This window comes from Chlorocebus sabaeus, chromosome 13, assembly GCF_047675955.1.
Source record: "Chlorocebus sabaeus isolate Y175 chromosome 13, mChlSab1.0.hap1, whole genome shotgun sequence".
In the NCBI taxonomy this organism is placed as follows: domain Eukaryota; kingdom Metazoa; phylum Chordata; class Mammalia; order Primates; family Cercopithecidae; genus Chlorocebus; species Chlorocebus sabaeus.
In genome coordinates, this window is record NC_132916.1 from 729140 (window position 1) to 851850 (window position 122711).

The 122711-nt window shown below is 41.8% G+C and overlaps 3 protein-coding genes and 1 long non-coding RNA gene across 15 annotated transcripts; 2 read left to right on the forward strand and 2 right to left on the reverse strand.

Annotated features, from left to right (window-relative positions):
- Positions 1-28023: 28023 nt before the first annotated feature.
- PSMB1 (proteasome 20S subunit beta 1) lies at positions 28024-46872 on the reverse strand. Its single transcript, XM_008007892.3, has 6 exons — positions 46676-46872; positions 42280-42387; positions 39081-39162; positions 36576-36705; positions 30114-30220; positions 28024-28309 (listed from the first exon to the last, which is right to left on the reverse strand). The coding sequence occupies exons 1-6, from the start codon at positions 46786-46788 to the stop codon at positions 28124-28126; spliced, it is 726 nt and encodes a 241-aa protein (XP_008006083.1). The 5' UTR covers positions 46789-46872; the 3' UTR covers positions 28024-28123.
- Positions 46873-47841: 969 nt separating this feature from the next.
- Positions 47842-67320, forward strand: TBP (TATA-box binding protein). 2 transcript variants are annotated; one of them, XM_038001240.2, is made up of 8 exons: positions 47842-47968; positions 50653-50852; positions 55538-55938; positions 58917-59004; positions 61301-61392; positions 63987-64154; positions 65783-65877; positions 66565-67320. In XM_038001240.2, exons 2-8 carry the CDS (start codon positions 50799-50801, stop codon positions 66642-66644), a joined length of 978 nt encoding a protein of 325 aa, XP_037857168.2. In that variant the 5' UTR covers positions 47842-47968; positions 50653-50798; the 3' UTR covers positions 66645-67320. The 2 variants fall into 2 exon arrangements, with proteins under 2 accessions (XP_037857168.2, XP_037857167.2); XM_038001239.2 differs by having other exon boundaries at positions 47845-47968; positions 50650-50852.
- A 4467-nt stretch (positions 67321-71787) lies between these two features.
- On the reverse strand, positions 71788-79056 carry PDCD2 (programmed cell death 2). 5 transcript variants are annotated; one of them, XM_008007887.3, is made up of 6 exons: positions 78729-79051; positions 77946-78188; positions 77503-77634; positions 74413-74516; positions 73261-73374; positions 71788-72142 (listed from the first exon to the last, which is right to left on the reverse strand). In XM_008007887.3, exons 1-6 carry the CDS (start codon positions 79009-79011, stop codon positions 71984-71986), a joined length of 1035 nt encoding a protein of 344 aa, XP_008006078.1. In that variant the 5' UTR covers positions 79012-79051; the 3' UTR covers positions 71788-71983. The 5 variants fall into 5 exon arrangements, 4 of the variants coding, with proteins under 4 accessions (XP_008006078.1, XP_072878343.1, XP_008006080.1 ...); XM_073022242.1 differs by lacking the exon at positions 73261-73374 and having other exon boundaries at positions 78729-79053; XM_008007889.3 differs by lacking the exons at positions 73261-73374; positions 74413-74516 and having other exon boundaries at positions 71972-72142; positions 78729-79055.
- Positions 79057-79116: 60 nt separating this feature from the next.
- On the forward strand, positions 79117-120253 carry LOC103240977 (uncharacterized). Of its 7 annotated transcripts, none has more exons than XR_012094971.1 (10): positions 79117-79534; positions 80192-81837; positions 89728-89793; positions 93830-94013; positions 100437-100602; positions 109180-109306; positions 111340-111459; positions 111987-113031; positions 115987-116112; positions 117985-120253. It is a non-coding gene; the product is annotated as an uncharacterized lncRNA (long non-coding RNA). The 7 variants fall into 7 exon arrangements; XR_012094972.1 differs by having other exon boundaries at positions 111987-112241; XR_012094974.1 differs by having other exon boundaries at positions 112137-113031.
- The last annotated feature ends 2458 nt before the right edge of the window (positions 120254-122711 follow it).

Genomic DNA, 122711 nt, shown 5'->3' on the forward strand with positions numbered 1-122711 from the left:
TAACATTTATGTTATTGGAGTCCCAGAGAGAGGAGAAAGAGGGCATGACTTAAAAAGTAGTCAGATAAATAGTGGATGAATATTTTCTAAATCTGGCAAAAGACATAAATCTACAGATTCAAAATGTTGAGTTAACTCCAAATAGAATAAACCTAAAGAAATCCTTGCCAAAGCATGATATGACTAAACTTTTGAAAACTAAAGACAAAGAAAAAATATTGAAAGCAATGAGAGAAATAACATCTACCTATAAGGGAAAATAATTTGAATGATATGGAATTTCTCATCAGAAACCAGGGAGCCAGAAGGAAGTAACAATATTTTTCATGTGTTCAAAGAAAAGAATTGTCAACCCAGGATTATTTATCCAGAGAAAATATAAAGGTGAATGAAGGGGACTTGAAGACATTTTCACATGAAAGAACAGTAAGAGGATTTGTTGCCAGCGGACCTCCTCTAAAATAATGGCTGAGGGAAGTTTTCTAAACCGATAAGAAGTAATAAAAGAAAGAATCTTGGATCATGTCAACCTAAAGGAAAAAACTGAGGCAAAATTAATATAAGTAGGGAGTTTATCTGGGCTGAAGCTGAGGACTGAAGCCCGGGAGACACACGCAATGTGCCCTGACACATGGTCCAGTTAACAGCAGCTACAAGTGGTTTGTAAAAGGGAAAAAGAAGTGCTGTCCTTAAGTTGTTCACCAAGAATTTACTTTGCTTTATTAAAATAACAAAAGTGATCGGTTGGCTATACATTTTTCTTTGTATCACAAATTCCAGGAACATGAAGATTATGGATGAGAGTTACATTGTGCAACTTGTGGTAACATTTCAGGTAATTTATCAGTTAGCCTGGAAACTAGAAGAAAGGAAAAAGAATCCAAACGCCTTTTAAAAATTGCACCCAGGTATGGCTGCAGGGGACATGACTGGAGTCTCATGCTCATGTCCCTCTGGGTCTGACACATTTCCCGTGTCAGGCCAGGCATGGTGTCTCATGCCTATAATTCTAGCACTTTCAGAGGCTGAGGTGGGAGGGTCACTTGAGAGTGGGAGTTCAAGACCACCCTGGGCAACACAGTAAGATCAAGATCCTGTCTCCACGAAAGAAAGAAGAGAAAAGAAAAGAAAAGGAGGAAAGATTGATTTAAAAATTAGTTGACGTGACGGTACATGCCTGTAGTCCTGGTTACTCCGGAGGCTGGGGCAGGAGGACCACTTGGGCCCACGAGTTTAAGGCTGTATAAGTTATGATCATGCCACTGTACTCCACTACAGTGTGGGTGACAGAGTAAGGCCCTGTCTCTCTCAAAAAAAAAAAAAAAAAAAAAAAAAAAAAAAAAATTCGTATCTCACATTGCTCAGACTGCTCTGAGACATGTTCTCAATCAGTAGGAAGAAAAAAAGAACAAGGAAAATAGTAAAAATATAGATAAATATGATACATTTTCCTTCTCCTCTTGAATATTCTAAGTTATGTTTGTTGTTGAAGCAAAAATTATAACCTTAACTGATGTGGTTGTAAATACACACAGAGGAAATATTTAAGACAATTACACTAAACATATTATTATTATTTATGATTACTAAATTATAAATGAGGAGGGTGAGGTGACATAAAGGAGGTCACCTTTTTTCCTACTTTTCATGGAAGCTGGTAAAATGCTGACACAGATACACTGTGTTATGTGTAATAGGCAGAAAAGCTACACCAAGAGATAAACAGTGCAATACATAAATCAAAATGGAACTGTAAAACAAAAATATTCAAGAAATGTATAGGAAGGTAGGGATAACAGAAAAATAAAACACAGAGAGAAACAGCAGAAAATTTTTAAAAAGATGGCAACTTCACACCTAATGTATCAACAATTTCATTAAATGTAAATGCTCTAAATAAACCAGTTAAAAGGAAGAGATTGGCAGAGTGAATTAAAGCATGACCCGAATATATACTTTTTATAAGAAACTCACTTCAAATACAATGATATAGGCAGATTGAAAGTAAAAGGATGTTTGTGTTTGCCATTGGTGGACCTGTAGGCAGACCTGCCCAGTCCAGCCCTGCCCATTGTGGCCCCCATTCACTCCCTAGGGCTGAGCAGGGACTCAGACCACTGTGTAATCCAGAATCACCCCATTGCCTGAGGCAATGGTGAGCTTTGGCCAGTAAAGAAGGATCAAGTATAGACCCAGTGAGGTTGGCTGCTGCTGGTTCTTACCTATAAGTGCCATCTACTGGATTGTAGGTTGAACTGCACAGCCCAATATAAAACCTGAAAGAAGTGCACAGGGCTATAGAAATAAAGCCAAAAGACCCCACCCAGCATTCTCTACAGTTGCACCCCTAGGGAGAGGGGTAAAGGGAAAAGGAAAGAAAAATACTACTACTACTATAAGAAAAGGAAGAAAAAGAAAAGAATCCTGGATGAAAATAATTACAAAAATTAGAAGTACCAACATCTCCAGATGAGAAGGAACCAGCACAAGAATTATGGCACCATGAAAAATTTGAATATAGTGATTCCACCAAATAATTGCACTAGCTCTCCAGCAATGGTCTATAACCAACATGGAAACTCAAAAATGACAAAGAATTCAAAGCATGGATTTCAAGGAAGCTGAATGAAATCTAACACAAGGTTGAAAATCAACACAAAGAAACTTTCAAAGCAATCCACGAAATGAAGGAAGAGACAAACATCTTCCAAAGGGGGAAATCAATCAGACCTTCTGGAATTGAAAACCCACTTAAGAAATTTTAAAATACAATTGAAAGTTTTATCAATAGACTGGACCAGGCAGAAGAAAGAATTTCAGAGCTTGAAGACCAGTCTTTTGAACTAACCCAGTTACATAAAATAAAGAGAACTTTTAAAGATGAACAACATCTTCAAGAACTATGAGATTATGCAAATAGACCAAACCTATAAATTATTGGCATTCCTGAGAGAGGATACAAAGTAAATAATCTGGAAAACATATTTGAGTGAATCATTCAAGAAAATTTCCCTAGGCCGAGGCGGGTGGATCACAAGGTCAGGAGATCGAGACCATCCTGGTTAACACGGTGAAACCCCGGCTCTACTAAAAATGCAAAAAATTAGCTGGGTGTGGTGGCAGGCACCTGTAGTCCCAGCTACTGGGAAGGCTGAGGCAGGAGAATGGTGTGAACCCAGGAGGTGGAGCTTGCAGAGAGCCGAGATCACACCACTGTACTCCAGCCTGGGCGACAGAGTGAGACTCTGTCTCAAAAAATAAATAAATAAATAAAAAATAAAAAAATTTCCCTATTCTTGCTGGAGAAGTAGACATGCAAATACAAGAAATCCAGAGAACACCTGTGAGAGACTATACAAAACAAATATCACCAAGGCAGAGTCATGAGACTGTCCAAGGTCAACCCTAAAGAAAAAATCTTGAAGATAGCTATAGAAAAAAGTCAAATCACATACAATGGGAACACTATCAAGCTAACAGTGGACTTTTCAGCAGAAATCTCACAAGCCAGGAGAGACTGGGGGCCTATTTTCAGGATTCTTAAAGAAAAGGAAGTCCAACCAAGAATTTCATATCCCACCAAACTAAGCTAAAAGAAATAAAATATTTTCCCAACAAGCAAGCAAGTGCTAAGATAATTCATTACCACTAAACCAGACTTACAAGAGATCCTTAAAGGAGGTCTAAACGTGAAAGCAATAGAGTGATACTGGCTACCACAATAGCACGCTGAAGTACATAGCCTACGGACCCTACAAAGCAACCACACAATCGAAACTACAAAGCAAGCAGCTAAGAACTTCACAACATGATCAAAACCTCACATATTAATATTCGTGTTCAATGTAAATGGTCTAAACATCCCACTTAAAAGGCATAGAGTGGAAAGTTGGATTAAAAAACAAGATCCATCTATCTGCTATCTTCATGAAACCCATCTCACATGTAACAACACCCATAGGATCAAAGCACAGCGTTACAGAAAAATCTACCATGCAAATGGAAAACAAAAAAGATCAGGGATCACTATTCTTATATCAGATAAAGCAGACCTTAAGCCAACAACAGTTAAAAAGAACAAAGAAGGGCCATTACATAATGATAAAGAGTTCAATTCAACAGGATTCATAAAAGAAGTACTTCTAGACAGCCACACAATAATAGTGGGGGACTTCAACCCCCCACTATCAGCATTAGACAGATCATAGATGCAGAGAACTAACTAGGAAATTCTGGACTTAATCACAACACCTGGCCAATTGGGCCTAATAGACATTCACAGAATACACCTATCAACCCACAATATATATTCTTTTCATCTTGCAAACCAAACATTCTGCAAGATAAACTATATTCTTGGCCAGAAAGCAAGTCTCAATAAATTCAAAAAAATCAAAATTATACCAATCATACACTCAGACCACAGTAGAATAAACCTAGAAGTCAATACTGAGAAGACCTCTCGAAGTCACAAAATTGCATGGAAATTAAACAACTTTATCCTGAATGACTCTTGGGTAAACAGTGAAATTAAGGCAAACACCAAAAAAGTCTTTGAAATCAATAAAAGCAGAGACACAAAATACTAAAATCTCTGGGATGTAGCAAAAGCAGTGTTGAGAGGAACATTTGCAGTGCTAAATGTCTACCTCAAAAAGTTAGAAAGATCTCAAATTAACAATTTAACATGACACCTAGAAGAACTACAAAAACAAGAACAAACTAAACCCAACGCTAGCAGAAGAAAAGAAATAATTAGAATCAGAGAATAAGAGAATGAAATTGAGACTGCAATATTCATACAAAGACTCAGCTAAACCAAAAGTTGATTCTTTGAAAGGATAAACAAGATTATAGAGCACTAGCTAGGTTAACAAAGAAAAAAAGAGAGAAGATCCAAATAGACACAAATCAGAAATGACAAAGATGATGTCATACAACCAACCCCACAGAAATACAAAAGATCCTCTGAGACTATTATGAATACCTCTATGCAGACAATCTAGAAAATCTAGAAAAAAAAAATAGATAAATTCCTAGAAACACAAAATCTCTTAAGATTGAATCAGTGAGAAACTGAAACCCTGAACAGACCAATATTAAGTTACAAAATTGAATCCATAATTTAAAAATCTATCAAACAAAAAAGCCCCAGACCAGATGGATTCATAGCTGAATTCTACCAGATGTACAAAGGAGAGCTAGTACCAACTCTACTGAAAGCATTCCCAAAAATCGAGGAGGAGGGAATTCTCCCTAACTCATTCTACAAAGTTAGCATCGCTCTGATACCAAAACCTGATAAAGACACAACAACAACAACAAAAGAAAACTGCAGGCCAATATCCCTGATGAGCATATGTGCAAAACTTCTCAACAAAATACTAGCAAACGGAATCCAACAGCACATCAAAAAGTTAATTCATCATGATTAATTCGGCTTTATTCCTGGGAGGCAAGGTTGGTTCAACACACACAAATCAATAAATCTGATTCACCACATAAACAGAACTAGAAACAAAAACCATGTGATCATCTCAATAGACACAGAAAAAGCTTTCAATAAAATCCACTATCCCTTCATGATAAAAACCCACAAGAAACTAAGTATCAAAGGAACAGCCCTCAAAATAACAAGAGCTGTCTATGACAAATCCACAGCTAACAACACAGTGAATAGCCAAAAAACTAGAACCATTCCTCTTGAGAACTGGAACAAGATAAGGATGCTCACTCTCACCACTCCTATTCAACGTACTACTGGAAATGCTAGTAAGGCAAGAGAAAAAAATAAAAGGCATACAAATAGGAAAAAAAGAAGTTAAATTATCTCTCTTTGCAGATGATATGTTTCTATACCTAGAAAATCCCAAATACTCCACCAAAAGGCTCCTAGAATTTATAAACAATTTCAGTAAGGTTTTGGAATACAAAGTCAATGTATAAAAATCAGTAGCATTGCCGGGCGCGGTGGCTCAAGCCTGTAATCCCAGCACTTTGGGAGGCTGAGACGGGCGGATCACGAGGTCAGGAGATCGAGTTCATCCTGGCTAACACGGTGAAACCCCGTCTCTACTACAAAATACAAAAAAATAGCCGGGCGAGGAGGTGGACGCCTGTAGTCCCAGCTGCTCGGGAGGCTGAGGCAGGAGAATGGCGTGAACCTGGGAGGCGGAGCTTGCAGTGAGCTGAGATCCGGCCACTGCACTCCAGCCCCGGCGACAGAGCGAGACTCCGTCTCAAAAAAAAAAAAAAAAAAAAAAAAAATCAGTAGCATTTTTATACACCAATAACATTCAAGCTGAGAACCAAATCGAGAACATAATCTCATTTACAATAGCCACAAAGAAAATAAAATACCTAGGAATACATCTAACCAGGAGGTGAAAGATCTCTACAAGAAGAACTACAAAACACTGCTGAAAGGAGTCATAGGTGACACAAAGGGAAAAACATTCCATACCCATTGACTGGAAGAATCAATATCATTAATATGGCCATACTGCCCAAAGTAATCTACAGATTCAATGCTATTCCTATCAAATTACCAATGTCATTTTTCAAATAACTAGAAAAAACTACTGTGAGATTCATGTGGAACAATAAAAGCCCAAATAGCCAAAGCAATATTAAGCAAGAAGAACAAAGCCAGAGGCATCACATTATCCAACTTCAAACTATACTATAATACTACAGTAGCCAAAATAACTTGGCACTGGCACAAAAACAGACACATAGACTAATGGAACAGAATAGAGAACCCAGAAATAAAGCGACACACCTACAGCCATCTGATCTTCAACAAAGTCAACACAAATAAGCAATGGGGAAAAGCTCCCTAATCAATAAATGGTGCTGGGTTCACTGTCTAGTCATACACAGAAGAATGAAACTGGACTCCTACCTTTCACCATATACAAAAATTAGTTCATGGTGGATTAAAGATTTAAATGTAAGACCTCAAACTGTTAAGAATCCTAGAAGAAAACCTAGGAAACACCATTCTGGACATTAGCCTTAGGAAAGAACTTGTAATTCTGTCCTCAAAAGCAATTTCAACAAAAACAAAAATTGACAAGTGGGACATAATTAAAGAGCTTCTGCACAACAAAAGAAACTATCAACAGAGTAAACAGACAACCTACAGAATGGGAGAAAATATAAACCACACATCTGACAAAGGTCTAATATCCAGAATCTATAAGGAACTTAAACAAATGAACAAGCAAAAAACAACCCCATTAAAAAATGGGCAAAAGACATGAAAAGACACTTCTCAAAAGATGACAGACATGCAGCCAACAAATGTGAAAAAATGCTCCATATCACTAATCATCAGAGAAAGGCAAATCAAAACCACAATGAGATACCATCTCACACCAATCAAAATGGCTATTATTAAAAAGTCAAAAAAACAACAGATGCTGGTGATGTTGTGGAGAAAAAGGAATGATTATACACTGTTGGTGGAATGTTAATTAGTTCAGCCACTATGGAAAGCATTTTGGAGATTTCTTGAAAAACTTAAAACAGAACTACAATTTGGCCCAGCAATCCCACTACTGGGTATGTATCCAAATGACAACAATTCATTCTACCAAAAAGACACATGCACTGGGTGCAGTGGCTCATGCCTATAATCCCAGCACTTTGGGAGGCCGAGGTTGGCCAATGACCTGAGGTTGGGAGTTCGAGACCAACCTGACCCACATGGAGAAACCTGGTCTCTACTAAAAATAAAAAATTAGCCAGGCGTGGTGGCGCTTGCTTGTAATCCCAGCTACTGTGGTCAGAAACATATTCTATTTGTTTCAAATCAATAATCAAAGTTCCCACCCCAAGAACCTAAAAAAGAGCAAAATAAACACAAAGCAAACAGAAAGGAGAAAATAATGAACAAACAATCAGGAATCAATAAAATTGAAAACAGAAAAATAATAGGAAAAAATCAATGAAACAAAAAGGTTATTCTTAGAAAAGATCAATAAGATTGTTAAACCTCTAGTAAGACTGACAAAGAAAAAAAAGAGAGAAGCTACAAATAACCACTATCAGAAATGAAACAAGGAATATCACTAGAAGCCCTGTCGACATCAAATGCACAGTAAGGGGATACTATGAACACCTCTACACACATAAATATAATTTAGAAGAAATGGACAAATTATTGAAAAATACAGTCTACCACAACTTACCCAATATGAAATAGATCATTTCATTGCCCCATAATTCTTAATATTGAATTCGCAATTTTAAAACTCCCTAAAAAGATGTCTTTAGGCCCAGATGGTTTCACTGGAGAAGTCTACCAAATATTTAAAGTAGAATTAACACCAGTTTTACATAATCTCTTCCAGGACATGGAAGAGGAGGAAACACTTCTCTATTTCATGAAGCCAGTATCTCCCTCATACCAAAGGCAGACAAAGATATTACAAAAAAAAAACAACCTGTAGACAAATAACCCTGATTAATATACACAGAAATTTCCTTAACAAAATATTAGCAAACATAAATCAACAATGTATTGAAAGAATTATACCCTATGATAAAGTGGGGTTTACTCTAGAAATACAAGGCTGGTTCAATGTTCAAAAGTTAGTGGATATATTCCACCGTATTAGTGGACTTAAGAAGAAAAGCCACATGATCATACGAATTGATGCATAAAAAACATTTGACTGAATCAAACACTCATTTATGATAAAATTCTCAGAAAAAAATAGAAATAGAGGGGGACATTCTTCAACTTCATAAGATGCATCTACACAAAGCCTAGAGGTAACATACTTAATGGTGAAAGACTAAATTCTGGCCCCCTAAGATTGTAGAAAAAGGCAAGGGTGTCTGCCGTCACCCTTCTTATTCAACACAGTGAAGATTGTATAACAAGGCAAGGGTGTCTGCTGTCACCCCTCTTATTCAACATAGCGCTGGAAGGTCTTGCCAATGCAGTCCAGACAGAAAAGGGAATGAAAGAAATACAGATTGCAAAGGAAGAAGTAAAACTGTTCTCTTTAGCAGATAACAGGGTTGTCTACACAGAAAATCCCAAGGAACCTATAAAAACAAAATCCTAAAACTAATAAGTGAGTTCAGCAAGGTCACAGATACAAAACAAACATAAAAAAATCAGTTATATTTCTATATGCTAGCCATAAACACATCGACCAAAAATTGAAATACAATACCATTTACAATCACTCAAAAAATGGAAATACTGACCAAGCGTGGTGGTTCACGCTTGTAATCCCAGCACTTTGGGAGGCGAGGCGGGTGGATCACGAGGTCAGGAGAGCAAGACCATCCTGGCCAACATCATGAAACCGTGTCTCTACTAAAAATACAAAAATTAACTGGGTGTGGTGGTGCATGCCTGTAATCCCAGCTACTCAGAAGGCTGAGGCACAAGAATCGCTTGAACCCAGGAGGCAGAAGTTGCAGTGAGCTGAGATCGCACCACTGCACTCCAGCCTGCGACAGAGCGAGACTGTCTGAAAAAGGGAAAAAAAAACGGAATACTTAGGTGTAAATCTATCAAGACATGTACCGGATTTGTGTGCTATAACTACACAATACTGATGAAAGAAACCAAAGAAGACCTAAATAAATGGATAGAGATCCATGTTCAAGGACTGGAAGACTGAACATAGTAAAAATGTGAAGTCTCCCCAAGTTGTTGTACAGCGTTCACATGGTTGCTAAGAAATCCCAGGGATATTTTTACAGAGATAGACAAGATCATTCAAAAATTTATATGGAAAGACAAGGGAACTAAAATAGTTAAAACAATTTTGAAAAAGAATAAAGTGAGAGCAATCAGCCTATCCAATTTCAAGGCATCTTCTACACTACAGCAATTGAAACAGTGTATATTGGCAGAGGAGAGCTAATAAACTGCAGTGCTTCCATATTGTGGAATCCTACTTAGCATAAAAAGAAATTAACTATAGATACTTGCAACAACTTGGGTGGACCTCCAGGGAATTATGCTGAGTGAAAAATCCAATCCTAAAAGGTTACATACTGTATTATTCCATTTATATAACAATCTAGAAATGACAAAATTATAGAAATAGAGAACAGATTAGTGGTTTCCAAGGTTTAAGGAAGGATGAAGGAGGGAACCGGGTATGGTTATAAAAGGGATACACAGGGAATCCTTGTATTGATGGAAATTTTCTGTGTCTTGACTGTACTAATGTCAGAATCTGATTGCCAGATGTCACCACTAGGAGAGGAAGCGTAAAGGATATATGGAGTCTCTCTGTATTCAATTACATGTGAATCCACAATGACCTCAAAATTAAAAAGTTTAATTTTTTAAAAAATGATATGCTGTATGATTTAATTCATGATATTCTGGAAACGGCAAAATTAGAGGAACAGAAAACAGATCAGTGTGCCAAGAGCTGCGCGTTAGGAGAGGAGGTGACTACAAAAGTGCAGAGGAAAATTTTGTGGGGTGAAACAACTATTACATATCTTGATTGAGATGGTAGTTACCAACTGTATGCATCTGTCAAAACACACAGAACTGTACCTAAAAGAGTTTATTTCATTGTCTGTAATATTCTTAAGTGAATTAAAAAGCAATTAATAATGTTAAAGAGGGAACTGGGAGGGTCAGAGTCATACTTGCATGTAAGGCAGATCACTCCCCTTACTTTGTGGAGCGTGGGCAAGGGTAAGACCAGGAGACTTGGATGTTACTGGAGTCTCCAGGCTTGATACTAGGATCTGAACTAGGAATTAAGAAGCAATGGATATAGGAAAGAGGCAATGATTTCAATACTTCCTAGGGCTGTTCTAGGACAGGAATAAAAAGATAGATGTGGTTCCTCCCAAGAAAGTGGAGCCTTTTGACCAGGTGTGGTGGCTCACACCTGTAATCCCAGCACTTTGGGAGGCCAAGGTGGGCAGATCACAATGTCAGAAGATAAGAGACCATCCTGGCTAAGACAACAAAACCCCATCTCTACTAAAAATACAAAAAATTAGCTGGGTGTGGTGGTGGGCATCTGTAGTCCCAGATACTTGGGAGGCTGAGGCAGGAGAATGGTGTGAACCTGGCAGGTAGAGCTGGCAGTGAGCAGAAATCGCACCACTGCACTCTAGCCTGGGTGATAGAGCGAGACTCCATTTCAAAAAAAAAAAGGGGAGCCTTTTTCATTTGTCTGGAGGATGGTGGCCCTCTTCTCACAGCTCCAGTAGGCAGTGCCCCAGTGGGGGCTCTGTGTGGAGACTCCAACCCCACATTTCCCTTCTGTACTGCCCTAGCAGAGGTTCTCTATGACGGCTCCACAGCTGCTGTAGACTTCTGCTTGGACATCCAGGCCTTTCTGTACATCCTCTGAAATTTAGGCAGAGGTTCCCAAACCTCAGCTCTTGCCTCTGTGCACCAGCAGGACCAACACTACATGGAAGCTATCAAAGCTTAGGGCTTGCACCCTCTGGAGCAATGACCACAGCTATATCTTGGCCCCTTTTAAAACATGGCTGGTGGGGCTGGGACACAGGGCACCAAGGGCCCCTGGGCCTAGCCAATGAAACCATGCCTTGGAGACATTTCCCCTGCATTGTCTTAGTGATTAACATTCAGTTCTTCATTACTTATGCAAATTTCTGCCAAGGGCTTGACTTTCTCCCCAGAAAGTAGGTTTTTCATTTCTACTGCATCATAAGGCTGCAAATTTTCCATTTTTTTTTTTTTTTTTAAAACAGATTCTCGCCTGTCACGCAGGCTGGAGTGTGATGGCACAATCTTGGCTCACTGCAACCTCCACTTCCCAGGTTCAAGCAATTCACCTGCCTCAGCCTCCCGAGCAGCTGGGATTACAGGTGTGTGCCACCACTCCCAGCTAATTTTTGTATTCTTAGTAGAGATGGGATTTTGCCATGTTGGCCAGGCTGGTCTTGAACTCCTGACCTCAGGTGATCCCACCTCAGCCTCCCAAAGTGCTGGGATTACAGCCATGAGCCATCACAACCAGCCAAATTTTCCAAACTTGTATGCTCTGCTTCCTCTTGAATGCTTTTCTGCTTACAAATTTCTTCCATCAGATACCCCAAATCATCTCTCTCAAGTTCAAAGTTTCACAGATATCTATAGCAGGGGCAAAATGCTGCCAGCCTCTTTGCATAGCAAGATCTTTACTCCAGTTCCCAACAAGTTCCTCATCTCCATCTGAGAGCACCTCAGCCTGGATTTCACTGTTCATATCACTATCAGCATTTTGGTCAGAGTCAATCAACAAGACTCTAGGAAGTTCCAGACTTTCCCACATCTTCCTGTCTTCTAAGCCCTCCAAGTCTCTAGGAAGTTTAAAACTTTTCCACATTTTCCTGTCTTCTTCTGAGCCCTCCAAATGGTTCCAACCTCTGCCTGTTACACATTTGTGAAAGCCACTTTCACATGTTTTAGGATCTTACAGCGGCGCCCCAGGTACTACCTGGCACCGTTTACTATAGTAGTTCATTCTCGTGCTGCTCACAAAGACATGCCTGAGACTGGGTAATTAGTAAAGGAAAGAGGTTTAATTGACTCACAGTTCTGCAGGGCTGGGAAGGCCTCAGGAAACTTACAATCATGGCAGAAGGGGAAGCAAACCCACACTTCTTCATGCGGTGGCAGCAAAGAGAAGCGCAGAGCAGAGGGGTTGGGGGAAGCCCCTCATAAAAGCATCAGGTCTCATGAGAACTCACTCACTATCACCAGAACAGCATGATGGTATCCACCCCCATGATTCAACTACCTCCTGCCGGGTCCCTCCCATGACATGTGGGGATTAAGGGAACTGCAATTCAAGATGAGATTTGGGTGGGGACACAGCCAAACCATATCAATCTGTAAACCTGAATTACTGAAGCTTGAATAACCGCAAGACCTGTGTGGTTACCATGTTGTAGATATTCTGAAATGGTTCTAAATTTAAATCATATTCTACATACACATTTTTTAAAGTACATTACTAAATGTGATTTAGTATTTGTAACTTTATAAGTGTTGTCATTTAATCAGTTCATAGATCGGAAATCAATCCTTCATTGGTGAGCTCAGTTTGGGGACCTGAAAATATAGTCATCATGTTATGTGGGGTCATTTATAAAATTTTGCACACTTAGAATTTTAACTGCAAAACAGAGGCAGAGGATGAGAAGAGTAGGGTCTGAATCTCAGGGCTATTTGCAGCAAAATGACTGCAAGGGACCTTGGAGAGTGGCCAGGGGTGGGACGCTCCAGGAAGGCCAACAGGGTGTCTAGTCAGACAAAGGGAAGAAGCCACATCAGGTTCCAGGAGGACACTGGTCAGCTGCAAAGCACGGCACCAAAGCTCAGAAAACAAATACTTAATATGGAGATCAAGTTCCTGCTGGGTGGGGAGGAGATGGTAGCCCCGTGGTTCCTCACTTTTTAACAAAAATCCCTTTCATCTCCTCCCATTGCCCACCGTGTATTTGGAAGGTTCTTCCTCCAAAACTGCATTTAGTGACAATGGATTCTTCAAGAATCAGACATTTATCGCTGCCAGCCAAAGTTTTATTCACAAGACACCACTGAATTGATTGAATTCATTATTTTAACAAATAATTAGTATGCAATAATGGTAGCCATAGAGCTAGAGCCAATGGGAGAAAGATAGGGAGGTCCTTACCTTCTAGCGAATAATAGACTCGAATGGACATTTGGGTCAGAAGTTACTCTCTGGCTTGCAAAGTGAGAGTTAGGTTTAGGAAACGGACGGAGAAAAAGAAGGTGGGGGACGGGATCAGAGGCAGCTTCACAGAGAGGCACACTTGAGTCAAAACCTGACTCACGTTTGAAAGATGAATATGAGTTTCCAGGCACATGGGAGCTGGGGGTGGGTGTAGTGGTTGTGGGTCCCCGCAGAGAGAATAGCATGTAAGGCGTAACAGGAGTAACTGTGATTCACTGAGGACATACTGTATTAGGCACTGGAACAAGAGCTTTACAAACATGATCACACGTATTCTTCACTGGGTGCCTATGAGGAAGGTACTATCATCCACATTTTGTAAGTGAGGAAGCAAGGCCTAGGGACTTCCAATAATTGCCCGAGGCCACAGACAGGAAGAGATGGCGTAGGCCTGATTCTCTGTCTTTCGGACTCCAGAGCCTACAACCACTTCAGTATCTTTGGGCAACGGTAACAACTCGCTGTTGCCAGAAAAGTGACGGTCAGAAACCCTTAAAAGTGAGGGGAGGTGACCAGCCCCTGACAGTACATGTAGCAGAGGAGCTGGGCTGCCTCCTGTAGGCTGCATGGAGCACAGCGGCCTGAGCAGCAAGGGGAGAAGCCTAACCTGCATTTCCACTGCTCACTCTGGCAGCCTGTGAGCGCACACCCCCAGACAGGAGCCCATCCCAGGGACTGGCTGCACAGCTGTTCTGCAAAAGTAAAGAAACAGCATGTCTCCTCAGCCTTTGCACCTCACTTCTTGTAAATTTCCAGTTCTTGTTAGGTTTTCCAACATATCGCCCCTGGACTCCCATTCTAACCTGATGTCTTATAAACATTCAGGGCCCCTTGGAAAACCCAGGATTTCTCTGAGGACCCAAGACCGTGTACCTGCTGAGTGGGCCCCCCTCAGATGCATTCTGGAGGGAAAAATCACATAAATCCCCTTCCAATCTGTAACTCTTCTTAAAGTCTTCCTTAATGCAATCCTCGGGGACACACACTTGACACGGCTGTACTTCTCTAAAGGAAAGGAGAATAGCAGTGGCCTAGCCCAGGCCATTTGCCATACTTGCATGGAATGTTTTTCCTATGGAAGCTTATTTTGGAATACAGTCACAGAGGAAGTTAAGATAAACAGGCTTTTCCTTTTCTGGACAATTCTTTGAGATAAAATCTACTGCAGAAGGCAAGACACTTAGCTTCTGCCCAGAAACTGATGTCACATGGTTAACGTGTGGTGGCCACATCAACTGAAGCCGACAGTGACCCCGAGTCAGCATCCTGGGTGCAGCTGCCACCCCGTCACTCTCATCACATTCCACCATTCCCAGGCCACAGAGGCAAGAGGATACCCTCAAAACTTAAAGATACTTTAGTTTTAGGAAAATAGGACAGAAAAATATCTTACGCCTCAGAATAATAGGTGGAATTCAATTGCTCTTCAAGGTGGCACAAGCATAATGTCTAAATAGGCTTACAAAGGCTTTCCCTAGATTGTGGGTGATTGATTTGTGGCAGGCTATTAAGGGAAGTTCAGGATGGCCAGGCTATTTTGAGGCTGATGTCTTGGAGAACCCTCTCTCTTTCATGCGAACCACTCCCTTGGCATCACTCTCAGAGACAAGCTGCTGGCCTGTGCAGCCCACACCCTGACTCAGGGTGGCATTTTTCTCAAGCCCTCTCCTTTTAAGGCCATCAGGGATCTGAGCCCCCATGGGTAGGGAACAGGCCAGGCAGCTGGAGCGTGCAAGAGTCATCACTACGAATAGCTTGACTCTGAAGTTTCTAAAAGGGAACCTGGACCACCTGAGCCTCCCCAGAAGACGCCCCAGTCACATTTACCCTGCTGCTGCCATGGGTCTCAGGCAGAGCCATCTGCACACGCGGGAACATGAAGGGCACTTGGCAAGACTTCAGCTGGTGGGTTAAATGTGGCTCACAGCTGTCGCTGAGGCATACTCCCCAAAATAGTCTCAACACAGCAGCAGGAAAGATGACACAGAGGTGACTGAGACTACTCGCAATACAGTATTACTATTATCCCTCGAATAAAGTATGTAAATCAAGGTGTTAACCATCAGTAGCATAGAAAAGAGAGTGTTAAGTATAAGGGCTTAGCTGTAAAAAAAATTACAAGAACAAGAAAAAAAAAAAAACCTCGGTTAAAGGGCTAGATAGTCTAGAAAATGTGTTAGGTATTTATATTATTAACACAGAGGAGGGTAACACGATAGAATAGAAACCTGTTACAAACAGGCAACAACAACAACAAAATAGACAACAACCCTAGAAGAAAAAAGCCATGAAGGGAAAGCTGGAAAATTGGGAGAGGTTTTACCAGGGGCCTGTCTGCCTGTAACTAGGTCCTCATCCTGGACTTGGTCATGCAAAGCACAGGTGACTGTATCTCCAGGAAGGCAGAAAGGGATCCTACAAGAGTGAGATGCTCAAGTCCTGCCCAAGTTGAAATCTGTGATTCTGTGATCTGAAGAAAGTTTGTGGCCATTTTTAGAAACTAAAGTTTATCTCATATTGACACAAACTCAAAAATCAATGATACTTCAAGATACGTCATATCACAAAAACATTTCTCTTCTAGTACGTTATCATTTAACCAATACAAACAGGTCTAGGCCAGCTGCTGTGGTTCACGCCTATAAACCCAGCACTTTGGGAGGCTGAGGGGGGTGGATCCCTAGAGCCCAGGAGTTTGAGGTCAGCCTCGGCAACATGGTGAAACTCTGTCTCTACAAAAAGTACAAAAATTAGCCAGGTATAGTGGCACACACCTGTAGTTCCAGCTACTAAGGAGGCTAAGGTGAGAGGACCACTGAGCCCAGGGATGCAGAGACTACAGTGAGCCATGATTACACCACCGCACTCCAGCCTGGGCAACAGAGGGAGACCTTCTCTCAAAAAGAAAAGAAAAGAAAAGAGAAAAGGAAACAGATCTAATCTGTTCATCTAAGCAATGATAAGATTTATATGAACAGAATTTGCTTTATTGATGAAAAAGTGAACATAATCTAATCAAGCCTCTACATTTAATTAACAATTTATAGGAAAAGACAGGATGGAAACTACAGGAATGCAATCAGTTATATCTAGAATGTGGAGGATTCTTCATGACAAACGACTGGGATTCTTTGACATGTAAATTTCAAGGAAACAGAGAAAGAGAGAAAGAGGCTTGTTTCCAGATGTGAATGACATGTTAATACACCATGAGACAATCAAGGAAATCTGAACATGGACTGGGTATTGAATGTTGAGGGATTACAGTTAATTTTTAAAGGTACAATTGTGATACTGTGATTATATTTTTAAATGCAATCATTATCTTTTAGGAGCACTAAAATATTTACTAATGAAATTATAGGATTTCTAGGATTTACTTCAAAATAAACAAGGATAATAAAATAAGATTACCATAAATAGTTACTGAAGTGGGTGAAATATACAAGGGGCTTATTTGACATTTCCGTAATAAAAAACATGAATGAATGAACAAAGCATTATAGAAATTCAAGTAAAAAATAGCTCGTGCTTAGTAATAAATCAAAGCATGCTGGACACTTTAAATGATAAACAAAGATAAGATTGTGCCCTCTAGAAAACAACTCTAATTCAGGACAGACGCACTTATACCCTTACCCACATCAGATGGAAGAGTCAGAAAGAGATGTGCCGAGTAGAAGGTAGAATGGTCGCTAGCAGAGGGTGGGAAGGTGGTATGTGTGGGGGAGAGAAAGAGAGGTTGATTAATGGGTACAAACAGACAGACAGATGGAAGGAGTGTGAGGTCTGATGTTCGACAGTAGAGTGACCATAGTTAAGAACAATGTATTGCATATTTCAAAATAGCTAGAAGACAGGACTTGGAATGTTCCCAACACATAGAAAGGTGATGAACTCAAGGTGCTGCTGAACATCCCAGATACCCTGACTTGATCATTATGCAATAACGAAATATCACACGTACCCCATAAATATGTACAAATATTACATATCAATTTTTAAAATTTCACCCAAGAATGAGATGTGCTGATGCATGTGGAGGGCCTAGCTCCAGGCTGGGTGTAAACTTCAAGCCACGGAAGATCTCATTTCCAAGGTTTTTCTACTTTGAAATTCCAAACTTATTTTTCTAGCAGATTTATAAGGGACATGGGAACAACATAGACTTGTTAAAGTGATAAGGGAAAGTAAACATGCCCTCAAACTTATACCAAATCTTCTGACAAGTCTTGACTGACAATCGTCTCTTCACGTTTGTGAAAACATGAGAGAAAACGTGTTTGTGTCTCACTTTAAACGTGTTTGTGTCTCATTTTAAACGTGTTTGTGTCTCATTTTAAACGTGTTTGTGTCTCATTTTAAACGTGTTTGTGTCTCACTTTAAACGTGTTTGTGTCTCACTTTAAACGTGTTTGTGTCTCATTTTAAACGTGAACACTTGGTATTACTCACAGCTTCCAATGGAATAAAAGGGGCTTGGTTGTTTCCCATCAGCTTTTTTCCTGCGTGAGTGTGTGTGAGTGTGTGTTTACATACTGGCTCTAAGCATTTATTAGCCCGGTATTTTTTAGTGAAACGCTCCACTTCTCAGTATCATTTGCCGTATTAGATTTTTGTAATGTGTGCTACAGGTTAAAACTCCTTTTCCCCTTCATGAAGCCTGAGACAAGTGTTTTCTGGGTTTTCTCGAGACAACCCAGAGGTTTTGTCTATGTCTGTCTAAAAAGTCTCAGATTTTTCTTGCCAATTATGCACTTTCATAATCAAGCAGACAAATCAGAATATTATTTTGGTGAGGCCATCATCTAAAATAACAGTGTTTACGTACAGAAGCAGCACTGACAGGGCTCATACTCCTCAGTCAGCAAGTCAGCATCTTCTTCCTGCCAGCAACCCACCGCAGAATATCTGTGGCCTATTAATACTTGTGAAAACAATAGTTTTCATTATTTACTAATTAGGAGATGATCAGATGTATCTATTGATAGCAACAGGCTGCTTAAAAGTGAAATAATCTATCAAACAGATTTTTTACCAACTCAAAGTTTCCAGTTAGATATTTTTCATTAAATTGATCGCTAGATTGCTGCCACAATCAAACTTAAACATTATAAGAAGTTTGGTTGGTCTTTTAAAATCATGCAAAAATTCAAGGGGAGCTATTAAATATAGAATTCCAAATGTACAAAATCTTTTTTTTTTTTTTTTTTTTTTTTTTTTTTTTTTTGAGACGGAGTCTTGCTCTGTCGCCCAGGCTGGAGTGCAGTAGCTGGATCTCAGCTCACTGCAAGCTCCGCCTCCCGGGTTTTCGCCATTCTCCTGCCTCAGCCTCCCGAGTAGCTGGGACTACAGGCGCCCGCCACCTCGCCCGGCTATTTTTTTTTTGTATTTTTTAGTAGAGACGGGGTTTCACTGTGTTAGCCAGGATGGTCTCGATCTCCTGATCTCGTGATCCGCCCGTCTCGGCCTCCCAAAGTGCTGGGATTACAGGCTTGAGCCACCGCGCCCGGCCCAAATGTACAAAATCTTGTCCTAAAATGGTCAATAAAGTGAAACAGTCCACTAGTTAATTTATAGGGGGCCAGTCCACTACATTAGTTTGGATGTTCTTCTGCATTTTTATGTTTTCACACACCTGCAGTCAGTGTGTACAATGTTGTATCCTTTTGATTTTCATTTAACGTTCTGCTTTAATATTCTGACATGTTGCTGCAAGGTCTTCATGGCCACCACGTTTAATGGCCAGAAAATAGTTAATGTAGTGAACATTTCATAAATTACTTAACCATGTCCCAATTGTTGGTTATTTAAGGAATTTAAAACTAAAACCCACTCTTGTGACAAAGTTCTGATGTATCCAGACGTGCTCATGCCAAGTCGTCCAGCAATAGCTCTGCTAAACCCCCGTCAGAGCCCTTTTCTGAAGGGAACCAGGAAACATCTCACAAGAAGCTTGAGGCCTCTACAAAATGACTTCAGGGTTAGGATTTCAATTGCACTCTGAGTCACACAGAAGAACCACTAGGTTATTTGGCTTAGAATGGAGGGAAGTGTCGTTTTGTTTCTGTTCTACCTGCAAGAAGTTCCTTCCCAGGCCCTGCATTGCCAATCTTTTTTTTTTTTATATAGGTATATTTTAAGTTTTAGGGTACATGTGCACAACGTGCAGGTTTGTTACATATGTATACATGTGCCATGTTGGTGTGCTGCACCCATTAACTCGCCATTTACATTAGGTATATCTCCTAATGCTCTCCCTCCCCCTCCCCTGACCCCACGACAGACCCTGGTGTGTGATGTTCCCCTTCCTGTGTCCAAGTGTTCTCATTGTTCAGTTCCCACCTATGAGTGTGAACATGCAGTGTTTGGTTTTCTGTTTGCTCAGAATGATGGTTTCCAGTTTCATCCATGTCCCTACAAAGGACATGAACTCATCCTTCTTTATGGCTGCATAGCATTCTATGGTGTATATGTGCCGCATTTTCTTAATCCAGTCTATCATTGATGGGCATTTGGGTTGGTTCCAAGTCTTTGCTATTGTGAATAGTGCCACAATAAACATACGTGTGTCTGTGTCTTTATAGTAGCATGATTTATAATCCTTTGGGTATATACCCAGTAATGGGATCACTGGTCAAATGGTATTTCTAGTTCTAGGTCCTTGAGGAATCACCACACTGTCTTCCACAATGGTTGAACTAATTTACAGCCCCACCAGCAGTGTAAAAGTCTTCCTATTTCTCCACATCCTCTCCAGCACCTGTTGTCTCCTGACTTTTTAATGATTGTCATTCTAACTGGTGTGAGATGGTATCTCATTGTGGTTTTGATTTGCATTTCTCTGATGGCCAGTGATGATGAGCAGGTTTTCATGTGTCTATTGGCTGCATAAATGTCTTCTTTTGAGACGTGTCTGTTCATATGTTTTGCCCACTTTTTGATGGTGTTGTTTGATTTTTTCTTGCACATTTGTTTAAGTTCTTTGTAGATTCTGGATATTAGCCCTTTGTCAGATGGGTAGATTGCAAAAATTTTCTCCCATTCTGTAAGTTGCCTGATAGCAGTTTCTTTTTCTGTGCAGAAACTCTTTCGTTTAACTAGATCCCATTTGTCTATTTTGGCTTTTGTCTGCATTGTCAATCTTCCCTCATCCCTCCAAGCTCATCGCCTTCCAGTGGTCCCTGTTCAAAGTTTAGCCCCTGCTTCCCACCCTGCCTGCTTCGATTCCCCCAGCACCCTGAGTTTGTCAGAGTCTCAAATGCGTGATTACACACAGTTTCACTTTGACTGATTGTATTTCTTCCCCCCTTAGAATATAATATGAGCACCTTGAGAGGAGGGCTTATTCTCTGTTTTGTTTGCTGCTGCATCCCCAGTGCCTGGCACAGAGATGATGCCAAGACCCTTGCTCTCATCACTGTCTTTTCTTGCTATTCAAGTCTCAGTGCAGTTCTTCCATGGTCTAGAGTTGAAGCCCGCCCACTCCCTGCACCTCACACTCAGAATTCTCCTCATAGCCCTCTGAGGTTTTCTGGTGTATTTGTCTGCTATGCATCCCAAGAGAGCAGGGATTTCATTTCTCTATTAACTGTTATATCGCCAGGACTCAGAAAGTGCCTAGAACATAATATGAGCTCCAGAAATACTGCTGAAAAAATGAAAAAAATTGAGCACACTGAGTGTCTGAATAAAATATCCTAACCGAACCCCTAAATAAACAACATAAATAAGCAAATGTCAACTTCTCGGAAAAGTTATATTTTAGGGTCCAATGCTCTCATTATGCAGATGGCATCTTCGATTATTCATATTCGTTAGAGCCTCCAGAAAGGAGTATTGCAGACCATATGGGCCTCTGACTGTCATGACCAAATCTCCCTATCCCTGTCCTTGTTCTCTGATCCTTCCTCTGGGCCCTCGGAAATGCTGGTCTCCATCAAGTTGCTGTAAGCAGTTTTCAGAAAAAGTTATCCTTGAGAAGTTTCAGGAGGAAACCACAAATTTCCTGGAAATGCTTCATGCTTCATGACATTTAAGGCTTTCAGAGCATTGAACTTCAGGAGCAAGATGGCTGGCAGGTCTTCTGGAGGTCTTGCCTAACCTGAGAAGGTCCCAGAGAATTTGTGCACAGAACTTCCCAGGAAGCAGTAAGACAGACTGGTGCAGTCCCATGGGATGAGAGAGGTCAGAGCTTACCAATGTCTCCAGTTTTTGTCAACGAATGTTCTTAGCATTTCAGTGAGGAGAAAAAAATATCAAACAGATCAGACAGATTAGCAGTCTCTTGACCTTCTAGGTCACTCAAGGGGTTCTCAACAATCAATTCTAAAATGCAAGTGAAAAATGTCAATATAAGGCTAGACGCAGGGGCTCATTCCTGTAATTTCAATACTTTGGAAGGTCGAGGCGGACTTAGAACTTTGTATATCTGAGATCTCGCTCCGTGACTTTGTGGATACTTTCTACTAATATCACCTACACAAAATCTTCAACCAAGAATCTCAATTGCATTTATCAACTTGTGTCCTCAGATCATCATAACATCTAGATTCATTTGAAATAAAATTTATTGAAGTGAAAGAAATAAGAACTTGATAGCACAAAACAAAGAAAACCCAGAAAGAGAGAGAGAGAAAAACAGAAAAACCAAACACTGAGTCTTAATCTGTTCTGCCACTAGTCAGCAACCTGGACAGAGCACTTTAATGTATTCTCTGCCCATTATTTTCCTTGTTTATAAAAGTTTACAGCTCCAAAAAAATTCTGTGTTCTGATTTTTGTCTCTCCAAACCACAACCAGGCCCCTGCTCCCTTCTCTACTCCTCTTTCTTCTTCTTCTTCTTTCTCCTTCTTCTTCTTCTTCCTCTTCCTACTCCTCCTCCTCTTCCTCCTTCTTCTTCCTCTCTCCTCTCTCTCTCTCTCCCCCACTTCCCCAGCTCCCTTTCCCTCTCCCCCACTCACCCACCTCCCAACCCCTACACACACCTAGGACACCTCCAGCATAGGTTACTACCAATTTTGCTTGGTTTATCTCCTGTCCTTTCCACTTTGATCTGAGGAATAGCTGAGATTTAGGACAGCAACAAGGTGTACCTCCTTCGAGGTTATGAAACAGGATTTATGATTAGACTCAAGGCCCCTTCCTAGTCACTCAGTAAAGTCTGTGCACTAGAAAACTGTGGTAGCAGTTTTCTAAGCATTAGAAAACTATGGTTCTTAGAGGCAGGATGAGTCAACACTGCCACCTGGCGGCCTCTTGGAGGGTGATGTGGAGCCTGGTTTCCGTTGAAGAATGAAGGTCCCTTGATTTCCTGAATCTCAGCCAACTCTCCAGCAGGTTCTCACTGCAGAAGAGGTCAGGCCATTGGTCGGCTTGAGGACTAAGTGGGAGGATCACACTTTCGATCACCTCTACCTTCTAACAATCAGCTCTGTGGACATCAGCTCATGCCCCATGCTGTTTTAAAAATATTTTTCCATTATAGAAATATTTTTCAAAGATGATCCACAAGTTCCAGGAGCCTTTCAGACAAGGGAGAGCAACTTGGCAGCTAAACTCATTCAAGAGTAGAGCCTGGCTGGGAGGGTGCTCATGGCAAGAGTGGGGCCACGGGCCTCTCCCTTCATTGGACATAGTGGCCATACAAAGTGGCTGTTTTGAAATGCATCCACATACACTATGGACCCTCCCTGTCTAGGGAGAAAACAGGCACAGTATTCAACAGATAAATCAGCAGCGATGCTATGGGTGACGTAATGCACCCATATTCTTCGTCCTGCTGAGAGGAACTCGATGGTGAGACACTTGTATTCCTAACTCCACTTGCCTTCAGGCTCCTCCAACATTCCACATTGCCCATGGACAGAGCTACTACCCCTCCAAAGAAGTGACAACTTGAAATAAAGGATTTGAAGCTCCTTCCCAAGTTGAGACCCAGGCCTGCTGCTAGGAACTCCAGAGGAGGGAGGGAAAGAAGTTTGTCCTGCTCACAGATTTCATGTTTCTCTCACAACCAGAAGTAGGTAGCAAGATGGATTTTCAATCAACACCAACAAGCGGATCACTCCTGGATCCTTTAGCAAGTTCCATGTCTCTTTATAGGTTTAGGCGCCTCCTACGTGTCCAAACTTTGTGTAATGTGTATATAAGAAAAGTAAATGGGAGGGACAGTATTTAAGAAATAACAGCAAACAATTGCATTCATATTTAACATAAACTATAAGTGTCAAGTTAATAGAAGCTCAGAAGAAATTCATGAAATCTAGAAAAGTTGGGAAAATCTCAATAGAGAAAATAAAACTTGATCTGGACTTTAAGAGTATGATTTATAAAGCTCAAGGGGACAGTACACGAAGTCAGACAATGTTAGTTGTATCACTGAAGAATGAGAATATCACACCCACTTAATAAAGCAGCCCAGCTAGTTGAAGAAGTATGTCGAAGAGGTAGGGAGTTGGGTGGGGAGGCGAGGATGGCATGGAGGGATCTGAAAACCGTCAACCTTAAATAATAAGATTTAGAAAATATGATTAAGTAGAGAGTTAATTTGAGCACAAAGCTTGAGAATGGCCCCCTGGAAACACTGACTCTGAACCAGTAAGGTTAATGTTTCAAAGTGGAGAAGGTTTCACTTAGAAATTTTAGCAGGATCACATTTTCCATACAAGACCAGTGCATTCGCCACAGCTGGGTTACAGATTGCCGCTCATTTCAAGATTGCTTTACTACTCTGTGAGGAGGAGGAGTGATTCGAGGGGTCTTATATCTGGTGTCCTTTTGTTTTAATTATTTACAAGGGGGAAAAAAGGCAGAAGTTGCACCTGCATGCCCCACATGACTCAGGCTGCATAGCCACATTTCTTTCAAGGCTCAGAATAATTTAACGTTCCAACAGCTTTAAGTTTGAATTAATTTCACAAAGCAAAGAAGAAAGACTTGGACTTCATGCAGTAATGAAGACCACTGATGGGTACTGAACAACTCTGGTGGGTTCGCACTCAAACAAGGGAGCCTAAGATGCAGAAGGTGCAGTGAGGCAGCAGCCATCTGTTCTTGTGCTGCTGAGCAGAGCATGATGGGCTGTCACCGCTCATGCGTGTTCTTTACCTGCTGACTCAGCTGGTGGCATGGGCTGCACATGGGCTCCCAGCTCCTGAAGCTCCTGCCAGGCCCTTCTGCAACTTCTCCCAAGCTCTTGGGCCAGGTGCATGTCTAGCCATGACAAAGGAGGCCAGGACCTGATCACTGACGTGAAAGGTCTAAGGCAGTGGGACTGCCACAGGTGTCCCCCACAGTCCCAGGTCCCAATCCAGCCTGTTGACCCTCCTCCATTCACACCATTGCCCCTTCGATAGCCTGTGCTATGGGGCTCTTAGACCAAATAGAAACAGGCTCATAAAGATCATCTAATCAGCTCCTCTTATGTGAGGCCAAACTCTGAAATAAATCTCTTTTTATGTCTCCTAGGGCTTGTTTCTCTGATTGAACCTGACTGATGAGGAGTTAAAGAAGTTCTCAAATTGTGTATGCATAAGAATCACCTGGGATTTCTAGCCCAGAGGCTGAGACAATAGGTCTGTTGGACCTAGGAGTTCATTTTGAACAAGGGCTCTATGTAATTCTGATACAGGGAATCTCCCATTTACAGTCTGAAATTCACAAATACAAGGAATGAGAGACCTAGAATCAGAAAGCATGTTAATACACTTTGGGGCCATGAAGCGCTCACCCAGGTAACAGGTACAGAAAGGCAGAAAAAGGAACACTATCAAGGTAGTATTTGAGCCTTCTTTTTTCTTTTTTTGAGACAGGGTCTTGCTCTGTCACCCAGGCTGGAGTGCAGAGGCGCAATCACAGCTCACTGCAGCCTCGACCTCCTGGGCTCAAGTGATACTTCCAGCTCAGCCTCCTGAGTAGCTGGGACTACAGGCGTGTGCCACCACCCGTCTAATTTTTTAATTTTTTGTAGGGAGGGGGTTTTGCCATGTTGTACAGGCTGGTCTCAAATTCCTGGGCTCATGTGATCTCCCCACCTCAGCCTCTCAAAGCATTAGGATTACAGGCGTAAGCCACTGTGCTTGGCCGAGACATTTTGGTAAGAAATACTATTTTCCTACTAAGTTGTCCACATTCTTCTTGGCTAGGCTTGCAAAGTCACTGTGACTAGAGCAGGAGCTATGGTTGCATGGGAAATACGGAGGCATGAGTGGTACCCGGCAGCCACAGGCTGAGTTTGATTCTAACCTCCCCAGTCAGCACAGCCCCCCTAAGCAGACTGCCAGAAAGTATTTATGCCATCTGTCTGATAATTAAGACAAATCCAAACATCTACACACATTCAGTGTGTATAAATGGAGTCATGGCCAACCTCTCAAGCAGTTTTCCTTCAATCATTTATAATATCATCAGATACTTCCAATCCCCTTGCAGGCAGTAGTGAAGAGGAAGTTTCTACATAAGAGCAGCTTCTCACTGGAACCTTCAAGGCTAACTCTTAAGAATGAATCATACTTCTAATCTTTATCAAAGGTTTTCTTTTCACACAAGGAATGTGCCTGCATGATCTATAAAAGCTACCCACATAATCAGTAGCCAGGTCAGCTCTAGGAGATATGTGCCAAGCACATTCTGGACTAAGTCATGTTGACTCCAAAACTGAGACCATGTTCAAAGTCTACAGCAACACTGGATTAAAACAATGTTAGCTGAAGGTGGTAAAAAACTATCATGAAATACTAATTATGTGCCATCAATCACTCCTCAATTTGTAGAACTTCCCTATAAACTTTGGGAAGTGAGAACCTTATAGAAAATCCTAGATACACAACTTTATATAAACAGAAAATTCCAAAATGGGAAATCCTTCAGAAAAAGAATACACCTAGTATATATAAAGATGAAAAAATGTAGTTCCGAAATGGGATAGTCTACAGTTTTTAGTTGAGACATTGGGATAATTTTAGGTGTCAACTTGACTGGATTAAGAGATATCAAGACAGCAGGTAAAATATTACTTCTGGGTTTGTCTGTGAGGATGTTTCCGGAGGAGACTGGCCTAGGAGTTTGTGGACTAAGTGCAGATCAGCCTCAGTGTGAGCAGGCACCATCCAACTGAATGGAACCCAGATAGAACCAAAAGGCAAAGGCAAAGAAATCACTGTCTTTCTCCTCGAGCCAGGGACTTGATTTGCAACCCCTCACACCCAACTCCTTATTTTCAGGACTTCAAGGGTTATACCATCAGCTTACCTGGTTGTGAGGCCTTCAGACTTGGACTGAGCCATGCTGTCAGTTTCTCTGGTTCGCCAGCTTGCAGATAGCCAGGCGTGGGATCTCTCAGTCTCGATAATTGAGCCAATTTCTTTAATAAACCCTTTCTCATCTCTCTATATACAAATACATCCTATTGGTTCTGAGTCTTTGGAGAATCCTCATACAGACACTGTAAGAGAAATATGAACCAGGTCTTACCACTGTGTCCCCAATGCCTCTGATAGTGAGTGACAGCATTGATGTTTGTGCAATAAATGTTTACAATGTGCATCTACTAGAAGCTTTTGATAATTTGAATTAAATTATTTATAAAAGGCAAAATAAACGAAAGTGGTATCTTAAGATTAACCACCAACTTAGTAAAATTCCACTTATACCACAGGTTGCTCTGGTACAAGGCAAACAATAACTCCCATGTTATGTATAATTTGACTTGTTCAATAACAAAAAAATTATCCAAATATTATAATGGAGTTAAAATGTATTTAATAGATCTAAAACAAAAATTTTGGCTCTATCAAAACTCAGGTCTCAATTATAACATTACTAAAGTGCTTGTAAAAATTATCCCAGATTTCTGGCTAAAGCTTGTATAAAGGCCTATTTTTTTTTTTTTACAATTTTATTTTGGTTGAAGATTTTTCTCCAAAACAGCTATTCCAGACTGCTCAACAATCCCAGAAGTGAAAAATCTTAAGATATTTCATTTATAACCATTAGAGTCTTAATAAAACCCTGGAAAATACTCTCCCTTAGGGATGGTTGAAAGGGCCCTTCAGGCAAGCTGGTTGAATAAATATCAGAGCCCTCTTCATAAGGTAAGTTTGCCCAGAAGGTTAACTTTTACAGATAAATTCCTAGCTCATTAGTGTAAGGGAAAACTAACATGACCTGTTTTCACTACTTAAAACGAAAAAAAAAAAAAATCCTCGGAAAAATAGAAAAGGGTGGGAAAAATGAAGAAAATTAAAAGAAATTCTACTTCCTATATCTGTCTTGCTCAGAGAAGACAAGTTACAGCACAATGAGTACTTCAGGTTTCTCTTTTAATAAACAAAACCATCCAAGGTACAGTTTCAAAGTACAAAATCAACCAGTTCTGAACTGATCGGTGATAACAGCACACAGATCAGTCCTTCCTTAAGGGAACAGTCTCCTCCCTGATGCCCTCTTTGGTCACTATGCAGATCCGGAGCGCGTCCCCAGTGTACACGTCTCTCTCAGCCGCAGAAATAAAGACATCTTTCACCAGCCGCATGGCTCTGTCCAAGGACAGCGGGACATGCTCCACGTTCTGCATGTTCTTAAAACCAACCTGGTGGGACAGGAAACGCGGGTGAGATGTCACGTGGCAGTAAGCACAGAGGAAAGGTTCACGTTTCTTCCAACACCCTCATGCATACGAGGATTTGTGATGAAAATGCTACACAAAATTAAAATGTCCCTCAGACTGAAGACCCTTCCAGACCTGGATGAATCACACGCAGCAGAAATCTGACAAGGAGTCACTGGCAAAGCTCTCACTCTCGAGGAGCACACGGCCTAGAGAGGGGACATATGCAAGCAAAGTGATGAGAGAACTGTTATAACTAAGAAGAAATTACGAGCCAGGAGAGCCCCAACAGTTGTCCACTAAGTCTCCTAGAAGAAGAAAGGCTTCAGCAGAAAGGACTTTTAAGTAAGTGAGTGCTGAAGGCTACACTGAAGAGCACAGAACATTCCAGACTGGAGATGTGGGACGGAGTCAGGAAAAGCACATCTTTTCTGAGAAAAGCAGAGTTAGGGTCTGGGTGTAGTGGGTGACAGGAGATGAGGTCAATAAGCAATAAGCAGAGGAGTAGCTATATGTAACACACTTCAGAAAACCGAGCAGGACGAATTAGGGAAGTAAGCTTGTAGGCAGAAACGACGTTAGAAAATAAATCCAATAATCTAACAATGTAGGTCTGAATTTAGCCAGCAGTAATCAAAAAGAGGGACAAATTAGAAATACAGGTGACCTTTAAATAACACAGTTTTCAACTGCTCAGGTCCACTTACACATAAAACTTTTTCAATAAACATACTGAAACATTTTTGGAGATCTGCAACAGTTTGAAAAATCTCAGATGAGCTGAGTAGCCTAAAAATAATTTAAAAATTAACAGAAAGGTATGTCACAAATGTATAAACTATATGTAGATACTAATTATTTTATCATTTACTACCATAAAATACACATAAATTGATTATAAAAAGTTAAAGTGATCTCTCAAGGTTCTCTTTTGTTTTTCAGTGTGTTTAGTGCAATATTATAAGCCTTAAATAACAAGTGACCCAAACAAAGTGCTACTAGTGGTGCTGGAAGTGCTCCCCAAAAAGCAGGGAAAGTTATGACATTACAAGAAAAGGCTGACTTGCTTGATATGTACTGTAGATTGAGGTCTGCAGCTGTGGTTGTCCACCACTCCAGACAGATGATTCTCCTTGTAAACAGATGATGTAAACTTACAGTATTAACAAATACAGTATCGTAAAGGTATTTTCTCTTCCTATGATTGTCTCAATAACATTCTCTTTCCTGTAGTTTACTTTATCATAAGAATACAGCACATAATACATATATAAAACACGTGATAATCCACAGTTTACATTATTGGCAAGGCTTCCAGTCAACAGTAGGCTTATTAGTAATGTTTTCTGGGAGTCGAAAGTTATATGTGGATTTTCCAGTGCTTGGGGAATTGGCACCCCAACCCTTGTGTTGTTCAAGGGTCAACTGTAGGCTTGGGAGTTCAAGTACAATACTGGGTAACACAGAAACGGTGGGTAAGACGGAGAAAGGTATTTTTATCATCTTCAGGTAAAGATGGTAAGAGAATTAACCACTACAGACATAAAAGAGTTGGAAGCCATGAGAATACAGGAAAACAGTCAAAACCATGGGAGTAGGTAAGGACCCACCAGACAGTAGGGAGAACACAGAGAGAGATGGTAAGGTTTCTGTAGGGCACATCTGCCAAACTCAAACAGTAATTTATAAGAAAGTCTTTATATCTTGGATCTCCTAAGCTAATGAAGAGAACTTGGAGAAAAGTACTTCAAATGAATACTATGACAAGTTAGACACATATCGTTACCTGGTTGTCAAGCAGGGGCTGTAGCATGGCACTTGCTGAGCCTCCAGCCTTGAAGGAGTCTCTCTGGTAAGACCCTACTGGGTCAAAGCTGTATACAGCCCCCTTTCCTTAAAGAAGAAAACAGTATCCGTAAGGATGGCATCCAATCACAATCCCAAATTATCACAAAAATAAATCAAGTCAAAATGTGACACAAAATGGACTATCACCATGGCTAAAACGTCAGGGAACAGTTGGAACACAGTCACTGTTGCACTGGTGACAGCTGCAGCACACACACTGTTGCACATGTGAAAGCCAGAACAGTCACCATCGCACAGGTGACAACCAGCAGAGTCACCATCGCACAGATGCCACCCAGAACACAATCACCATCGCACAGGTGACAACCAGCACACAGTCACCATCACATAAGTGACAACCAGAACAGTCACCATCGGACAGGTGCCACCCAGAACACAGTCACCATCGCACAGGTGACAACTAGCACAGTCACCATCACACAGGTGCCACCCAGCAGACAGCCCCAACCCCTGTGTTGGTGTGTTGTTCAAGGGTAAACTATGATTGGGAGTTAAAATACAATATTAACAAAGAAAGGGTGAGTAAGAGGGAGAAAGGCATTTTTAGGATCTTCAAGTAAAGATGGCAAGAGAATTAACCACTGCAGATGTAAAAACAGTTGGAAGCCATGAGAATTCACAAAAATAATCCAAGCCATGGGAGTAGGTAAGGACCCACAAGAGAGTAGGGAGAACACAGAGAGAGACAGTAAGGTTTCTGTAGGGCACATCAACCAAACTCAAACAGTAATTTATAAGAAAGGCTTTATATTTTGGCTCTCCTAAGCTAATGAAGAAGAGAACTTGAAGGAAAGCACAACCTATGTATATAGACAGGTCCAAGGGACACATCCGCAAGACAAAGTAAAATGAAGAGAATTCTGTAACATGTATAATACAATACTATTTTTGTTTAAAAGAATAAGAAAACTCTTTGTACAAGCACAAAAAAGTCTGGAAAGATAAATAACAAACTGTGGTTGGTTATCTTTCAGCCCTGAATTAGAGGCAAGAAAAGAAAGGAATTACTTCTTATGTTTCTATATTATTCGAGTTTATTAAAAAGAACACAGGTAATTCTACAATTTTTAAAAAGGCCTGTTAAAAACAACTGTGTTCTGGGTATGAGAAATCACGAATCATTTACAACGTATGATTTTTTAAAAACGTAACTGATTTGGAAAACACATTATATACCAGAACTCAGTACCCTGGGAGATGTGATATAGGGACAATCTTCTTACTAACCATGTACAACTGCCACTGTTAGCTTTGTATGTTTTCTACTATAGAACTGTGTAAACTTGGCCACACGCGGTGGCTCATGCCTGTAATCCTAGCACTCTGGGAGGCCGAGGTGGGCAGATCACGAGGTCGGGAGTTCGAGACCAGCCTGGCCAACATAGTGAAACCCTGTCTCTACTAAAAATACAAAAATTAGCCGGGTATGGTGGCATGCACCTGTAGTCCCAACTACTTGGGAGGCTGAGGCAGAAGAATCGCTTGAACCCGGGAGGCGGAGGTTGTGGTGAGCCGAGATCACGCCACTGCACTCCAGCTGGGGCAACAGAGCGAGACTTGGTGTCAAAAAAAAAAAAAAAAAAAAGAATTGTGTAAACTGAATTCTCTGGTGGAGAAGGCACCATCTGAGGTCACCTAAGAAACTGTGGGAAGTATTTTTGCTGAAAGCAAGCTTGGGACAAGACATGAGATCACAGCAGGCAATCCACTAACCTTAATATACAAAAAAAGAAAGAGATGCAAAGTGTAAAGGCAAAAACTTGATTATATCTCTCATGAGGACGACGGGCCACATAAAAACTGAGGTCCAAAAGCTTTACCCAAGGTTGGGACCTATCTCAGAAAACCACACACAACGAATTTAAAAAAACAAACCGAAGAAAGGGTGGGCTACGTCCAAGAACATAGCTTTAAAGATCCCCTAGAAGAAGGAAGAGAGACACTACTAAAATCAGTATAAAACAGCAAAAATAAATAAATAAAAATAAAAATAAATGTAGAATGGCATGAATCTTGACTACAAAGTGCTTTTCCTCATCAAAGTAAAATCCAAGAAGCACAATAATTTCAATGTAAAAAAATCAGACAAGTCTTAAAAGAAACACAGGTAAGCTTTGGATGGGAGAGGTTTTTCTAACAAGGCAAGAAACTGCATGTCATAAAGAAATGATTGACAAATTAGACTGTATGAAACACAGAAATTTCTGTGTAGCAAAAGGCACTGCCCAAAAGAGACAAATAACACTCTTGGGGGCATCTATATTACAGACATTTGACACAGTTGAACGCAGTCCTTGAAAATCAATAAGAAAAAAACCTGCAAATAACAAAATGGGCAACAGTTAATATATTAATCAGTCTCCAAAGAGGAAATTTATAAAGTCAATAAACATATGAAAACATGCCCAAAAATATATATAAATGAAAATAATAGACTGTTCAATGGGGAAAAAATGTTTCAAAATGTGTTAATTCTAATACTGGGAAGGTTACATAAAATCAGATACTCGGGGTACTGGCGTGTCCTTCAGAAAGGGTACAGTCAACAAAATACAAAAAAAAAAAATTATCTGACCCAATACGTCAACTACTAGAAGTCTATTTTAGCAAGACAAGCATAATTGGAGAAGTTCACAAAAATGTATGTACAACGATGTTCATCATATTGTTTATATCAAGAAAACAGGAAGCAAAAATGTCCTTTAGAGGAGTGGTTAGGTAAATGATGGAATAGCCATACTGTGTAAGTCAGCTATTAAAAACTATGTGTTACAGCAGTAAAAACAGAAGAAAAAAAAATTTAACACAAAAATCACTATGCATACAGCTTAGATCTCCTTAATAATAGACAATGTATAGTTACAGAAAAACAGATACCAAAGTCCTACTTATATAAAACTGCACGAGTGTATGTATAAACATGTACTGATTGTTTGATTATTTTCACTACAGAAAAACTAAAGCCACTTTTAATTTGGGAGAAAAATTTTTCAAAGGCATGACAGCAGCTAAGAGAGTAAAGACAGAGAGGTTAGTGACCACAGCGGTTGACACCAAGGGAAAGAGCTGTGGACCTTGCTGTCCTCAAGGTTTCAATATGGAGCACTGCTCTCCAGGTCCCTGCATCCACCAACACAGCAGACAGTAAATGAAGTCTCCTGAGACATTAGCAGAGGCTCTGGACTTAGGGGACCAGCTTCTAGAGTGGCAAAGGGTAGGAGCGAAACACATGAAATGGAAAGTTGATGTAAACAAAACACAGACCATCAGGCCCCTTCCTCCTCCGAGGCCTAAAAAGCTGCCAACCAGGCTTCTCCTGTAGTCCCACCTCACCCCAGGAAAAAGGATTAAAGAAATTCTTCATCTGAAGAAAATGCTGCTTATTGAAGCACCCAGTTAATGGCTGTCAGTTGACAAGCTATGTAAACAAGGACTTTTATAATCAAATTTTCATACAACGCTTCAATGTGAATGGACAGCCAAAAAAAAAAAAAAAATCAGAAAGTTGAAGGAAGCCTCTAACACAGAAGACAAAGGCCAAAAATGAACATACAACATGAAAAAAAAAAAAAAAAGCACTCTGATGAAATATACAAAGAAAGTACAAAACATCTAACAAAAACAGGATTTTTTAAAAAAAAGCTAAAAAATAAGAAACAGCTCTTGGAAATTAATGACACCAGAAATAAAAGCAATCAGTAAAGGATGAAAAGCTAAAAGTAAGGACATCTTCATAAAGTAGAAGAAAAAAGAGAGAGATGGGTAACATGTGGAGTCAAAAATAAAGTACCGGGTCATAATCCAGGTGGTTGTGGAGAAGGTGGGGAGGGGTAGGGGAGGAGGAGAGGAAAGAAGGTGGATAAAGAGGACAAAATAAATAAGAAACTCTAGGCAAGGAACATCACTATACAATTTCAGAACACCAGGGTAAAGAAAAGATCCTAAAAGCAAAGTCTCAAAAAGGTCCGGTTTTGTTTTGTTCAGAAATCTCTTAGGAGGTAAGCCTCTAAAATAAGGAAATAAATCAAAAAAGAGGAGAGCACAGGATGTGGGGGAATCTCAGGATGGCAGTGGTCCATCCTGGAGCAAGGGGAAAAGAGATCCACCTAGTATGTGAGGTCTGACAACCAGAAGAATTGTATTCAGAGAATGTACAAGGAACTGACAAAAAGTTTAAAGAAATCTGAGCCAATTAGAGATAGTTAACTTGAGAGAAAAATAAAAACGAGTTACACAAGAAAGAAAATATGAATGCATGCTACTTGGCGCAACAAAGATCAATATCTATCTGGTCATGTAAAAACATTAAAGGTCTATGTTATCAAAAGTGTAATGTGTTACAGGAGGATGCTAATGAGGAAGAGGACACAAAAGAACTAAGAACCATCATCCACCAGAAGAAAACACCAAAAGATATCTCAAAAGAGTGCAGTATAAATACAGAGTTCTGGAAAATGGAGGTAAGTACCAGGAAATACAGGTAAAAGAGTTGAAAAATGTCCTAGGGCAATGGAAAAAGAAGATAGAGGACTGCTTTATTATTCACACAAATTCCCCTATAAAATAATAATTAGTTTAAAGAACACTTAAAGTCAACCAGACAACCTTAGAAAGACAGTTCTAGAGACACTTGAGCACTTGAGGTTGTCACCAAAACTAGCAACACTGTTACATGGAAATCGAAGACCAGGGCTGTGACGTGAAACAAAGCCAAACCTGAATCTTAGGTCTGCTGCTTAGTAGGTATCAGCTTTCCCAGATTAGACTCTCTAACTCTGGGAAAAACTCAAAGGATGTTGTCTGGCCTGCTGAAATTCAATGGCACCTATTTTTAATGTTGCTAAAATCTGAATCTATTAATCTGACATTAAAGCCAGGCATAATGTGAGTCAAAAAAGACACCAGAAGCATCCAGCATGCAAAGTTAGGCATATCAATTTGTAGCTAGAATCTAATTACCCAGGTTAAGGGTAATTCATTTCTATTTTTACTATTTCTACACTTTACTTTTTCTCTTAGTTTTCAAGTAAGGTTAAAGCCTTAAAAAGAAATTATGTCAACCTAATTTGTCTACACCTAAACCTTGGTAGGTAAAATGATCAAAATGCTCCCCAAGGCTGTGTATGGGGGTGGACATTGAGTCAGAGATAGAGCACGCAAAGAAAATGCTCATGGAACAGAAAGGGATAGGAGTCAACACCTGAGAGGCAGGGCGCTGAAATGAAGCCTGGCTCTTTCCTCTTAGAATCCCTCATAGGATTTAGGGTCCCCAGTCCCCTTGCTTTCTTTCTGTGTCCAACTGAGATGCTCTGTGATGTGGCCAGCTGCATGTATTCCCCTGGAGGCTCTGACCCAAGCCAAGGCCTGCTTTGAACATTCCCAGGCACTGATAATGTTGTTTAGGCTATTGCTTGAAACACTGAGAAATTACCCGTTGCTAAACACAGAGAAATTATCCCTGGCCCTGAACCAAATTCCTTAAACACTCAAATCAACTCCCTTTCCTTGGACACATCTTTTCCTGCTGTCTGCTGAGAGGACTGCTGCAGCACTAAATGCTTTTGACTGATTACCCTGAGATTTAGTGTTCTGGAACCCCAACTAGGTTCAGGACAGTCCCTTACAGGAGTTCCTCTGCCCCCACTTTTAGGGCTACTTCAGCCACAAGTTCAGCCAGAAGGAACACAGAACGTGGGCTTACACCAACGATGTCCTCGTCTAGACACTTCTGTAACTTCTTATCTCAACGGACTACTATAAATGGTGACACAGATCTGTCCTGGGAGATTGTATTTGGTTTTTTAGATGCAACCAGAAGCCAATCCAAACAAGAACTGGTGGAAAACATTGGTGCCCATGTGGGGCAATGTAGCTCTGGATCAAAAACGGGATGGAATATGAAGTAACAAGACTAACATTCTCAGGGACTCCTGGTCTCACTCTGACAGAAAATCAGAGGTGTTTCAAAAAGTTCTGAAAACACTGGAATAGATGCTTATTATTAATCACCCCAAAGGACTTCTAAAACCTTTAAAGAACTTTTCTGAAGTATGTTTGTTAATAAAAAAATTTTCAATACTCAGAATCGTATTTAGGTCATTTCTTTCTGTAAGATAAAAATGCCTAATTATTTACTATTAACTCATGCAAGATCCTGAGAAAATAGCAAAATAACCAGCTGCTCAACCTATCAGAGCTTTAATGTGCCTTTGGATGTCGCATATTAGCTTCAGTTTCTTCATCACTTTCATTATCAGAAATGAAATGAGACTTCTGTCAGATGGTATTTATGGTTCTTTTCAACTCTAGGTGGAGACACACACATCTAGGACATAATAACTCCTCCTCCCCACCATTTTCCAGAAAAAAGGGATTCTACCTTCTTCATCAAGTCCACCGATGATGTTGTAAACATAGTATGGAAAGAAGCGCCTTGAATACAGGATCGTAGACAGCATTGCAGCAATTGCCCCCGTAGTCATGGCCTTATTATTGGAATGCTTATACATCTGCAATTATTGAGGAAAGTTAACAGGCATGTAGAGGCAGAGGCTATTACAGACTAGAACAATCAACAGTATAAAGTGAATAACTGTATACCACAGTGAAAAGGGAAAGCATGCCTACTTCTTTCATGATCAACCAACACAGTATTACTAAGATAAAACTTTAAGGGAAGGAATACTAAGTTTGCCCTCAGCTCTCTGGTTTAAAGGCTCTATTTTCCGTACCACCCTTATCTCGGGTACTCTTGGGTACTGCTAATCCAAGAGCTAATGTCCATGAGAGGGCACATGAAATGGCCTGAGGAAGATGGGTTTAAATCCCTCTCTCTCCCTCATTCGGCATATAGACCGGGGTCAGCAAACGACCCTTGTAGCTTGGCTCAGGGGCCACACCAGCCTACCCCCTACTTCTATGAATATTGTCCGTGGCTGCTTTTTCACTACAAAAGCAGAAACAAATAGTCATGACAGAGATCAAATGGCCCATAAAGCTGTAAATATTTACTATCTGGTCCTTTACAGAAAAAATTATGCCAATCCCTGATCAAACCCAGATGTAAATCCCTCTCTTTGTGGAGCAGATGTCTGTGAGAACAGAAGACACAGGGCAGCACCCTTACTCTGCATGATTTTAATACACAGCAGTGGTTGTGATCCTTCAAACATCTCCAGTAGAGAACACAAGCATCCAAAACAGGGTCTTAGCATGACAATACAGTGACTGCAAATCCTAGTTTTACTACACCCTTGGGAACCCTACATTATCCACTGGTAGAGAAATGTCACAAAAATTATAAACATAAAATGAATTCAAGATCACCAATTTTTGTTAACCATATAGCAACCATCTCTAATGAGAAACCTAATGGCCAGGCATAGTGGCTCACACGTGTAATCTCAACTGAGGTGGGAGAATGTTTGAGCCCAGGAGATGAAGGCTACAGTGAGCTACAATTGCACCACTGTACTCCAGCCTGTGCAACAAAGCGAGAAGCTGTGTCTAAATAAATAGACAGATACCTAATTAGTACCGTAAAATTAAACAATGTCAAAACATTGAAAAATGATTAGAAATGAACTATAAGTAACGGATAAGATTTTTACAGAGGACTGTCTTTCCAAGATAAAAACTATAAAAAATTATTCATAGGCTGGGTGCAGTGGCTCATGCCTATAATCCCAGCACTTTGGGAGGCCGAGGTGGGTGGATCACCTGAAGTCAGGAGTTCGACACCAGCATGGCCAAAATGGTGAAACCCTGTCTCCACTAAAACACAAACATTAGATAGGGGTGATGACAGGTGCCTGTAATCTCAGCTACTTGGGAGGCTGTGGCAGGATAATCACTTGGACCCAGGAGGCAGAGGTTGCAGTGAGGCAAGAACATGCCATTGCACTCCAGCCTGGGCAACAAGAGCGAAACTGTCTCAAAAAAAAAAAAATTCATTCCATTTCATTTTGAAACCAAGCATCAACATTTATTTACTTCACCACCTAACGAAGTATGAAAGAAAAACTTCAGGAAGGGGTGTGCATTATGTTGAATTCACCATTCCTTGTTTTATTAACAATGACATATTTACTTTTGTCTTCTAACTCCCATTTATAAAATAAATATTAGCAATTATCATATCAATATGCCAGTAAATGTAAGTCACTATAGCTTTCAATATAAGTTTCTAAAAAAGTATTAACAATCGATAAATACTGAGTGAAATCCTTTCTACACATTCAAAAAGCATCTGTCAGTTAAATAAATACATTACATACTCCAGTAACCACTCATAAGTGTAAATAATTTCAAGTGTTATTCACAAATAGGCAAAACAGAATGTGATCACCCCTGACTTCCGGCAGCTGGCTATCAACTGAAGCCTGTCAGGTGACAGAAGTTAATGGTGCATGTTGTGCCTCTCGTCCAAGCTCCTGGCTTATTCATTCTTTCGTATTTCTGCTCACGCACCCTGCCAACTAAGAGCACAGCACTGTAAAGAGGAAAAACTTGTCAGCTGATAGTGATGCAAACCAAGCTCCTGTGTCAAATCTTTCCTGGGCTCTCTCCTGCCATAGAAATTGATTTGCTTTGTTTTTGAGGGAAGAGTATCTTCAGAAGAACTCCTCCTAGGCTACTTCTAAAAGGGTAGAGAATCCTTCATGTGATACAAGACTAACAAATGGAATGTGCTGCTGTTTCACATTGTGGTACTTTAATGACCCTGCCTTAATGATATCATTTCATTTCCAGCATACATTTGTAATTCATCTACTAACCTAGTGACTCTCTAGCTATTCTGACCAACAGTCATGCTGTAGGCTTGAAAGAATTTAATGAACTGCTATTAATTTGAAATAGTGTAGAAACGTACAAAAGCATCTACCTTTAGTCTTGCTTCAATAATCTTTGTCAGGGTAAGGCAGTCTCCATGAAACCCACTGCATCCAATGACTGTTTTGTCTGTTCTGTAAAAAGCACATTTCAGAAAACGGAGCTGGTTAGATAGTAGAGCAAAGCATATCTTCAGCAATTTTAAATTTAAAACCCCTATTCCCATTATTTCCTAAATGGTAATGGGACAAGCAGCCACCCTTCTGGGGAGGGTGTTCTGTATTCCTACATCTCACCCTCAGTCCAGATGAATTATAGGTGGATCAAAGACCTTAAAAATGCAACTATGAATGGACTAAATAAATCATGGGTGAATTTTTTTACAATCTTGGGCTGGGGAAGATAGGTAGGTAGGTTGGTTGATTGATTTTTGAGACGGAGTTTCACTCTTGTCACCCAGGCTGGAATGCAGTGGCACAATCTTGGCTCACTGCAACTTCCACCTCCCGGATTCATGCAATTCTCCTGCCTCAGGCTCCCAAGTAGCTGGGATTACAGGCGCCTGCCACCAGCCCAGCTAATTTTTGTATTTTTGGTAGAGATGGCATTTCACCATGTTGGTCAGGCTGGTCTTGAACTCCTGACCTCAGGTAATCCGCCAGCCTTGGCCTCCAAAGTGCTGAGATTACAGGTGTGAGCCACTGCACCTAGCCTCGTGAAGGCAGATTTAAATATAACACAATCCAAGGGCCACACAGAAAAATTTCATAAATTTGACTACATAAAACTCTACAGAGAAATTTATGAATAGCTTTTTAAAACCCTAAGAAAATATACTGGTAGCATCTACCATCAAAGCCTAATTTTAATTCTACAAAGAGTTCTTACAAATAAGAAAAGCAATAATGACACAAAGAAAAGAAGGGTAACATTCTATGAACAGACAAGTCACAGAAAAAAGAGACATTAAGTCACTATAAACATAAGAGCCTCTATGTTACTCAGAAATCCAAATCTAAAAAAGAGACTATTTCAACCAATCATAATGGCTAAAGACGCCTAACTAAATGCTGGTGAGGTTATGGAAACAGTATAAACTGATTAACTTGTTAGATGGGCAATTTGGTGGTATCCATTAAAAATTTAAATACACACCACTTTCACCAATTCTACTGCTAGAAATCCATCTTGTCAATATACTTATGCCAGCATGCAGAGGGATGCTTTAGACTCACCAGTGAGCATTCATTTAAATAGCACCCCGTAAGAAAACAAAACAAAACAAAAGCCAAATGTCCATCTGTATGGAAAGGACTAAAATTTGCTATAGACATACAAATTCAACCACGTATTTCAAAACTTAATTCCTAGATCTTGATACGAATCTATAAAGAAACCTACACAATATTTTGCAGAGGCCACATAATTCCTTTTGGAAACTTATGAATGACTCGCACAAACCATACTTGTCCTACTAGGAGAGCAACTGACACTTCTAGGGTCATCACTAACATCACCCACTCTATCCCTACCACCAACCTCACTGCACTGAGGTGAAGACTCCAATTCCCTATAAGGCTTTACTGCCTTTACTAACAAGATTGGTTGACAATACCAACAGGGAAAGACAGAAATCTTAGAACTTTAAGATGCTTTTCCCAAATATCCAGGTGCATCAAAGGAATGGGAGTTTTCATGCAAAGAATACAGTCTCAAACAGGTTTGGAAGAAGCAACCTTAGTTCTAGGTCCGCCCACAGGACATGGGATGAGGGATATATACAGGCATTCATTAATGCTGTATTGTGCTTATTCTCTCTCTCTATACCTGATGTGTTTCATTAACAAAAAAAAAAAAAAAAAGTGCTCACTTCAGCAGCAAACGTAACTAAAGCAACACTTAAAAGATGAGTAAAACCCAGTACAAGAATGGTATCCATAAAGTTGTTTTAAAATCTTATTTCTAATATTTACTGCTTTCAAGTTGTATAAGTATCATCGTCAAGGAGAGAAAAAAGTAACACGAGAGCACTATAAACAGAAAGCAGAAAAAGGGTATCAGAAGATGCAAGTGGACAGAAAGAGAACTGGGAAGATGAAAACAAACTTCATTGCTTTTTGGGATAAGATGTGGGCCATCCCTGGGACCAGGGAAGAAAATATATCTTTTCTTCTGTACCTACTTCCTACAATACAAGGAGGGCCTGTCCAAAGGACCTAAACCTCCTAAGTCCCATTCATTCCTATTACAATTCAAGTTTAACAGACTTTTGTAACTAACCCAGGAATTCATGACCATTTATAAGTATTTCCAAAACTGTTAAATACAGACCACTACTAATCTGCAGTATGTATTTAGCTGATTTATGCAGGCTTTTTTTTTTTTTTTTTAAGTTTTGGCTTTATTTTCATGTTTTAGGAAAAACACAGCTAGCCTATTAAAACTGAGCTATGGATATAATGGCTTAGGATATTTCTAAAACGAATGTTTCAAGTAAAAAAAAAAAACAGTGTGGGGAGGCAGATTTTTAAAAAATACCATTTAATGATTACTGGTGCTATGGTTTGAATGCTTTCTTCAAAACTCATGTTGAAATTTAATTGCCATTCTGATGGTACTGGGAGTTGGGACCAGGTGTTTAGGTCCTGAGGGCTCAGCCCTCACGAAGGGACATTATCACAGGAGTGGGTTCGCTCGCTCTTCTTTCTCTCTCTCTGGCTTTCCACCATGTTAAGACACAGCAGGAAAGCCCTCACCAGATGCCAGCCCCTCAGTCTTGGACTTCCCAGCCTCTAGAACTGTAAATCAATAAATTTCTGTCCATTATAAGTTACCTAGTGTGTGGCATTCTGTTACAGCAGCATAAAATGGACTAAGACAAATGTATAGATGGAAAAAGTGATAAAGTAATTATAGTAAAATACAAACAGTAAGATCTAGGTGATGGCATACGAGTTTTCATTATGAAACTCTCTTACTTTTGTTGCACATTTGAAAATTTTCATGGTAAAATGCTGGGGTGAACACATTTAGGTTACAGAAAGCACTTTTGGTACCCTGAATATAGCAAATATTTTTAAGGCTGCACATTGAATTATTAGGAAACATTAACTTGGAAAATGGTTTTCTAATAAAAATGCTCCCAACAGCAACTTAAAAACTCATGAAACAAATCATTTAAAAGTAGAAACTATCACGGCATTAAATCAATACAAAAGCATTGTGAAATGTCTTCAGAAATATTTACTTACAATTTGTAACATTTGGGGCTATCCCGGGTATGAATTGAAAACCCTTCACTCAGTCGAGTATCAGAAGCAACAATTGCAAAATCTTCTCCAGCAATTGCCAGTACAGTACTGAGGAAAAAAGAAAAAAACATTAATTCTCCAGGGTGGTAATCCTATCCCTACAAATAGAAGAATGCTCCATAGCACATACTGGGATCAAATACTCTAGATGTCAACAAAACATGGTTCAAATGGGAAGAGGAAAGATGAGTGGCAAGAGAATGAACCCCTGGTTACAAGTTGCCTGGAAAAACAAATTATTAATAAGCCTAAATCAGGGCAAAGTCTCCTTGGCAGGAGGTAACAGAAAAGTCAATGAATTATCATCACCAACACATTAAATGCTTACTTGTGCAAGGTACTACTAATACAGAACAACTAAACACCACATCTGCGCCCTTGAGGGTCAACTACAGACAGCGGTACTACAACGCAAGCTCTAGAAGTTTCGAGAAGGTGGGATTTGTCTTTCTTTCTCATTTCTTTATATCCAAGTCCTTATATAATGCCTATATACTGCTTATTTCTTTATACCCAAGTCCTTATACAATGACAAACGGACAAACAGTAAATTTTTTCCTCTGTGGCTGTACAATTTGACAGCTTATCAAAGAGATTTACAGTATGAATTCCAAAAGCAGACTGCCTGGGTTCTAATTCTGGCTTTCCCAGTTAGCAGATGAGAGACTGTGGGTAGTTACTTCTCAAAGCCTCAATTTCATCATAAATACAACAGAGATCACTTCAGTTGCTACCTCAATAGGGTGTTCAAAGAATCAAATATGTAAAACCCTTATAGCAGTCCCTGACATGTAACTGGTCCTCTAGTAAGTGTTAGCTATAACTGCTATGGCACTAGAGTATGACTAAGCACCTGGGCTCTGGAATTACATGAGACAGAGACCCACTCTTGCTACTTACTAGGTATGTGATCTTAGGCAAATTCTCCAAATCCAAGTTGACGATAACAGTACCTGTGCCACAAGGTGTGTATATTTGGGTGTGTATATTTTAATGTACAAGGCTTGACTGATAATTATAACCACTGCTCCAATGCAATAGTGGAAATTAAAGGCATGGTGCCTCACAGACGCAAGCACTCAGAAAACTTTAGCCACTATTTTCACTGAGGAGGGATTTGTGCTAAAGCTCTCACGTAGAAAAGGATGCCATTCCAGATAATACAAACAGCAAGCAATGGCAAACAGGTAATAATTCAAAGAGTACATTCAAGCAACTCATTCAGGCAGCCATTTTTGCACAAACACATGTAGTGACGTAAGGTTTATGTGATGGACAGGGTTCCTACTGTAGAAAATCCCAAATGCCAAGCTAAAGATTTTGGAATTTTAGCAAGAAATCATGAAAGTTTTCTGAGCAAGAATGACCTGTAGTTGTAACTACTCAGGAGGCTGAGGTGGGAGGACTGCTTGAATCCCGCAGTGAGCTATGATGGTGCCTGGGCATTAGCATGAGATCTGGTCTTTTAAAAAGATGCAAGAGAGAGAAAAGTTCCATTTACAAAGTGTGGTTTCAGGAAGACTACTCTGACAATAACATAGTATGTGAAATGGGATGGAAACACTGTTCTAATACTACTAATACAATAGTAAGGTAACAGGGTGAACAGGTAAATCCGAAATTGTCACAAACACACAAAATAGACAAGTTGTTATACCTACGTAAATGTGTTAGGAACTGGGAAAACCAATTATGACATCCAAGATTTAGAACTTAAATGAGCAGAATCATGGCATAATTATAAAAAGTATTTTAAAGGAGAGCAGAGGAGGCCGGGCACGGTGGCTCACACATGTAATCCCAGCACTTTGGGAGGCTGAGGTGGGCAAATTGCCTGAGGTCAGGAGTTCGAGACCAGCCTCGCCAACATGGTGAAACCCCATCTCTACTAAAAGTACAAAAGTTAGCCAGGCATGGTGGCAGGCACCTGTAATCCCAGCTGCTCGGGAGGCTGAGGCAAAAATGCTTGAACCCAGGAGGCGGAGGTTGCAGCGAGCCAAGATCGTACCACTGCACTCCGGCCTGGGTGACAGAGTGAGACTCTGTCTCAAAAAATAATAATAAAAATGGAGAAGAGGAGATTGAGGGGAATAATTAGCTTGCTTTTTGTTTTGTTAGCTGTCTTGAGTTATTGTGAGAGCAGAAAAACCAGTTAGAAATGTTTTACTGTAGAAGCCAGAATTGAGGGACTCATGAGAGGCAGAACTGGAAAACCAGATTTGGGAGTAATCCTCCCAGCAATGAGACATGAAAGAGAGCTGAGTGATAAACAAGGCAGCTAATGACTTGTTTAACTACATTTAAAGACAGAGTAGGAAAAGAGAATGAGGCCTCATTTTGTGGAAGCAAAGGCTGCCTGAAAGCCAGCTGCAGTAAACACTAAAGAAAAAGAACAATGACTGAGAAAAAGTAATGGGAAAGTTCTAAGTAATTTTTAGGGCAGTAATGGCTTAAACTGGATTACTAGGGATTAAAAAGTGAGTAATGAGTAGGGCATACTGAACACTGAAAATTCTTATTTATAGAGAATAGCGTTATGAAATGGGTCTAATAACCCTCCCTACAATGTACAACTTAATTAGTCATCACAGGAAGTGTTAAGGAGTATAATGGAAAAGCATGAATAAACTCAGTGGTGAAATAGCTAAGTCCTGGCTCAACTTCACACCAGCTCTCTGACCCTGACAGTTTAATGTCTAATATAACCCTAGGATGCTAACATCATCGAACATTCACTTTTCATGATGATTAAATAAGATGACGGCTCGCAATTTACAAAATGCATCTTTCTCGATTCTCACCAAAAACTATGAAGCTACTAAGGAAGAAAATTTAGGTTCAAGAAGTTCAGCAGTACCCAAAGACCTGACTGTCCTTTAGTGGTAGAACCAAGGCTAAAATCAGACTTCCGTTGTCTTTCTAACACACTCCAAAAATATGCATTAATATTTCAAATTTATGAGGAACCAATTAACATTTTTGCTTTGTTTTTAAAATTTATTTTTGTAGAGATGGGGTCTTGCTATGTTGTGCAGGCTGGTCTTGAACTCCTGGCCTCAAGCGATGATCCTCCTGTCTTAGCTTCCCAAAGTCCTGGGATTACAGGTGCGAGTTACAGTGCCCAGCCAATACTTTTTGTTTTCTTTAAGAACCATCGGTTCATTCAAATTGAGTGTATATATTTTAATGTACAAGGCTTGATTAGTAACTATAACCACTGCTTCAATTTACAGCTCTTCCCTGTCAAGAGTCTTAAACAGAGCATCTTTCTATAACCCTATATCTCTGGCCTGCCACCACGGAAAATTATATTACTCAAGATAAAGTTGGTAATTGAAATAAAAACCAAAACTTGAACATAACGTACAAGATCACACATATTAAAAGGTCCATCTTCTGAGTATTTTGTTTTCCTGAACTTAAGCTAAACGTTAAAAAAAAAAAAAAAGGCCGGGCGCGGTGGCTCATGCCTGTAATCCCAGCACTTTGGGAGGCTGAGGCAGGCGGATCACGAGGTCAGGAGATCGAGACCATCCTGGCTAATACGGTGAAACCCCGTCTCTACTAAAAACACAAAAAATTAGCCGGGCGTGGTGGCGGGTGCCTGTAGACCCAGTTACTTGGGAGGCTGAGGCAGGAGAATGGCGTGAACCCGGGGGGCAGAACTTGCAGTGAGCTGAGATCAAGTCACTGCACTCCAGCCTGGGCGACAGAGTGAGACTCCGCCTGACAAAGAAAAAAAAAAGCACTTATCTATGAAACTAAGTTTACTCAACCAATCCCACTTTCCGTTTGAAATAAAATGATCAAACTGCTACAATTAGAAATAACAGAAATCAGGCGGCTACAATTAAGACGTTTCGGCTACCAACCCAGCTATGCATCTAACAACACAGACCAAATAATCCTAACTTTTAAGTTTCAGACGCTAAACCTCTACCCTCGCCTGCTGGCATAAGGAACGTGTACATGAGGTCCAGTTTGGTCTTCCACAGAGCAGAGGCTATGTTTCAATTTCTATTTTACCGTCTCACAGCAGCAAGGAGCATGGAGTTCCGGTCCACATAAAAACCCAAATGACAGGGCTGTAATGGGAAACCCTAAAAACCAAGGCTGTATCGCAATCACCAAGTAAACTTGAGCAAAGCGAGCCTGAAGAAGGAAACGCAGGGCATGAGAGGACGGCAGGGAGACCGGCCTTGTGCGGACCCACTCAGCTCAGGGTTCTGAGGCCTGCAGGGGACCGGGGCAGCGCCTTGATGGCGGTGACTCCCAAACAGGCTTCAACAAATGGGGGAAGGGCGAAAGTGAAAGAGGAGCTCTCTGGGGTTTTTACCCTCCGTTGAAAGCGTAGGGCGAAAATCGCAGCTGCAAAGGGCCCGCGGCTCTGTGCGGCTCCATCCCCAAGTCTCTGCCAGGAGTTGAATACATGGCTATGGAAGACAACATCGCACCGCTGCTCCAACACCCGCTGTCTCACGGCGAGATGGCTGCCTTGACCGGACGTTACGCCACTTCCGGCTTCTCCTGAAGTTCGCTCCCGGCCTCTCTATCTTGCGCTAGTCGTTGCTCCTGGAGGGCTGCAGGGCGGCTTGTCCCTTTGGTAGTTGGGTCCCGCCCATTCCAAAAAAGCTGACAGGAAAGTAAAGGTTTCCCGCCCCCCGTCGAAGAAAACATTGGAATTCACCCCAATGGACGAAAATTTAAGTCTGACCATACAAAAAAATTGGCAGAACTATGGCGCAACGCCAACTCGAATAACGGTGAGCGCGTTAATTGTCCTGGCTAATAAAAAATGTATATAACATTTCCTATCCTTAAAGAGCTCACAACCTCACTGATAATAAAAAGTACAAAGAAAACAAGCAGTATAACATGATTACGCCACAATGAACTACAGAAGGGAAAATCAGTTCCCACCAAGTTCTAGTCCCACTAAGAAACAACTGCGAATAGAGCCTGGTGACCACAGCGCATGAAATGGGAGTGGCAGAACTGAATATAAATGCATGTGTAAACACAAGCCGTTTGTTTTGCTTAGTGTTCCTTGTCATTCTACACCCTTGAAGATCAGCTAGCGTTCTTGCACAAGTAAGGAGCACGCGCTTACTGAGTGCCAAGTACTGTCAATCTCTGTCAATCTCCCGACAGCCCAACAGTAAGCACTATTATCATTATTCAATTTTACAGAAGAAACTGCGGGGGAGTCGTCAGGTAACTTGCCAAAGGTAAAGCCGCTAGTTGCTTTAAACCACCACCACAACAACAACAACAAAACACACACACATACACCATTTAAAAATCGATCTTTCCTACGTCCAGCAAGGGCCAATTAGAGACGGCTGTGGCACGGAGGCCCCGCCCCGGAACTCCTCAAGAGCTTTGCCCCTCCTTACCTTAAGCTCCGCCCCTATGGAAACACAGGAAGTGACCTATGCCCACACTTCGCAGGGCCTCGACCCTAGTGGGAGCAACTCGCTGAAGCCGAGGGCAGAGCTGGCGGAAGTGACATTATCAACGCGCGCCAGGAGTTCAGTGAGGTCAGGCAGGTTCGCTGTGGCGGGCGCCTGGGCCGCCGGCTGCGAAACTTCGTTTCCTCTGGCCCATGGTGATCTTTGCAGTGACCCAGGTAATAGCTTGTATTCTTTTCTGAGGGTTCGGGCGGAGGCGACCACTGCATTGAGGCCTGGGGGCAATGGTGGGGAAGAGACGAGGAATTGGCGCGCGTGCAGGCCCCGCGGGGGACGTTCCTCCCTCTCGTGCTGCCGCCGTTCCGGCCTGTAACGGCCGCTCGGCCGCCGCTCCCGCCTGGTGCCCTACTCTGCTGTGTTTCGCAAGCGGCTTCCCATCGTACGATTGTGGGGTGCAGGGTACTACTGACTGGGCGGCGGCGGGCGGGACAGACAGTCCCTTGCATCGAAGACCCGAAGTTTACCCTGCCCTGTCCTGCCATCCGCTTCTTCTCCATGTTAGAAGGCAGATTCACCCTGGTCTGTGCCCGCCTGTTTTGCTACCAACATTGAGACTTAAGTATTTTGTCAGAAGCCTGAGACAGCGGGCACGGTAGCTCTTAAGATAGAATACACACCATTTATTTATGGGGCCTCCCATTTCTCGGTTCAGGCCATCATGGTTTTCCAAATCTCTAGGTAGGCTTTTCTGTGAAAAGACTGTGCTTCATTTAGTTATACAGACACTAGAAGGCCATGCAGAATTAATTTGATTGCCTCCAAAAAATATCGGATTTGATGTTTCAATTTCCAAGAGCTGAAAATACCCAGCAAACAACTCTTTTCTGAGATAAATTAGTGCAGTAATCACCGTACGGTTTCTTCTGTAGACTTACTTGCAAAAAGTGGCCTGAAGTCACCGAAGGTCTTGGATAAATAAATCTCTAGTCATACTTACAATGGGTTTAAATCGTGCCGTCATTATCTCTTGCCTCACCTGAAGTTCCTGAAGCGGAACTTCCAGCCTCCAGTTTTACTCCTCTCAAATTCATCTAGTCTTGCCAAATTAGATCTATTCATAGTGCACTTCCAAAATTCCATAACTGTTATTATTGCCTAACATTTAAAACTCCTGATAGTATGAGCCCACCAATATGTGCTGTCTCATCTGCAGTGACCTTCTGTACAGTCATACTAAGCTTGTCGCCTGCATTCTGCATGTTTTTCAATCTGTTATCTCTTTCTGCTTGATTTCTCTTTTGTCTGAAGCCCTGATTTGTAAATTCCTACTCATCTTGTGAGACCCAAGTTAGATGATCCCTGCTTTGTGAAAACAGCGCCCTCTCTTCATAGTGATTGGCTGTTAGTCTTTATTGTCTTCTCTTCCAGGGGTGCAGATGGGCTCATTCATGATCACATACTGCGTTCCAGGCCTAGTGCTAGATGCAGAGATCACAAAGACACGTAGGCTTTCAAGAACTTAGCTTCGGCCATACTTGCTACTATAATACTGTGTTTTACAGTAATTATTTGCATACCCTTCATATTGAACACTTTGATGCCAGGGACTACATCTTCCTATCTTTATCTCCTCATCTGCAGCACTTTTGTTATTATAGGATAACTGTCAAAAAAAAGTATAATTTAAAAAATGTCTTTGATATATTTATTTCCAGAAGCACAGCTTGCTTTCTGTTTTGGTCTGTTTTTCAGTGATGAGTATATAGGATAGATAGTTTTTGGGGGCCTTTGGCCTTTCAAAGTGATCGTCAGAGTCTTTCATACATTAAGCAAATATCTGAGTGTCTACTTTGTACCAGCACATGCTTGAAGTGCATATGCCTGAAGGGTCTTTGGACGTATAATTTGTAACTTTGAGACCTCTTAAGTTCTATGTGAGAATATGTTATTATAAACTCATTTCAGATGTATAGTGAGTAAAGCGATGACGATTTAAGAATAGTCAGATAACAGGCACAGTTTGCATTATTGTGTTCTAAAGAGGTAAGGTTATTACGTTTATAAAAATTCAGAGCTTTATCTTTGTGCAGCTTTTTTTTTTTTTTTTACAGTTTCATTACAGTAGGAGCTTGATAAATGATCACTCTGAAGTATATTGGATTGAATTTAATATTTACTTAATTTTTTGCCCAAGACATTGTAGAGGATGTAAAATTGGGATATTTAAAGATCTGAACTTTGCCTAACAGTGCTTTGTATACAGTGCTTAATAAATATTCTGCTCTGATATTACAGTTTGCTTAGGAATTAGTTTTCTGTAGGTGTTTTTCCTCAAAAGTTTTTTTTTTTTTTTTGTCACCCAGGCTGGAGTGCAGTGGCAGGATCTCAGCTCACTGCAAGCTCCGCCTCCCGGGTTCACGCCATTCTCCTGCCTCAGCCTCCCGAGTAGCTGGTACTACAGGTGCCTGCCACCTCGCCCGGCTAGTTTTTTGTGTTTTTTTAGTAGAGACAGGGTTTCACTGGGTTAGCCAGGATGGTCTCGATCTCCTGACCTCGTGATCCACCTGTCTCGGCCTCCCAAAGTGCTGGGATTACAGGCTTGAGCCACTGCGCCCGGCCTCCTCAAAAGTTTTTAATGCTGGTTATGACAGCTTGATTTTGAGCATTATCTGAGTATTTAAACGTGTAACAAAATGATTTTTGTTTTGTTGGTGATTTTACATGCAATCGCCGGAAACCTGGAAGGAATAAGACTTTGGGATTTTAAGGTAAAAACAAATGTATTCCAGAATAGCTTCATTGGTTTTCATGTTTGTGTTTTGTATAGCCATGGAACTGGCTTATAGGACTGTATAGGTTACCTGGATCCTTAAATTAAACTTCAGACTTTTTTCCAAAGCAGCATCACTGTTTCTTGGTGTCAAGATAACCCAAGGAATTGAGGAAGTTGCTGAGAAGAGTGTGCTGGAGATGCTCTAGGAAAAAACTGAATGGTGAGACGAGTTCCAGCCCAAGGGTTTCTGGTTTGCCAAGAAGAAAGTGAACATCATGGATCAGAACAACAGCCTGCCACCTTACGCTCAGGGCTTGGCCTCCCCTCAGGTAATACAGCAGGAGGGAGAGAATAGGGAGGGCGGAAATCTGAACTGCAAGAGATGGTATCAAAAGGCAAGGAAGGGCATTTAATGATCTGTTTTTGAAAATGATTTAATATATTTTTTAAGCCTGATTTTGTTGAGATGTTCTGTTAGGTTTTGAATGGGCACAATAGTGTTTATTTGGGGAATCTGTTTGGAAGTTGTATATCTATAAAACACCTAATCTTTTGATAAACACTTATGAGAATGTTCCAAATAATTATATAGGATCTTTGATTTTGAAAATCACCCTCACCAAATTATTTTCTAGTTTTATTTTTCCCCTTCTACATTTCAAGCTCTCAACCACCCATCTACGATAAAAATGTTTCAGGCTGGGTGTGGTGGCTCACGCCTATAATCCCAGCACTTTGGGAGGCCAAGGTGGGCGGATCACCTGAGGTCAGGAGTTCGAGACCAGCCTAGCCAACATGGCGAAACCATCTGTACTAAATATACAGAAATTAACCAGGCATGGTGGTGGGTGCCTGTAATCCCAACTACTTGGGAGGCTGAGGCAGGGAGAATTGCTTGAACCCGGGAGGTGGAGGTTGCAGTGAGCAGAGATCGTGCCAGTGCACTCCAGCCTGGGGGACAGAGCAAGACTAGACTCTGTCTCAAAAACAAAAACAAAAAACCAATAACTTCTGTTGAAATAATTTACATACAAAAAACACATTTTAAGTGTCTGTTTTGATAATTATATATACATGTATAAGTTACAGAACATTTCAATTATCTTAAAAAGTCCCTTCTTCCCCTTTATAGTCACTCTGTTGGCCCCAGGTAACTACTGAATCTGCTTTTCAATGCTGAAGATTAGTTTTGTCTATTCTAGAATCTCATATAGATGGAATCATATAGTGTGTGCTTTTTTGTGTATGTCTGACTTCTTAGCCTGGTATACTGTTTGTATATCAGTAGTTAATCCATTGTATAGCTAAGTATCACTCCATTGTTTGGATGTTCCACAGTTCATCCATTCTCTAGTTGCTCACATTTGGGGTCTTTCCAGTTTGGAGCTATTATGGATAAAAGCACTATAAACATTTGTGTAGACTTTGAATGTACTGTTTTTACTTCTCATAGGTAAATACTTAGGAGTAGGATTGCCAGGTCTTATATCAGTGTATGTATAACTTTATAAGAAACTGCCAAACTGTTTTCTGAAGTGGCTGTATTGTTTCGCAGCATAAGAGATTTAAGTTGCCCCACATCCTCACCAACGCTTTGTGCTGTCAATCTTTTTACTTTCACTCTAGTGATTGCTTAGTTGTATTTTACTGTGGCTTTGATTTTTATTTGCCTGATTACGAATGTTTCTGAGCACCTTGGCAAGTGCTTGTCAGCCACTCACACACAGGCCCGCCTTACTTTGCTGCAGTCGACTTCACTGCATGTTTGACAAATTGAAGGTTGTGATAAACCTGTACCCAGTGAGTCTGTTGGCGTTATTTTTCCAACAGTGTGTACTTGGGGTTAGATTTTGGTTCAAACTTTTTATTATTATCTGTTATTGTTACCAAACTTTCTCTTTTTTTTTGTTTTGTTTTGTTTTTTTGCAGTCACTCTGTTGCCCAGGCTGGATTGCAGTGGTGCAGCCTCGGCTCACTGCAACCTCCATCTCCCCTGTTCAAGCAATTCTCCTGCCTTAGCCTCCTGAGTAGCTGGAATTATAGGCCTGTGCCACCAAACCCAGCTAAATTTTGTATTTTTAGTGGAGAAGGAGCTTCACCATGTTGGCTAGGCTGTTCTCAAACTACTGGCTACAAGTGATCCATCCACCTTGGCCTCCCAAAGGGTTGGGATTACAAGCATGAGCTACTGAGCCCAGTCAAACCTTTTCATTATTATCTGTTACTGTGATCAGTGATCTTGATATTACTATTGTAATTATTATTGAATGCCATAAACTGCACCCGTATAATATAGGAACTTAATTGATAAATGTCTACAATCTGACCAGCCATTCCCCCATCTCTCTCTCTCTCTCCTTGGTCTTCCCTATTCCTTGAGACACAACAGTATGGAAATTAGGCTAATTAATAACCTTACAGTGCTCTTTCATTAAGTGTTGAGATGAAGGGGAGAGCTGCGTTTCTCTCATTTTAAACCAAAAGCCAGAAATGATTATGCTTAATGAAGAAAGCATGTTGAACGCTGAGACAGGCTAAAAGCTAGGCCCCTTGCACCAAATAGTTAGCCAGGTTGTAAATGCAAGGGAAAAGTTCGTAAAGGAAATTAGAAGTGCTACTCTTTCTAATTTAACCCACAAATGATAAGAAAGCAAAACAGCCTTATTGCTTATATGGAGAAAGTTTGCCTGGTCTGGATAGAAGATCATGCTACCCACAACATCCCCTTAAGCCAAAGTGTAATCCAGAGCAAGGCCTTGACTCTCTTCAGTTCTGTAAAGGCTGAGAGAGGAGAGGAAGCTGTAGAAGAAAATTTTGAAACTAGCAGAGGTTTATTCATGAGCTTTAAGGAGAGAAGCCTTCTCCACAACCTAAGAATACAACGTGAAGCAGCAAGTTATCTGGAAGATCTAGCCGAGATTATTGATGAAGGTGACTATACTAAATAACAGATTTTTAATGTAGATGAAACAGCCTTCTACTGGAAGAAGATGCTACCTAGGACTTTTATAGCTAGAGAGGAGAAGTCAGTGCCTAGCTTCAAAGCTTCAGAGGATTGGCTGACTGTAGTTAGGGGCTAATATAGCTGGTGACTTTAAGTTAAAACCAATGCTCATTTACTGTTCTAAAATCATAGGGCCCTTAAGAATTTCGCTAAATCTACTCTGCCTGTTCTCAGCACACAGAACAACAAAACCTGATGAGACCACATCTGTTTACAGCATGGTTTACTGAATATTTTAAGCTCTTTGAGATCTACTGCTCAGAAAAAAAGATTGATTTCAAAATATTACTCACTGACAGCGTGACTAGTTGTCCACAAGCTCTGATACAGAAGAACAAGGAGATTAATATTGTTTTCATGCCTGCTTAAATAATATATCCATTCTTTAGCCCATGGTTCAAGGAGTAATTTCAACTTTCAGTTCTTACTATTTAAGAAATAGAGCAGGGTATGGTGGCTCATGCTCGTAATCTCAGTACTTTGGGGGACCAAGGTGGAAGGATCACTCAAAGGCAGGAGTTCGAGACCAACCTGGATAACAAAACAAGTCCCTGTTGCTACAAAAAAAAAAATTAAAAATTAGCTGGTTGTGGTGGCATGTGCCTGTAGTCCCAACTATGTGGGAGGCTGAGGCAGGAGGATCACTTGAGTCCAGAAGTTAAAAGCTACAATGGAGACCCTGTCTCAAAGAAAGGAAGCAGGGAGGGGCATATGCTGTAGCTGCCGTAGATAGTGATTCCTCTGATGGATCTGGGCAAAGTGAATTGAAAACCTTCTGGAAAAGAGTCACCATTCTAGATGCCATTAAGAACGTTTGTGATTCATGGGAGGAGGAATCAACATGAATAAGAGTTTGGAAGAAGTTGATTCCAACCCTCGTGGATGACTTTGAGAGGTTCTAGACTTCAGTGGTAGAAGTCACTGCAGGTGTAGTGGAAATAGCAAGTGAACTAGAATTAGAAGTGAATCTTGAAGATGTGACTGAATTGCTGCAATTTTTTGATAAAACCTGAACAGATGAGGAGTTGCTTCTTGTGGATGAACAAAGAAGTGGTTTCTTGAGATGGAATTGACTCCTGGTGAAGAACTGATGGCTGTAGAATATTCCATAAATGTAGTTGATAAAGCAGCAGCAGCGTTTGAGAGGATTGACTCCAATTTTGAACTACGTTCTAGTGTGGGTAAAATGCTGTCAAACAGCATCGTATGCTACAGAGACATCTTCAGTGAAAGGAAGAGTCAGTCCTTGTGGCAAAGTTCATCAGTCTTATTTTAAGAAATTGCCACAGCTACCACCCTGATCAGTCAGCAGCTGTCAGCATCGAGGCAAGACCCTCTATCAGCAAAAAGATTATGACTTGCTGCAGGCTCACAGGATTGTTAGCATTTTTAGCAATAAAGCATTTTTAAATTAAGGTATATACATATTATTAGACATAATGCTATTGCACACTTAATAGACTATAGTGTAAACATAATTTTTGTAGACACTGGGAAACCAAAAAATTCATGCTGCTTGCTTCATTGAGATGGTCTGGAACCTAACCCATAGTATCTCCGAGGTATGCCTGTATCTTCATTTGTAATATGCCCTTCACATCTTTTGCCCCTTTTCATTATTTTATTTGTTGATCTTCTTTTATGGAGTCGTCAGAGCTCTTTATTATTCTGTTTACCAGTCCTTTCTCAGATGTATGTATTATAGATATTTTTTTCCCAGTCTGTGGCCTGCCTTTTAATTTTCTCCATGGTGTCTTTCAAAGAACAGAAGTTTTTAATTTTTCCAAAGTTCAGTTTATCCATTTTTCTTCATGTTTATCCACTGTGTGGTATTAAAGAAGAAAGCAATGTGTGTAAGAATAGCTGGTTCTTCCGTAATTAAAGTTTAATAACCCCATTATTCTCAGAAGGCGTCTGTCTTTGCACATCTCACCTGCTGTTCCACCAAGAAACTTCCACAAACACTCAGCAGCAGCCAACCTAACCTGTTTCTCTCCTTGCTTTCCACAGGGTGCCATGACTCCCGGAATCCCTATCTTTAGTCCAATGATGCCTTATGGCACTGGACTGACCCCACAGCCTATTCAGAACACCAATAGTCTGTCTATTTTGGAAGAGCAACAAAGGCAGCAGCAGCAACAACAGCAGCAGCAGCAGCAGCAGCAACAGCAACAGCAGCAGCAGCAGCAGCAGCAACAGGCAGTGGCCACTGCAGCCGTTCAGCAGTCAACATCCCAGCAGACAACACAGGGGACCTCAGGCCAGGCACCACAGCTCTTCCACTCACAGACTCTCACAACTGCACCCTTGCCGGGCACCACTCCACTGTATCCCTCTCCCATGACTCCCATGACCCCCATCACTCCTGCCACTCCAGCTTCAGAGAGTTCTGGGATTGTACCGCAGCTGCAGTGAGTACTTGGTGTTTTATGTTTCCTCCCACTTGGGAGTCCCTTTGAGTTGTGTTCCTGCTCTGTTCTCTGATGGATCCTTTTATTAAGGGAGGGAATGGCACTAACAGCAATTGTGTATCAAAATTTGCTTTATCTCACACTTGGGAAAGGGAAGCAAAGCCATCTTAGTGCCCTCAGTAAAAGGTTCTTAACAGGTTTAGAAATGTGGTCATTTGTGTTTATATACCTGAGCCAATAAAATTTAATCTGATTTTCACTGTCATTATTATTATATTATAGACATTTCCCTGTATCTGATATCGCCAAATCACAATGTTATGTAGTCTCTTTCCCTTATGCTATTTTAGGTCTTTAGTCACAGTATCAGTATAATTTCTGGCAGTTCTTGTTTTTTATTTTTACTGTGGGGACTGCATATGAATCTTTGAAGGTCTATGTCCTTCCCACAAAATGAGGATGACTGTTCTTGTCCTAAATGGATTTTTCTACCTAAGTGAAGTGGGTTCTATATGTAACAGGGTAGTAGGGATAGGAAATAATTTCATCTTCCTGAAAAAACAGCAAATATTTCCAAATAATCCCAGTCAATAAGAAGCGTGCAGCTTTTCATGTTAGAAAGCTTAGGACCAAATTAAAAGGTTACTTGCAGTCTCTTCATCTCCTCAGTTTTCTTGTACAGATACCCTCCTCCTTCATACTCCCTTTAGATCTAGTATTTCCTATTTGCATTTATTCACCTTGTTACATAATATGGTGGTTGTTTTTAAGCTATCTCTGATCATTTTTGGAACTTAGTGGTGTGTAATCGTGGATGCTGACTTTTACCCAAAGACCTAAATCCTGCCTCCACAATTTTGTTTGACCACACACACAATTTTAAAAACAAAGTGATTTTAGAGACAGCCCTTTTTAACTCACCCTTGTCTGTACCGCTCCCTTGTGTCCAGCATGCTTGTCGGACTCCCAAGAAAATTTAAGTTTGCATTTCTGATTTAAATAATAAAGTATAAACAGTACAGTCAGGTGTTTGTTTCTTGCCGTGCCTTTGTTGTTCTGATACTCCCGAGAGCATCCAGTCATCCACATTCCTGAACTGCTGCTCTTTACTAAGAACCCTCCTGCGTGGTAATTCAGTGCCCTCTCAGTCTTGTAGGCTTAAGAGGGATTAAGGCAAATATTTAATTAATGAAAACATATAAGAATACATATAACAATTATGTGATGAAAGTTGTGATAGATGTACTAAAATCTACTTGATATAGTTCGTCAGTGGACAAATGCTAAAGGCGGGTGTGTATACAACGGTGATTGGAAGGAAAGAGATGATATGGAAATGAAAACATTGTGTGGATCAACCTAATTGGCTTTACGGTTGTGTATCATAGACTGGCATTCTCTTTTGAACAAAATTATGGGCCATCAAGTTTTCAAAAGTATTGCATTTTGACAGTATAAGAAAAAGAACCAGAAGCAACAGTGAGCTATAACCTATTGTATTTGAACCTATGTATTTGAAATCTGGACTCCATATTCTTGGGATGGTGATTTCCAGGTCCATGCAAGACAGTTGTTGCGCAGTTAATTGCATTCAAAGGACATTGCCCGTTTCAAGTATATGTACTTTATTTATTTATTTATTTATTTAAGACGGAGTCTCACTTTGTTGCCCAGGTTGGAGTGCAGTGGTGTGATCTCGGCTCACTGCAAGCTCCACCTCCTGGGTTCACGCCATTCTCCTGCCTCAGCCTCCTGAGTAGCTGGGACTACAGGCGCCGCCACCTCGCCCGGCTAGTTTTTTTGTATTTTTAGTAGAGACGGGGTTTCACTGTGTTAGCCAGGATGGTCTCGATCTCCTGACCTCATGATCTGCCCACCTTGGCCTCCCAAAGTGCTGGGATTACAGGCGTGAGCCACTGTTCCTGGCCAAGTATATATACTTTCATAAGCAGAAAAAATGTATAATGAAAATGTAGGTTTATTGTTTAAATTTTTATTAAAATTTCTAATAGTTGCTTTTAGTATATCTTTATCCTTGTGTAAGTTATTCATTAAGTGATTTAAGAACACTGAGAAATGTAAAGGGTCAGTGGACCCAGATGGCTCCGTTTATCCTTATTTACTGAGAGAGAATTAGAAGAGAAAGCAGGGTTTTGCTTTTTTTTTTTTTTTTTTTGCTAAAGACACTTAGCTGTTGTTTTTCAAAAGATACTTACTTTGAGAGAACTCATTTTCATAATAAATAGTGACTTAGGTTTGCCAGGCACGGTGGCTCACACCTGTAATCCCAGCACTTTGGGAGGCCGAGGTGGGCAGATCATGAGGTCAGGAGATCGAGACTATCCTGGCTAACATGGTGAAACCCCATCTCTACTAAAAATACAAAAAATTAGCCAGGCATGGTGGCACATGCCTGTAGTCCCAGCTACTCGGGAGACTGAGGCAGGAGAATAGTGTGAACCCGGGAGGTGGAGCTTTCAGCGAGCCGAGATTGCACCATTGCACTCCAGCCTGGGCGACAGAGCGAGACTCCGTCTCAAAAAAAAAAAAAAAAAAAGAAAAAAAGTGACTTAGGAGTAGGGTGGTGGTGGTGATGGCTTTTTAGAGCTCACAGGTGAGAAATGAGTTTGTCTGTGAGAAGGCTAAGGGCATGGCTCTGGAGACAGACTCAAATCCTGGCTCTTCCACTTGGGAGCCATGTGCATCCTGAGGAAGTTGCACTACCTTTAAGCCTCAGCTTATTTATCCGAATGTGGGAATACTGGTAGCTTCTACCACAGTGCATTATAAGTATTAAATGGAATAATCTATATAAAATGCTCAACATGTGCATGATACTTGTTAAACAATAAATGTGAGCAATTTTAAAAAATTAAAGCTTGGTTGAAATAATCAGATGTCTGCATAATTTCTAACACCTCATCCAGTGAAGGTTAAGTAATTTAAATAGTCATGTTTTCTTTTCAAATTTCTTACAGAAATATTGTATCCACAGTGAATCTTGGTTGTAAACTTGACCTAAAGACCATTGCACTTCGTGCCCGAAATGCCGAATATAATCCCAAGGTTAGATCTATTTTAATGTATTTCTTTTTTTTTCTTTTTTGTCTTCTCTGTCATGTCTCTATGTTTTAATGTATTTCACACTATGTAACAAATGTCTGTAGATCAGTCTAGGCACAGTGGCTAATGCCTGTAATCCCAGCAGTTTGAGAGGCTGAGGAGAGAGAATTGGTTGAGCCTAGGACTTCAAGACCAGCCCAGGCAACATGGCAAGACCCTGTCTCTTAAAAAAAAAAAAGAAAAATCGGCTGGGCTTGGTGGCTTACACCTGTAATCCCAGCACTTTGGGAGGCCGAGGTGTGCGGATCACCTGAGGTCAGGAGTTCAAGACCATCCTGGCCAACATAGTGAAACCCTGTCTCTACTAAAAAGACAAAAATTTGCCGGGAGTGGTGGCTTGTGCCTGTAATCCCAACTACTTGGGAGGTTGAGGCAGGAGAATCACTTGAACCTGGGAGGCAGAGGTTGCGAGCGGAGATCGCGCCATTGCATTCCAGCCTGGAAACAGAGCAAGACTCCATCTCAAAAAAAAAATCTGTATATCAAAGAGTTTGTGTTATGCTTATTCCTTGACACCAACAAAATGAAGATCTAAAGTAAAATGTGCATTGTTTTGTATCTTTTATTGAGTGTCTGTGATATAAGAATCCCTGGGAATACAGCAGTCTATAAAACAAGCTAAGTTACATATATATTGTATTGGGATCATGTGAAGAATTTTGTGTATGTATAGGGATGATGTTTGCCAGCTATAGTAGGCAAAGTAATCTGGATAAACATTAGCTAGGTTGAGAGAAGTGTTAGTAATGGACTTACGGTGCATTTTAAAATCCCTGAAACATAACGCCTAAGATCTGAAAGATAGCTAAGCTAGGGGTCTGAAAATCTCCTTTTAACCACTCATAATGAGTCTGTATGACATGTAGCATTTTAAGAATTAATCTTTCATCTATTATAATCATATTTACTTGAATACATAATTTTATTACTTTATAATCTTAAGTGAAGTGATACTTAACCAATAGAAATAGTAGAGGAAATTCTGGAAATGCAAAATAGCTAGGCTTTTCCTGGGACTTAGATAAACTACTATATACTGCTAGCTTTTTTAGATGTTGATAAAAACACAGGGAAGACATAGAGCAGTTTTTAAACTAAAATTGTTAAAAGCCAGGCACAGTGACTCAGACTTGTAATCCCAGCACTTTGGGAGGCCAAAGTGGGAGGATCGCTTGAGGCCAAGAGTTCGAGACAAGCCTGGGCAACATAACAAGACCTCGTTTCATCAGAAAATTTAAAAAATTATCTGGGGTTGGTGGCACACACGTATAATCCCAGCTACTTGGGAGGCCAAGACAGGAGGATCTCTTGAACTCAGGAATTCGAGGCTGCAGTGAGCCATGATTGCACCATTGCACTCCAGTCTGGGCAACAAAGTGAGACTCTGTCTCTAAAAAAAAAAAATTAATAAAATAAAAAAATAAAATTGTTAAAGCAATCTAGTTTGTCAGAGTCATCTCAGTTAGAAATACATAGGTTTTTATTGTATAATTAAATATAATATATTAAAATATTTAAGTTGTTTCAAAGTAATTACTTGCTTTTTATCATGTACCTAATAACTGAGGCCATTAATTCAACCCAGAATTGAAATATTTTCCCCATGAGTTACCATCTTAGCAAGAAAATTTTCTGAAAGAATTAACGTGTTTCAAGCAAAAAGGCAGAAAATAAAAGTTAAAACTATGTTTTTTTCCTAATTTGCATTTATATGTGTTTAATACATTAATATTGTTTCTAAAGGCCAATTGGAAGCAGGATTTTACTTCATTACATATTGGTATGCTTGTAATCTGATTTATTAAATCCATTAAGGTAGAAAACGTTTATTGGTTTATTTGCTTCAAAATTCATATTAATAAAACAAAATTTATCATTAGAGAAGCTATAGTCATGATAAGCAGCAAATATAAAGTAGAAACAGAGGCACTGGTATTTATTGAGAACATAACCAAATTTTGCAAACATTTCTCTTGGTGGAATGCTCATGTGAAAGAACATACAGATCTTGGTATAACTTTGTCACAATTGATTATTTTCTGCTCCTTATGCAAAGGAATATTTGTTACATGTGGTGTATGCAAATCCTTTACAGATATGCAGAAATACAGGACAAATATTTTGACAACTAGATGTACTGTGTCCTTCCTACCAGTTGTGATTTTTTTGTCAATGTGTAGTTCTCCTAACAAAATTGAGCAGTTTGGCATGACCTCACTAATGATTCTCTCTATTTTAGCGGTTTGCTGCAGTAATCATGAGGATAAGAGAGCCACGAACCACGGCACTGATTTTCAGTTCTGGGAAAATGGTGTGCACAGGAGCCAAGAGGTAGCCGTAAGAAATTCATTCTTCTGGTTTATGGGTTGTGAACGAGTTTTTAGGTTATTAGGTTAGCACTTTAACATGTTATTACTGCTTTCTTATTAAAATGGTTGATTCTATTAATTGTAGATACCAGTGATTTCATTTTCTTAAAAATTAGATATGGACAGGTATGGTATCTCATACCTATAATCCCAGGAGGCCAAGGCGGGCAAATCACTTGAGGCCAGGAGTTCAAGACCAGCCTGACCAACATGGTGAAACTCCATCTCTACTAAAAATACAAAAATTAGCCAGGCGTGGTAGTGAATGTCTGTAGTCTCAGCTGCTTGGGATGCTGAAACACGAGAATCGCTTAAATCTGGGAGGCGGAGGTTGCAGTGAGCTGAGATCATGCCACTGCACTCCAGGCTGGGAGACAGAACAAGACTCTGTCTCCAGAAAAAAAAATAAAATGAAATTAGGTAAGATGTAATACAACATCAGAACTATTAATAAAATTCCCTTTATGTGAAAAATGTTGTAAATAACACAAATACATCTTGAAATGGAAGAAAAAATTGGTCAAGCATTAGAACGCTTCTAAGCTAATGGTGTAAGGGCTTTGCAGACCTTACTGGGCCGGGCAGCATGACAGCACCACATGTGTTGACTGCAGAAACCTGCCATCTCACTGGAACTAGCGTTCATTATGAGCGTTTGAGTTGTGCAGATCCTAAGGAATGCACCCCTGTTATAAAATGTCATTGCCTGTATTCTGCATCTGAAGTGATCCTGTCTGAAGGGTAGTGCTCTGGGGCCCTGACTATTCTAAACAGGGCTCATATACCTGATAGAAGTCAAAAACTGGGGGGAAAATTAGTGACATTAGCTTCATAAATGAACTGAACAAATGAACTAAAACTTTTTAAATGAAAGCGTATTAAATGTACTTGGAGGTGTCAACACATAGAAGGGGGCTGTGGATATTTTTGCTTATTCTGAAGTTTGAAATTGTCTTTCAGTGAGGGGAATGTCATTGGTGTGGACATTCTGGCTCCTGGTCTCCAAGGCTTTTCAGAATGCAGGACAAGGATCTGTTCTTGCCTTTCACTTCCCCTTGGCCACAACATGCAGTAGTAACCTCTTTAATTAAGAGCCTTTTTGTTTGCTTGTTTTCCCCTGCATGGAATATCAGAAACTTTTGGTTTATCAAGGCAAGCTTTTCATACAGCATTTAGTCTTTTTGTCCCAGAGCATCTGAAAACTGAATATTGTATATCTAGTTGGATGACTGTTTCATCAAGACAAGAAACCACCAATAAATTTACCTGAAAATTAAAAGCATAGCATATATATATGCGTGATTTTTGTTCTTCCTGATCCCCTGCACCTGATAGTCTTTTTATGGTAATATTTTCACATTCTTTTTGTTGTTGTTGTTGTTGTTTTTGAGACAGTCTTGCTCTGCGCCCAGGCTGGAGTGCAGTGGCGCAATCTGGGCTTACTGCAAGCTCTGCCTCCCAGGTTCACGCCATTCTCTTGCCTCAGCCTCCCAAGTAGCTGGGACTACAGGTGCCTGCCACCATGCCTGGCTAATTTTTGTATGTTTAGTAGAGACGGGGTTTCACTGTGTTAGCCAGGATGGTCTTGATCTCCTGACCTCGTGATCCACCCACCTTGGCCTCCAAAGTGTTGGGATTACAGGTATGAGCCACTGCGCCCGGCCGGCCTTCCTTCTTTTCTTTTCTCTCTTATTTTCTTTTTTTTCCTGTTCTCTCCTCTCCTCTCCTCTCCTCTCCTCTTCTCTCCTCTCCTCTCCTCTTTCTTTCTTTCATTCCTTTTTTTTTTTTTTTTTGTTGGTGGAGTTGCCCAGGCTAGAGGGCAGTGGCACAATCTTGGCTCACTGCAACCTCTACGTCTCAGATTCAAGTGATTCTCCTGCCTCAGCCTCCCAAGTAGCTGGGATTACAGGTGCCTTCCACCACACCCGGCTAATTTTTGTATTTTTAGTAGAGATAGAGTTTCACCACGTTGACCAAGCTGGTCTCGAACCCTTGACCTCAGGTGATCTACCTGCCTTGGCCTCCCAAAGGGCTTGGGATTACAGGTGTGAGCCAGCATGCCTGGCCCACATTCTGCTTTTCTTATGTAAGCTCTGAACTGCCTCAACAAATGACATCATAGGAATGTCTATTCATGATGAGTCTTGGTATAAAAGAGAATAGAATTAGTGAATACATTGTTCAATAATAAATCTCATCAACATTTTCTGATCAATATGAAGTTTGTTAGTTTCCCTCTCAGTAGAAATGCATGGGCTAAAATATAGAAATAGTGATGATTGATGATGGTAATAATTCACATCCATAAAATCTAGGGCTACAATAATTTGGCAGATTGAAAGGTCATTTTGGCAGACCTACAGTTTTCTGTCAAGGATCCAGGAATACTTTATAAGGAAATTGTGAATGTCTGTCAGTCTTTTCTCCTATTGCAAGGGGGCTGACCAGTTTACACTTTATTAGTTTCCTGTTTAGGACTTTTTATAAGTTATTAGTCTAAATAAATATTTTAGCTGAGTCTTGAGTATGAATAACTCACTTTTTTCCTTTCCCTAGTGAAGAACAGTCCAGACTGGCAGCAAGAAAATATGCTAGAGTTGTACAGAAGTTGGGTTTTCCAGCTAAGTTCTTGGACTTCAAGATTCAGAACATGGTGGGGAGCTGTGATGTGAAGTTTCCTATAAGGTTAGAAGGTCTTGTGCTCACCCACCAACAGTTTAGTAGGTAAGTCTGAAATGTATTATGATTGCTTTTGGCAACAATTCATTTATAATCTAAACATTGTTCAGAATAAAACACATGTAAAATATTCGGTATGTGAGAACAGTTGACATGGTTATAATTGTATGTATTCTTGCATTGTCTTCTTGATGTTCTCAGTGACATTTATCACTCTCACCAGCCTCTGCTTCCCTTGTCACTTAGCAGTACCCATAACTCCCCTTTACTGGACTGAATTTGATTCTGCTTCTGTATGTTTTATCATTTGATTGCTGAATACACTTGGAATGCATAAATTTAACCTAACCTCTTGTATCAATTTTTTTTTCCCCAGTTTGGATCTTCTCTTTTAGTCAACATTGTGTCAGATCTGCCAGCAAAGTGTGAAGTTGAGCCGTAGGAACAACTTTCTAATTATCTTCCCTGCTACTTGCAGGTGAAGACTCACAGGCAGGCAGCCCTGCCCACCTCACAGCCTCATCTCATGGTCTTCTGGTGTCTGTTCACAGGCACACTAGTTCTGTGTGCCCCTTGGGCTCACTTGGTTCCTCCTGCCATGGGCCTGTGCACTTGCAGCTTTTACGCCTAGTACACTCATTTCCCTTTTCACCTAGGAAGCTCCCACTTGAGTTCCATATGTCTACCCATTCCACTCTTCCTCAGAGAAGCCTGTCCTGAATTTTGTCTTAGGTCAGACACACAGAAACAGAGGCATCCTGTTTTAAGTCTCTCTGAACTAAGAAAAATGAGATTACTAGGCTTAGAAGAATATGTACCAGGCCTGGCCTGGTGGCTCAAGCCTGTAATCCCAGTACTTTGGGAGGTCGAGGCAGGTGGATCACTTGAGTTCATGAGTTCAAGACCAGCCTGGCCAACATGGTAAAACCCCGTCTCTACTAAAAATACAAAAATTAGCTGGACATGGTGGTACACGCCTGTAATCCCAGCTACATGGAAGGCTGAGGCAGGACAGTCACTCGAATCCAGGAGGCGGAGGTTGTAGTGAGCCAAGATCGTGCTACTGTATTCCAGCCTGGGCAACAGAACAAGACTCCGTCTCAAAAAAAAAAAAAAAAAAAATTACACACACACACGCCCCCCCCCCCCCCCCAATAGTCCATTCAGTCAGACAGCTCAATCAGGTATAGGTTAATTCTCAGGCTAGTATATCAGAGTGTTTGAATTTCCTGAACACAATTGACACCTAGAGAATATTTCAATTTAAGGGGGTGAGATTTGATTAAAAGTTACAGTATCAGATCTTAGAAGTAAATGATTATTAGGTATGTAATAGTAATTATTAGGACTGTAAAAGTAGGTGATTATTATCAGAGACTGCAGACGTAACTGCAGGAATCTTTTTCTTAAATCAGAAAATCCAGATTCAGTAGAAATAGGGTAAAGCGATAGGAGGACAAATAGCCTCCCGTCCAATGGTTATTGACTGATGACTAAAAGTTGGCCTCACTTGCTTTAATTATTCTATCCTTTGATGCTGCTTGAAGAACTGTGCTTTACCTCTTGACTAGTTTGCTTGTTTATTCAGTATTTTTCCTTGTACAGGTTCTCATTTTATTTAAAAGCATGCAAAGCTCTTAATTTCTAAACTGTTTTTGCAATTTTCCTTCCAGTTATGAGCCAGAGTTATTTCCTGGTTTAATCTACAGAATGATCAAACCCAGAATTGTTCTCCTTATTTTTGTTTCTGGAAAAGTCGTATTAACAGGTAAGTTGTAACAGGAAGTAGTATCTGAATGTTTGTGTTTCGAGTATGGCATTTTCTCAGTGCTGAAAAGAAATTTCAGTGTTGGGGCAGTGGGCTAGCTTCTTGCACAAAGGCCTCCCACCCAAGTCTTGTGAGAAACGTGCCCACTAAAGGCACAGTGAGAGCAGGGAAGTCTGACCACAGCCCTGCAAGCAGGTTTCCATTTACAGTGAGGAGGTGAGCACTGCATTGAATAGAAGATGGTGTTTTCACTTGGAATTAGTTATCTGAAGCTTTACGATTCTTCAGCAATATGATTATGTGACAAGAAAGGAAGGTTCAGAAAAGAGCTTAGTTGAAGGCAGCAATTGGGAGAAAAAGATTCGGTTGTTATTGCCGTCCTGCTTAGTTTAGGGCCTGGTTCAGGACCAGGAGAGACGTGTGAACACATGCCTCTTGAGCTATAGAATGGACGCGAGATGCTGGAGTCACTAAGATGATTTTTTAAAAGTATTGTTTATAAACAAAAATAAAACAATGGGGGGTGACAAGGGGTTCTACCATTAATGTTTTCATGCCTGTGCCTTAATCTGACTGGGTATGGTGAGAATTGTGCTTGCAGCTTTAAGGTAATAATAATTTTACCTTCTTAATATGTTAAGAAGTGCCATTTCGGTCTCTTATCTCTACTTCAACTTGTCTTCTTAGGTGCTAAAGTCAGAGCAGAAATTTATGAAGCATTTGAAAACATCTACCCTATTCTAAAGGGATTCAGGAAGACGACGTAATGGCTGTCATGTACCTTTGCCTCCCGCACCCCCCCTTTTTTTTTTTTTTTAAACAAATCAGTTTGTTTTGGTACCTTTAACTGGTGGTGGTGTGAGAAGATGGATGTTGAGTTGCAGGTTGCGGCACCAGGTGATGCCCTCTGTAAGTGCCCACCGCGGAATGCCAGGAAGGGGCATTATTTGTGCAGAGAACACCGCACAGCGTTGACTGTGAGTTGCTCATACTGTGCTGCTATCTGGGCAGCGCTGCCCATTTATTTATATGTAGATTTTCAACACTGCTGTTGACAAGTGGGTTTGAGGGAGAAAACTCTAAGAGTGAAAGCCACCTCTACAATTGATTGGACTTTTTAATTTTAATGTTTTTCCCCATGAACCACAGTTTTTATATTTCTACCAGAAAAGTAAAAATCTTTTTTAAAAGTGTTGTTTTTCTAATTTGTAACTCCTAGGGGTTATTTCTGTGCCAGACACATTCCGCCTCTCCAGTATTGCAGGACAGAATACATGTGTTAATGAAAATGAATGGCTGTACATATTTTTTCTTTCTTCAGAGTACTCTGTACAATAAATGCAGTTTATAAAAGTGTTAGATTGTTGTTATGATACCTTGTAAGAGTCATGTGATCATACTGTTTTCTAAAAAGTTGTATTTTAGATATAATGCCTGAAACCATTTTGGTGTCTGCTTGTTTGTTTCAGTCAATATTTCATTACATGTTTCAATGAAAGCAAATTAATGATCAGAACTCACAGTTGCTCAGGAAACGTGTATTTATTACCTTCTATATATTGAGCAACTCCTGTTTTCTAGGTACTTTCCATATGGTGCCTGGAATCCTCACGGAGCTGCAGTCAGGTTTTGTTCCTCTGTTGGAGGTGAGGAGATAATGGCCCCGCTGAGGGACTTGGCTGAGGTTACACAGTTAGTAAGTGGTAAAAATTAGTGAGTCCTTCAGGTGTAGAAGCTGATGCCCTCTCCACAGGCTGCCAACTGTCTGCAGTAACTTTTTTTTGCTTGTTTTGCAGTTTTTTTCTCATGGAATATCAGGTGGACATTTGTGGGTTCTTAGGTTTCATTGTTAGGGTGGTTTTTTTTTTTTTTTTTTTTTTTTTTAATTGTAAAAGTACATCTTCAGGTGACTCAGGAATAAAATCAGAAAGGGGAGGTCCTTCCTTCCTTTCTCTTCTGCCTCTTTCCCCAAGATAATGACCAGATTAGTGGGTATCTTCTAAGCCCATTCTGTCTATCCTCTGGGCATGGCATTTGATCCCATTTTTGGAAAAAAATGATAGAATACATTCAATTGTATAGCTTTCCCTTTTTTCAGTCAATATATCATAAACCTATTTCCATGATTGGGAATCTAGGATACTCTTGTTAGGTACCTTCACTTACTGAGCTATTCCTGTAATTACAGTCATTTACGTGCCCTCCAGTTTTTCAATATCATAAACAGCGCTGCAGGAACATCCTTGTATGTGTATTTTTTGGATGAGTGCAGGTATTCATGTAGTAAACTTTCCTGGAAGAAGAACTAAAGACTATATATTCTAAGTTTTAATCAGTTGATACCAGATTGCAGTCCAAAGAGAACGGCGTATGAAATGCCCTTTTCTTGCGTTTCCCAATCATTAGTGATGCCAATAATGTATGGATTAACTGGAAAGACATCATTCCAATATTATCTCCTATCTAAGAAAGAAGTATCCCTTCGGGTATGTAGGTCTTATGTTCCTCAGTAAAGTTTTACAATCTTTTTCACACAGGGCTTTTATATTTCATAAGTATTACTTCCTTAAGATATTACCATTTCTGTTGTTTTATTATTGGAAGTTTCTCTTAACACTTTAAAATTTATTGTTGATAATATTTTTGTTATTCCAAGTTTACTGAACTCCTATTACTGCTGATTTAGTTGATTGCATTGAAAGTTCTAGGCATGTAATCATTTGTAAATAGTAATTCTATGTTTTCCTTTCCAATATTTTTCCTATCAGTGCCTAGGACTTTAATGTATATAACTTAAAAAAAATCATCTCTTATAGTTGTAGCTACATATACAGGAAACCTAACAAATGTATAGCATAATGTATTATTCAAAGGTAGATACCCTTGCAGCCACCAACCAGGTCAAGAAACATAATTTTGCTGCCTGTCCTAGAAGCCCCTCCTTATGGTCCTTCCAGACACACAGTCCTGGCTTCCCTCAAGCAGGAACTATTATCCTGACTCTCACGCATTTAAAGATAATTGAAGTTCCTTATCCATTTCTTTTCTTTCCAATTTACAGGCCATTTAGTGTTTAGAGCTTCTCATAGTCTGGGGTTTGCTAGTTGGAAATTCATGGTGTAGTTTCCCTATTCTCTGTATTTCCTGCAAATTGGAAGCTGCCGTGTAATTCCTAGATCTATTAATTCATTAGTGGGTTGCAAAATGACATTTTAGTCATTTCTTTTTCATTTATTAACGTGAATACTTTTATAAAAGGATTATACTCCATATAACAGGATAAATACTTGCTTCTTTCCCTTTTTAAGTTTTCAAGATAAAATGATTTCATATTAATATGTCCAATTCAAAGCTCACAGGGTTTTTATTTAACCAATTCTATATTATATATACTCTTTCTTCTACAATGAGAATTTTATTTCTTAAAGACACAGGGGATGAGGAATTAGAATGTCCCATAATTACTCATTTACTTTACATATTTACTTTATCATTACTTTATCTGTTATATGTGCAACTTTTTTTGAGACATGATCTCACTCTGTTGCCCAGGCTGGAGTGCAGTGGCACAATCATGGCTTGCTGCAGTCAAACTCCTGGGCTCAAGTGATCCACCTCAGCCTCCCGAGTAGCTAGGACTACAGGTGCACATCAACACACCCAGTTCACTTTTTTTACTTTTTGTAGAGACAAAGTCACTCAACTGTTGCCCAAGCTGGTCTTGAACTCCTAGGCTCAAATCATCCTCCCACCTCCACCATAACATTCTTAAGAGTAACAAAAATACTATCACCAATATGATTGCCAAAAACACTTAAAACTGTTTTTTTTTTTTTTTTTTTTTTGGCTGTACTATCTGAAACTGTCAAAGGATATTTAGTATCTGAAAAAAAAAGTCAAAGCTGAATATGCTGCTCTTTACAGCAGAGGAGAGCTGCTGTGGCTGGACAGTATCTGAACTAAGCAGATCTTAAAACTTTGTAGGTATTGAGAAATGGTGGATGCATGGACAGCACTGTCTGTGGAGCCATGATTACGTAGGTGAGACTTCTCATTACCTTGTAGTGTTTTAAAATGTCTTCACATTTCTAAAGGCAACTTGCTTAATGCATTTTTTAATTTAAATTTTTTATATTGTACAGTTTATTTTTAATATAGTTGCTATTTTTTTAACACAGATGCCCAGTCGGTGCTGTGACATTTTCTTTCTAGTGATTTGGACCAGTTTGTCTCCCTCTTGATATACCTGTTCCAAACGGAAAGGCCCTGTAAACTTTTAGGATCATCTCTGGAGGCTGACTGGAATAAACACCAATGACAGCTTGGCTGAGTACGCCAAAATACCTGCAAGAATGTCCATATCAAGTAACAGTTTTTACCACAGAAAGACCATAACATGTTTGCTTTAAAGCCCTTAGCATTCATAACGTATTAACACATTCTGCCTATGCAGAATAATACATAATTTTAGATATGAAGGCCCCACTAGTCCAGGTTTCCTTACGCCACTGTGCTTCCTACTAAGTGTTGTGACCAACTCGTCACTAGTTGATGACAACTTACTCCAGTAGCCGCAGGCTGACACCATAGTTATAGGTGGTTCTCATTGATTTAGCTATCCCAGGTTCGAAACTAGTACCCTCTAGCTCTTAAGTAGCCTAGTGTCAAACCTCCCCATGGGAGAAACTCCATACTGCAGTTTTCCATATGGTGCTATGTATAACTGCATCTTACACACACAGTTAGTACAAATTGCATATACATACTTATATAATACGGACTACTAGGACAGAAATTTCTAAATTACAAATCAAATAGCCAAATAGCCAATTATATTAGCAAGTGACGTTACCTATGAAAACGTGAGGATTTATGGTGGCAATGCATTTCAGTTAACAGGGATGTGTTAGGGGACAATGTGAGCCAATGTAGATTAAGGAAATAAGCCTGAGAAATTGATCAGAATTAGCCGTCAGTATTCAGGCACTGATCAACAGCAATGTGTCTTCAGGGCAGGCATCACTGGTGCTGAGAGAACTGGGAATTGTCAAGTGTGAGCTACTAGGGGATGGAAGGAACCTTAGTGTAGTCTTCGGAGCCACTTGCTTAAACAAATAGATCAGAAACATAATAGGCCAAGGTGCTTAAACAAATATATCAGAAACATAATAGGCTAAGGGTCAGCCCTTTGAAAACTGACTTCAGGGCCTTCCTTTCTTCAGGCTGCTGCCTCCTAGGCCAGACCCTTATCCTGGCTTACATTCCATAAGCCTTGTAAATGCAACAGGGAACATGTGTAGAACGCTGACATGGAAAGGGTAGACCATCGCCTTTTGCCTTTCAGTGTCTCATCTGTAAGCAGGGCCACTGGCTGACGAAGATGGGTTCTGAAGGTAGAACCTCTTCCAGTTCCAGTTCTGTGATCACAAAGCCACTGTTCCTGATCCTGCCAACTGTGATACTGCTGCTTCAGAATTACTGGGTTTCCTGTTTCTCATACTCACCAACCTGAGGTTTGGTATTTTTCTAATGTTCTGGGCTTCCAGTACATACTAGAGCCTGTGATAATCAGCTAATGATCAGACAAGTTTGTTGGAGTTTTACCTAAGTATTTTTCTTTGTGTTTTAAAAAACTTAGGGTGGGAAGTGCTCTCAGAGTGAGACAGTTTGACTTCATTAGGCACATAACCCATCTTTATTATAAAAAGAAATGCACGTATAAGTAAAACGATCATTTTAGTTAGTCCCACCATTCGTTGGTAACCAGTGCACTAAGTGTACATCTTTGCAGATTTCTGTGCATACATACAAATATTTTTACAAGAATAGGATCAAACCACGAATATCACCTATAATGGTATCTTGGTTGTCAATGTAGGTGTTATAATTAAGACTGTGTAGCCTTCCACGGTGGATGTACCAAAATTTATTTAATTCTCTGTCAGTGGACACTTTTGTTGCAGTAATATGTAGACACTGTCTAAGCAATCTCTCAACATCTCTGCACCTTTATTTTTGGTATAAGTATTTCCTTAGGATAAAATCCCAGAAATGGAATTGCAAGGTATAAAAGAGCATTAACATTTTTCAAGGCTTTAAGATGCCTTTACGGTGTATCTGTTACATCCTGCTTCCACACAAATTCTTCTGTATAGCCAGTACCCAAGCTGCAGCTCTCAGCACAGGTGAAGACAGCCAGGATGCCCCAGTCAATGCTCTTGCCCAGTCTGTCAGCCTTCAGGTAGTTTAGGAGCTGAGGCATGACCTGAGAAGAGGGTGACACACAGTTAGCCGCTTCACAGCAGGGAGCACTACTTTTAAGAGACCTTCTCAGCCAGGATGATTATAGGAATCTTGGTCTTTCAATCCTCATACTACAAAGCAGGATTATAGACATTATACAATTAACATGTTTTAACAATCTAAAACTTCCTTATGACTTCAAAGCCCCTCTTACCTTCTGTTTAGTGTTTTCCATTTGAGAAAGAAGTTCACAAGTGGCTGTTAATAAACTATTTTCATTACTAATATGCCACTCAAAAGGGCTGAGGCTTCTATTTAGGCAACTTTTACTTTGTATCATTGCAGATACTGTTACTCTTGACTCAAGAAACACTAATTACTAGTCATGAATACAAAAAGGACATCTGTCAATGTAGTTATAGAGACCAGAGAGGAATCTTAGAAGTAGTCTAATTGAAAGAGTGAATAGGCAGAATAGCCACCATCCTGTCACCTCATTTTGGACCCTGAGAGCTCTGGCACTAAGAACCAAGCAGAGTTTTGGTTATGGTCCTCATAATTCCTTTTTTCCCCAAAGAAACAAACCAATACTAGCTATGACTTTGGGAACATTAGTGAATCCATAGCTCAAGAGCATTTCCACCCAAAATGGATTTTGGTATTTTGATGCTAACAGATCCTTTTGGGCAGGGGGGCACATTTATCTTTAATGCTTATATCCATTTGTTCTAACAAATCCACAAACCAAGATTAAACAGTAAAGACTCCTCTCATAAAGTATGGAGTCAAAGACTTCAATTAATGGAACAAGGAAGGTATAAATTATTTAAAATAACAAAAGTTAACAGAGACACTAACAATAATGACGTAACCACACTGGAGGTGAGACAGTGTAGATACACTCATCTTCACAGAAGTCAGTCAACAGACAGTGTCTGAAAACTAGGAAACAGAAAAAGACAAGACAGTTCCTTCCAGGGAACTAGCCCCAAGGTGAGGCAGGAAACTGACGGTTTTCATCATAGGCCACCGTTCCGTACTGCCATTGGACCCATGTGCACAAACTACCTTGGCGCAGTTTTTAATGTTTAAAACAATCATGGTGATTACACACTAAAATCGTCCTTATTTAGGTCGTACCTGGAATTCCAATATTCTCTTGGCACCACAGGGGCAATCTGGAATATCCTTTTCTTGAGGAATATTTTCACCAGAAATCCAGATGGGGGCAATACCTCTGCCATATCTAAGAATCTAAAATCAATGAGGATCATGTTCAAATAATCAATACCTTACCTAAAAGTTTCCAGTGGTAACATGCTATCTACTCCATGAATGTTCCTACTCTTGATGTAGCACTGACCCAAAAGGCATGTCACAGTTCCTCCATCAGACCTGGCTGTGCCAGTGTGCCATTAATGCCTTCTCAATACCCCAAAGTGACTATTTCAGCTTATCTGACTCAGAGGGCATCAAAATATATTTCCTAGATGATGCTTTTACTACCTAATGTTGGAATGTTAGTCCTATGAATGTATTGTGAAGGGACTAAGAATGAGCCTCTGCTCTGATTGCAGAGTTCTGCCCAGAGTCTGTGCCTGCCTTCATAGTTAAAAAATTTTAGGAGGGACAAATACCAAGTGAAACAGTGTTTTGAAAACTACTACAAACATAAGTAAAATTTCACTGTAATAAGCTTCCTATAGCAACTGAGTAGTTTTCTGTATTTTGTCTAAAAGCATATGCATTGCTAAAAACTGCCTTAGTGTTTAAGACCTAGATCTATTCTTCCTATAAACCCCTGGGTATTTATTTGAACCAGTGACTGGTTTATGGGTTTTTCCTTCGTGATTTACGTTTATGGTAGGGGAGGTTAAGGAGAAAATGTTAACATGCCACGTTTGTTTTACAAGCCAAAGGTACCTGTTGGAAATGGGCAAAAATCACCTTTTTTCTTTTTGTGGGGGGGCCATTTGTGCCTAAACCTCATGTACCTCAGGCAACATCTCATTCATCTCCCATCCCTGATGCTTTCTTTAGAAAATGAACCCTGTATGATAAACAGTAAAACCTTTAGTCTTTTAGTAACTATTAAATGGATCAGCACTGCAAAACATCTTTCTACATGGCCCATCTGTGTGAGAAACTCCTCTAACAGGATAACAAAAGCCTGCTTTTATAGGCTCCTAAGGAACAGACTAGTGTTACTATGAAGTTATTTCTTCTCACAGATTATACTCATAAAACATGGCCTGAAGAGAACACAGTGAGGAGCTGTGAGTTCCACTTTACCTGTTCTGGTTCAAGGGCTATCTGAGTTTTAAACTTCTGAAAAATTGTATCTTCCCTGGATTCATGTTTTGCCATGGAATCCAGTTCTTCCTCAAGTGCTTCACCTGAAAAATCAACGTAACTATTATGAAAACAGGAGTAATCCCCACAACTTGTCAATTCACACCTGGAGAGGGGACCCCCTTTTAATCAATAGCTTTCTCTATTTATTCACTCATTCAAGTTGGACCATCTGAATTTCCAGGTACTCCATGCAGCTCTATTATATCGGCTTCCATTTAGTGCATTTCCTTAAAGCTTCAAAACAACAGAATGGTCAAGGGCTTAGGACTGCCCAGCACATCACAGGACACCCAACAAATGTGAGCCCTTCTTATCATTAGTATCCTCAGCTGGTAGGCTCACTCACTCAGTCATCAAATGTTCATTTCCAGCCCATTTCTGGCCTGGTGCAGTGGCTCACGCCTGTAATCCCAGTACTTTGGGAGGCTGAGGTGGGCACATCACCTGAGGTCAGGAGTTCAAGACCAGCCTGGTCAGCATGGTGAAACCCCGTCTCTACTAAAAATATAAAAACTAGCTAGGCGTGGTGGTAGGTGCCTGTAATCCCAGCTACTCGGAAGGCTGAGGCAGGAGAGTCGCTTGAACCCAGGAGGCAGAGGTTGCAGTGAACCAAGATGGTGCCACTACCCTCCAGCCTGGGCGACAGAGTGAGACTCTGTCCTAAAAAAAAAAGAAAATGTTCATTTCCTTCTCCACATTTCTTCCTGGGATTACAGCCACCCTGAGCCACTGCTGTCCCCAACAGACCCATGTCTCTAAGTATAACCATTAGTCTTTGTAATGTACATTAAAATAGAACTGATATACCTTGAGTAAGAGAAGCTAAAGTAACTGATGAAACTGGAAAGACACTGATGGTGTTCACTTGCACCATCAGGTCTGATGGAGGAAGTGTAGGATGCCTTCAGATTGATGTTCCATCAATTATACGAGGAAAGTTTCAGTGTAACCATTAGGACACTCACTGTAAATGCTGTTCCCTCAGGCCCTACTGCCTCCTGCCAAACTCTTTCATCTGGGAACTCAAATTCAAGTCTCAGGTAAAACACAGCTACCTCCAGGAAGCATTTTTCTTTTTAATTCTCCTTTTATTTTGGAACATTTTGAACATACACAAAAGTGGAAATACTATAATGAACCGCCATGTACAATTAATCAGCTTCAACACTTATCAAGTCCAGTGTTTCCTTTCTCTGCCACTTCCATCATTACTCTGAAGTAAATCCCACACATATCACTTTATTCATAATTAAGTTATGTACCCCTAGAACTCAAACTCTTTCCTTTTATTTACCAATTTGAAAATGAGTCTGTTCCTAAGTATCCTACAAAGATGATTACTGAGTTTTTTTAAAGTATCACTTTGAACCCGTTAAACATTATCTGATGCAGAGTTTTTTAAAAGTATCACTTTGAACCCGTTAAACATTATCTGCTGCAGTTAGTGTCCTTGTGGATGTTCAAACTGTCCATCTTTTGCCAGCAGGAGCCTTTTCATGTTGCTTGAGTTCTGACATGGCCCTAGTAATCCTTCCTGGCATCCTTAATCTTTGATATGACCACATTCCCTTCCCACATTATATGAACATTTCCTGACCCAGTTCTGGAACCAACCACCTCTCCAAAGAGCCTGGAGTTCCTTTTAGAGAGAAATGGTACATAGACACAATCAACATTATCTTCCTCCTACGCCCGGCACCTCAGTTTTCAGTAACACCAACATAATTACTCATTTCCTTTATCCCCCCAATATACACACAACCATCTCAAAATAACAGCAACAGTTTATTAATAACATGTTTATTGAAAATACTAACACTGTTACGTTCTTTTCATTCTCAGGGTATATTCCACTAGAGATGTACTGTCCTATGTGTTGAAGTCACCTAGAAGAGTTCTTAGTGTGGTTATATGACTACAGCAAGAGTTTTTTACTTGTGATGATTAGGGACTGCTTTTTAACTTACCTTACTTCATAATCTTAAAATACACAGTTCCACAGTCACATTTATACTAATAAGGCATATTTGAAGTCCAGCTTTCATCCTTGATCCTCCTACTCTAGGCTCTGCCTTCTCCTAAAGGTAAGCATTTTCATGATCGTTTTTATCGTACAGGTATGAACACACGTGTGGTCCCTTCCAGGCAGTCTTCAGTGATGTCACATGTGTTCTGATGGCACCAGTATTATACTCTTATCAGTCATTACATGGAATGTAACTTCCCCAAGTATTATTTGGGATCCTCCATGAGACTGTGAGCATCTGACCAGTGGAGTGTTGCTTCCCATTATATCCCTATTATCAAGCACAAAGTCAGGCACAGAGTAAGACTCAAACATGTTTTGGAATGTAGGACTGGTATTAACTACAAACCAGTAAGCTAATGTTTTCATTTTGAGTCTGTAAATCTAATTTTGTGGTGGTTTTGTGTATGGCTCAAGGCTCAAATTGTAAAATTTAACATTATGTGACCAAAGCAAGTTATACCCAGAACCTCAATTTCCTCACCTTCAAAATGGGGCAGTTTCTGACTTACTGGTCTGCTGTCAGGATTTTAATGAGCTCATGCACAAACAGTATGTAAGGTAAGTGCTGGATAAATGTTGGCTACTATAATAAAATAAACCTCTAAGATACTTGGTCAGCACAAGTACTACCTGAGTATGCACTGTAAGTAAACTGACAAAATTGTGTATCTAAAACTGGCCAGATGAAAGAGAAACTTTTAAGGGGCCCTGCTGCATGCCCGACACTGTGCTAGGCACTCACACTATCCCAACCTGAGAAACAGATCTGGGACCCAGAGGAACTTACCAAGCTTCCAGCGTCTTGTGCAGCCCTATTCATGCGACCATCTGGATACCCACCCTTGTCTTTACAGGGAGCGGAACACACCTCATAGGTGTCAGAAAACACAGTCCGGGAAGTGTATTTTCAGCTGAGGTACCTCTCTTCTAGACACACTGAGCTTTCTTCCAAGCATTATGTTTAACCACTTAATGGATGAAGTCCTCAAACTGCTTACCCATGCTCCCTGTAATCTCTGAGTAATCTTCCTTTTCCACAACCTCAGGCATAATCTCCTCTTCTGTTTCTATTACAATTTCAAATTCTGGAAAAAGGAAGTTGTGGTCTGGAATTATATGGTCGAAATGATCTGAAACGAAAGGGACAGCACTATTAGTAATCATTTAGTTTTGAAGACAGTTTAATAATTGGCTGTCTCTAAAGTACTATATTCCCTATAGTTCTGGCATTTTAGATAAAGGGTCATAAATTAAATGCCTATATGGTGACATTACTCAGTGATTCAGACTTTACAGCCTCTTTTTTACAAAGGTGTTCCAGGTATGAAAAATTTTGAAGTACTATACCTTCCCTAATTTTAACTTTAAAGTTATCCTGGAAATATTTGGGTTGACAAAGGCGATGAAACTGAACTGAGATTTTTTAAAAAAGATTACTCACCTGGTTGTGCACAAGTCTGCTTATGTCCCAATCTCCAGTCTAGGGTCTGATGCTCCTTGCTGCAGTAATATGCTTTGTGGCATCTGGAGCACGTTTTGGGGCCTAAACAGCCACAAACCCTGCAGAGATGAGCACCAGACTTAAGCTGGAGACACACTGATTCTCCTGTTTCTGGGGGAGGATTCTCAGAAGGTGGCTCATATGAGTAAAAATCGTTTTTCCTGGGTAGCTGATTCCTAAAAACTAAAAGAGAATGCAGAGAAAAGTTGTATCTTCAAACAAAACAGCAATTCAAATATTTCATCCTCTACACATAAAACTGAAAATACTTTTTTAAAAAATGAAAGTTTTTGCTTTCAGGAATAAGCTTTTAAAATCCCGAAACTAGATTTCATCTGGTACACGCAATTGAGTTGCCTCCTGGAGCTAGTCTGAGTTAATCAAATTAGTAAGACTGATCGTTAAGAACGACTGCCAAAAATACGAAAAAGCTACTGGGACCCATCTTTCCAAGACAATTTCTATTATCTGAATAGCACCATACCTAGCACCCAGTGATTAAAAGCTGGGGGCTACCCATGCGCATGGGCAGTTAGAAGCTTGTGTAGTAAAAATGAGGACATCCTGGAAGGGCCCGGGAGAAGGTGCTCCTGGGGAAGCGCGGGGGAGGGAGCTCGAGGATGGGGCGGCAGCGGTGCTTTCCGCCGTCTCCCTCCTGGCTCCCGGAATTAACGCGCACGCGTGGGAGGCATGGCCCTGTCTCGGCCCCGTCTGGCGGCTCACCTCGCAGGCCGGCACAGCACGGCGGCTCGCGGCAGCAGAAGAGGAAGATGCCACGGTGGAAGGCGTCCGCGCGGTCGGGCAGCGGCGCGTACACCTGCAGCAGGAAGGAGAGCGGGCGGCTGCACAGCGCGCAAGCCAGGGCCCGGGGCCCGGGCAACCCGGCCGCGCCCAGCCATGCCGGCCGCCCGCCCACCTTGCTGGGGAACTGCTCGCTGCGCAGTCGCCACGCCGGCGCTGACTCGGCGAAGCCCAGCTCTACAGGTCTGGCCCCTGCAGCAGCCATGCGGGGCGCGAGCTGGCGTGAGGGGCGGGGCTGGCGTGAGGGGCGTGGGGCGCAGCCCACAGCCGGGCCGGTAGGCGGAAGTCGGGCGCGGGGCCGGAAGGCAAGAGGCGGGCACTTTCCGGAGGGCAGGAGGCGGGAACGCGTCTAACGAGAGCGGCTGCAGGACCCAAGCGAGGGAGCGGGGCAAGGAAACCTCCCAGCGTTGGCCCCGCCCCTGGCGCCTCTGCTTCCGAGCCGCTTACCTGGTTCCTCCGGGTGCTCAGGGATGGTTCTGGTCTTTGGAAGAGTCGCAGCTGGTGACGGCGCCCCCCTCACCTCTGCTCATGTCCTGCTGTGGGCCTGCGGCTGACCGCCAGCCAGGCAGAGCCCTCACTCAAACCTTGCCTGCTGGTGTCCTCAGGATGTGGGAAACCTGTGCGCTGGCCAAGTGTTACCCAGGAGTAGGCAGTGAAAGATAAATGAAGGTTGAACAGGTAAAGTGAGGACCGTACAGTGGAAAGCGAGAATCCTGTGTGCCCTGAAGGTAATGAAGAAGCCTCTGCAAAAGAGTCTTTTCTGTCAGTCTTAAGGTCTCTGTTTTAACGTTAATGCTGGCTTGCTGTGCCTGAATTCCAAGGGAGGCGTGTATTATGAGGCATGGCCAACCCCCACCCGTCATTGCCTGAACTGGTTTTTCAGGTTAACTTAAGAATGCCCTTGGGCAAGCAGAGGGTCCATCAGTAGGTTGGAGGGTTTCGAATTTTACTGTTGGTTTGCAGAGGTCTGAAAGAAACATGCACCAGCTGTTCTCTCTGAGGACTTCTACCTGTGAGGTCTCATTTACAAAACAAGACCCTGGTTGTCAGCCAGGTCTCCCACTCCCATAACCTGTTATGCCACAATCCAAACCCCCATTCTGTAACCTCAAGATGGTATATAAGCTTCTGAACCCCATTTGGGGCTTCAGCAAAATCACTCTAGTTCTCCCCCCATGTGCATGTTAATAAATTTGTATGCCCTTTCTCCAATTAATCTGCCTTTTGTCAGTTGACTTTTCAGTGAACCTTCAGAGGACAAAAAGGAAGCTTTCCATTGGCTACTACAGTGGCTTTAATGGAAGTAAAGTCATCAACAACATTTATTTTTGACAAAATCACAGTTTAATTGGCAGTATATTTGTTTTCTTTTTGTTTTATTTGAGATGGAGTCTCGCTCTGTCGCCCAGGCTAGAGAACAATGGCGCGATCTCGGCTCACTGCAGCCTCCGCCTCCCCGGTTCAAGCATTCGCCTGCCTCAGCCTCACGAGCAGTTGAGTAGTAGTATATTTGTAATGGTACATAAAATAATGTCTGTTTTTAAATAAACATTTATATTGTGAACCAAAAGTTATCTCAACTCTCCATCCATTTTTTTTTTCTTTTTTGAGATGGCATCTTGCTCTGTCACCCAGGCTGGAGTGCAGTGGCTGCAACCTCTGCCTCCCGGGCAAGTGATCCTCTTGCCTCAGCCTCCTGAGCAGCTGGAGTTATAGGTGTGTGCCACCACACCCAGCTAATTTTTGTATCTTTGGTAGAGACAGGGTTTCGCCATGTTGGCCAGGCTTGTCTCGAATTCCCGACCAGGTGATCTGCCCGCCTCAGCTTCCCAAAGTGCTGGGATTATAGGCATGAGCCACCGCATCCGGCATCCATCAGTTTAGAAAGTTTATTTCACCAAGGTTAAGGTTGCGCCCATGGCAGTCTCAGAAGGCCCTGACAACATGTGCCCTAGGTGGTAAGGGTACAGTTTGCTTTTGTACATGTTAGGGAGACATGAGACATCAATCAGTATGTGTAATATGTACTTTAGTCAGGTAAAGCTGAACTTGAGGCAAGGGCTTCCAGGTCATGAGTAGATAAGAGGCAAAAGATTGCATTCTTTTGAATCCTTAATCAGCCTTCCACTGAATACACAATTTAGTCTGGCTCAGTGAATCATCATTTTTACATAAACAGTAGGGGAGGGGAAAAAATCAGATATGCATTTGTCTCAGGTGCACCTTAGAGGGATAACTTTTGAGTTCTGTCCGTCCTTTTTCCACAAGGAATTTCCTTGTATGCAAATTTTAAGGGAGGTATGTAGCCTCTTATCTTGGTAGCTATATCTTATTTAGGAATAGAATGGGAGGCAGGTTTGTCTGACATAGTTCCCAGCTTGACTTTACCCTTTTAAGGGAGGAGATCACCCCTCATATTGTCTTATGCCCAGTTTCTGCTTCCAAAGAAAGAAGAAGTAAAAGCGAAAAGGCAGAAATGAAATCCACAAGCAGACAGCCGAACGCCACACCCTGGGCCTGGTAGTCAAAAGATCGACCCCTGACCTAATCAGTTATGTTATCTATAGATTACAGACATTGTATAGAAAAGCACTGTGAAAATTCCTATCCTATTTTGCTCCAAATTAATTACCAGTGCATACAGCCCCCAGTCACGTATCCCCTGCTTGCTCAATTGATCACGACCCTGTCATGTGCACCCCCTTAGAGTCATGAGCCCTTAAGAGGGACAGGAATTGCTCACTTGGGGAGCTCGCCTCTTGAGACAGGAGTCTTGCCAATGCGCCCAGCCAAATAAACCCCTTCCTTCTTTAACTCGGTGTCTGAGGAGTTTTGTCTGAGACTTGTGGAACATCCCCGTGGGGGACTCCGACCAGCCCGAGTGACATGGATCCTGAGAGCGCTCCCAAGTAGGCATTTGCCCCGGTGGGACACCTCGCCAGAGCAGTGTGTGGCAGGCCCCCATGGAGAAAACGCAGGAGCTGAACACCGGGAAGGAACGGGCACTTGGAGGCTGGACATCTAAAACTTGGTAAGACTAGTCTTTGAAACTTGCCCCCTCTGTTTGAGTGGAAGCATGGCCTGATCACCCATGGCGTGCCTTTATTGACACTTTGGTTTTGGTTTTGACTTGGTTTGAATTGCTTGACAGGATTGGTCTTGGGAACTTGCCCACTCCATTCTAGTGGAAGCATGGCCTGATCACCCTTCGTGTGCCTGTACTGGCACTTTGGTTTTTGTTTTTGACTTGACTTTGATTGCTTGATACTTTGGTTTTGGTTTTGACCTGGCTTGGATTTCTGGATACTCTGATTTTGGTTTTGGTTTTAGTTTGGCGCAAACTGCAAAAGTGTGTGTGTGCCCTTTTTACCCATTCCTTGTTTTGTGGTGTGTGTGTGGTGTGAGCGTGGTGTTTTGTCTCAAAGAAGCATAGGTCAGGCACAAATAAGCCCACGCTACTAGGAACTATATTGAAAAATGTCAAGAAAGAATTTAAAGGAGTCTATGGAGTACTATGACTCTAGGAAAACTTAAAACTTTGTGTAAGATAGACTGGCCAGCATTAGAAATAGGTTGGCCATTGTAAGGAAGCCTGGAGAGGTCCTTTGTTTCAAAGGTATGGCACAAGGTAACCTGTAAGCCAGGGAACCCAGAGCAGTTGCTGTACATAGACACTTGGTTACAGCTGGTTTTAGATCCCCTGCCCCCAACACACAGTGGTTGAGAGAACAGCAGCATAAGCGGCTGGCAGAGGCAAGGAAAGACCAGCAGAGAGAGGAAAACAAAAAGACAGAGAGGAAAAAAGGCAAAGAGAGAGGAAGAGACAGAAAGGAAGAGACAGACAAAGAGGGAGTCAGAGAGAGAGGAAGAAAGAGGCAGAGAGAGAGAACAGATAGAGGCAAAAGGAAAGTCAAAGAGAGAGATATACAAGTAGTTAAAAAGAAAGTGTACCCTATTCCTTTAAAAGCTAAGGTAAATTTAAAACCTATAATTGATAATTGAAGGTATTCTCCATAACCTTATAACACTCCAGTACCAGTTTGTTGTCAGTGTAAACAAGGACTTATCCTGAAAGCACTGAGGCCTTCCTATCAAAAATCCTTAACCCGTTAACCAACAGATGGCCCAAGTACATTCAATCTGTAGCAGCAACTGCTTTGCTAACAAAAAAAAAGTAAAAAAAAAAAAACAGACTCTTAGAGGAAACCTCATTGTGAGCACACGTCACTAGTTCAGAAGAATCCTAAGGAAAAAAAAAAAAGGACGGATTCATCACACCCGAGTCAAGAAAGCGCCATGACCTCCAGAGTCATGGACCACAGTACCAGTGGAAAACCCTACCAAATTAAAGCTAAGAAAAATTTAACTCTTTTCATCTATTCTATTACGCTTTTTTCTTTCCTCGTTCTATTGCTGACCATCTAGTTATTAACATAACCAAGTCAATTTCACCTCTAACTCTTGCATTTAATGCTTGCTTTGTTATACCCTGTGAGGACTTGCCAAGTCAAAGACAGCTTTCTACTTCAGAAAAGTACTTCTGTCCCTCCTGACTCTCCTCAGACTGGGCATTAGTAAACTGGGACCATTTAATCCAGGGAGATTTCGATAAAGACCCCTGTGCCAACCAGGAGTGTTGCCCCCCGATGTAAAGCTTTCATGCCACAGTTGGCCCAACGTTCTGTGGACCACTAAAGAGCAAGGATGGACTGCCCCAACCAGTTTTTGTGATTTCCTAAAACCATACATTCATTTTACTAGAGGATCATAGAATTTAAAGACTTAAAACAAACTTTAGCAATTAAGACAGGATACCAAGATGCAAATGCCTGGTTAAAATAGATCAAATATTCCATCTGCACGTAACAAAAGCAATTGTTACACTTGTGCACATGGCAGGCCAGAGGCCCAGATTGTCCCCTTTCCACTAAGGTGGTCCTCCAGTTGACCAGGTGTGGGCTGCATGGTAGCTCTTTTCCAGGATTCTACAGCCTGGAGTAATAAGTCATGCCAAGCTCTCTCTGCTATGTCCCGAAGTCCAGCACCATGTGAGTCAGCCCCTGAGGGCCATCCAGCTTCCATCTCCCAAAACTAAGTTCACTTCGTGTCTCTCACAACAGGGAGAAAACTTAGAGTTCCTTGGAGACCTGAAAGGATGCAGTGAGCATAAGAATTTTCAAGAGCTTATCAATCAGTCAGCCCTTGTTCATCCCCAAGCAGATGTGTGGTGGTATTGTGGTGGACCTTTACTGGGCACTCTGCCGAATAACTGGAGTGGCCCTTGCACTTTAGTCCACTTGGCTATCCCTTTCACCCTGGCATTTCATCAACCAGAAGGAAAAAAAATAAGACATTGGAAAGCGAGAGAAGCCCCTTATGGGGCTTTCAACTCTCATGTCTATTTAGACACAAATGAAGTCCCACGAGGAATACTAGATCAATTTAAAGCTTGAAATCAAATAGCTACAGGATTTGAGTCAGTATTTTAGTAGGTAACAGTTAATAAAAATGTAGATTAGATAAACTATATCTACTACAACCAACAGCAACGAGCTTTTCATGAGTTAAAAGAAAAACTCATGTCAGTCCCAGCCCTGAAGCTACCTGACCTGACAAAACTCTTTACACTCTGTGTGTCAGAAAGAGAAAAAATGGCAGTTGGAGTTTTAACCCAGAGTGTGGGGCCCTGGCCAAGGCCAGTGGTCTATCTCTCAAAACAACTGGACAGGATTTCCAAAGCCTGGTCCCCAGGTGTAAGGGCCCTAGCAGCAACAGCCCTGTTAGCACAAGAAGCAGATAAAGTAACCCTCAGGCAAAACCTGAATATAAAGGGCCCCTATGCTGTGGTAACTTAATGACTACCAAAAGACATCATTGGTTAACAAATACTAGATTAACCAAGTACCAGAGCTTGCTATGTGAAAATCCCCACATAGCCATTGAAGTTTGCAACACCCTAAACCCCACCACCTTGCTCCTGGTATCTGAGAGCCCAGTTAAATATAACTGTGTAGAGGTATTGGACTCAGTTTTTTCTAGCAGGCCCAACCTCCAAGACCATCCTTAAACATCAGTAGACTGAGCGGTACGTGGATGGGAGCAGCTTTGACGACAAGCCCTACTCCAGTCACACTCGGAAGCTGATTGGTCCATGCACGGCCAAAGCATAAGGAAACTCATCGCAGGACTCATTTTCCTTAAAATTTGGACTTTTACAGTAAGGACTTCAACTGACCTTCCTAGACTGAGGACTGTTCCCAGTATATACATCAAGTCACTGAAGTAGGACAAGAGGTTGCTACAGTCCTATTGTTTTATGGTTATTATAAGTGTACCGGAACTCTTTAAAAAGAACTTGTTTGTATAATGTTATTCTATACAAGGTATGTAGCCCAGGAAATGACCAACCTGATGTGTGTTATTCTCCATCTGAGCCTTCCATGACCACATTTTTAAAAATAAGATTAAGGACTGAGGACTGGTGGGGGCTCATAAACGATACAAGTAAAGTGTTAGCCAAAACAGAAGAAAAAGGGGTGCCCAAACAAGTCACGTTAAAATTTGATGCCTGTGCTGTCATTAATAGTATTATGTTAGGAATCAGGTGTGGTTCTCTTAATTGGAAAAGAGGCTATATGACAGAAAATAAGTACATCTGTCATAAATTAAGACTGTGTGGAAATAAATGTAAATATTGGTCTTGTGTCATCTAGGCCACTTAGATTTAAAAAAAAAAAAAAAATGAAAAGGATCCAGTCCACTTTCAGAAAGGAAAAAATGGCCCTTCCTGTACTAAGAGACAATGTAACCCCTTAGAGCTAGTAATAACCAATCCCCCCGATCTTCGCTGGAAAAAAGAGGAGTGTGTGACCTTAGGAATTGACGGGGCTGGACTGGATCCTCGAGTAAATATCTTGGTTCAAGGAGAGTTTACAAACGCTCTCCTGAGCCAGTGTTTCAGACTTTCTATGATGAACTAAATGTGCCAGTAGAAATTCCAAGAAAAACAAGAAATTTGTTTTTACAATTAGCCTAGCATGTAGCCCAGTCTCTGAATGTCACTTCATGTTATGTATGTGGAGGAATTGTAATGGGAGATCAATGGCCATGGGAAGCCCGAGAATTAGTAACTACAGACCCAGTTCCTAATGAATTCCTGACTCAAAAGAATCACCCTGATAATTTCTAGGTCCTAAAAGCCTCAATTATTGGACAATATTGCATAGCTAGAGAAGGAAAAGAATTCACTCACCCCATAGGACAACTTAGTTATCTGAGACAGAAACTGTATAATGGTACCACAAAAACAGTCACTTGATGGAGTTCAAATCACACAGAGAGAAATCCATTTAGTAAATTCCCAAACTTGCAAACCGTGTGGACCCACCCGGAGTCCAACCAGGACTGGACAGCCCCCACTGGATTATACTGGATATGTAGGCATGGAGCTTGCACCAAATTACCTGGCCAGTAGGCAGGTAATTGTGTTATTGGCACTATTAAGCCATCTTTCTTCCTACTGCCCATAGAAACAGGTGAACTCCTGGGGTTCCCTGTCTGTGCTTCCCATGAAAAGAGAAGCATAGCTATAAGAAATTGAAAAACTGATAAATGGCCCTCTGAGAGAATCAGACAATATTATTGGCCTGCTACTTAGGCACAAGATGGCTCATGGGGATATCGGACCCTCATTTACATGATCAACTGAATCATATGGTTACATTTATGCTTGCTGCATAAATGCAGTCTTAATACAAATCCCACCTTGTTACCACCAGATAGCTGTGCTATTTAGAACTTGAGTCATTACAGACTTTGCTGCCCTGCACATTGAAGGTTCTACAATGTTCCATCTGTTCTCCTTACATCTTTTCCTTCCAGAGTCATATCCATGGGGAAATTGAGAACACACTTGGTTTCAGTTACTAAAGTTTTGGATACAGCACAACTAAAATGAAGCAGCTGAAAGCTCCAAACACACTCACTGTCCAGGCTGAAAGAATGCTCCAGGGCTGACAGGGCCACTCTGCCATCCCTAACCCACGGCTTCCCACCCAGAGCCAAGCATTCCACTGCTTGCTAATCCTAGGCCAACAGGCAGTGGGCAAGGTGGGGTGGTGGATAATGGGTAGATCATCATTTCCACTTACGTTCATTGACCAGAGCTTGCTTTGGTGGTAACATCTAGCTGCAAGGGAGGCTGTGGGATAGACCTTGCTAAAATTGAAGAAGATGGAGATAGTCAATTTTTAAAAAGGGGAGAAATGGATATCAGGGGAAAATCACAGTATCCAACATACCACTTTAATGAGGAAAGTTCTATTTGCAGGTGTCTGTCACCTCCCTCCCCCCCACCCCCACCCCACCCATTCTGTGACCTCCCAGCAAGCTGAACCTTTCCTGCTCTTGCCAGTGGAAGTTCAGCTCTGCATCCCTGCCTCAGGGCTCAATTCACTGCCTGTTCAGGAAGCTGTCCCAGACCCCCTTAGCCCAGTGACAGTGTCTGCTGTGTTCAGTGAATGCGTGTATTACAGTGAAGTACACTCATCTTAAGTGTACAGCTTGTTGATCAAGATGTGGAACATTCTGGCATCCAGGAAGGTTCCTTTATGCCCTTTTCTAGTGAGTACCTACTCCCAAGGTAACCACTATCAGGGTCTCTATTGCCAAAGACCAGTTTATTATTAGGCTGAGCACTTTCTGTCTTCTCTAGTTCAATGTCATGTCTTCACGATCCATCTGTGTTGTATGTATCTGTAGACCTCATTTTTGATAGAGGCTTAGTATTCCATTGTGTAAGTGAACCGCAGCTTGTGTGTGTCCTGCTGATGGAGGTGGGGGCTGTTCCCAGCAGATGTTCTAGCCCATGTTCTCTGGTGGCCACATTCAGCACATAACACGCTTGCTGTTTTGACTACTCACACGGAAACTCATGCTCATGACCTTTAGCCACTTAGGATGACGGCTTTATTTATGAGATGGGGTCTTGTTCTGTTGCCCAGGCTGGAGTGCAGTGATGCAATCATGGCTCACGGCAGCCTCGACCACCTGGGCTTGAGTGATCCTGTGTTGTATGTATCAGTAGACCTTACTTTTGATGGAGGCTTAGTATTCCATTGTGTAAGTGAACCGCAGCTTGTGTGTGTCCTGTCTCAGCCTCCCGAGTAGCCGGGATTACAGGCGCACCCCACCATGCCCCACTAACACTGGCTTTCAGTGATGCAAATCTGCCCTATGGGGGTGGTCTCCGTCATTGATCTTACCTACGACTCAGCACTGGGATTGTTCCTGGCTCCAGTGTACACAGAGACTGTGACCCCTATCTGGATTTGGGGTGAGGCAGTTGTACATCCTGGAGGCCTTCAACCACAGCTTATTAGCTGTTTGTTGATTAATCAAAATTGGAAAAGATCCTTTATCTTACAAAATTTAAGGTCCCCGCTGCTGATGTTTGAAGGGCTTTCACAGCGCTTCTTCTAATTCTGTGGTTTGATTGGCTGCTCTTATGCATTTCCTGGCTTTTCTTGAGTTCACACCAGCTGCCCAATCTCTGGGGCCCCTCTGGTGGGCAGGATGTTGTGGGAGAAGCTGGGACCTGTGATGAGAACAGGCCTGGCACTGTGCCAGAGGTCCCAGGACATCTCTGTGCCGGGGCTCTTTGTGTACAATGAAAGTTGGACAATCTTTCTTGGAAAACGTGCCTGAGCTTCACGTGTGGAATGAAGACCTCACAGCAGTTTCACTCATGGTGAGCTGTGGATACCCGCAGGGCCAAGAGCTTGCACTCCACCTTCAGCCTGGGAGGTGTGCCTGGCCTGCCTGGCTGGCAGCTCATCCCTTCTGCACTCACGGGAGGGTGTTTGTTTAGCCTTTGTCTCGAGGGCTGTCAGAGCACTGTGGGAATTTCTCTGCTCCTCCTAAAAGCCCGCCTGCTGAGTGGGTGCATTTATTTTCTGTCTTATCACATCAGTACGCTTGTCAAAAGCTGGATTACAAATCAGTTAGTTCTGTGATGTCAGATCTCTCTTTTTGCCTTGACTTCTGAGATAGGATAGATGGTACGCATATGCATGAGGTCCTGTGTGAGGCCCACTGGTGCCAGTCAACTGGCTATGTGGTGGCACACGAGTGATTGGTGCTGAGTATTAAATCCTGTACCACCTCAGGTGGGTTTGTTTTGTTTAAAAACTTTGCATGAATATGCTTCTTTGCCAGAGGTGGGATAGTTTGCCTGGAAGGTGACACTGTGTGTCTGCATGGACAGGAGCAGCAGACATCAGAGAGAGGTGATTGAGATAAATGGTATGTTGATGTAGCCCCACTCCACTCCTCAGGAGGTGAGCAGCTGGGGTCCCTGCATGTGTGGAGGTCTGTCCCTTGATGGTCTCACTGTTGAAGAGGCTTCACTCCACTCCTCAGCATATGAGCAGCCCCAGGTCCCTGTGTGCAAGGAGGTCTGCCCCTCAGAAGGGTTTACCTGTGAGCCCACACTCACCTGTCCTGCACTGCGAGCTGGTAGCAGTTCCCCAGGGATGTGGCCCCATGGGTTGTAGGAGGGACACCACTCAGGGATGAGCTGCTTCCTAAATGCCCTCATGCATCCTAGACCCTCTTCTCAGCAGCCTGAGCCTCTGATCCTGCCCATGAATGCTGGTGTGGGTGTGTTTGGCCCTGTGTCAGGTCTGTCTGGTGGAGATGGGGCAGGTGCAGTGATATGGTTTGTCTGTGTCCTCACCCAAATCTCATCTTGAATTGTACTCTCATAATTCCCGCATGTTGTGGGAGGGACCCGGTGGGAGATAATTTGAATCATGGGGGTGGTTCCCCCACACTGTACTCATGGTAGTGAATGAGCCTCATGAGATCTGATGGTTTTATCAGGGGTTTCCCACTTTTGCATCTTCCTTATTCTCTCTTGCAGCCACCACGTAAGAAGTGCCTTTCACCTCTCACCGTGATTCTGAGGCCTCCCCAGCCATGTGGAGCTGTAAGTCCAATTAAACCTCTTTTTCTTCCCAGTCTGGAGTATGTCTTTATCAGCAGTGTGAAAAGGAACTAATACAGTAAATAGGTACCAGTAGAGTGGGGCATTGCTGAAAAGATACCTGAAACTGTGGAAGCGACATTGGAACTGGGTAACAGGCAGATATTGGAAGTTTGGAGGGCTCAGAAGAAGACAGGAAAATGTGGGGAAGTTTGGAACTTCCTAGAGACATTTTGAATAACTTTGACCAAAAGTCTGATAGTGATATGGACAATAAGGTCCAGGCTGAGATGGTCTCAGATGGAGATGAGGAACTTGTTGGAAACTGTAGCAAAGGTGACTCTTGTTATGTTTTAGCAAAGAGACTGGCAGCATTTTACCCCGCCCTAGAGATTTGTGGAACTTTGAACTTGAGAGAAATTATTTAGGGTATCTGGCGGAAGAAATTTCTAAGCAGCAAAGCGTTTAAGAGGTGACTTGGGTGCCATTAAAGGCATTCAGTTTTATAAAGGAAGCAGAGCATTAAAGTTTGGAAAATTCGCAGCCTAACAATGTGATGGAAAATAAAAACCCAATTTTTGAGGAGAAATTCTTGCCAACTGCAGAAATTTGCTTGAGTAATGAGGAGCCGAATGTTAATCCCCAAGACAATAGAAGAATGTCTCCAGGGAATGTCAGAGAGCTTCACGGCAGCCCCTCCCATCGTAGGCCCAGAGGCCTAAGAGAAAATGGTTTTGTTGGCCTGGCCCAGGGTCCCTGAGCTGTGTGCAGCCTAGTGACTTGGTACCCTGCATCCCAGCTGCTCCAGCCATGGCTGAAAGGGACCAATGTACAGCTCAGGCCGTGGCTTCAGAGGGTGCAAGCCCCAAGCCTTGTCAGCTTCCACGTGGTGTTGAGCCAGCGAATGCACAGAAGTCAAGACTTGGGGTTTGGGAACCTCTGTCTAGATTTCAGAAGATGTATGGAAATGCCTGAATGTCCAGTCAGAAGTTTGGTGCAGGGGCGGGATGTTCGTGGAGAACCTCTGCTAGGGCAGTGCTGCAGGGAAATGTGGGGTTGGAGCTCCCACACAGAGTCCCTACTGGAGCACTGCTTAGTGGAGCTGTGAGAAGAGGGCCAAAGTCCTCCAGACCCCAGAATGGTGGATCCACCGACAGCTTGCACTGTTCGCCTGGAAAAGCTACAGACCCTCAGTGCCAGCCTGTGAAAGCAGCTGGGAGGGAGGCTGTACCTTGCAAAACCACAGGGGCGGAGCTGCCCAAGACCATGGGAACCCATCTGTTGCATCAGCATGACCTGGATGTGAGACCTGGAGTCAAAGGAGATCATTTTGGAGCCTTAATATTTGACTGCCCCACTGGATTTCAGACTTGCATGGGCCCTGTAACCCCTTTGTTTTGTCCAGTTTCTCCCATTTGGAATGGCTGTATTTACCCAATACCTGTACCCCCATTGTATCTAGGAAGTGACTAGCTTGCTTTTGATTTTACAGGCTCATAGGGACTTGCATTGTCTCAGATGAGACTTTAGACTGTGCACTTTTGGGTTAATGCTGAAATGAGTTAAGACTTTGGGGGACTGTTGGGAAAGTGTGATTGGTTTTGAAATGTGAGGACATGAGATTTGGAGGGGCCAGGGGTAAAATGATATGGTTCGGCTCTGTGTCCCCACCCAAGTCTGATCTTACATTATACTCCCAGAATTTCCACATGTTGTGGGAGAGATCTGGTGGGAGATAATTTGAATCATGGGGTCGGTTTCCCCCACTATGTTCTCGTTATAGTGAATGAGTCTCACAAGATCTGATGGTTTTATCAGGGGTTTCTGCTTTTGTATTTTCCTCATTTTCTCTTGCCACCACCACCAAAGTAGGAAGTGCGTTTCAACTCCTACCATGATTCTGAGGCCTCCCCAGCCATGTGGAAATGTAAGTCCCATTAAACCTCTTTTTCTTCCCAGTCTCAGGTATGTGTTTATCAGCAGTGTGAAAACAGACTAATACATGCAGGGAGCACAGGCCCAGGACTGCAGGCCTGGCCACCTCATCCACTTCCGTCAGCAGCCCTGCAGTAGGCTTTCTGTAGTGGAGGTCAGAGTACTCCTGGTGACCCACCCCACCCACCATGGACCCTGGTGTGGATGTCACCTAGCAGAGGCCGATTGAATTGTGTGGCTTGGGGGGTGGGGGCAGAACCTACCACTCTTTATCTCCACTCAGAGCTGTGGGCTCTGGTCACACTCAACACAGCTTTTCGCTCATGGAATTATGAAAAGATTCTTTCATTTTTAAAAAATGCCCTGAAAACAGCCACCTACCAGCAGTAAAGGGACAGGCCTAGGAGAGCAGTGGCTTCTACTCAGAGATTAGGGCTTGTGGTTCAGCTGCAGGAAGGCTGAATCTGCCAGCAGCTCAGGCCCACAGTGTGAGCCCAAAACAGGCTTACTATTCTGCACTATTATAATTCCACACATGCAAGAGGTCACCCTTTACTGTGCTTGCAACTTTGGGTTTTTGAGAAGGGCTCAGCAGCCATCCCTGTGGATGGCTGTGAGATGCTGAACCCATCTCTAGGCCTGGGGGAGAACAAACAGCTTGGTGAGCAAGTTGAGTGTATGAATTGCTCCCATTGGCTGGGGTCTTATTCACTCAGGGCCTGTGTTGAGCACAGAACATGTATTCATATTAGATTCGCACTGCTACTCTGGGATGAATGTTTTTATCCATTTTACAAAGGGGAAACAGGATCAGAGAAGTTAAATAAATTATCCAAAGTTACACAGCCAATACAGGTGAGGATTGGAACCCAGGTGTGTCCACTCAGAGCCTGGCTCTTTGCAACTTTGCTGTGTTTTCTGTCTGTATTTGTACAACTCCAGTGACCCAGTCTGCATCCCCTCAGCCCCTCCCAGGGGGCAGCACAGCTCGGATGGAGAACTGCCTAATTCCTCCATGTATCATGAGCTCACATTGGAATGGGACCCCACTTTCTTCCACAGGCTGGAGTTCTAGGCATCTACCTAAGTGAATTAACCTTTCAGGAAAGTCTTGTGAAGGCAGGGACAGATGAACAGCCTGTGCTCATGCCTCACACACTTGGGCCCAGGCCAACCCCCTAGTACCCCTCCTCTGGCCCCACTTCTCAGCACTAGAGTCTCCTGAGCCTTCACTTGTTTCTGGAGTGGCCCTGGCCCGTTCATCCTGCTCCCTTGCTGATGGGCCATCCTTGTCCATTCCCTCCGTGAGGGGCATCTCCTCCCACCTGGGGTGTTCCTTCCCACCAAGGGCACCCCTTGTACCTGACCTTCCATTTGGAATTCTCTCTCCCATCATTGTAGCCCTTTAGGTCTTTTCAAAATTGCCTTCTTGAATTCAGCCTCAGCTCCTTCATTTACTAGCCTTGTGACTATGGGCAGGTTATTAAACCCCTCTAGGTTTCAGTCTCCTCATTTGTAAAGTGGGAACAATGTCACCTCCCTAGAGTTGCCATCAGGATTAAAGAGAGCATGCACACAAAGCTTGGCATAGACTCTGTCTTCTCTCCTGTACGATAAATCCCTTCTGGACAGAGACCACGTTCATAGACCTCTGTGTCCTCCACTTCTACCCCTCCCCAACTCCTACATTTAGCAGGGCTGGGTGCGTCGGTGGAGAACACATGCATGAACCAGTGGCAGGCCCTCTGCAGGGACTATCTCTGCTCAGAGGGGACCACAAGGTACAGTGGGTTTAGCCATCACCCTGGGCAGTCTGACACGATGCTCGTCTGGGCAGTTCTGCGAGTGCCAACGGCTGGGCCATCATCACTGTGGATCTTGGGTGGACAGCACCTGGGCGGGTGCCAGGCTCCACCTCATCTGACTCATAGGTGTGTGGCCCGATTTTAAACGGTCCCAACGTGCCAGCCCAGGAAGTCATTCCATAGCAAACAATGCCGAGTCCCACGCTCTCGCAGGTTCCTCATTAGGATGTCCGCCTGTATTTCCTTTAAGACCGATTGCACTCTGTTTTCCTACATGGAGTTCTTTCTGTGTTTCTTAGTTTCCTACAGGACACAGATGTGCACATGTGCTCCCTGGCTTGAAGGTCCGAGGCGGCTCATGTTTGCCATACACACGCGTTAGCTCCTTTACAGCTGGAATATCCCTGGGCTTGGATGGTAGGCCAGCATCGCCATCCCCTCCCAACAGACCCTGCTCTAGGCCAGGAGCTCTGACAGTCTAAGGTGAGTCTCAGCCCCTGCCAGTGAATGGTTTAGAGCTGCACATGTGACCCCACCCTGACAGTGAGACTTGAGGGTCTTCTTCCTCTGACATGGTGATACTGTGACCCTGTGACCCACCTGGATGCGTGGGGGAATGTGGGAGACACCTGAAGGCCCCCAGCACGTCCTGGAGCCAACTCCCGTGTCAGCGTTTCCCTGGAGCATCTCAGACACACACAAGCTCCTGCTTACCTGGCCGCCCACACCGTCCTCCTCGTTCCTGGGACTCTCCAGGCTCCTTTGGTTGTGCCATAGGATGAAATGCTCTCTGTCCTCATGCTTCACCTGATTATTTCCACTCCTTATACACTCAGTTTAAATCAGGGCCTGTGTTTTCCAGTCTTCTTTTGCGTCTCTCAGAGTTTGCAATTACATATTTGCATGTGTGATTACTGTCTTAACTTCTGACTCGAGCAAACCATCAGCCGCATGAAGACAGGTCAGTTGTTCAGCACCTTGGAGTCAACACCCATTCAGGCCCAGGCCTCTCTGGCATTCATTTTGTTGAATGAATGAACACTGAAAAACAGCCAATAGCTGTGACTAGTGAGATGCTTACTGGGCTGTTTATGACCCTGTTTTTCAATCTTTAATGTGCACATGAATGCTGAATCTCGTGAGAGTGCAGATTTGGACTCTGGGTCTGGTGTAGAACATCTCCAGCTGGCTCTAGGGAATGATTCTGGTTCAAGGAATATCCTTGAGGAGCAGGAGCTAGAACTTTCTGAAACGACCTTGCCTGGGCCCAGCCCAGAAGTCCTGACTTCTTTGGCCTGAGTGGCTCCTGGCTTAGACAGGATTCCTAGCCCAGAGGCCTTGCCCATCTGTGCTGTGTTGTGCCAAAGTAACTTCTGACCTAATTGGGACCTCACTGCAGATTCGGTGTTGTGTTCTTGTGTGTGTGTGTTTAAATTTACTACATTGTAAAGGCTTCCTTGAGCCCCTAAACCCTTTTAAAATATCACTTCTGGCTGGGCGTGGTAGCTCACACCTGTAATCCCAGCACTTTGAGGGGCCGAGGCGGATGGATCACGAGGTCAGGAGTTCAAGACTAGCCTGGCCAACATGTCTCACTGCTCACTGCCTTCTGCCCCGTGGGATGCGACTTCCTGAGCCCTGGGTTGGGCCCTTTTCCTGCTGTGCTCAGAGGCCTTGAACAAAGGTAGGGCCTGCCTCATGCTGGTCACCTGTCATTTAGTAAATGCTTTTAGTATCTCCTGTATACCAAGCTCTCTTGGGGATAAAATGAAGACCACATTTTCTTTTACTATTCAGCCCAGCACAGGAAAATATGGATGCAATGAGTAAGTTTCTACCTAGCTTGAAGAAGTGAGTTCAAATAGAGACACAGCCACTCAAGAGGATACTTCTGTGAACCTCCTGGCCTTTCTGAAGCCCTGGTGGCCTGGTGGTTCCCGGGGTTGCCCTCTCATGAATGGGATTTCTGAGACATTCTTCTCTTTCTAAGGTCTGTTCTGCTGAAGGGAAGGATGTGGGATGGGGAGTGGGTGGGAAGTCCTCAGACTCTTAGGAGAATCCACCTGCCTGCAACAGACGCAGTGCCTGCCATGCAGTCGCTAGTGTGGAACACCACCTAGTGTGTGTGACCCGGTGGCTCCCACCCAAGTCTGACCAGAAGAAGGGGGGAGCTGGTCAGAGCAATTCAGTGCTTCCTTCTTGAGTTATTTGGAAGCAAAGCCTTTTGCAAGAAAACAGCCTTGCTTCTTGTCACCGTGTGCAAGTATTCTTTGAAACATTGCCTCCCTGTTTCTGTTGTTTGAAAACATCTTCACCTGCATGCTGATATTTGGCTCCCGATGGGGGAAGATTATGGCAAATGCAATGTCCACATGGCCGGACTGGTGGGACTCATTGCTTTATAAGGGGCATGGAACACATTTCATGACTTTGTGCTCAAACCTTGTACTGTCTTCCTGTTTTCTGACATTGTCAGCCAACATCAATTTAATAAAATTTTAGAGTTTTATTTTAAAACTGGTCAAGTCAGGCCACTCCTGTAATCCCAGCAATTTGGGAGACTGAGGCAGGAGGATCACTGGAACCCAGGAATTTGAGACCAGCACTGGCTACATGGTGAGACCCTGTCTATAAAAAAAAAAAAAAAAATAGAGTGTGGTGGTTGTGAGCTTATAGTTCTAGCTACTAGAGAGGCTGAGGTGGGAGGATTGCTGGAACATGGGAGGTTGAGACTGCAGTGAGTACTGCTGCACTGCAATCTGGGCAATAGAATAAGACCCTTTCTCCAAAAAACAAATAAACAACAACAACAAAAAACTGGTCAACAGGTTTAATTCATTAATTCAGTGAAGATTCCAGTGCCTGCTGTGTGCCTGTAGTCAGTGGTAAGCCACAGCAGTTTCCTGCCACTCATAATATGACAATTAAAACTTTTAAATGTATGGCTGCTTGGGGTCTGGGAAGTGCCCTGTTCCTCAGCAAATTTTGACTGATAAATTAATGCCTGGGTCTTCAGCCTGGTTCTTTGCTGGCCAGTGTGACAGGAGCCTGTCACATCTCTGGGGGCACCTTATAATTATGAGACGTAATCTTTCTCCAGTTCAGGGGCAGCTGTGAATCAGGGGTACTGCCCCAGTAGAACTATGAACATCCAGCAAAAGACTGTTTTCAAAATACTCCAATTAAATGAAAAAAGCATGAAGTGGGCCAGTGTGGGTAGTGTGTACCATTGTTTAGAAAAGAGGGAAGATAGAGACAATTCACATTTGTTTGCCTTCATATGCGTAAGAAATCTCTGGAAGGGCACATTAAAAGCTGAAGTCATTGGTTACCTCTGGGGAGTGGGCTGGGTAGCCGGAGATTTCACTAAATACCTTTTGAATGTTGAGGTATGTGGTTATATAGCTCTATTCAAACCATAAAGAAAAATATAACAGTGTACGATCCTAATTTTTTAAAAACATACATGTTAAAGAAGCCTGGAAGAATGTCTTCTAACACATTAGAGTGGCTTTCTTTCTGGTGGGGTGATGTGCACAGTTAGACGTCCTTGTGTGGGGCCCTTGTGAGCAGCCCAGAGATGACTAGGTGTGCTCTGATCTTCTTGTCCTCTGGCAGCACCTTGGGTGTCACAGTAGACCTGGACTTCCCTCTTTGTATGTCTTGTGCATGTGGGAGGGGGCATCTACATTGAAACTTGCTACTTTCCCCAGCTTCTCTGACCACTTCAGGCAACACTACCTTGATTTGGGTGCAAAAGAGAAAAAGAATGATTTTAAAAAACACGAGTATTTTGAAGAAATGACAAAGGACAATAGAAATGCAGTGTCAGAAACATTTGCCCTTCAAGTTTAATTTTGCTTTTTTGTGAAAACCAGCCTGAAGGGGGAGGATAGCTGGGAGGGAACTGAGTCAGGCACTGTGGCAGAGAGTGAGCAGGATGACCGTGAATGGGGCATTCGGTTGTCTGCCTCTATAAAGGGGACGCTACATCTCCCAAGTGCTTAAAGATTAAAAATAATATATGTGCATCTCATGCCGAAGTAGCTATGAGAGCTTCAACATGGCATGGGCCTTTGCATGAGTGATGGAAATGGCCAGGAGCTTCCCTCCCTTTGGTTTGTTGAAGAACATCACATGAGTTCAGGCCCTAAGGGTCCTCCCTAGTGTAAAAGGACCTAGGTACAAGAAAACACTGTTAAAATTCTCCTCTTCATTATTTTGGATGCTCGTGAAGGAAATGCAAACGTAAGTCCAACATGCGGGTGATGGCCACTTCATGTGTAGACTGAGCAACGGTGCGGCGGTTCCTTTGGGGATGGTTCTGAGCCAGAGCTGCACCTTGATCAGCAGAAGCGTGACATCCTAAAGTGTTTAAGTCAATAGTAACTGAGTTTAAGATGAAACCAGCAGGAGACTATGTTTTCAGTGGTAAGAAGAATGCATACACAGTTGGAGCGCTGGGTCAGCATCAGGAAATAAGGATTTTATTTCCAGCCTGGAATCCAGTTTCTCTGTGGCTTTGAGAAAGTCCGTCACCCTCTCTGAGCCATCAGTGCAGGGGCTTAGAAGGTCACTTTCAATCAGGAAGCTTATGATTTAATTCAGGGCACGAAGACAGATATTCAGCCTTGAAGTACACACCAAACATGAGCCCTGTTTGTGCTGACAGTGAGAGAACCTCACACGATCAGGAGGTTTGTCCAAAACATACTGAATCAAGAACCAGGCAATCAGGCAAGCCAAAAGGATTTTGGATTTCTGTTTTAGACAGAAAGAGTTTTATACATTCTAGAATCATTCATGCTCTGATTTGTTTAAACATATGGTAAGTTTAGATAGACCTTCTTAGGTATCAAGAAAACTTTGTTTGTAGTATATTTTAACATGGAATATAAGATATAATGATGGTAATCATGATGAATTATCCTTTAGTATAGAAGTTGAATGATGAAAATAGATTTATGTTGCCAGAGCCCTGTGACTCCAGAAATACCATTCATAAACAGTTTTGGCTCCTGAATTAGAGAAGGACTGAGGACTTTCGTAGTTTGGGGTCAGGGTGGAGACAGGCATGTGAGGGAAGGCAAGTTCAACCCTGTTCGGAGTGCCTGCCCTCTGTCCTCCTTACCTAGCCCAGTTGGGCCCATTTTAACTGAAAAAGCCAGCCCTACCAGCTGGGTTGGACCAAACCTCATATCCTGTGCCTCCTCTGTAAGGCCCAGCAGCGATGAGGCACGAGCCTTCCTGGAGTTCTTAACTCTTCATCTTCTAAATGGGTTGTGTGCTTACAGCAGATGCTGGCCTCCCTTGGTCCCTTGGAACATCCTGTTTGCCTGGAGCAAAAGCAGAGTCTCCACTGAGTGCCTGCTGGTGCTATCCTTGGGGTTTTCATGTTTCTGAACATGGCTTCTAGTTAGCCTTCAATTGCTGGGTCATATGGTAACTCTACATTTAACATTTTGAGGAACTGCCAGACTGTTGACAAAATCATTTGCACCATTTTACATTCCTACCAAAAATGTGTGAAGGTTAAGATTCTTACACGTTCTTATCAACATGTTATCTTTTTTATTGCAGCCATTCTGGTGAGTCTGAAGAAGTAACCCCTATGCTTTTGATTTGCATTTCCCTAGTGACTAAGGAGGTTGAGCATTTTTTCATGTGTTTTTTGGTCATCTTCTTTGGAGAATGTCTATTCAAATTATTTGCCCACTTCTTAATGGGATTGTCTTTTATTATTGAGTTTTAAGAGTTTTCTTTTAATATGCCTGGACCAAGTCCCTTATCAGACATCTGATTTGCCAATATTTTCTGTCATTCTAGATTAATCTTTCACTTTCTTCATGGTGTCCTTTGAAGTACAAAGGTTTTTAAGTTTAATGAAGACCAATTTATCTATTTTTTCTTCTGTTGTTTATGCTTTTGGAATCATATTTAAGAAAGTATTGCCTAACTCCAGTAATGAAAATTTAATTATATGTATTTGTCTCAGAGTTTTATAAGTTTAGCTCACATTTAGTCTGTAATCCAATGTGAGTTACTTTTTATATATGGCATGAGGTAGGAGTCCAGCTTTATTGCTTTGCATGTGGATATGCGGTTGTCCCAGCACCATTTGTTGAAAAGACTACTTTTTCCCCATTGAATTATCTTGACATTCTTGTCAAAAATAAATTGATTACCAGGTGCAGTAGCCCATGCCTGTAATCCCAGCACTTTGTGAGGCTGAGGCAGGTGGATCGCTTGAGTCCAGGAGTTAGAGACCAGCCTGGACAATATGGCAAAGCCCTGTCTCTACAAAAAATACAAAAATTGGCCAGACGTGGTGGTGTGCACCTGTAGTCCCAGCCACTTGGGAGGCTGAGGTGAGAGGATTGCTTGAGCCCAGGAGATGGACCTTTCAGTAAGCCAAGATCATGCCACTGCACTCTAGCCTAGGTGACAGAGCAAGACCCTGTCTCAAAAAATGAATGAATAAATAAATTGATGACAAATATAAGGGTTTTTTCTGGATTCTCAATTCTATTACTCTGGTCATTTATACATCTATATGTTAGTACTATGTGTAAGTTTTGAAATTGGAAAGTGTTAGTTCTCTAACTCTGTTTTTCATTTTCAAGATCTTGGGTATAGTGAGTCCTTTCAATTTAGGATCAGGTTGCTGATTACTACAGAAAATGCAGCTAAGATTCTGATGGGGTCATATTGAATCTGTAGATTGATTTGGGGAGTATTATTGTCTTAACAATATTAAGTTTTCTGGCTGGGTGCCATGGCTCCTGCCTATAATCCCAACACTTTGGGAGGCCAAGACAAGAGGATCGCTCACACCTAGGAGTTCAAGACCAGCCTGGGTAACATAGGAATGACCCCACCACTACAATTTTTTTTTTGTTTAATTAGCCAGGTGTGGTGGCGCATGCCTGTAGTTCCAGACTCAACAGGCTGATGCAGAAAGATCATTTGAGACAAGGAGGTTGAGGCTGCAGTGATCTGTGATTGCACCACTGTACTCCAGGCTGGATGACAGAGAAATGCTTCATTTTGAAAAAAAAGAAAAAAGAAAAAAGTAAGTCTTCTAATCCATGAGGATGAAATGTCTTTCCATTAATTTTGATCTTCTTTATTTTTTAAGCAATGTTCTGTAATTTTCAATGTGTAAATCTTTCACTTATTTTGTTTATTCCTATTTTATCACTTGTAATGCTGTTGTTAATGGAATTTTCTTAACTTTTAGATTGTTCATTGCTACTGTTTAGAAATACAATTATTTTTGTGTGCGGGTATTGTATACTAAAACCATGCTGAACTCATTTATTAACTCTGATAAGGTATTTTTATGAATTCCTTAGGATTTTCTACATATAAGTGCATATTATCTGTGAATAGAGATACTTTAACTTCTTTCATTACAATCTCATGTCTTTTATTTTCTTGCCTAACTGTCCTGGGTCGAAACTATAGTACAGTGTTAAATAGATGATGTGAAAATAGACATTCTTGTTTTCTTGTTGATCTTGGGGTAAATCATTGTCTTTAACCATTAAGTATGATGTTAACTGTGAGTTTTCATAGATGTTCTCTACGTAGGATGAGGAAGTCTCTTTCTATTCCTAGTTTGTTGAGTGTTTTTCATCATAAAGGGTGTTATATTTTGTCAAATACTCTTTTTGTATCTATTGACATGATCATATGGCTTTTGTCCATTTAATATTGTTTATTACATTGACTGATTTTGGAATGTTAAACCAACCTTGAATTCCTGTGATAAATCTCCCTGGTCATGGTGTGTGGTCCTTTTTATATGTTGCTAGATTTGGTTTGCTAATATTTTCTTGAGAATTTTTGTGTCTCTATTCATAACAGATATTGTACTGTAGTTTTCTTTCTCTGTGATGTCCTTTTCTGATTTTGATATCAGGTGAAAACTGACCCCATAGGATAAATTGGGAAGCATTCCCTCTTATTATTTGGAAAAATTTGTAAATGTTTGATTTTGATTCTGTGAACACTTTGTAGAATTCATCAGTGAAACCATCTGAGTCTGGACTTTTCTTCGTGAGAATTTTAAAATTACTAATTCAATCTCTTGTTATACATTTATTCAGATTTTCTACTTTTTGAGTCAGTTTTAGTAGTTTGTGTCTTTTTCTAGGAATGAGCCTATTTCATCTAGGTTATCCAATTTGTTAGCATACAATTACTCATAATATTCTTCTATGATCCCTTTTTTACAATAAAATTTTATTTTAGGAAAGTTTTAGTAGGCTGAGACAGGCAGATCACTGAACTTCAGAAGTTCAAGACTAGCCTGGACAACATGGTGAAACCCCATCTCTACTACAAATACAAAAATCAGCCAGGCATGGTGGTGCACACCTGTAATGCCAGCTACTTGGGAGGCTGAGGAAGGGGAATCACTTGAACCTGGGAGGCAGAGATTGCAGTGAGCTGAGATCATGCCACTACACTCCAGCCTGGGTGATAGAGAGAGATTTTGTCTCAAAAAAAAGAAAAGAAAAGAAAAGTTTTAGATTTCAAAAAAAAAAAAAAAAAAAAAAGCGAAGATTGCACCCAGAGTTCCCATATACACCATAGCCATTTTTCTTTATTATTAACATCTAATATTAATATAGTATATTTGTTATAATTAATAAGCCATTACTAATACATTATTATTAACTGAAGTTCATACTTTATTCAGATTTCCTTAGTTTTAACTAATGTCCTTTTTAACTTAATGTTCCAAGATCCCATACAGGATAACACATTGCATTTAATTTTTTTTTTTTTTTTTTTGAGACGGAGTCTCGCTCTGTCACCCAGGCTGGAGTGCAGTGGCGGGATCTCAGCTCACTGCAAGCTCTGCCTCCCGGGTTCACGCCATTCTCCTGCCTCAGCCTCCCGAGTAGCTGAGACTACAGGTGCCCGCCACCTCGCCCGGCTAGCTTTTTGTATTTTTTAGTAGAGACAGGGTTTCACCCTGTTAGCCAGGATGGTCTCGATCTCCTGACCTCGTGATCTGCCCGTCTTGGCCTCCCAAAGTGCTGGGATTACAGGCTTGAGCCACCACGCCTGGCCGCATTTAATTTTGATGTCTCCTGATATTTTTTGGCTGTATCCCCATGCAAGTCTCATCTTGAATTGTCCACATAATCCCCATGTGTTGTGGGAGGGACAGAGTGGGAGGTAATTGAATCATGGGGGTGGTTAACTCCATGATGTTCTTGGGATCATGAGTGAGTTCTCATGCAATTTGATGGTTTTATAAGGGGCTTTCCCCCAACTTCCCTATGCAGTTCTCCTTTATGCTGCCATGTGAAGGACATGTTTGCTTACCCTTCCATCATGATTGTAAGTTTCCTGAGGCCTCCCAAGCCTTGCAGAACTATGAGTCAATTAAACCTTTTTTCTTTATAAGTTACCCAGTCTTGGGCATGTCCTCATAGCAGCCCAATACAAACTAATACAGTAAATTGGTACCACAGAGAGTGGGGTGCTGTTATAAGGATACCCCAAAATGTAGAAGTAACTTTGGAACTGGGTAACAGGCAGAAGCTGGAACAGTTTGGAGGGCTCAAAAGAAGTTATAGAAATGTGGGAAAGTTTGGAACTTTCTAGAGACTTGGAGAGCTCAGAAGACAGGAAGATGTGGGAAAATTTGGAACTTCCTAGAGATTTGTTGAATAGCTTTAACCAAAATGCGGACAGTGATATGGACAATAAAGTCCAGGTAGAGGTTGTCTCAGATGGAGATGAAGAAATTGTTGGGAATTGGAGTAAAAGTCACTCTTCCTATGCAAAGAGACTGGGGGCATTTTGTCCCTGCCCTAGAAATCTGTGGAACTCTGAACTTGACAGATGATTTAGGGTATCCGGTGGCAAAGCATTCAAGAGGAGGCAGAGCATAAAAGTTTGGGAAATTTGCAGCCTGATGATGTGATAAAAAAGAAAACCCTGTTTTCTGGGAAAAATTCAAGCCTGCTGCAGAAATTTGCATAAGTAATAAGTAGCTGAATATTAATCACCAAAACAATGGGGAAAATGTCTCCAGATCATGTCACAGGTCTTCACAGCAAGCTTCTCCCATCATAGGCCTAGAGGCCTAGGAGAGAAAAGTGGTTTCCTGGGCCAGGGCCAGGGCCATCCTGCTGTGTACAGCCTTGGCACTTGGTGCCCTGTGTCCCAGCCACTCCAGCCATGTGTAAAAAGGGCCAACATACAGCTCAAGTAGTTGCTTCAGATAGTGCAATCCCCAAGCCTTGGCAGCTTCCACGTGGTATTGGGCCTGTAAGTGTGCAGAAGTCAAGAATTGAGGTTTGGGAACCTCTGCCTAGATTTCAGGGGATGTAGGGAAAGGCCTGGATGTCCAGGCAGAAGTCTGCTGCTGGGCCAGAGCCCTCATGGAGAACCTCTGCTATGGCAGTGTGGAAGGGAAATGTCAGGTTGGAGCCCCCACATAGAGTCCCCACTGGGGTACTGCCTAATGGAGCTGTGAGGAGAGGGCCACTGTCCTCCAGACCCCAGGATGGTAGATCCACTGACAGCTTGCACTGTGTGCCTGGGAAAGCCACAGACACTCAATGCTAGCCCATGAAAGCAATTGGGAGAGGAGCTGTACCCTGCAAAGTCACAGGGGCAGAACTGCCTAAGGCCATGGGAGCCCACCTCTTGCATCAACATGACCTGGATGTGACACATGGAGTCAAAGGACATCATTTTGGACCTTTGAGCTTAAAGACTGCCCTATTGGATTTGAGACTTGCATGGGGCCTGTAGCTCCTTTTTTTGGCCAATTTCTCCAATTTGGAATGTGTGTATTTATCCAATGCCTGTACCACCATTTTATCTAAGTAGTAACTAAGTTGCTTTTGATTTTACAGGCTCATAGGCAGAAGGGACTTGCCTTGTCTCAGACAAGACTTTGGGCTTGAATTTTTGAGTTAATGCTGTAATGAGTTAAGACTTTGGGGGACTGTTGGAAGGGTATGATTCTGTTTTGAAATGTGAGCACATGACATTTGGGAGGGGCCAGGGTGGAATGATATGGTTTGGTCGTGTCTCAACCCAAATCTCATCTCTAATTGTAGTTCCTATAATCCCCACGTGTCATGGGAGGGACCTGGGGGGAGATAATTGAACCATGGATCTGTTCAGTCAGTTGGGAGGTTAGGATTTCATTTTCATTTATCAATGCTAATGGGAATGATCAGGCTGTCTTCATGTCAGCTGAATTTGCAAGAAACTCTTTGGATGATGTTAATGGCAGCTGTATTTTTTGGGAGCTCTGCTCTAATTTGATAAAGTAAGTTCTGGTAAGATTTGTTCCTTTATCCTCAGTATCTCAAATGTTTTCATTCCAATAATCTTTATAACAATTTTTGATGTCTGAGTGGGTTCCCACACAGTCATCTATTGTAAGACTTTCTGATTCCTTTTTTTCCCTTTGGTCATTATGGATAGGGTTTCTGTACATAATTGCATGGTACCTTTTGTTTGGATATAACAAAGTATTTGCTAAAGTATTTAGGAATGTGATTTTTGGATTGTAAGGTGAGACTTGTTGAGCTTTGGGAAAAACTGCCCCACTTGTAATAGGGGAAGAAAAATAATTTTCTCTCTCTGTTTTCAGAATTCTTAGATGGGACCCTCTGTAACAAATGACAGATTAAAATGAGAAAAATGTGGAAAAGTCTGAAAACATGTATACCTTATGGATACATGGGAGACACTCAGGGAAAAATGAGTAAATCTCCAACAATTGGTTTTCAGTTCAAGTGTAAATACTATCTTCAACTTAAAGAAGATTTGAGGTGCAGTAATGGGAAGGTAACCAGCAAAAGGACAGTAGGTAAAGTTTGATATACAGACTTAAGTGCGTGCAGTCTCCATTGATAAGACTCTTCAGTGATTTAGTTATCCTTCTCTTCTTGGTGGAAAGAGAGATAGGTAGCTTTTAAATGGGGATTTCCTTTATAGATGTAAATTTTCCTTACAGAAGAGTAACTTCTACTCTGTTTTCAGAACTTCTTTCATAGCATTTTTTCAAAATAATCATCATGGAATAATTCTTAAGCCAAAGAGACATATTTTGGGTTGGCATATTCTGGATTCCTACCATTATATTTTGAGGTGGCATATTATGGTCTTCTACACTGTGTTCCACCAGCAATGAAGAGTTCTTGTCTTTCCTCCAGCAATTTGTCATTTTTTTAGAGTTTAGCAATTCTAACAGATATATACCAGCTGTGCTATCTCATTGTGGTTTTCAGTTCTCTACTATGTTGAGCATCTTTTTGTACGTTTACTTGCCATCTGTAGATCTTCTTTGGTGAGGTGTCTGTTCAGATCTGTGTGCATTTTTAATTGGGCTGTTTAACTTATTGTTTAGTTTTAAGGGTATTTTTTTGCATATTTTGAATACAAATTCTCAGATTTGTATTTTGCAAATATTGTCTTTCAATATGTGGCTTGTTTTTTTTATTCTCTTAATAAGATCTTTTCCAGAGTGTAAACTTTTAATATTAAAAAATCCACATTATTATTTCTTCTATGTGTATCGACTTTTTGTGTCATTTGTTAAGATTCATTACCAAACCCAAAGACGCATAGCTTTTCTTCTATGTTTTCTTCCAGAAATTGTAGGCCAGGTGCAGTCGCTCTTGACTGTAATCCCAGCACTTTGGGAGGCCGAGAGGCAGGTGGATCACGAGGTCAGGAGATTGAGTCCATCCTGGATAACACGGTGAAACCACGTCTCTACTAAAAATACAAAAAATTAGCCGGACGTGGTGGCGGGCACCCATAGTCCCAGCTACTCGGGAGGCTGAGGCAGGAGAATGGTGTGAACCCAGGAGATGGAGCTTGCAGTGAGCTGAGATTGCACCACTGCACTCCAGCCTGGGTGACAGAGCAAGGCTCCATCTCAAAAAAAAAAAAAAAAAAAAAAAAGAATATTGCTGGCTACATGCTGATAAGTAGGACAAAGGGAACATTCTTAAGAGAAACTTGGCACCATAAGTACAGATTAAGGCAGAGGACATTCAAAAGAGATAGGCAGGTGCAGTAGGTACAGACGTGACCACCATGAAACCTTCCTGAGATGGCAGGAAGGAGCCCAGTCCCAGAGTGGATTTGGTTTGATGACTGCACATGTGCCCCAACCAACAGTGAGGGGGTCCCACAAGCCCAAGTGGGGAAAGTTAGGGATCTAAGGCAGGAGCAGGAAAACCAGACAAAGAAAACAGGTGGAGACTTGAGACAGAGGCATGAATGTGAAGAAACCCAAATTAAAATTTCCTGCACAGGACACTTGGCCTGTTTTCCTGCACAAGCAGCCCACTCCTCCCTTGGGTCCTACCTATTTTTTTCTACAATAAGCTGTTTACACTGTATTTATTTTCAATGAAGTCATCTTTGTACTGCCTCCTGGTGAAAATCTTTCTTCCAAGTTAGACAAGAACTGGGACATCAGCTGTCTCCAGCGATAGCTCCTTTTGAGTTTGAATTTCCCAAACTGATGGCACTGAATTACTGGTGCTCCGACTTTAAGTGGTGCAGAAAGAGGTTAGTAGGGGGCACCAGCCTCACACCTGGAGCAAGAGGGTCCTGCATAGTCCCCCAGATGCCTACAGGTGGCGTGCCACCACTACACGGCAAGCAACAGGGCCAGGCAGTGTCCCCAGCTGCCAGCAGGGGGGTGCACGGACACCACACCATGAGAAAGAGGACCATGCTGTGCCCACCACACCATGAGAAAGAGGACCATGCTGTGCCCTCGTTGCCAGCAGGGGGCGTGCTGCCACTACACTGTGAGCAAGAGGGTCCTGCAGTTGTCTTAGTCACCAACAGGTGGCACATGGGCACAGCACCATGAGCAAGCAGGCCCTGCAGTGCTCGGCTGCCAGCAGGGGGTGCCCGAGTTAGCCTTTTCAGATTCCTGAGGTTCTGCCACCTGCCTGCCTCCCAGAGCCGTGCATAGCCTATGTGAGGACGGAACTACATTCTTCTCAGCACAGACCCAGAGGGCACCACGAAGGTGGAGCTGCATTCTGCTCACCACAGACTGGGGGGCACTGTGAGGGCAGAGCTGCGTTCTGTGCAGCACAGACCCAGGGGTTACCTCGAGGGCAGAGCTGCATTCTGCTCAGAACAGACCCGGGGGCACTGCAAAGGCAAGGCAGTGTTCTCCCCAGCACAGACGCAGAGGACACTGTAAGGGCAGGGCTGCTTTCTCCTCAGCACAGACCTTGGGGGCACTATCTCGCTTTGGGACAACTCAGGACCAAATCCACGGTGAGTGAAATCCTTCCTGTTTGCAGCCCTGAATCTTGAGGGTCACAGACTAGTTTGAAAGGCTCGGTGTGGAAAACTGGAAACCAAAAGACCCTCTAAATCCTATGCACTGAGGTTCTCCCCACCCAAGGCGAGATGGCTGCAGTGCGAGGTCCATACTGCAGCCTCAGAACACAAAGGCATTCTTCATAATGCAGTCATGCCATCTGAAATACGAATGCAACACCTGCAGTACTCATGTACCAAACATCTGTAATGCTGGCACACTACCTAAAAACGAAAATGTTATAAATCCTCACTCCCCATGCAAGCTGCAACCCAATACAGTGCTCACAATAATGAACACTGACATAATCAACACAAATGTAGCCACTAGCATATGGTTAGGGTTGCTATCAGGGTTAGTGGTTACAGTTAGGGGTTGGGGTTACGATTGGGGTTAGGGTTAGATTTGGGGTTAGGATTAGGGTTGGAGTTGGGATTAGGGTTATGGTTAGGGTTTAGGGTTATGACTAGGGCTAGGGTTATGGTCAGGGTTACAATTTAGGGTTACAGCTAGAGCTAGAGATAGGGCCAGGGTTACGGTTTAGGGTTGGAGTTGGGATTAGGGTTATGATTAGGGTTTAGGGTTATGACTCGGGTTAGGGTCAAGGTTACAGTTTAGGGTTATGGCTAGGGCTCTGGTCAGGGTTATGGTTAGAGCTTGGGTCAGGGTCAGGGTCAGGGTTAGGGCTGGGGCTTGGGTCAGGGTCAGGGTTATGGCTGGGGCTCGGGTCAGGGTCAGGGTCAGGGTAATGGCTGGGGCTTGGGTCAGGGTCAGGGTAACGGCTGGGGCTCAGGTTATGGTCAGGGTAATGGCTAGGGTGAGGGTGAGGGTCTTGGTGAGGGTTAGGGTCAGGGCGAGGGTCAGGGTCAGGGCGAGGCGAGCGCAAGGACTAGGGTGATGGTTAGGGTGATGGTGAGGTTGAGGGTTAGGGGTGAGTGTGCGGGTGAGGGTTAGGGTGAGGGTGAGGGTTACGGTGAGGGTTAGGGTTACAGTTAGGGGCTAGGGTTAGGGTTAGGGGTTAGAGTTAGGATTAGGGTTAAGCATTAGGGTTAGGGTTCATGTTTGGGTTTGGGTTAGGGTTCGGGTTAGGGTTTGGGTTCAGGTTCGGGTTTGGGTTAGGGCTAGGGCTAGAGTTCTGGTTAGCGTTCGGGTTTGGGTTCGGATTCAGGTTATGGTTCGGGTTCGGGTTCTAGGACCTTCGACTGCAGGGAATCAAATGGCTGATCACCTAGTTGCTACTGCCATATCTAATGCTAAACAGTTTCACAATTTAACCCATGTTAATGCCTCTGGTCTCAAATGCAGATGCAGCATTACCTGGAAAGAAGCTAAAGCTGGGCGGTTTCAATATGGCCGATTAGGAACAGCTCCAGGCCACAACTCCCAGCGTGAGTGACACAGAAGATGAGTGATTTCTGCATTTCCAACTGAGGTACCGGGTTCATCTCGCTGGGGCGCATTTGACAGTGGGTGCTGGACAGTGGGTGCAGCCCACCGAGCAAAAGCCAAAGCAGGGTGACGTGTTGCCTCACCCAGGTAGTGCAAGGGGTAAGGGAATTCCCTGTGCTAGCCAAGGGAAGCCCTGACACACAACACCTGGAGATTCGGGTCACTCCCACCCTAATACTGTGCTTTTCCAAGGATCTTAGCAAACTGCACACTAGGAGATTATATCCCGCACCTATCTTGGAGGATTGCATGCCCACGGAGCTTCGCTCATTGCTAGCACAGCAGTCTGAGATCTAACTGCAAGGCAGCAGTGAGGCTGGGGGAGGGGTGCCCACCATTGCTGAGGCTTGAGCAGATAAACAAAGTGACCAGGAAGCTCTAACAGGGTAGAGCCCACCGCAGCTCAAGGAGGCCTGTCTGCCTCTGTAGACTCCAACTCTGGGGACAGAGCATAGCCAAACAAAAGTGTGCACAAACCTCTGCAGATTTAAATGTCCCTGTCTGACAGCTTTGAAGAGAGTAGTGGTTCTCCCAGCACGGAGTTTGAGATCTGAGAACGGACAGACTGCTTCCTCGAGTGCGTCCCTGACCTCCGAGTAGCCTAACTGGGAGGCACCCCCCAGTAGGGGCCGACTGATTCCTCACACAGCCAGGTGCCCCTCTGAGATGAAACTTCAGGAGGGATAACCAGGCAGCAACACTTGCTGTTCAGAAATATTCACCATTCTGCAGCCTCCGTGGCTGATACCCAGGCAAACAGGGTCTGGAGTGGACCTCCAGCAAACTCCAACAGACCTGCAGCTGAGGATCCTGACTGTTAGAAGGAAAACTAACAAACAGAAAGGACATCCACACCAAAACCCCATCTTTACGTCACCATCATCAAAGACCAAAGGTAGATAAAACCACCATCTTTTCTCATTGGTTAATGGCCATCCTGTGTCCATAATGATGGTTAGTGTCCACAATAAAAATTTCAAATACAATTATATTTTGCGGCTAATAAGGAGTAACATTGAATTAGTACTAAGAATCTTCCTGCCATGAAGTCAGTTGTGTGTTCTCTGCATTCCCTGACCCTCACTTTTTGTGTAGAGTTTTGTTTATCACCTGATGAATAGAACAAAACTTGTTTGTGCCCATTAAACAGGCAATTCATGTTTTCAAAAGATAAGCATTATCTTTCTTTTATCACTTCTAATAATTCAACTCTGTAGTCCTGATCAGTGTGGCTTACAAACTGGAAGACAAAAGACATTTTAAAAAACCTAATAGCTAAGTTAGTTTTTGAAGCTATTAATATTGCTAAAATTGTTGCTATAGAAAAGAGAAAAGAGCATGTTGAATAGAACTCTGTTATTAGAGATTTCTGCTGAAAAAGTCACACGTTATTTCTTCTCACCTCCATTGGCCAAAAAAAAAAAAAAAAAAAAAAAAAAAAAAAAAAAAAAAAAGCTATATGGTCATGCAAAAATTTAAGCAGGTGGGTTGGAATGGTCAGAATGCATTCATAAAAACTGAAATGAAAATATTTGGAGAACAGCATCAATGACTATTGTGAATGCCAACATGCATCCCTGACAAACCCTGTGCTGTTACTCTCCAAACTTTTTATGTCTTGTAAAGTATTAGAACTTCCTATCTGAAGCCATACCACTCAGAGGGACTGCAAAATACATAATGACATCTCCTTTAGGATGTCCTTAAAGAATTCTTGGAAAAGAAATTAAATAATTTTAAAAGTGCTTTTGAGTACAGCTATTTAGCAGTAAGGGGTAAGATTAGAGATAGATTGTAAAGATAATAGTAGGGTTAGTGTTAGGATTAGGGTCTGGGTCAGAGTCAGGGCCAGAAGTATGGTTAGAGGTGGGGTCATGGTCAGGGTCAAGATCAGAGTCAGGGTCAAAGTCAGGGTCAGAATTAGGGACCAGGGTAGGGATCAGGGTTTAGGGTCAGGGTCAAAGTCTAGAGACAGGATTGGGGTTAGGATTAGAACCAGAGATTTGTTCTCCTCAGGACCCACCAGAGAAGAGGCCATGGCTTTGGAGCACCTGGTAGTGTGTCCACAGTGAAGACCAGAGTTTCATTGTCCTCAAGACTGACCTGGGGAGACGTGGCTGTGGGCCAGTGAGGAAGGTGAGGCAAAAGCTTCCTGTCTGCTCCCTGGGTGCTAAAGAGGGAGTTCTGCCATGGGCTTTACTTCACACGTTATATCCTGCAAGTCTTGTTTTACAAAAGCATCCCTTCCTCGAGGCTTTGGTTGCTCATCATCACAGCGTGTCATAACATATGGTAAGATTTGGGTTTGCTTCAGCGGGGAGATCTTGGTACCGAGAAAGGAGCAATGCTTAGAACCACCTCAGGACAGTTGGGATGAAAGCTGGGGATGGGTGAAGGCTGGAGGAAACGTGCACTCCCTGTAAACACTTTTATTCATGCTTTCATTACTCATTTTTCTTACAGTGTTAAAGTAGTAAAAATGGTATTGAAAAATTGAAAAGTAGGCATATTAAAACTTGCAACATTATTTAAGTTTAAATATATTATTTGTACCTCATCAACATTTTTTATTTTGTTGAGAACGTCTAAGGTTAATTGGCAGCATATTTTAATAGTAGATAGAATAATATCTGTTTTATAAACATTGACATCCTACATTACAGGTGTGAACCGTGAAAGTCTGAGACAGGTCTCAGATTTTTTAGAAAGTTTATTTTGCCAAGTTTGAGGATGCGCCCCTGATGCCTCTGCAGGAGGTCCCGACAACACGGGCCCAAGGTGGTCGGGGCCCAGCTTGGTTTTACACACTTTAGGGAGACGTGAGACATCGATCAATATGTGAAAGATGTACCTTGGTTCAGTCCAGGAAGGTGAGACAACTTGAAGAGAAGGCCAGACAGGGAGCTTCCAGGTCATAGGTAGGTAAGACACAAATAGTTTCATTCTTTTGAGTTGCCGGTTACCCTCTCCCGATGAGACACTCAGATACACATTTCTCTTGGTGAGCAGACGGGTGACTTTGGACAGAATGGGAGGTGGGTTTGCCCTCAGCAGCCCCAGCTTGACTTTTCCCTTTAGCTTAGTGATTTTGGGTCCCCAAGGTTGATTTTCCTTTCACAAGGTCTAACATGTTTTCCTATGAGCATTAAGTATTCATTGGGTATTTTATTACACAAGGCACAGATTTTTAAAAAATCATCAACTTCATGCCTAGCTCTATAGACATAACAACATAGAGGTTCAACTAAATTTGGAAACATTCCAGAGTTTTGGTTTCTAATACTTCTTTGTGATTCTTTAAAAGGTAAAGTACTTTTTTTCCGTAAAGCATAGTAACATCTAAAATCACCCGTAGAATGTCCTTTCATTTTTTTTCTCTAGTTTCCCCATTTTCTGCAAAGCCTCATTGAGGAAATTGACTTTTAATATCCTTTTACACGCTTCTGTTTTAGAAATCTTTGTGGTAAAACATTGAATGTTCATGGTCACAAGTTCTGTTCACATTCTTTCTTTCTTTGAATATTTTTTTCCCAGTGGCCAATATTTGATTCTGTTGTATTATGGCTAAAAAGTAGGCATGGAACAAAATAAAGACAAGAAGTCTTTGGAAGAAGTGATCCAGTCACAATGAATCAATTTGCCATTGGAACATATTTTTACAAAGTCACTCTTTTGAAAATATTTTGTCATGAATTGAAACAGAGTCTGGTAGGTTATTTTTTTTTCCTGGTCTAAAGTGAACAGCATTTTAGCGAATGAACCCAGGACACAACCACAGCACAAGAAAAAAATATGATAAATAAGTTTACACATATGTGTTACCACTGTAACAGAAAACATGTAAAGAACATTTATTTTGATTTATATATCAGTCTGTATTGTTTAATTTTTTTGTGTCATAAATGCTCTTATTTAAAAAACAGGACTAGCCGGGCGCGGTGGCTCAAGCCTGTAATCCCAGCACTTTGGGAGGCCGAGACGGGCGGATCACGAGGTCAGGAGATCGAGACCATCCTGGCTAACACGGTGAAACCCCGTCTCTACTAAAAATACAAAAAAAACCTAGCCGGGTGAGGTGGCGGGCGCCTGTAGTCCCAGCTACTCGGGAGGCTGAGGCAGGTGAATGGCGTAAACCTGGGAGGCGGAGCTTGCAGTGAGCTGAGATCCGGCCACTGCACTCCAGCCTGGGTGACAGAGCTAGACTCCGTCTCAAAAAAAAAAAAAAAAAAAAACAGGACTAGTTAACAGTGTCAATTACTAGCAGTTCATGGTATAAATAGTTAAACAAGGAAGTGTTAGAAAAATATAACAATGTTTCAAATACAGTTATATTTTATAGCAGTTTTTGACTTACACAGAAATTGCAAAAAAGAAAAATTGCAGAGATTTCCATTGTAGCGTCAACCTACTTTCTTCTCTTATTAACATCTTCTGTCAGTGTGTCTCACATGGCTTATTAATATCTTACATAATGTGTCAAAGTTAATGAACAAATACTGATAGACTATTATTAACTAAAATTCATATTTCATTTGGATTCCCTTAGTTCCATCTTACCCTGACCCATCCAGGATCCCGCATGACATGTAGTCATCATGTAGGTGGCTCCTGGATGTGACAGCGTGTCTGGCTTTCCATCTCATGATGACCTTGACAGTATTGAGGAGGATTGGTTAGGAATTTTGTAGAATGTCCCCCATTGTAATTAAACATGGAATTTTTCTTATAATTAGACTGGGGTTCTGGGTCTGGAAGAAGTAGATCACAGAGGTGAAGTGCTACTCTTGTCACTTCATTTTCTCAAGGTGAACTGTCGCCTTCGATGTTCACTTGGATTGTTCGGCAGAGCTAGTTTGTCAGGTTTCTCCACTGTGACGTTATTTTTCCTCCTTGTCCATACTGCACGTGTTCTTTCGGAACAAGTCACTATGCGGAGCCCACACTTACAGAGTGAGGAGCTCCACCTTCTTGATGGCTGACTGTAAACTCCATTTGCTTATTCACCTATGTATACAAAGACAGACACTAGATAATTACTTAAAGCTTTAGTTACTATTCAGCACTACAGCATTATGTTGCACAATTCATTCCTGTGTTGGTCATGGGTAGCTCTTTTTATTGGCTCCTATTTTTCTTTCAATAAAAGAATTACTTTTTATTTATTTGTATTACATATTTTAATTTTTTCGTACATACTTTCTGATACTTCAAGATTATCTGGCTCATATATTTACTGTCCCAGTTCTAGTACCAGACATTTCTTCAAAGAGCCTGATTCCTTTGAGAATGGTAGGAAAACTTACATCTGATGGCTGAATGAGCACATTATATCTTGTCCCTCCTTAGCAATGCTAGGAAGTATATGTGTGCATCTAATAGACCTATACACCCCTAATTATAAAGGTTTCTGTGTGGAACTGTATGTATCTATATTAAACCAAATGTAAGTTTATGTTGATGTCTCCACCTCTGATCTACTATCACATGAATCATTCTAGCCTTCTCCCCTTGCTAATTTGTAATCTCCCACTTCAACAGTGAGAGACCTGGTTCCTACCATCTGCAAGTTATGTAAGTCATTGTTTTATTCCAGATAAGGATACTGTGGTTTTACAATTGTTCACAATTACTCCTGTTGGAAGAACTTTATAAAATGGAATCCAGTGATGAAGTGTAGTTCATTTGCCTTCAGCCTACAGAGTCTATTCATTTTTGAAGTGACTTAGGTCAACACCATTTTCCCTACACCTTCAGTGAGTTTTTTCATACATTTGTGTCTTAGTCCACTTTGTGCTTCTGTAACAGAATACCTGAGGCTGGGTAATTTATAAGTAAAAAAGGTCCATTTGGCTCACAATACTGGTGGCTGGAATGTCCGAGATTAGGCAGTTGCTTCTGGTGGGGCCTCAGTCTTCTTCACCTCATGGTGGAAAGTGGAAGGGGAGCAAGGGGTGCACCAGAGATCCCATAGCAAGAGCGACAGTAGGAGGGAAGCCAAGGAGCCCAGACTCTTGTTAACTCCTACTCCTGCAGGAATTAATCCATTCCTGTGAGAGCAGAACTCACTCATCCCCATGGAGGACATTAACCTATTCACGAGGAATCCGTCCTCATGACCCAAACACCTTTCACTGGACCCCACCGCCCCACACTGCCACACTGGGGGTCAAATTTCAACACGAGTTTTTGCAGGGACAAACCACATCCAAACCATAGTAATTTGTAGCATAGTTAATTTCTTTTTCACATGATATATTCTGTGTTGTGATACTCCACATCCTGAATAATTTTATTTAATTTGAATAGAGTTTGGCTTACCCGTTTGGCTGTAAAATTCTGCATGTTTTGACAAATGTGTAGTGGCAGGTACCCACTATTAAAGTATCATATGGAATGCTTCAAACCCCCACCCCATGGAACCAATGGCTTCCCATCTGTGTAGTTTGCCTTCTTCAGAATCTCATTAAATGAAGTCACACTGTGTATATTCTCCTCAGACTGTCTTCTTCCACTTAGCACTGTGCATGCAAGATTCACTAATGTCTTTGTGTGAGTTGGTAGCTTGTTCCTTTTTACGGCTAAATAGTATTTCATTGCATGAATGTACCACAATTTGGTTATGCATTTGGGGAGCAAAACCTTCCTCTTCTAACTTTGTTCCAGGGTTGGAGACCTTCAAATTAACTGACAATAGATACATTAATAGGAGAGACAATATTTGGCTTCTTATTCCACAAGTATCATTGTAGGACAAAATTCATCAGATGGCAGGATCCAGTTTACAAACAGGTAAAACTAGCCCAAAGACAAGAAACTAGACTAGAATCTGATAATCCACAAAGGCTATAGATTTCCTTTTATTTATTTAAATTTTTTATTATACTTTAAGTTCTAGGGTACATGTGCACAACGTGCAGGTTTGTTACATAGGTATACATGTGCCATGTTGGTTTGCTGCACCTATCTACTCATCATTTACGTTACATATAGTTTTCCTCAAAAAAGGTTTTTTTGAGACAGGGTCTGGCTCTGTTTCCCAGGCTGGAGTGCAAAGGTGCATTCTTAGCTCACTGCAACCTCTACCTCCTGTGTGCAAGCGATCCTTCCTCCTCAGCCTCCTGATTAGCTGGGACTACAGGCACATGCCATCATGCCCATCTAATTTTTCTATTTTTAGTAGACACGAGGTTTCACCATGTTGCCCAGGCTGGTCTTGAACTCCTGGCCTCCCAAAGTGCTGGAATTATAGGCATGTGCCACCACACCTGTCCAACTTATAGTTTTCCATTGAAATATAAAATTTATCTCCATAGTAACCATCATTTTTGATCATAGATAATCAAAGTAAGATTATTCTTGTTTGAAAAATAAGTCTAACCTTGTTAGATTTTGCCTGATCATTTATGTAAGTGCAACAAGAACAAGAGTTGACCACATAGGTGCTTTCAAGCTTCCTTGCTGCAAATTTTCATACAGAATCTCAGATTGGACTTTTAAAGACCTTATTGAGGCTAAAAGCCAAGCCAAGAACATACTATCAAATTTCAGCTGCAGTCCTTATAGCTTTGTGTGAATTCCTCTCTGCTTGAGGCCCTCAAAATAGCCCCAAATTCCTGGGCCTACAAGGAAATGACTTTCCTTACTAATCTGTAAGGCTGTGAACCCCTTAATCTAGGTATCAGACTGGCTTTTCTCAGAGTGCTTTGTAAGCATTGACTCCATAAAATTCAACCTTAGTTCCTTACAATTGCTGGTCATAACTAGTCTGAGGTACACTTCCTAAATATGATATTTCAGTAAAAGCCTTGATAATATAACCAAACTTTCCAATTATGTCCTGTTACAAGATGAACAGATTCTTACTGGACTTTTGCTAACAACTATATTGTCATGAAAGTAAGAGTATTCAGTAAGAATTTCAAAATTCTAGAGAAATCAGGTGGGGAAAAAAAGATAAATGCTCCATTTCTGTTTACAAAAGCATAATCTACTAAAATTGTTGTGAGTTAGAGTTAGCTTAAGAGTGGCCAGGTGTGGTGGCTCACGCCTGTAATCCCAGCACTTTGGGAGTCCGAGATAGGTGGATCATGAGGTCAGGAGATCAAGACCATCCTGGCTAACATGATGAAACCCCGTCTCTACTAAAAAATAAAACAAATTAGCCGGCGTGGTGGCGGGCGCCTGTAGTCCCAGCTACTCGGGAGGCTGAGGCAGGAGAATGGCGTGAACCTGGGAGGTGGAGCTTGCAGTGAGCCCTCCAGCCTGGGCGACAGAGCGAGACTCCATCTCAAAAAAACAAGAGTTAGCTTAAGAGAAAGAGATTTCTTTTTTTTTCTTTTCTTTTTTTTTTTTTTGAGACTGAGTGTCGCTCCGTCTCAATTTCTCAATGTGATAGGCAAAAACATGTTTATTAACAGGCCAAAATTCTAGTTTCTCTGTAAAAATAAGAAGCCAAAAGTATATAAACCTGAATTACTTATGTTCAGTAATTAATGTTTTAGTATTATATCTTATTTATAAATGATGTAGATATTTAATGGAAATATTTTACTTAGCTTAACTTTAAGGTTAAAAATTACCAAAAGTATTTTGGAAACTACTATTAGGCAGATTTACTGTAAAAAACTTATTATTGAAATAATGTTTTTCGCTTTTCACAAGATGGCACCAAAAATGAAGGAAGCTCCTGCCCCTCCTAAAGCCGAAGCCAAAGCAAAGGCTTTAAAGGCCAAGAAAGCAGTGTTGAAATGTATCCACAGCCCCCCCAAAAAAGAAGATCTGTACCTCACCCACCTTCCAGCATCCTCAGACACTGCGACTCTGGAGGCAGCCCAGATATCCTGGGAAGAGCGTCCCCCAGAGAAACAAGCTTGACCACCATGCTATCATCAAGTTTCCACTGACCACTGAGTCAGCCATGAAGAAGATAGAAGACACGCTTGTGTTCACTGTCGATGTTAAAGCCAACAAGCACCGGATCAAACAGACTGTGAAGAAGCTCTGGGACGTGGATGTGGCCACGGTCAACATCCTGATTCGGCCTGACAGAGAGAAGTAGGAATATGTTCGACTGGCTCCTGATTAGGATGCTTTGGATGTTGCCAACAAACTTGGGATCATCTAAACTGAGTCCAGCTGGCTGATTTTAAATAGATGTATATCTTTTCACCATAAAAAAAAGGAAATAATGTTTTTCATAAGAATGACAACTTAAAATCTTTACGCTTATAGATTTGATTCTAATTATCTAGTAAGTATAATATTAGCTTCTTGTAAGCACTCAAGCAGAATAGAAACTTGTTTGTTGGCCGGGCATGTGGACTCACACCTGTAATCCCAGCACTTTGGGAGGCTGAGGAGGGTGGATCATGAGGTCAGGAGATCAAGACCTTCCTGGCTAAGACTGTGGAACCCTGTCTCTACTAAAAATACAAAAAAAAATTAGCTGGGCACGGTGGCAGGTGCCTGTAGTCCTGGTTACTTGGGAGGCTGAGGCAGGAGAATGGCCTGAACCCAGGAGGCGGAACTTGCAGTGAGGCGAGATCGCAACACTGTACCCCAGCCTGGGTGACAGAGAGAGACTACATCTCAAAAAAAAAAAAAAGAAACTTGTTTGTTTTATATTTAATAGTGGTAACTCCTCTGAAGACATAGTTGTTTTATTACACAAAAAATATTAAATTTATCTTATTTAACTAAGTTGTATCCAAATCGTGTTAACTTGAAAAACATTTGGATCGGTTCTTGTATTTCTAGGAGTTTGGGGAATATTTATTTATCAATGATTTTTTTTTCCAAGCCAAGTTAGAATAGAACACTTTTAGAGGATTTTATAAATGAATTTTGCAGTGCTATCCAGAGTTAAGAAAAATCACATACAGAACATACATTAATAGACATACAAACACAAATAGAGATCTCATAGCTTTCATCCTGAAATTTTAGTCACGAATCAGGCATAAATATTCTGACGGTTAATTTTAGATGTCTGCTGGATTGGATTAAGAGATACTAACATAGCTGGTAAAGCACAGTTTCTGGGCATGAGTGTGAGGGTGTTTCTGGAAGACACTGAGATAAGGAAGATCCACTCTGACCCAATGTGGATGGGCACTGATACGATTTGACTGTGTCCCCACCCAGATCTCATCTTGAATTTTAGCTCCTATAATCCTTACATGTTGTGGGAGGGACCCGGTTGGGGACGACTGAATCATGGTGGTGGTTACTGCCCTACTGTTCTCATGATAGTGAGTAAGTTCTCATGGTATGATGATTTTATAAGGGGCTTTTCCCCTTTGGCTTAGCACTTCTTGCTGCTGCCATGTGAAGAAAGACATCTTTGCTTCCCCTTCCATCATGATTGTGAGGCCCCTCCAGCCATGTGTAACTGTCAGTCCATTAAACCTCTTTGTTCTTTGTAAATTGCTCAGAGTCAGGTACTTCTTCATAGCAGTATAAAAATAGACTAATACAGGCACCATCCAATTGCTTGAGAGCCCAGATAGAACAAAAAGGAAGAGGAAAGGTGAATTATCTCCTTCTGAAATGGAAACATCCTTCTCTTGCCTTTGACATCAGAACTTCAGGGTCTCAGGCCTTTGGCCTCAGAATGAGAGTTACACCATTGGCTTAACTGATTCTGAGTCCTTTGGACATGGACTGAGCAATGCTACCAGCTTTCCTGGTTCCCCAACTTGGAGACAGCCTATCATGGACTTTATCAGCCTTCATAATTATGTGAACCTTCTCTCATCTGTCTATCTACATATATCCTACAGATTGTGCCTTTCTGGGGAACCCTGACTAATGTGATGACAATAATACAAAATTTACTAGTTTATATAGAAGACTTGGTTTTTGTCTTTACCCCATTTTATGTTTGTATTATAACTGCGTTGCTGGAAAATGAAACAAGCTTTTATCTTCTTCATATAAGGGCTAAAGCTTTTTTTCACCAATGTTTTTGGAGATTTTTAAGATTTTCAAGATTTTCTTTTGACATATAATCTTATGAAGCTGATAATTAAATTTTATTTTTTTATTTTATTTTTCAGCCTCAGGTGTTTGCTTTTGCAGGTCCTTGAGCACATTGAGAGCCTCCAAGGCATGGAGTGGGGTTCCTAAAGTTTCAGTGATTATAGGGAGTTGAGAGACTCAATTAGGAAAGGAAAGGTCTAAAGGAGGCAATTTGGAAGATCAAAATTTTCTCAAAAGAACTATTAAAGTTCTAAATAATTCTTAGTAAAGTCATGCAAACAGGAAAGGAAGTAGACAGAATTAGTTCCATATTGGTGGAACACACAGCAGAGGTTTGAGAAGGGAGAATTTAGTCAACTGAGAAGTTCCCATGAAAGGAGCAAGATCAAGACCACAGAGACACCATGAAACAAAAAGCCAGGAATAACTTCCAACCCAAGAGGAGAACAGAGAGGCCTCAAAACGAAAGCTAGGATAAGAAACTTCTAGCCCAAGAGTTACCTTTCAGACAAAGAAGCCTGAGATTCCAACCCAGCTTCACAAAGTACTCACTCAAAATGTTAGTGAAACTGTAGGCTTTTTAATGACTTAGCCCTGCATGCAAAAGGCATTCTCTAAGGTGGCACAGAAGATGGAGCCCCCATATCCAAAGATAGCCAAGGAGAAAGAAAGACCCCTGTTACCAGAGCCAGTGGGCAAAGGCAACAAAGAAAGAGACAAGGGTCCTTATGGGATGAGACCCTTGCAGATTTAGACTTATACAAACTCCTGAGAACTGGCAGGATGACAACCATAAATGGGGTACCAACATTTCTACTCATTGGATTACAAGTTCTCAGGCATCCAAAATGATTAACAAAATGGAGATTTCTAGGGCTTCTGTGGGAGAGTATGGAAGGTCTTTTTGAACTTTTTAATGCTGTCAACTGGAGAATGATGAGCTTCATAAATTCGGAAAGGAGAGATTTCATTATTATTATTTTTTGAGTCAGAGTTTCACTCTTGTTGCCAAGGCTGGAGTGCAGTGGAGTGATCTTGGCTCACTGCAAGCTGCACCTCCCAGGTTCAAGCGATTATCCTGCCTCATCCTCTCAAGTAGCTGGGACTACAGGCATGCACCACCATGCCCAACTAACTTTTGTATTTTTAGTAGAGACGGGGTTTCACCATGTTGGCCAGGATGATCTTGATCTCTTGGTCTCAGGTGATCCACCCACCTCAGCTTCCCAAAGTGCTTTGATTATAGGCATGAGCCACTGCACCCAGTGAGAGATTTATTTCCTGTAAAGGGTTGCAGCCTGCAGCATAGTCCTGACAGGGTAGGAAGCATAACCTCCAGCCAGAAGTCAGAAACAGACACTTCAAGGGAGAGGTAAAGGAAATAGTAATTTATACTGAGTGACATGGCCAAATACACATATTTAATAAGCTCTAGGAGGAGTCATGCATATTTATGAAAGGAGCAATGCATGCATGCACAATTGAGTTTCTTGCTCCTTCATGGGTCCAATGTACAAAAAAATGGCAGTGTTAACATGATCCCAGGGTGGAGTGTTCAGCCCTCTGACATTAAAAGTTGAAGCAGAGGATATGAAAACTCGCTCTGTGCATCCTGTGTACGCTGTCCAGAACCTCTCCTTCATGGGTGGTCTCTTATCAGGCAAGAGAGGAGAGGCAGCTTCAGGCAGTTGGTTGAAATCAGTGGTGGAGTCTTTTGAAAGGCTTGTTTCTGTTAAATCCTTAGGGAAGAAAGCCTCATCATGGTTAGCGAAGGAGGGGATATAATGAGGTGTATCTGACCCCTGTCATCCTATCATGCCCAACTTGTAATAGGGGAGGAAAAATAATTTTCTCTCTACCTTTACGGAATTCTAAGATGGGACCCTCTGTAAATCTGAGAACTTAGTTTTGAGGGTCACTCTGGGATCCCCTCAGCCAAGAGTGGGTCTGTTCAGTCAGTTGGGAGCTTAGGATATCATTTTCATTTATCAGTGCTAATGGGAATGTGTAGGCTGTCTTCCTGGCAGCTGAATTTGAAAGAAACTCTTTGGATGGGGTTAATGGCAGCTGTATTTTCTGGGAGCTCTGCTTTAATTAGATAAAGTAAGTTCTGGTAAGATTTCGTTCTTTATCTTCGGTATCTCAAATGTTTTCATTTAAATAATCTTTGTAACAACCCTTTTTTTTTTTTTTTTTTTTTTTTTTTTGAGACAGAGTCTTGCTCTGTTACCCAGGCTGGAGTGCAGTGGCACGATCTTGGCTCACTGCAAGCTCCGCCTCCCAGGTTTATGCCATTCTCCTGCCTCAGCCTCCCAAGTAGCTGGGACTACAGGTGCTCGCCACCACACCCGGCTAATATTTGTTGTATTTTTTTTAGTAGAGACGAGGTTTCACCATGTTAGCCAGTA

Coding starts and splice junctions, on each gene's coding strand:
- TBP (XM_038001240.2), top strand. CDS start 50,799: ATGGATCAGAACAACAGCCTGCCACCTTACGCTCAGGGCTTGGCCTCC. Junction 55,939..58,916: donor GGGATTGTACCGCAGCTGCA/GTGAGTACTTGG, acceptor AATTTCTTACAG/AAATATTGTATCCACAGTGA. Junction 65,878..66,564: donor TGGAAAAGTCGTATTAACAG/GTAAGTTGTAAC, acceptor TTGTCTTCTTAG/GTGCTAAAGTCAGAGCAGAA.
- PDCD2 (XM_008007887.3), bottom strand. CDS start 79,011: ATGGCTGCTGCAGGGGCCAGACCTGTAGAGCTGGGCTTCGCCGAGTCA. Junction 78,189..78,728: donor GTGCTGTGCCGGCCTGCGAG/GTGAGCCGCCAG, acceptor ATTCTCTTTTAG/TTTTTAGGAATCAGCTACCC. Junction 73,375..74,412: donor TAGCCCTTGAACCAGAACAG/GTAAAGTGGAAC, acceptor CATTGATTTTAG/ATTCTTAGATATGGCAGAGG.
- PSMB1 (XM_008007892.3), bottom strand. CDS start 46,788: ATGTTGTCTTCCATAGCCATGTATTCAACTCCTGGCAGAGACTTGGGG. Junction 39,163..42,279: donor AGCCCCAAATGTTACAAATT/GTAAGTAAATAT, acceptor TGCTTTTTACAG/AACAGACAAAACAGTCATTG. Junction 36,706..39,080: donor TTATTGAAGCAAGACTAAAG/GTAGATGCTTTT, acceptor CAATAATTGCAG/ATGTATAAGCATTCCAATAA.